The sequence below is a fragment of the Oxyura jamaicensis genome, chromosome 1 (genome assembly GCF_011077185.1).
Source record: "Oxyura jamaicensis isolate SHBP4307 breed ruddy duck chromosome 1, BPBGC_Ojam_1.0, whole genome shotgun sequence".
In the NCBI taxonomy this organism is placed as follows: Eukaryota; Metazoa; Chordata; class Aves; order Anseriformes; family Anatidae; genus Oxyura; species Oxyura jamaicensis.
This window is the reverse complement of record NC_048893.1, coordinates 60,829,304-60,940,135: the sequence shown is the minus strand read 5'-3', so window position 1 is coordinate 60,940,135 and position 110,832 is coordinate 60,829,304. Positions and strand designations below refer to the sequence as shown.

The 110,832-nt window shown below is 39.1% G+C and overlaps 3 protein-coding genes and 1 long non-coding RNA gene across 7 annotated transcripts; 2 read left to right on the top strand and 2 right to left on the bottom strand.

Moving 5' to 3' along the window:
• The first annotated feature begins 7,053 nt into the window (after window positions 1–7,053).
• STMP1 (short transmembrane mitochondrial protein 1) lies at window positions 7,054–14,359 on the top strand. Its single transcript, XM_035344320.1, has 3 exons — window positions 7,054–7,223; window positions 11,621–11,674; window positions 13,675–14,359. Exons 1-3 carry the CDS (start codon window positions 7,209–7,211, stop codon window positions 13,753–13,755), a joined length of 150 nt encoding a protein of 49 aa, XP_035200211.1. The 5' UTR covers window positions 7,054–7,208; the 3' UTR covers window positions 13,756–14,359.
• An 11,027-nt stretch (window positions 14,360–25,386) lies between these two features.
• On the bottom strand, window positions 25,387–50,669 carry SLC13A4 (solute carrier family 13 member 4). 3 transcript variants are annotated; one of them, XM_035344292.1, is made up of 16 exons: window positions 49,814–50,669; window positions 43,859–43,987; window positions 41,138–41,274; window positions 40,336–40,517; window positions 39,614–39,668; window positions 38,056–38,095; window positions 37,246–37,323; window positions 35,581–35,771; window positions 34,157–34,276; window positions 32,106–32,207; window positions 31,561–31,662; window positions 30,295–30,392; window positions 28,996–29,126; window positions 28,013–28,174; window positions 26,297–26,434; window positions 25,387–25,528 (listed from the first exon to the last, which is right to left on the bottom strand). In XM_035344292.1, the coding sequence occupies exons 1-16, from the start codon at window positions 49,910–49,912 to the stop codon at window positions 25,391–25,393; spliced, it is 1,902 nt and encodes a 633-aa protein (XP_035200183.1). In that variant the 5' UTR covers window positions 49,913–50,669; the 3' UTR covers window positions 25,387–25,390. The 3 variants fall into 3 exon arrangements, with proteins under 3 accessions (XP_035200183.1, XP_035200189.1, XP_035200198.1); XM_035344298.1 differs by lacking the exon at window positions 31,561–31,662; XM_035344307.1 differs by lacking the exon at window positions 43,859–43,987.
• A 3,193-nt stretch (window positions 50,670–53,862) lies between these two features.
• Window positions 53,863–80,328, bottom strand: FAM180A (family with sequence similarity 180 member A). The gene is made up of 3 exons (XM_035310367.1): window positions 80,014–80,328; window positions 55,959–56,059; window positions 53,863–55,102 (listed from the first exon to the last, which is right to left on the bottom strand). Exons 1-3 carry the CDS (start codon window positions 80,087–80,089, stop codon window positions 54,761–54,763), a joined length of 519 nt encoding a protein of 172 aa, XP_035166258.1. The 5' UTR covers window positions 80,090–80,328; the 3' UTR covers window positions 53,863–54,760.
• On the top strand, window positions 67,759–86,116 carry LOC118156361. 2 transcript variants are annotated; one of them, XR_004746232.1, is made up of 3 exons: window positions 67,759–67,994; window positions 68,131–68,290; window positions 83,247–86,116. It is a non-coding gene; the product is annotated as an uncharacterized LOC118156361 (long non-coding RNA). The 2 variants fall into 2 exon arrangements; XR_004746234.1 differs by lacking the exon at window positions 67,759–67,994 and having other exon boundaries at window positions 68,006–68,290; window positions 83,247–84,789; window positions 85,230–86,116.
• Window positions 86,117–110,832: the final 24,716 nt, after the last annotated feature.

The following is a 110,832-nucleotide window of genomic DNA, read 5'->3' as shown; positions in this document are numbered from 1 at the left end:
TTCTCTCTCTTTTTTTTTTTTTCACTTTTCTTTCCCCTCCTTTTCTTCCACCTATGAAATCACAATAGTTGCATTTATATGTCAGAAACAGACTGAATTCTTCCTTCGAATAAAATATGCCATCCACCATATCCACCCTCTACAGTCTCTAACTCAAAATGATTCAGCGTTGGCTAATGTAAATGGAATGGGTTTACTTTAAAGGAAAAAATTACTTTTGGCTGCCCATTAAATGTCACAGAGGAAATTCATGGCATGTAGGAAAACAACTGTGTACAGAACTGTTGAGCCAAGACTGCCTAGCAAATGTTGTATTCATTATAGTATAAGCATTATAAAATCATTTCTAATGAGCAGAAAACAGGAAAAGCCTATCTCCCTGTGGTGATACTGTGAAGGCGTTATTAGAAGTCTTTCCTCCTTCCTTTCGATTTGTCATATGCTAAGATTGAAATCTATAAAATTTCCTTAGGGCTGTACATGCATAGAAGGCCTCAGAACTTAGGAAAATAGTTATTACCAGGTAATTTGTTACTATTTCCAGAACCAAGGCAATTTCCAATGCTTTTGAGAGCAGTGATCCAAAACGCAGGCAAGGAATGTTTCAGGAAGTAAGGAATTCCAACCCTCGCACTTGTGCCACACCAATACAAACCTCTGCTTCCTCTTGCCAGACATCAGCTCTGACTCAAGGAGCGAACCACAGCACAATAACTTTGGGATACCCATGTGCAGCTCCTTGCCACACCACCACCACCACCAAAAATATAATTTACTTGGATTCTCCTTGTTTTCTTCCTTCTGTAAAATGGGTAGAATATACTTCTTTGTAAACCACTTTCTCACTGAGGTACCTGTTCTGGAAAAGCAGACTGGTACTCGTTTTCTGATTAGATAAAGCATTTGAGCTTTCTGGAAACTGGTGCTCAGATGGTTTCAGGGTAGAGTTGCCTAACAGTTCTACAATAGCCACATGTGTTTTTTGTTTTGGTGGATTTTGTTGTGTTTTGTTGTTGTTGTTTGTTTTTGCTTTGTTTTCTTTTTGTCGTTGTTGATGGGTAGATATTTTTGGTTGTTTCTTTCAGTGGGACTAACCATCCCAACTGACGTTTGCTGACCAAGTCTTGGTTAATTAAATGTAACCTTTAAAAGAAATTTTAAAGTGCTTCACAAAGGACAACTATTCTTCATTTTCTCATTCTGCAGTTTTTTTTTTTTTTTTTTTTTTTTTAAAAAAAAAAAAAGGATACAGACTTTTTGAAAGCTCTTATAGGATCATAGGATGATTCAGGTGGAAGTGGAAGGAGGCTTCAGGAAGGCCCCAGTCCAACCAACTGCTCAGGGCAGGGTCCATTCTGAGCTCAGACTGGGTTGCTCAGTGTTTTACCCAGCTGGATCCAGAAAACCTCCAAGGGTAGAAATGGCACAGTCTCTCTGGGCAGCCTGTGCTGCATGCAGCATGGGGAATAAACAAGGGGAACTGGAGGTGTGCATGCAGTTGCAGGGTTATGATCTTGTGGCAATTACTGAGCCATGGTGGGACAGCTCTCATGACAGGAAAGTGGCCATGGACACCTTTGTGCTTTATAGGAAGGACAGGCCAGGAAGGTGAGGTTCTGGAGTTGCTCTTTACGTGAGTGTGCAACTGGAATCTATGCAGCTCTGCCTAGGGGAGGATGAACTGCGATTCGAGAGCCTATGGGTGAGGACTAAAGGTCAGGCCAACAGGGTTGACACTGTGATGGGTGTTTACTACAGGCCATTGGACAAGAAGAGGAAGTGGATGAGGTCTTCTACAGACAACTGCAAGTTGCCTCAGGTTCACAAGCCCTGGTTCATATGGGGGACTTTAACCACCCTGACATTTGCTGGGAAGACAACACAGCTCAGAACAAACAGTCCAGGAGGTTACTGTAGAACACTGCAGGTGGCAGGTTAGCCATCAAGGAGTGGAGCACTGCTGGACCTGGTACTAACAAACAGAGATGGTCTAATTGGAAACATGAAGGTTAAAGGCAGTCTTGGCATCCACAAGATGCTGGAGTTCAAGATACTGCGAGGAGGAAGCAGGGCAAAAAGTATGACTGTAACCCTGCATTTCAAGAGAGCTAATTTCAACCTCTTCAGAGACCTAATTGGAGGAATCCCCTGGGGCCAGGGCCCTAGAGGGAAAGGTGGCCCAGGAGAGTTGGCTAATATTCAAGCACCACTTCTTCCAAGCTCAGGATCAGTGCATCCCTACAAGAAAGAAGTTGAGTAAGGGGGGAAAGAGACCTGTGTGGATGGACAAGGAGCCCTTCGAAAAACAAACAGAAGAAGAAAGAGTACATAATATGGAAGAAGGGACAGACCACTTGGGTGGAATATAGGAACATTGTCAGAGAATAAAGGGATGCAATGAGGAAGGCCAAGGCCCAGTTAGAATTATATTTTATCAAAAGACAACAAGGACAACAAGAAGGGCTTCTTCAAATATGTCAGCAGCAAAAGGAAGACTAAAGAAAATGCAAATGTGCTGCTAAATGAGGTGGGTGTCTTGGTAACAGCAGATACAGAGAAGGAGGAGTTACTGAATGCCTTCTTTGCTTAGTCTTCACTGCTAAGGCTAATCCCCACAGACTACGGAGACTGGAAACAAGAGAGAAAACCTGGAGAGAGGAAGACTTTCCCCTGGTTGAGGAGTACTGAGTTAGAGGTTATTTAGGCAAACTAGACACCCACATATCTATGGGCCCCAATAGGATGCACCCAAGTGTGCTGAGGGTGTTGCTGGATGTGATCGCTGGGCTGCTTTCCATCATCTATGAGCAGTCACGGTCATCTGGAGAGGTCACGAGCTGGCGCGGAAGAAGACTAGCCTGGCTGAACAAAGAGTTGTGGCTTGAGCTTAGGAAAAAAAAAAATAATGGTTTATGATGTTTGGAAAAAAGGGCCGGCCACTCAGAGGGTTATAAGGATGTTGTAAGGATGTGTAGGGACAAAATTAGAAAGGCCAAAGCTCATCTGGAGCTCAATCTGGCTATTGCTGTAAAAGATAACAGAAAATGTTTTTATAAATACATTAATATGAAAAGGAGGACTAAGGAGAATCTCCGCCCTTTATTGGATGCAGGGGGAAACTTAGTGATGAGAGATAAGGAAAAGGCTGAGGTGCTTAGTGCCTTCTTTGCCTCAGTCTTTAGCAGCAAGACCAGTTGTTCTCTAGATACCCAGTACCATGAGCTGGTGGAAGGGGTTGGGGAGCAGGATGTGGCCCTCACAATCCACGAGGAAATGGTTGACGACCTGCTATAGCACTTAGATGTATGCAAGTCGATGGGGCCAGGTGGGATCCACCCGAGGGTACTGAGAGAACTGGCGGAAGAGCTGGCCAAGCCACTTTCCATCATTTATCAGCAGTCCTGGCTATCAGGGGAGGTCCCAGTCGACTGGTGGCTAGCAAACGTGACGCCCATCTACAAGAAGGGCTGGAAGGTAGAACCGGGAAACTATACGCCTGTTAGTTTGACCTCAGTGCCAGGGAAGCTCATGGAGCAGATTGAGTGTCATCACATGGCACGTGCACGGCAAGGAGGCGATCAGGCCCAGTCAGCATGGGTTTATGAAAGGCAGGTCCTGCTTGACAAACCTGATCTCCTTCTATGACAAAGTGACATGCTTAGTGGATGAGGGAAAGGCTGTGGATGTGGTCTACCTTGACTTCAGTAAGGCATGTGACACTGTTTCCCACAGCATTCTCCTCAAGAAACTGGCTGCTCTTGGCTTGGACTGGCGTACACTTTGTTGGGTTAAAAACTGGCTGGATAGCCGGGCCCAAAGAGCCATGGTGAATGGAGTCAAATCCAGTTGGAAGCCAGTCACTAGTGGAGTCCCCCAGGGCTCAGTACTAGGTCCCGTTCTCTTTAGTATCTTTATCGATGATCTGGATGAGGGGATTGAGTGCACCCTCAGCAAGTTTGCAGATGACACCAAGTTAGGTGCATGTGTCAATCTGCTCGAGAGTAGGAAGGCTCTGCAGGAGGATCTGGATAGGCTGGACCGATGGGCTGAGGCCAACGGTATGAAGTTCAACAAGGCCAAGTGCCGGGTCCTGCACCTGGGGTGCAACAACCCCAAGCAGTGCTGCAGGCTGGGAGATGTGTGGTTGGAAAGCTGCCTGGCAGAGGAGGACCTGGGAGTATTGGTTGACAGTCGGCTGAATATGAGCCAGCAGTGTGCTCAGGCGGCCAAGAAGGCCGACAGCATCCTGGCTAGTATATGATACAGTGTGGCCAGCAGGGCCAGGGAAGTGATTGTCCCCCTGTACTTGGCTCTGGTGAGGCCACACTTTGAGTACTGTGTTCAGTTTTGGGCCCCTCACTACAAGAAGGACATCAAGGTGCTTGAGCGAGTCCACGGAAAGGTAACCAAGCTGGTGAGGGTTCTGGAGAACAAATCTGATGAGGAGCGGCTGAGGGAGCTGGGGTTGTTCAGTCTGGAGAAGAGGAAGCTCAGGGGCGACCTTATCGCACTCCACAGGTACCTTAAAGGAGGCTGTAGCGAGGTGGGGGTTGGTCTATTCTCCTATGTGCCTGGTGACAACACGAGGGGGAATGGGCTAAAGTTGAGCCAGGGGAGGTTTAGGTTGGATATTAGGAAGAACTTCTTTACTGAAAGCGTTGCTAGGCATTGTAATAGGCTGCCCAGGGAAGTGATTGAGTCACCATCCCTGGAGCTCTTTAAAAGACATTTAGATTTAGAACTTAGTGATATGGTTTAGTGGAGGACTTGCTGGTATTAGTTCAGAGGTTGGACTGGGTGATCTTGGAGGTCTCTTCCAACATAGATGATTCTGTGATTCTGTAATGCGATGCCCATCTATAAAAAGGGTTGTAAGGAGAAACCGGGGAACTGCAGGCTTGTCAGCCTGGCCTCAGTGCCAGTAAAGGTAATGGAGCAGGTCATCTTGAATGCAATCATGCAGCTTATGCGGGACAACCAGGGGATCCGGCCCAGTCAGTATGGGTTCATGAAAGCCAAGTCCTGCCAAGTCCTGTCATCTTCTACGACCAGGCAACCCGCCTGGTGGATGAGGGAAAGTCTGTTGACACAGTCTACCTAGACTTCAGCAAGGCCTTTGACACAGTCTCCAACAGTATTCTTCTGGAGAAGCTGGCAGCACATGACTTGGACAGGTACAACCTTTGCTGAGTTAAAAACTGGCTGGACAGCCAGGCCATGGGAGTGGTGGTGAATGGAGTGAAATACATCTGGAGACTAGTCACCAGTGGTGTTCCCCAGGGGTCACTGTTGGGGCCCATCCTCTTTAATATCTTTATTGATGACAGAATTGAGTTCATCCTCAGTAAGTTTTCAGATGACACCAAGCTGGGGGGGAAGTGTCGATCTGCCAGAAGGTAGGAAGGCCCTGCAGAGGGGCTTGGACAGGTTGGATTGATGGGCAGAGGACAACGGGATGAGGTTCAACATGGCTAAGTGCCAGGTCCTGCACTTTGGCCACAACAACCCTATGCAACGCTACAGGCTTCAGGGCAGAGTGGCTACAAAGCTAAGCAGAGGAAAGGGATCTAGAGGTGTTGGTTGATGCTCGCCTGAACATGAGCCAGCAGTGTGTTCAGGTGGTCAAGAATACCAACAGCATCCTGGCTTGTATCAGGAGTAGTGCAGCCAGCAGGAGCAGGGAGGTGAACGTCCCCCTGAAGTCAGCTCTGGTCAGGCCACACCTCGAGTACTGTGTTCAGTTTGGGGTCTGTCACTTCAAGAAAGACATCAAGGCCCTGGAGCATGTCCAGAGAATGACTACGAAGCTGGTAAAGAGCCTGGAACACAAGTCTTATGAGGAGTGGCTGAAGGAACTTTTTTTTTTTTTTTTTTTTTTTTTTTTGGTCTGGAGTAGAAGAGGCTCAGAGGAGACGTTATGGGTCTCTACAACTACCTGAAAGGAAGGTGTGGGGAGCTGGGGGTCAGCTTCTTCCTGCAGATAACCAGTGATAGGACTGGAGGAAATGGCCTCCACTTGTGCCAGGGGAGGTTCAGGTTGTAAATTAGGAGACATTTCTTCTCGGAAAGAGCAGTCAGGCATTGGAATGGGTTGCCCAGGGAGGTGGTGGAGTCAACATCCCTGGAGGTGTTTAAGAAAAGGTTGGACCTGGTGCTTAGGGACATGATCTAGTGGGTGATATTGGTGGTAGGGCGATGGTTTGACCAGATGATCTTGGAAGTCTTTTCCAACCTTAATGGTTCTGTGATTCGACGTGGAAACAGTCTGTCCTTAAATCCTGTCCAGACCTCATTTCAGCTTGCCACTGCTGTCTCATCCACCCAGCTATGAAGGGCCTGCATCTGTCTAAGCACTAAGCCCCTTGTAGGCCCTGAAGGGGTGCTGGTATGCACCCTCAGCCACCTCTCCTCTCAGCTGACCAAGCCCTGCTCCCTCAGTCTCCCCTCTCCAGCCCTGACCAGCTCAGTAGCCTTCTTCTGAGCTCGCTCCAGTTTTTCTGTGTAATGGGGGCCCAAACCTGGCTGTGGTACTTTAGATGCGGTCTAGCTAGTGCTGAGTGGACAGATACTTCTGTTAACCAAACACAGCCCTCTATACTCTACTTTCAATAAAATTCCATTTTGAAATTCCCTTTTGGGAGTTCCAAAGTGCAAAAATATAGCTTCTTCTGCCTTTTATTTATTTATTCTCACATGGCTGAGAACCTTTCATTCAGCATTGGCATGGGAAGCCGAGATTTCTGGAGACACTGAACCAGGACACCCAAATCATTAATGATTTCACCAGCATCTGAGTGTCTATTTCCCCAGATATTTCCCTAAAGCCTCCAGCTTGAATTTGTTCTTTCTGTATATACTCGGATTCTCAAGAGGTGGCAGGCTGGATGGCTGCCACCAGACGCCTCCCCGTGCGTAAGGAGGCCTTCAGAAGGTGTCCAGTAGCCCGCTTTGTCCCATCCTTATACTCCAATGCGACAGGGGGCTGGTGGAAGCGTCCCCCCACCCCGGCTCTGCCCTGCCGGGGAGGCCCCGGCCATGGAAAGAGACCGTGGGGCCGCCCAGGGGCGCGGGCGTTGGTGGGCGCACCCGTCCCCGCGGCGGCGGCGATGAGGGCGGGCCGGGACCCGGAAGAGGAGCCGCCGCCGACCGCCTGACTTCCCAGGCAGGCAGGCAGGCAGGCAGGCAGGCAGACAGAACGGGCGGGCGCCATGCTGCAGTTCTTGGTAAGGCTCCGCCGGGCTGTGGCGGTGCCGCCATTTCGCGGCGGGGCGGAGCGTGGCGGCGGCCGGGGCGGCGGGCTGAGGGCTGCGCCGCAGGGCGGGCGGGGGCGGTGGGGGGGCCGCTCGGGGGAGGCTCGACGGGGCCCGCGTTGGAGGAGATGCCGCGGTGTGCGGCCAACGCCTTTGGCTGAGCAGCCTCGCTTCGGAGCCTCCCGGCTCAACGCTGTCAACACCGGGAGACTGAGTTGACCGAAGCTGCCAGCACAGTTTCCCAGTGTTTGTGGTTTGCTGCAGTTTCTCTTCTACCGCGCCTTAAAGGCGATCATGGCCGTTTCGGTCGCACCCCTTTCTGTCGGGGAGCAGCACGGTTGTTCAGTGTCTCTGTCGTGTGGTGCCGGCTGTGGTTCAGCTCCCTGCAGGGTGGCTCTTCTCAGTTTCTCTGAAAATAAGGATGTTATGTCTTGCTTATATCCTACTCATGCCCTTAGTTTGTCTTTAAGATTCAGCAAATTTTCCTTGATCACGGTAGTAAGCTCCAGCTGCTCAGTTTTCTCTGTACTAGTGCATATGTGTACCACCCTCATTTTGCAAGAGCAGTCCTTTTCAGCCCTTGCCATTTTGCACACCTTTAAAAAGTGGAGATGCTGTTTTGTGTGTGTGTGTATAAGTTAAGGCAAGTCATAATGTTTCAATGCCTTTCTTTTAAATCCCCATAGCATTAATAGATTATTCTTATATATTACGATTTTTATATTATTTTTTATTTTTATGATATTTTTTTTTTCTCCTATTTTCCTTTCTGTCTTTATTTATACTTCCCTAAACTCTTCTGGATGTCCGAGGTTGGATGCCTGTCTACTCTTAATTAAATATTTAATGCTGGCATTTTTACTGTCAAGTCAGAAAACAAGTTACCTGTCTAAAAATAAAAAGCTCTTCTCTGTTGTAACGAAGTACATAAACAGTCTCCCATTTTTAATTGTGTGTAAATCATTGAGGGGGGTGCTCTAGGTTTTCAGTTTTGTTCAGATGAGTCCCAGTAAATACAATTAGTGGTATTCTTTAATACTTTAATAGGGAAGAGTAAGTCAGCTGGCTAATAAATTTCATACTAAGTCTTGATAAGGACAAGAAGAGATAGCCCTTTCTAAGTTGAGACAGCCTTGTGTGATTCTATGGAATGAATAAAAAGTCCTACTTCTTATCACAACTTTAAAATGAAATTTAACAGTAAGTTCATATGAAAGCATCAGTCATTTCTGTAACTGTCTTTAGTTGTCCACTCTACTCAATTGAAAACATTAAGTAACCCTAAATGTGCTTAGCCAGTCTCAAAGTTTGTGTTTATCAGCTCTACTGCTTGCTCTTAATGTTGGTTTATTTTTTTGCAGTTTCTAGATAAAAACCTCATTATGACATCTCAATTAGTGCCTGAAAGTTTGAAAAAAGATAAATTCTGAGTTTTCTTCTTCTTTGGGTGTAAATTGGGTGTTCGACTTTTGTTCTCCCTTGTTAGGGCTGTAACAGGGAGATAAAGGGATAATCTTGTCAACCTTACATTTTTGTTACCCAGAGTTAAGCATACACTAAGCATTTGCTTAAAATGTGTCTTGAAGTGCTGGGTAGAAATTACCCTGAACTTTCATAAGCTTTATTGTCCTTAATTAACATGCACACTTTAATTGCCTATATGTTTTGCAGTCCAAATTTTTTGAAGTCTAAATACTGAGATTTTTCCCAGTGTTTGAATTGTCAGCTATTAAAGTAAATGTAACTGGGTAGATTGCTCTAGAATGAAATGCGAGACTTTTCAGTAGAAGAGCACACTTAAAAGGTGTACTAATGTCAGTACCATCTGTACCAAATAAGGCTTATCACGTAGCAGAACAAGAAATAGTTGTCCCATCTTTGGAAATATTCTAGGTTAAAAGCCTAGAAACCTGCTAGGACCTAGTTTGTGTTTTCAAGTGAATTCCCAAAGATACGTATGCTGGAGATAGAGGAAACTTCTTCCCATTACAATGACTTTCTACATTAAGAGGAATCACAAGTCTGGTTTACTTCAGTGCAACATTTGTTAATGTCTCTCAGAGTACTTTAACGTGTAATTAAAACTTCAACAGCAAATTATAACCAATGCAGCACCCACAGAAAGAACTATGCTTCTTCTTAAATTAGAAACACTATGCTCCTTAAAAAGTAATAACAAACAGACAATAAGATCAAAAGTCTATGGAAGAAATTACTGAAGTTATTGCAGGCCTGGGCAGCTTTCAACCAATTTTAATTTTCTGTAGCTAACTTTTCACCAGTGCTACTTAAGGACTCTGAGTCACTGAAAAGATGAGCTGTACTGCATACCACTTTGGGCTTGGAAAAGATGTCTACTCAGATGTGATGGGAAAGTTGTTGTGGACAGTGGTTTTAATTTTCTTAAAATAGTCTTATTTTGGCAGCGGTGCCTGAGTAGAAACAATTTTCTTAAATAGAAATGGCCTCAGCTGAGAATGAATGGAGGCACAGTATTAGTAGTCTCTACTTCCAAAATAGTCAAATGAACTTTTATAGTATAGTGTGTCCTTATTATGGTGTGTAATAAGTAAAAATATCCAAAGCCTTTTAGAGCTGCTGAATGAAAATTTCATCATCTGCATTTGAAGAGAGGAATTTCTTTCCCTCCCAAAGTGAATCATAGAATCATTAAGGTTGGAAAAGACCTCCAAGATCATATGGTCCAACCGTCCCCTACCACCATTACCTACTAAACCACATCCCTAAGCACCACATCCAACATTTTTTTAAACACCCCCAGGGATGGTGACTCTACCACCTCCTTGGGCAACCCATTCCAATGCCTGACTGCTCTTTCTGAGAAGAAATGTCTCCTAATTTCCAACCTGAACCTCTCCTGGCACAACTTGAGGCCATTTCCTCTAGTCCTATCACTGGTTATCTGCAGGAAGAGGCTGACCCCCAGCTTCCCATACCTTCCTTTCAGGTAGTTGTAGAGAGCAATAACGTCTCCCCTTAAGCCTTCTCTTCTCCAGACTAAACAACCCCAGTTCCCTCAGCCACTCCTTATAGGACTTGTGTTCCAGGCTCTTCACCAGCTTCGTAGCCCTTCTTTGGACACGTACCAGGGTCTAGATGTTCTTCTTGTACTGAGGGGCCCAAAGCTGAACACAGCACTCGAGGGGCGGCCTCACCAGAGCAGAGTACAAGGGATGATTACCTCCCTGCTCCTGCTGACTACACTATTCCTGATACAAGCCGGGATGGGATGCTGTTGGCCTTCTTGGCCACCTAGGCACACTGCTGGCTCACATTCAGGCGAGCATCAATACGCATCGACAGAGCCTTTTCCTCTGCACAGCTTTCCAGCTGCTCTGCCCCAGGCTTGTAGCACTGCATGGGGTTGTTGCGGCCAAAGTACAGGACCTGTCACTTAGCCATATTGAACCTCATCCCGTTGGCCGCTGCCCATCTACCCAACCTGTCCAGGTCCACTTAAGGCTTTTCTTCAACTGGCAAGCAGGGGAGTAAGATGAGAACTGTGCTTCCATTTTCCTCTCCTTTTAGAGTGCAGTTTCACGGACAGCCTTCAAGCAACTACGAGTCTGCAGTTGTCAAAAGAGGTTGTGCTCTACTTCCAGCGATGCTTTCCTGCCTTAGAGGAGCCCCTAGATCAGAGTAGATTTGGCTCAAAACTTATCTTTTGAGGTCCAAGTGACCTGGGAGGCGCACAGTTACTGGTGGTTGCAGAAGCGATGTAGCAGCAGTACTGCACTGGGGCAAAGTGGAGAGAGATAGGGAGCCAGCTGCCCATCAGTGACAATGCAGTTTTGCATCAGTTGAAGTTGATGGGGGAGCACCTTTTAAGATGAGGCTGAGATCTTTTTGCTGTCAGAGCCTCTGTTCTGCAATTCCAGCTTGTGAATCTTTTTGTTGCTATTGTATTATTAATGTGCTGCATTCTGTGAGTGTATTCTTCCCCAGCACTGAGTTTTACTTGGGCATTGTTTTACTGAGGTATTGATGTAGACTTTTCAGTTGTGGACCAAGACCTCTGAGGAATGTGGGTCCCTGCTGCTATGTAGTTGTACTTTCCCGGTGCTATGGGAGTTACTGCCTTTGTGGGTTTGCAAAGAACTTTACAAAGATGATCATAGCCTTATCCAGTTGTGGAGAATTGTATTTAAAACACAGCGTTATTTCCAATCTACAACACAGTTAAGGTTTTCCTAGAGAAGCGACTGGGTAAAATTGTGTCCGCCTTTGGAAGAAAGGCACAAAAGTACAACTAAAATTGAAACTCTTTACTTTTCACTTTTTTTTTTTTCTTTCTTAACCAATGTGCTTTTGATAGGATGCTAACAATTCTTTTCTTTCTCCCTTTGTAGCTTGGTTTTACTCTTGGCAATGTGGTTGGGATGTATCTGGCTCAGAACTATGATGTAAGTATCTTTGCATTCTCAGAATTGAACTTAATCTGAATTGAAAATATAAGGATGTTTTACTTTAATCAAAATTGAATCAGTCTTAATTTTGATTTTTTTTTTAATTGGATTTGAATAGAATACAAATTGTACTAACTTTAATTACAGATAAACTCAGATTTAAATGGAACCACAAAGAGCTAGATTCTCTTTGACATCTTGTCTGTTAGTAAGTAATAATGCTTAGAGCCTTAACTAATACTGGGGACCTAGAGCACAAGTAGTGTAACCAGACATCTACATAGGTAGAGGCAGGAGAAACAAAAAAAAGTCTAGCCAGCTGTTAGGGAGATTTCAGTACCTGCTTCAATTTCAAACACTGATCTGCAGTCTTTCTGTCTTTGACTGAGACTGTTCTCAGAGTTAGAACAGAAGATTTAAGTTTTCAATACAAGCTTTCAGTTTCTGCAGAGTAAGTAGAATCCCTCATAAGACCAGTTCCACTTAGCTGCTTGCAGGCTGAAGGAGTTACTAAAATTTAACATATTTTTTCCTTTCTTTTATAATCTATACTAGCTTTTTCTTTTCAATATGTTTTACAAAGTTAGGAAAATCCAGTCAAAAGAACGTATTGAGTATCAATTTGCATTGTAAGCATAGTATAATGTTTTTCTGGAAGCACTAATGATGCGTTGCCACAAGAGGGGGACTTCTGCTTTTGATTTGGAGGAAATGGTTCCCTGATAATGTAATGCAGACTTGCGGTGGTAATTGGTAATTTGGTGATTGACAAAGGTAATTTTATTGCTGGTATCTAAAATTATTTTTCTTAGATAATATCGAAGATGAATTTGTCATCATGAGATGCTAATTCTGCAATCATATGCTTGTGTGTTTAAATTACAAGCATATTGAGAGTTCTTCTGATAGCGGTGTACTTCTCTTGGTTTATTTTAGATGTCAGACCTGTTACGGGTTGGGCTCTTGATTTTGATTTCTCAAAAGGAGATTAACTTTGAAAAATAGGGAAGAGAGAAACTTCTGACATTTCCTGTACCTCAAACCATCCAACCAGAGGTCTGCAGTCTGTCTGGATTGAATATCCTTCTCAGTGGTCAGGGTACCAGTGAAGTAAAAGTCCATGATTTTCTTAATAAATACCAGTGATAATTTTGGTTTGCTTTCATTTAATTAGTTCACATGTAAAATCCTATGTTGTTGATTCTGAATTTAGATCAGAGTCATAAGGTAATCTCTTTCCTTCACTGCCTTAGAAGTTCCTTTTTTTGCCCCCCAAGTTGTCCAAACATACTGTTAGATTCCTTTTAAAAGTGCTTTTGTTTTTAAAAGAAAGCTGAAGCTTTGAAGTTCACAAGCAGCAAATTGAATTTTCATTCAAGTATGAAGCGACAAAAGGTTGACAATTTGCAATGCAGTATACTTCCCCAGTGCAGTGGGGAATTTTGGTGCCCACAAAATGGACCAGGAGAGGTATTTCTTCACATATTATTTTAAAACATATTGGCTGTTATTAAGCATCTCTTTTGTCCTTTTTTTTTTTTTTTTTTTTTTTGAACTAGTATAGTACAATCTAATTTTCCCTCTAAAAGTCATTATTAAAGCCTGTGCATCAGTGTTTGAATCACTTACTCTTTGGCAGTTCATTCTCTTTCAGTGAGGAAGCCAGACTGGTCTTAATGAATTTCCTTTGAAGTAATTTCTTTTCCTCCCCCCTGTTCCCATCAATACTGACTGACGTTTTTGCTTAGCAAGCTGCCTATTCCAAAATATTTCCCAGTCCCATGTGAGGTGCTTTCCTCTTCTGTTTGCTTGAGGCTACTTTGCTTTTAACAAAATCTGTGCAAAGTAACAGATCCTGGGAGCAAGCATCTATTAGAAAGCAGTGTAAACTTTTTAGAATTTCTGTGTTTATGTTATGGTCTTACCTGGTGAAGGTCATGAGATCACGTAACTCATTTTTTGTTGTTGTTATTTGTTTCTTGTTTTTGTCTTTAAAGATTCCTAACATTGCAAAGAAGCTTGAAGATTTTAAGAAGGATGTGGAAGCTAAGAAGAAACCTCCCAGCGACAAGTCCTAAGGGAGCAGTGTTACCTACGTCACCTCTGTGCATGCATCAAGGATGCAATTTACCTTTCAGGCAACAAAGATCAAGTAGAGGTTTGGCATGGGAGCTTCCTCCGCTTTTAGTCTCCTAGAGCCAGAATGTCCTGTTTTGAAAAAGCAACCATGAACTTTTTGTGGGACTGATTTTCAAGGGTCAGAATTTTGGATTTGCAACAATATGACTGGATGAGATCACTTGTACTTTTCGTTATTGCTTTTCGTAATATTTTATAGCACATTTTTACCCGATCCAACTGGAGAATAGTGTTAGTCCTGTTATTATGTATACCTCATACTTTGTAATACCCTAAGTCTTAGAATACCACAAAAGAAATTAAATGCATCATGAAGTAACTTTCAGGGTCTCTTGTAATTTGTTGTGGGTACTTCTTAAGATCCTGCATTCTTCCTGGGAACTTCCTGAGAGGTACAACAATAAAGTTAATTTGTCAAACTATGAGCTTGGGGGGAGGGAGAAGTTTCTGCTTTTTCCATGATGTTAAATGATCACTTCTATTAGTGTAAAATTGGTGCTAACGCTGCTGATTCCAGAAGGCATAAAAGGTTGTCTAATTTAACATTGTTTCTTCTATTGCTGTCTCTACCTGTTCTTTCCATTCAACTTGGTTGCCTGAGGATACCTCTAATGTTGGGTAGGATGGGAGAGAAAAGAGTTATCTTCCATTTGTGGTAACCAAGACATTGCAGTAACAGTATGTATCTATGGTTACAGTAACAGTATGAATCTAAACCATTGACTGTGTACTTAATGACCCAATTGCATAATTATTCCTGCGTGGAGACAGGAGATGGATTTGATGATCCTTATGGGTCCATTCCAACTTGGAATATTCTATGATTCTATTTCTATCAAATATATTTGGTATTACCTATCACTGCCTCAGTGCTCTGCATGGTCTTCAGCCCATTGGCTTTTCATTTGGCTCAGTTTATCTATCATGTATTTTCTTAAGATAAGAACAGCTTTTCTACTGTGCCCCTTATTGTCTGTTGGGTATGTTCCTTTTCACCTTTTTTTGCCACTAAAAACCCTGGCCTATGAGAAAATAGACATCATACTGCACCACTGTCCTTTTCTGTTTGAATGGAAAGAAAAGTCAGCATTTGGAAAGTATGGTTTTGTACAAATTCTGTTGTAAATTACTAAGAAAATATTGCAGTAGTTTGAGTAGATACGAACTTTATTTGGTAGAGTGTGGAATTAATATCATTATCATTTCTTTTTTTTTTTTTTTCTTTTCTTCCGTAAAGTAGAAAAGTCTTATCAACATTGTAAGGTGACTTAAATCACTAAGTCCCCTTGACAGTCTTGCAGAATATCAAATTTTTGAACTTCACCACTGAAGACACCACCTATTTTGCTCAATAGACTAAGTGGACTGTGCTGCTTAAGGTAAACAAACACAACCTTCAAGCTTTTAAGTACACGATTCCCCTTGCATCCATTGTGATTTTCACCCTCCATCCTAAAACCTTTAACTTGGAAAGAAAGCTCAGGAATTTTCACAGAATCACAAAGTAGTTTACAAAATACCATACACTAAACTTTCACTTTGTTTTCCGAAGTGAGGTGATGATAAGAGTCCTTCCACAATGCAGTTCTACAATTGAGAAAATTATTTATCATCTTAAGATTCTCTTTAGAGAATATATATAGCCAAGATACATATCATCTATAATTTTTCATCCTTCCTTTCACCATGAAATGTGTAGCTGGACAAAAGCTTTTGGTCTTTGCAAATTGTTATTTGGCAAACTTAAAAGCCATCTCAAGTCAGACAATTTTAGAAGCTATGCTACCAACTCTTTCTATAGTAAGTACTCAAACAAGTCAAGGGAGAAATGCTTCATACCAACTAGCACAAGTCAGTAGAAACTTCATGGTAGCAGTATGTATTGAACATGCTAAGAATGTGATTGGTGAACGAAGTTCACAAATAAAGTGCAGCCATGTTTAGCTATTATTGAACTACCAAAGTGTACTTTGGTCTTTTGAAAAGGGTTTCTGTTAGCTTTCACAGACTTCTGACCAGACTGAAAGACCTGTCCTCCACATGCTAACTTTCCATACATGGAAACAGTACTGTACAGCTGTTTTAATGCTGGCATGAATGCAATGAACTTAGTTTCCCCTAGCTTTATTTATTTATTTATTTGTTTGTTTGTTTGTTTTATATTTATTTCCCATTCTTGAGCAGTGTTGAAAAATACTAGCTCTAACCTACTCACATTTCTTCAATTGTCATATAAAACTATATTAGCGTGTAATATTGAACTAATTATTTAATCAAACATGCTTTATGTTCTTCCTTTTCTTTACACATAAATGGGAAGGGCAAGAATATTCAAAATCTGTATATTTGCTGCCAGACGGGCCTGTGTCACTCTAAAAGTGCAAGTTGGAGTTGAAATTTCAGCTGAGCATTCCAAACATACATTGGGATTCTTTTCCTATCAGATTATGAGGTGAACTAGCTACAGCTGTAGTGCTGTAGGACAAGTATGTGTTAATTAATACTACACACAAGACTTCTTAAGCATTTCACAATGTTTGCAACACTTTCCAATTTAGCTCATTTCTGTCCCATATGATAAGCAGGAAATTTAGATAATAGTGCAATGCAGTTCTTGTCAACTTTGCAACTGCTCTATAATATGTTTTACTAACTGATTCATCCCGAGGCTATCCTAGTTGATAACAAAGGTTAAACTTGTGTTATATTTCAGATGGCAGAAAGTGCACATGGATAATGCTTGATGCAGATCTTGCATCTGAGTGCTCAGATTTTGGTAGTGTCTTAGCAGGTCACACAGATAGGTTGAATGTACCTTGCAGACATCTAGGAGAGAGTTTCCCACTTAACATGGTTGCTGTGGATTGCTGCACATTCAAAATGTCTGTGTGGATAGTTGAAATCACCAACTAAGATATGTAATCTTCCTTTCTTTGCTACAAACTCTTAGATAAATGCAGTTGAATCCATTCTGTGGTGTTGATTATTTTGTGACGTCCTAGGAGTTGAAGATTTGAGGCAAAAGGGGAAAAAAGGAACATATGAGCTACTATCAGACTGCTAAAATATTTACTCTGGATTGAGATTTATCTTGTGATGGAAAATGTTGTCCTAGGCTCTGGTGGAGCATCGTCCTTTGAAAATAGTAAAAGGTTAATACTGAAAAGATACAAAATGCTAGATAATAAAGCTAATTATTAACTTACTGTGCACCAAGAGCTCTAAAAAGGAAGTGGATTTTTGAGAGAAATTCTGGCATTTTACTGCAGAACTTCACTGAAGTGAGTTCTGTGATTCGTGAATGCTTTGTGGTGCCATTTTACATCACAGAACCACACACCCTTCTTGCGATGGGTGTTCCAGTCTCTTGGTTTTCGTGGCCCTTGGGCAGGACTCACGTCAGTATGTCTGTACCCCTTGTACTGGGAAGCCCAGAACTGGACACAGCAGTCTAGATGTGTCTCATCAAGGCTAAGAACAAGAGAACTGTAGAATCATTAAGGTTGGAAAAGACTTCCAAGATCACCTGGTCCAACCATCCCCCCACCACCAGTATCATCCACTAAACTATGTCCCTAAGAACCACATCCAACATTTCTTTAAACACCCCCAGGGATGGTGACTTCACCACCTCCCTGGGAAACCCATTCCAACTCCTGACTGCTCTTTATGAGAAGAAATGTCTCCTCTTTTCCAACCTGAACCTCCCCTGGCTCAACTAGAGGCCATTACCTCTAATCCTATCACTGGTTATCTGCGAGAAGAGGCCAACCCCCAGCTCGCCACAACTTCCTTTCAGGTAGTTGTAGAGAGCAAGGAGGTCTCATCCCCCAAAGCCAACTGGTTTACACCAACTTTTGCAGCTCATACATCAAAGTGAGTGCAGTATTGTGAATGACAGAGATCTGAAACAGCTTCTAAATAGCTGCTATCCTGAACAAGTGGAGGGCAAAGGTCTGAGGGGTCATTCCCAAAGCACCAGCCCTACGGCCCTACTTACTCCATCCCTTTTCTTCCCCCATAGCAGTCCAGCAGAATTGATACCTTACACATTGAGCAATACGGATGTGGTGTGGCCATCATTTCTTCTATGGACAGGCTCACGGATCAACTTTGACCCGCACCTGTGGGTCTGTATGTACACAAACACATTCACACAAATTCTATGGAGAGAAGCACCAGCTGTGCACAAACACGACCACAGTCTCTCGATATGCCCTTTTTTTCCTTCACATATCAAAGCTTTTCCCTCAAGATCTTCCCAACAGGGCCCAGAACCTCAGGGTCTACCCTGACCATCGGGGAGGCCGGCCCACTGGGGGGAGCGCCGCCATCTTCTCCCCGGCGCCGCCCGGTGGTGGCTGAACTAAAACTCTTCCTTCAGCATGCGGAGGATACTCTGCCTAATGCAGCTGAAACTGCTGTTGGGCTTTGCCACAAGGGCATATTGCTGGCTGGTTTTCAGCCGGTCTGCCAGGACCCTCAGCTCCTTTTCTGCAAATCTACTTTAATAGAATAAGAATATCCCGAGTTGGAAGGGACCCATAAGGATCATTGCATCCAACTTCTAGCACCACACAGGTCTACCCAAAAATTCAGACCGTATGATTATGAACACAGTCCAAACACTTCTTATACTCTGACAGGCTTGGTGCTCTGACTGCATCTCTGGGGAGACTGTTCCAGTGCACGACAACCCTCTTAGTGAAGAACCTCTTCCTGATACCCAGCCTGAACCTCCCCTGTCGCAGCTTGACACCATTCCCGCAGGTCCTATTGCTGATCACTAAAGAGAATAGATTGGCGCCTGCCCCTCCACTCTCCCTCGTGAGGAAGCTGCAGGCTGCGATGAGGTCTCCCTACAACCTCCTCTTTTCCAGGCTGAACAGGCCCAGTGACCTGCTCCTCATACGTCTTCCCCTCTAGGCCTTTCACCATCTTCGTAGCCCTTCTCTGGACACTCTTCAATAGTTTCATGTCCTTTTTGTACTGTGGTGCCCAGAACTGCACATGGTGGTGAGGTTGCACCACTGCAGAGTAGAGCAGGACAATCACTTCCCCCTACTGACTAGCAATGCCATGCTTGACGCACCCCAGGATACGGTTGGCCCTCCTGGCTGCCAAGGCACACTGCTGGCTCTTATTCAGCTTGCTATCAACCATAACCCCCAGATCCCTCTCTGTGGGGCTGCTCTCAGGTAGTTGGCTCCAGTTTGTACTAATGCATGGAATTATTCTTAACCAGGTGCAGGACTTTGCATTTGCTTTTGATGTACTTCATGGGATTTGTGTTGGCTGATTTCTACAGCCTGTCTAGATTCTTATGAATGGCAGCACATCTGTCTTGTGCATCAGATGCTCCTCTCAATTTTGTGTTGTCTGCAAACTTGCTGAGGGTGCATTTTATTCCATTACACAGGTCATTATTGAACATGCCAGTATTCAATAACCCATTATTAGTCCAGGTATTTTCCTCTTGGGTACACTGCTAGAGACTGGCCTTTACCTGGACTTTGTGCTGCTGGCTGTACCCCCTCCCTCCCCACCCCTCGAAAAAAAAAGGCTCAAAAATCCAACAGTTCAGCCACCTTTTGATCTACTTTACTGCCTACTAATCAAATCGCTGCTTCTTCAGTTTGTGTCTTAGGATGTTGTGGGAGGCCATGTCAAAAGACTTGATAGACAACATCCATTGCTACCCCCAACCAAACAAGTCAGTCATTTTTTTGTACAAATGTCAGGCTGGTTAGGTATCAGTTACCCTTCCTAAATCCATGCTGACTGCTCCCAGTCGCCTTCTTGTCCTTCTTATTCTTGGAAAAAGCTTCCAGGAGAATTTGCTCCATCACATTCCCAAGGACTGACATGTGACTGACAGTCCTGTAGTTCAGACCTTCCTATTTGAAGATAGGAGTGACATTTGCCTTCTTTCAGACTTCAGAAGCCTCTCTGGATCACTGAGAGCTTTCAAAGACAGTAAGTAGAGGGTGACCTCACAATAACAATGGCTAGCTCCCTCAGCACACCCATGGACTTGTGCCCAGTGTGTTTAAATCCTTGATCCTCCTCCTTCAGAGGTATATTGTTGTTCCAGACTTTCTCATTAGTCTCAAGGCCCTGAGATTCCTGATGGCAAACCTCAGCAGTAAAAAATGAGGCAAAATTTACTACCTTGACCTTTTCTTTGTCCTCTGCCACCAGGTTTCCTGTCCCATTTAACAGTGGGTACATTTTCTTTAGCAGCTGACCATAGAGGTCCTTCTTGTTGCAAAATTGGGAGCCAAGGGTGACCCCAATGCAGGCAATTTCCTCACCAGCTGGGCACAGCCTCACAGGTCTGAGTACAGCAGGCAGCACCAGTGGCTGGTAATGGGGTCTGATGACAAGTCCAGAAATTACTAAAGGACAAGGAAAAAATTAATGAAGACAACTCTTTATGTTTTTACATTAGGTAGCATCATCTACATCAGAAACTTTATTGTGAATTAATGTAAGGATACACAATTTCTGCTAATCTAGCATATTGTTGACAATATTTCTTATAAGACAGCTTTCCTTTTTGATGGGAGAGTGAATATCTAGTTCATGAACCATCTTAATAGAGCTAACTCTACACTGTTATGTCTGACAAGTAAAGGAATGTAGCACTGATCTGAAAGCAGAGGCCATTTCTCAGTAGTGATGCTGCAGGAAATTGTGGTGGGACTCAATAAATGTATTGCCTTTGTGAAGACAGTCCTTCCACTGTAGTTCCCCTTTGTCCTGTGTTGCTGGCAGTTGTGTGCACCAACAGGTCTTATGACTTCTCTGTGCGTTCTCTCTTGGTGTGATACTATATACTATACATGCTGAGCATCTGGAAATATGCTTTTGAATGGCCTGGACTATTGTTGGCCCTGAGCACAGACAGCCTGTAGGTTGCTGTTGAGGCTGAAATGTTGCAAAGGAAGAAATCAGTATTTCAAAATTAACAAGGAGTTGATTTTATAAGCCTAGATTATACCTGTATTTATAGAAACAGAAATGACTGTAGAAATACTGAAACTACATTGAATTTATATTTGTATGTAAAAATTAATAATCTCCTTTATGTCTGGTAGAATTACTTTGAATATTAAGAAATAATGGTGTATATTACAATGTAGATACTACTACTAAGCTACGTAAAGAAAGTTCCCTTACAGGTCTATTTTTGCCTCAGATGAGCAAGAAAAAGATGCTTACTCTATTTGTTACACTTCTCAGTGGTATATGCTAACCTTTGCTTTACAAATCCCAAGCCAAGGTCATTTTTATTGAATTTGTACTGAGATAAAATAGCCGTGGATGGTATTTGCTTTTTCACCCGGAACACACATTAATCACAGAGAGCCAAGATTACTATCTTGAAATATAAAACAAATTTCATAAATTGACTTGAGAATAGCTGCTCCCACCAAACTCAGTTTTGACTTTAGTTTTAATACATCTGGAAAACACCTAAATCTCTCACTTCTGTAAATCACTGACTCAAACCATAAATATATTTGTAAACTTTCCTAACCTTTCCCTGACTAAGATTGCATATTTGTCTTTATTTTTTATTTTCTTTCTTTATTTTTTTTTTTAAACTGGATCCTAGAGCATTGACAATCTTCTAATGTGGAGTTGATTCTTCTCAAAAATAAAAAAGATAACTCAGGCTGATTTTTTTAAGACAAAGATACTGCATGGATTTAATTCTCATCTGTGCAGATTGCCTCAAAAACAGAGGGAAATTCATTCTTCTAGCCTAACCTTTCCCCAGGCTCCCTGATAGCATCTCCTATGAGCCCAAGTGCTGAAGTAGAACATACTGTTGGTTTTCTGTGTGAAAACAGAAATTCTACAATCTTTCATCAGATTGATTTCATCACCCTTCTCTGTAATCTGCACCTTTGGGTTCAAAGGTGGAACCCAAGCAGTAAGATCAGTACATGAAAAACAAAAAATTATAAGGGCCTGTTTTAAATTCTGTTATTCGTTTTTTTTTGTTTGTTTGTTTGTTTGTTTTGTTTTGTTTTCTTTTTCTTTTTCTTTTTCTTTTTTTTTTTCTACAAGCTAGAGAGAATTGAACAACCCCTGTAAAAGTATTGCTATCATCCTCTGCTTTTAAGAAATAAATAAATAAAATATCAGCTACAGGATAAAGAATTGCTCAGTATAAATCACCTCAGTTTACTTCAGTGAAGTTGTTCAGGTTTTATATCACAGGAAAAAATAGATATGTAGCCTTAATAAAATTCTAGTAAAAGGTAATATAAAATTGTCAGATGAAACAGTATACTGCTACTAGTTAAAGTGATTATACTTTTGGGGTAGAAATCTTAAATTCTGGTCTGAAAGCAGAACTTCCGTTTTTATGGCCTGATCAATGTGGTGAATGTTCAAGGCTTCTGGAAATCACTTAATTTGAAATCAGGCTTGTTTCCCCTCAAATAAAATATTTCAGCTTTGGTTATTGGTAGAGACAAATCAGAAGTTCAGTGACATTATGTTTTAAATTACCAGTTAAATTTTTCAACTTTTTTTTTTCTTTTTTTTTTTTTCTTTTTTCCACTTGCCATTTATCCTCATTTCAAAATAGAAAAAGAAGCAATCGGCACCCATTGCTGTCACCATATGAGCTGTGCAGCTTACCCAACCCTAAGCTTGTAGTTCATCTGTTACTGTTTTCCTCTTTGAGGTCCAGTTTCTGCCACTAAATACATTCTCATGTACTTTCTTGTGTCTTCAGTGATATGAGGGGAATCAGAAATGTACATGTAAGGGCAGAATCTGGCTGTGCTGCATGCACTGACTGATCTGGTATGGAAAAAGTGCCAGTGCAGCACATCGCTTTCTTGGTGGGACATGGCAGTGACAAGTGCCAGAAGCTTTGATGTGGACATCAAAATGTGACGAGAGCACTAATACAAGAGGGAAGGCTGCTGAGGAAACTCCCTGCCAGAGTTCACTCTAAATGTCTCTACATTAGTCCTGTGAGACACAAACTATGCCGGAGGCTCATGGAAATGTTTCTGAAGAAATTAAATATTGCTTTAGGTGTGCAACACAGCTTCAAGCAATTTTCTTTGACCTAGTGCTATTGATGTTATTACTGGAGAGTGTTGGTAGCTACCTTATTTGATTTATGTGTAAGCCTGCATCTCTCTAAAGCTGATTGGCACACCAGCTGCTTGCCTCTCTTGCAAAATATGAATACCCCGTGTTCATATCCCCTGCGAATTGTGTGGGATAGCAAGGCCTGACGGGAGCAGAGCCAAGCCAAGAAATAAGTATTAAGCAGTGGAGAGTGATTTGTTGCCAGACAGCTAGGGAATTCGAGGACAGTGGTGGATGGAGCGTGAATTGTAAAGAATTAGAATATGAGTGCAAAGCAACTAAAGCTTTGGGAAGGAAGCAAACCAGAAAAAAAGTTTGTTGTCAGAGGGAGAATGGTTAAAAGTAACTTTGGAGACTGTGAACAGAGATGTCCTGCTGGTTGCACATGAGGACAGGCCCTTTGGATGGGGAGGATCTACATCTCTGAGGCAGGCATGAGTTGCATATGTTGGGGTGCAGCAGAGACACAGCCTCAGGGTGGAGGAATACAGGAATCAGGGAGGTGAGAAGGGTTTTCTTTCTTGGATTAGGATGGCACGGGGATGCACCACACCACGGATTTACAGAAATGCTTTGTTTTTCAAAACCAAGTTTACAGGATGTACTATGAATAGAAATTGTTTTGTTAAAGGATTTTGCCTCCTGCTTTTGGTACAAGAAGTTAAGAAGTGCTTTTGTGATTTTCCAATTTTGTTCCCCCTCTGTTGACCTGTAACCTCTTACTGCCTCTGTTTAGTTACAAGACAAGACTGTGAGATCTGTCTGTTCTGACAGAAGCCATAAGCCAACAGCTCCTTCTGTCTCAGCAGTGCTTTCCTAAGGGTTTTGTGGGTTAGGAGGTGAAATGAGTCTTATTTGTATTCTCACAGAGTACAAAAATATGCAGTAGTGAATAATTTCTTTTATTGACATCTTATTTCTGCTGTATAGTCATTCACACTAACATCTAGAGAGCCAAGATTATAAATGGAAAGCATAAAAATGTGTTAAAATATGTATATGAAGAGTGTGATTACATGAAATCCAATCATCTTAATATACAGATTAAAGTCATTGACATTAAAGAAATGGTTAAAACCAGAACATAATGCAAAGGAAGGTTTACTGTGTATCACAGGGATCCAGTCAGCAAGGGCATTCACTTTGCGTATGATAAAGAGATTGGCCGTTTTGGTCTGCTAATTATCTGCTCTATGTGACAGTTTCCCACATTTCATTTCTCTGGGCTGCTAGAGAGCAGTCGGGTGTGATGTTCAAGTGAATACACACAATTATGAGATATGCCAGTGCAACTCCACTTCAGCCCTCTCCCTTCTTACTCATGGAGTAGCACTGAGGGCTATCTTAGAAGAAATGGTACTTTGTCAGGAAAATCATAAATTCATAACCATCTAATCAGAGCCAAAATAGAGGACAGCAACAGGTCTGTAGACCAGGTAATGTTTTGCTGGTCATGGCTCCCTTTGCTGAAAAAGCTTCCACTGTAGCACAGTAATGAGGAAAGAAGATATGGACCAAAACTTTCTATCAGGGATTGCAAGTGCTGCAATACTGGAAACTTTATACTAATGCTGTGTGATAACAAACCAAACCAAAAATAATAATACTAATAATAAAAAAGGCAATAACAACAACAACAACAAACCACCACCAACATTAAAAAAAAAAAAATAAAAAAAAAATTCTCCTTTCGTGGAGACTTCTTCCTATCTGTTTTGTCATTTCTTATTATCCCTTTGAGATGCTGTAGTGGGTGGTGGGTAGCTGTATATATTTCCAGGCCATATGGATTCGCTGATAAACTTTTTTATTATTATTATTATTATTATTATTTTTATTTTCCCCAACACAGTGATGACTTACTTCAAAAAAATAATAATAACTTGCCTTCAAAGGAAGTAGGCTTAGAAAGAAGACTCACCCTTTATTCATTGTAGAAGTCTACAGTGGAATTGAATATCTAACTATTGAGTATACAAGTGTATGCATACTTGTCTTCTGTCATTGAAGTCCAATATCCCTTGTTTTATAGATCTTACGAAATCGTTCTAGACCATGAAAAATCTATAGGCAGAGAACTTGGATGAGACTGTATTTATTTATTTATTTATTTATAGATTTATGTTATCTGAGGGAAAACAACAGAGGAAAAATAATCTCCTCTTTTAACTGACATTGATTTTCAGAACTGAAAAGTTCTGCAGAAGACCTTGTTAATTTTCTTCATATTTTTACCCTGGATCTTGGTTCTGTGTATGCAGAAATTTTCTCTTTTCTTTAACATGTACAATTTAGATTTAGTATTTTGTCCCTACTTGCTTTGGTCTTACACTTTTATTTATACATTTCTTTTTATATTTCTTTTTTATTTTATTTTTAATATTTTTATTTTAATATTTTTATTTTAATATTTTATTTTAATTTGAAGATTAAAAACAAAAAAAAAAAAGGCTAGATTTGGCTAGTGGTGTTGCTTACTGCTGCCCATTCTGGAAAAGTATTCAGCTGGAAGAGTCTAATTCCCCATGTGTTGATTGCCACCATGACAACAGCGAGACCAATCAGATTTACACCCAGGCCAGCTTTAACCTATTAATAAATAAATAAATAAATTGTCAGAGTATGATCAGTGATGACTTGATCAAAAACAGTTAACATGGAAAAAAAAAAAAAAAAAAAAAAAGAAGGAGGCAACAGGGGGTTTGCATGGTGCAGAACTCTTAACTTTGATGGAATATATTTGTAAATGTATGTATACTTGTTTATATGTATAATGATAATATATGTATGCTGATTTCCAAAGTGACAAAAAAACACAACTATTATGTATCAGAGTGTATATCATGAGAGAATTCAGGAGTGATGAATGCTGGTTGTCAGAGGCTGATGCACCTCATCGGAAAACTAATTTGTCACTTGAACTTCTCAATCACATAATGAGAATGGGGTTTTATACTACACATAGAAGGGGGATAAGTTTTTGTTTTAGTGTGGAGCTACATGACAAATCTGATTCATTGTTCTCTCCTGACTTCTCCAAGCACTGTACTGTGCAGTCTGTTTCTTCTGCAACTGCCATTGTGCTTGTCCTAACAGCTCAACATAAAGTATTGTGTACTTCTATTCTTTGATACCTGTTCGACCCTTATATTCATAAAAACTAAAGATGAGAAATGTGCATATTCTACAGTAGATATGTAGATGTTCTTAACCTGGCAGCTCTGTGTCAGCAGTGCCAATCAGCATGACTTTATATTAACACTAATATCATCACCATTATTATTGGCTGCTGGATGTGGGGACGAGGTGTCGGGGTTGCATGAAGCATTGGAGGATATACCTGATCTCAAGACTCACCATATCTTTAATCTGGCAGTGCCCATAACTGAAGACGATGGCATTTGGAGGATTACCCACCGGTAACATCACCGCAAAGGAGATACACATGGTGACAGGAATCAGGGTGTATAACGGGTTGATAAGCAGGGTTTCTGACTGGAAAGAGAGGGGTGGGAAGAGAAGTTTTACTTAACCAGTAAAAGCCAGTGCTCATAATTAAGATGAGAAAACTGTCTCTGCTTTATGTGAAGATAATAAATTTATGAATCTCAGCTCCCTCATTTCTAAACCTAAGAGTGGAAGTATTTTTGTTTGGTTGTTCTTTAAAGTGGGATAATGGTTTAATATGGAGCTGGTCACTCTCAAGGGATTTCTATTGAGCCATTTCAGACTTGGCACGGGTGGAGATTGATACTATTAGGCCTTCCTTGGTCTTTCTCTTGCTTGTTTTCCCTGTCATTCTGTGCTGTGTCTTCTGGATCTGTCACCGAGAGTTGCTTCAGTCTTCATCCAAGAGAGATCATAACATTTTCCTTATTACAGCTACTGAAGTTGATGAAACAATTCTGTAAAGCTTTCCCAAGTGGCAATTAAGAAAGCTAGTTGCTTGTGGTCCAAATTTGCATTGTGAGGGAGCCATACTGGTGGATTTTTTTTTTTCTTTTTTTTTTTTTTTTAAGTGTTCTTTCACTACAGCCTTCAGTGGGGGTGAAATACTGTATTTTAATTTGTGTTGTTTTAGCAATGCAATGCATAGTTCCATGGGGGACGGAAAGGAAAGGCTAACTAGAGAGTGAAGGCTAACTGCGGACAGAAGTGTCTCCATTGTTACTGTGAAACTAACTACTTTCACAGTCAAAAAAGAAATACTGTCTAAAAATGGCTATTCATGCTACTAAAAGTAGATTACCACACTAAATTTCTCTTTAGGAGAGTCTCTTTATGTGTAGCGCAGAGGTAAATTTGAACCCATAAGCCATTCTAACATAATTACTTATTTTCATCTGACCATATCTTCATATTACCTCAGAGCTGTTCACATAATGTTCTTTGGTACAATCTCATAAAATTGTTATAGTAGGGAAAGAGGATTCATGGTCTGCATTCTTAGTAAGGAAAGCTTCACGTTACATAAAAAAGAAGAAATGAGATGGGTTTTTGTAACTGCTATTCTAATACAGAATGAGATTTGCATTTCTTTCCTCTGCCTTTGTCACCAGTCTACTAATTTTTAACTTTTCCTTTCAAAAATCTCTGTTTTCCACATTGGATGATAACACACTTACCAGATCACATCCTTGAACACATTTTGATCTGATACAGAATTCAAGAATACAGTCTTTTCCTAGAATTAATGAGTGGGTGACCATTAATTAACAACACATTTAAAATAGCATCGATAAGCTTTATGCAGACTTCACCAACTATCTTGTTGATTTCATGATCACCTTTCCTTTTATTTAAACTATCTGTTCTTCAGGGCAGGAGCTATGCTTTTACTTTGTCCTAGAAGTCTCAAATCAATTTATCAGTGCTAAAATTGCCTATTAGTGTTTTTTATTTATTTATTTTGCCAGGCTGAGTTTATAAAGCCTTCTAAACGCAAGACTGCAGAGCAATAGTTTGGGAACCAAGGCAGGGTTTCATGGGATGTGAATGCCAATACCCTGCCATCCTGAAACCCATAGGCCTATGAGAATGCAACAGACTAAAAATGCCATTGTTTTTACTCACCATGCTGCATAAAATAGGCAGAAATATGGTTATAGTTGCTGGGTTACTAACAAACTCTGTAACAAGGGACACCAAAATGCAGGCCAGCAGAGTTACAGCCCAATAGGGAAGGCTGCTCAGGGACAGCATTTGGCGTCCAATCCAAGTAGAGAGGCCAGAGGTCTGCGGAAAGGACAGAAGCACAAGAATGACTAAGTACACGGGATGTTTGCTAACCAGTTTGTTCTCTTTGGGGCAGTTTGCATCAGAGAATGTCACCAGCAAATAAACAAAGTTTAGATCAATGCTTTCTCCATTACCTTTTGTTTAGTACACTGGATTTCACTGTAGTGTCTAATAAACAGTTATCCATAGTATTGAAAAGATTAATGACATGAATTGGCACCAAGGCTGATCTTTCCTCTTTCTTCAGCATGCAAACTGAAGTATTGCAAATTGGTGACGAAGGATTTCATAGTCTAGGTAGAACTCATACACAAATTTATTTGTCTACAGATAGGTGTCTGTAGGAGAACTAGGTGTATATTCATGAATTGTATTGGGTGGAAATACAGTCAGTATAGCCTAGAGCATGATTTGTTTTATCAGTGTTGGGTGTTTGACTCAGTTACCTAAATATGAGCAACCAGTGGCAGCTGAGATGTTCTTCCCACAGCTAGTTAGCTGCTAGTTGAGAATGGGTGAGGTTTCCCTCAAATCCTGTGTCATTTTTACCAGCCTTGTAGGAATATCTAGCTCTACTAGAACATCTGAAGTGGCAGTAGGTGCCTATGCTTACACAACTGACTTGAGCCCTACCCATTCTTTTGTTAGCTAGGTATCTTTCTATTGATTTTAGGGAGTGGAGGCTAGGTTGTGTACAAACTTGAAAGTATCTGCTTTGTAATTCCGATCTGAGGAGCATATAAAAGGATAAAATTCCGAATTTGCATTATTTATTTATTTATTCATTTTAGGAAGGGGAATATAATCTAAATCAGTACCTTGCATCCAGCTGCTAAGGCATAACCACCTCCAACCAACACTACAATTTCCCAGGGCATGGTCTTCTGGAAGTCCTTCCAGGTAATGATGGGATCCAGTGTGTTAATGTCTGTTGACCTTTCACCATCTCCTATATGAAAATAAGTATGTGATCAATGTTACATTGGCATTTATACAAAGATCTTCCCATTTCATGCTAGTAGTAATAATGCAATAACCATGGAAGTTATCTTGAGACCTGTCTGTGAGAGAGATGAAGAAGAAAAGCATAGCTTAATTCTCTGGTTAGCTCAGCCTCAGAAAATGCAGCATATTGATTCCCAATACCCTGACCTCCATTTGGCTGCTCTGTTGATCTCAATAGTTACAAAACCCTGTGCTTTATGCTACAGCTTCTTGAGGGACTGTCTGCTGTGTATATACCTGTGAAAATTATCTGTAGATTACAAAGATGAAGTTAAAATGGGTTTATTTTGTTAAAGGACATTTTCTCTCTCCAATAAGTCATGATGCTTAATAAAATTCATTTACACCCCTGAATAATTTCTTGAAGTAGAAGCTAGAGGGTGTTATTTTTCCTGAATGTTGCATGCATTTCAGTATAAAAATTATAAATCAAACAAACAACAACAACAACAACAAACATATCTATATACACCTGTAATCTTGTAATCTCTACATAAGACTATGCAGGGAATTCTGTTTCCATATATTATTGTTGAAAGTGTGGTACAACAAACTGATCAATACTTCTGAGTGCTATCCAAAAATGAACATGAAATGTCAATCATTGTTATTATCAGGAAGACTGCAAAAGGAGCATTACCAAAAATTACAACTGTCACATATTTACGTACCTTTTTTACATCTACTTCATGAGATTATCAATGTCTTCTTGCATACAAGGAATGACCAAATTATTTACTAGAGGTTACCTTCACCCAACTTTGCAGATCTCTGCTTTATCATTCTCAATATGGAACTATATTTCAACCTTTCCTAAAGCTCAGTCATAAATTTTCAAAACTCTGTAAATACAGGAGAGATGATGGCCATCATTACAAGACCGAGTACTGTATCTGTGGCCTATTACCTGTTAGTAATCTACTGGGTGAGACCACATGAATTAAAGCAGAGGACAAAAGTGGAGTTTGAAATAGGAAAGGATGGTATCAAGAAAAAAAAATCTACACTTCCACTTGGGAAACAAAATGTGTTTTTCAAACATTTTACAGAGACCAGAAAAATATTATTAAAAGAAAATATGCCAGGTCTCGCTCTTGGCTTATGTACCTTACCTTTTTCTCTTTTCCCAAAACATGGCTTTTTTGCTGGAATGAGGAAAAGGAGGAAACCAAGAAAAACAGAGACAGTGGCATCAGTCCGGTAGCCTTTCCTAAGAAAGAAGTGATGGAGTTTGCATAAAATCTTACAGAAACATACTTAAACTAGGTACATAACTCCTAGCATTTACAGAATCCAAGAAACCCGGCATGTTTAAGGTTGGAAGGGACTGCTGGAGGTCATCTGGTACAAACCTCCACTCAGACAATTAAAGGTGAAGTTTTATTCTAAACTCTTAGCAACAGCTTTCTAGAAAAATGTCTTCACATCAAGGATACAAACAAAATTTTATTCAATATAGCAAATTATCTCCAGTAGCTAATAGTAATTAATTTTATTATTATTATTATTGTTATTATTACCTTTCTAGTGATAAAAACAGATCCCTTTTAGTTTACAAATCTGTTAACTCAGAGGTACAGTAAAATAATTTGTTTACTAGAAGGAATAAGTAGTAAACACATTCTCAGGAAAAGCCAAGCCTAAATGATCCTCTTGAAATGAACTTGACATTGATTTCTAATTAAACCATTAAAACTCAGCCTGAAAAGTAATTCAAGATATGTCAAACTACAAAGATCCTCAGGAAATCCTAATATTAAAAACTGTTCTTCAGTCAAAATTATGATTACAAATTAAAAAAAAAAAAATTATACAGCAGAAACTGAAAGAAATTAAACTTCATTGTAGTCTTTGCTATATGTTGTTTATTAAACTTACTTCAAATAGAAATCTTTTCAATATAATTTAAAATAAAAAATAAAATTGTTTCAATCTTCTAATATTTAATTGAAATATTTTCTTGATAAACTTTATCTCTACAAATTACAATATTTTGACAAAAAAATCTTTCAAAATAAAATAGAAAAAAAGCACCCCAAATTTTTAATTTGAATTATAACATCAATATATTTCAGAGATAGCTTCTCTTTGAATGTACTAAGAAGTTTTCACTTCAGTATGTGGCTTTCCCATTTATTACATATGGAATATGTTTATTTTGTATAGTTAATTCCTTCTTCTGTACTCAGAAAGAACACCGTTTGCTGCTGTGTGAAAAGATGTAGTTTAAAAAGCAAAAATGTTAAATTTGAATAAAAACTTCATTTTTTTGCCACCTTGTTGAAAGTGTCTAATGACATTATGTAGCCAAAATTTATGGCAGAGTCAGAAGCTGTTAGGCTGTACTCCTTTGCAGTTACATAGGGAACTTCACTTACTTTTCAAAGAAAGATGACCACCCTGGTACAAAGCCAGGCTCACGAGTAAACCAAAGCAATGTCATTAGAATGAATAAAAACCCAGTCACCATCTCAGGATAGCTAGAAACAAAAACAAACAAACAAACAAATAAAAATAGGAGTCAAATCCAAAGTCTGTCTGAAAACTCTAGAGCAGATTCTGAAAGAGGTATATACCATAAGGAGAATAGAAAGGAAGATTCATCTGAATTAAAGAATTCTACCTTTTGCTCTCAGCTGAGAACCAACTAGGTCTAGTTAAAAATTTTTAAAATAGATCATTTTCTGTATTTTCAATTCAATAATTCATAGACAAATCCTAAAGGAATGTATTTGTAAATGTTATGTATTTGCACTGTTTTCAGATGAAATATATGGTAATGAGTTAATGCTCATGTTACCATTCTACTGTAAAAACTTTGTATTGCATATTTTAAAAAGTGTAACAAGCATAAGAGCAACTGACAAAGTAAATCTGCACAAATCTGACAAGCAAATTCCTGAGTAGATCAGGTCTGTTTTACCTAACACTTCCCAATTTCTTATATTCTTCCTGAATTCTTCTCTCTGACATTTCTTCCCGTTTGGTCTTCTTCTTCTTGCTCACGGAACAGGTCTCCTTAAAACTAAGGTAGATAGTACATTAAAATTAGACAAAGTTCTCAAGTGAAATAAAAAGTTACAAAAAATAACAACAAAGTGGAAAACTGAAAATTCCACTTTTCATTCTTCTTGGGAGAAGATATGACTGGGGCAAGACCTGATGGCAAGTGGAAGGGAAATTCTTGCTTGTCACCTTTGCATGGTCTAGTTTCTAGGTTTTCTGAGAAGCAATCCTAGTCATGGTATGAAAGTCCCTATGGTGCCTGTCTAATGCTGACTGGTATTTCTGAGCCTCTTCAAACTGTGTTTGGACACCCTTCCTATAGGCTTCCTCAAATGGCTGGTGGTGGCTAGATTTTTGATGTGCCTGAAATCTCCAAAGTTTATAGCTAGTTTTTATCAGTGAAGGAAATGTTTGCTTCCTGGTAAGATCAAGTGTAGTCAAAACATCTGTGTTTTAGTCTGGCTTTTGAGCCCAAGTTTGACTTGAATATTTAGGATTAGTCAAAAACCTACAATGCAAGTCTGAGATGTGATTCGAACTGGGTCAAGTCAAGGCCTAGTGACACTGGGCTTCCTAGGAAAAGAACATGCAACACATACATCATGGGAGTCCAATAAACATTTATGCACAGACAGCTGTTTCAACATGTTGTCAGTGTTGCTAGGCTTAGGAGGATGTGAAGGCAGAGTATTGTAATCAAGCTCTTAACATAATATATTATTTAATGAACTGCAATAAACAGAGTTTTAAAAGGCTTGGAATCAAACAGCACTTCTCAAGAAGTCAATAATGCTTTAGTCTCTGGTATTATCTACAAAAACATTAATCAGCATGAGGTCTTGGATGCAATGTGGAATTTCAGTGACTTTTATTTAAAAAATGTTTTTGAGGGTAGTGTTAGGGCTTGTTTCCTCTCAAGCTTTTTTTTTTTTAAAAAAATAAAAAAATAAAAAAGAAAAAGAAAAAAAAGAAAAAAAAAAAGACTTATGTTAGCCTTTTAATTTGGAACTACAAGGCTCAGGGGAATGACTGAGAGAAGGACATGGAGCTATTCACCTCTAAATTACCTATTCAAATCTAGTCAAGGTCAACAGCAAGCAAAATTCATTATCATATTTTTGGTTGTCTTTCATGGAAGAAATTAGTGATGTTAGTTCATCTTATTTTTAAGAGTAAACTAAATCAAATTAAGGCCACTTTAATTCCGAGTAACTGTGTCTGCACCACAATTTAATGCAGATTAACTAATCCACTCTAAATGCACATACTTAGTCAATTTTCATTAACTTTGCTGAGTACCTCTGCAAAGAGAAGACGTGGTACAAATAAACTTGGAGACTGAGCCTTGTTCTTATCTGGGGGCTCAGGGACTTGCTGGTATCAGAGGATATTCACCTCTTAGGCTGAGTCATTTCCACATTAAAGACAAATATAAATGGAGACAGTTTACCTTTAATTTTAACTTGTCTTACATTAACTTCATTGAGCTGGGGGCAGATCTGAAAAGCAACTTGTTTCATTCCAGGTGTTTTTTGCCTTTTTTTTTTTTTTTTTTTCTCCATCTTTTCAGTTGTATTTTTCCAAAAGGACTTTTAACCAGATTTTTACTCCACAAGACAGTTATGAGTCAAAAAAGAAAAAAACAAAACAAAACAAAACAAACAAACAAACAAAACAACAACAACAACAACAACAACAACAAAAAAAAACAACCACACCACAGCTGAATGCATAGTAAAGATTTCTATCACCAACACCTTTACTCTCAAGCAGCAATACTATACACTGCTGCCGATCTGGTGCTGCTAAGAAATATGACTTCCTCCAGTAATTGTTCTGCTAAGAAGAAAGAAATTATACATTAGCTTTTGTCATTTACAACTAGAAATGCTTTAATAAGACCCATTCTAATAAAGTCAAAGACACCCTGCTTTTGGAATCTATACTTCTTGAACAACTTGCACTCACTTGCAACCCAAGAACAGCCAATGCATCCAGAACCAAGTAAGGACCAACATGATGAGGGAGACTGGGAAACTAAACAAAAGCCAGGTTCCAAAATTCACCACTTCAGCATTTGGGTAGTGGCTGTAAAGGAAAAAAAAAAAAAAAAAAAAAAAAAAAAGGGTGTAAGAGTTTAGAATGATAAAAGACACCTCCAACATGTACAGATACCTACGCATGTACTTGTATATCTGTCATGACATTACAGAAAAATTCATCAGTATATATTTGTGAGAGCTACAGTAAATGTGCATATTAAAGCTGTTTACCAAGGAATATCAGTTGTCAGCCATGCTTGACCAAGAGATGAGCCATACAGCACTTCACACCTTTAAGACCAGATTGTCTGGATTGTCCAGACAACTTCAAAAAACTCTTAGTTACCGGGAATTAGATCCTGGCTCTACCTGAGGTTATTGTTAGAAATCATTTAAGCATCAACAGGCCTAAGAATGATTTCACCCAGAAAGTCTTTGTATGTCTCATTGTGGATGATAAAAATAAGAACTATATTCTACCAGGTTCAGACAAAGAAGTCTGCTATGTGCATTTGGTGGAAGTGTAATAATAACAGGGTCTTTGGAAATGCTGCGAAATCCAAATTCTTGAGCTAGGGATGAGTTTTGAATTCAGTATTCTTTGTTGCCACCATTTCAGAGAGAGAAGTACAGCATATTATGACAGCAATGGCAGCATCAGATGATCAGAATCAGCTTTGAGCTTGGTTACATATCTGTGCATGAAGAGAAGTTCCACTGGTCTTCTCACAGAACTAACGTTCATATTTTTGAGACTCCTGGGAACATATGATAAAGGGAATATTTAGCTAATTACAGAGTTGCTTTCCATCTTCCCTGAAGAAAAGGTGTAAGGCCACATTTCTAAGTTTAGTCTTTTTTTTTTTTTTTTTTTTTTTTTTCCACCACATTTTGAACAGCACATCAATGACGCATATAGATTCACCACAAGAAGTGGCTTTCTAATAACCCATAGAAAAAAAAAATGAAGCAGGTTTTATGGCTTTTCACCTTTTGCATAGATTTTCTTTTGTCTTTGTTCTTATGTCTGCATGGCTTTAGCAAGTAATTTTCCAGGGTGTCTGCTACTTTCACAATAATTGGTTTGTAATATCAACAGAAGTTGCTGAAGAAATATCACATGCTGAGGAGTTTATTTTGCATGGGAGAAGGACAAAGATATGTATTAACTTAAGTTTCCCCTTTCAACCATTAATCATTAGAAAAAATGTTAGAGTAGAGAAGGAAACAAAACTGTCTTCAGAGAGACCATCTTAGAAGAGTTCCCTGAGGCAATAAACAACCCATGGGGAATGCCACAGAGATGATAATGACCCAACCATATTCTCACACACCTACAATGTCACTTACTTGTTGAAATGCTCTAAGAATATGAGGCTAGTAGAAGTCCCTATGATGGTTGTCAGTCCTCCAATGGTTGCTGCATAGGAGATGCTTAGTGAGAGGCATTTACAGACCATGTGGTCATGTCTGGACTGATACCGGTATTTAGTGCTCAGGTCCGGTTCTGAGGGCTTAGGAGGCAGGACCAGTATCTGAGCCTGTGACATCAACAAAGGAAAGCAGGAGTTTAGAACAGCAACCCAACTTTTTCTAATGCCATGGTGCTACTGGTCCCAAAGAAACAATAGGTGTGCATAAAAGGGAGCAAGCTTCTTTCTACATGGGTATTAGTTGGGATCAGAGCTAGAAACCTGTCTAGGAGCCTGAAGTTGCCTGTCCTGAGGCAGAAATGTAGGACAAACAGTAATCGGGCTTCTGGCCATGGCATGGGTCAACTCCAGTTCTTACTGGAATCTCAGCTGGATACCAAAAGCCTTTGTGGGTTGCAGGGGCAGGATGCCAGCACTGCAGTAGAAGGAATTTGTAATCCTTGAGGCTTATGAGCAACCACCAGACAAACGCTTGGTGGACTTTTTGCACGCATACTGGCTTAGGGCCTTTAATTAAGAAAGGAGTGTTAGGACTCTCAGAAAGTGCATGAAACAGGCTGGGCTATGGTGATATGAAAGAAAAAGCTACACAAAAATATTGCTCCAAAATAAGTTTTCTTAATAGTGACAGGAAGAGAGTAAATCAAGCACTTGGAAATTGGTAAAAAATATACAATACTTCAGAGCACTTAGCATGCAACCCAAGGATGTAATTTAGAATCAGGAAAAAGCAGGGGAGTTAACAGATCTGTTAAATTGTTAATTTGGATTTGGGTTTAGGTCATAAAATGTGTTATGCTGTAGATTCATCATTCTTGTGAGGGTACTCTGGTTCACATCCCTGTAGGTTAAAAGTGAAATGAGTTTACTAGCGGCAAAATAATCACAGAATGCAAAAGGAAAATGGATATAAGAGGAATTAAATATCAAGAGCAGTGCATTAGCCTTTATTTTAGAAATACGTTTAGATTCTTTTGAACTACTAATAAAAATACATATGCTGAGCTTAGGTTAATCTTTTCTGGACATCAACTTATGCCATTTAGGTACTATATAACTGTAGAAGAAACAGCAGCCAGTCATTGGATTCACTCAGGAAAAGTAGAAATACTGCAGTGGAGTGATGTAATGGAGGATTTTGGTAGAGGATATTTGGCAGAACAGAAAGGAGGAGGATACTAAGACTGCCAAACCCAGTTAAATGGTTCGTGTCTGCTGTTAGTATGTTGTGTGTCAGGAATTTATGTTTTTTTGTGTTGCAGTATTTTCCAGGGAAACTTTGTAGAAATAAAGTGGGTAGAACAATGAAACAAGAGAAACTTGTGGTCATTAAACTGAAGATAAAGCTAAATGAATTGTACTAGCCATTAGGAAATATTTTACTGGGGAAGGCCCTCCAAAAATACCTCTGCTGGGGGTGTCTAAATAAGAGCAAGAATAGGGCTAAAATGTGACTGCTGTTAAGTTGATGGAGAGTAATTCCATACAAAGCAGCTTACAAAGAACAAAATTGATGCAGTGGTAAACAGATGATGTTCATCTCTGTCTTTTCCTTCATCCTCCATGTCTAACATTTCCTTACCTGAGGTAGGTGCTGCCCTTTGCTCTTGGAATTTACCGTTCCATTAGGACTGGCTGTCATGTGCACATTATTCATACTCTGTAGGGAGGCAAATGCCTTTAGATTAGCCTTTCTTCTGTTCCTGGAGACACTTAGATTAGAACAGATGATGCTTTGCAAAGGTCATGGGCTGTGGGCTTTCAAAACAAAAGAAAATAAAACAAAACAAACAACAACAATGACAACAAAAAAATCTAAAACTTTAGCTATATATTTTACACTGGAAAAAAACATATATATATATATATATTTTAATGCTATTTTTATTTTAAAGTGATGTTAAAAATCAGATTATAATAAGTTTAGGTTTTCTCCTTCTGCCATGTAGGAGAATCTAACATATCCCTTGTTAGAGACTATGGTTTTGTAAGAGATATATTTTTTTCTAATCTACCGAAGCATCTCAGATGCAGAGACTGACAATAACTAGACTATAAAAGATCTTATCTGAACTTGGCATAATTTGAGAGTCTGTATGGAGCTGTTAATTTTCTGACTGGATCTTTGTCTTTCCAACAATATATAATATATGCATCAAACCCTGCAAAGTTACTGTTCCCCATCTTGATTTGTGCAAGCAGGTTGATAGGTTAAATACAAATCTGGACATCTTGTACTATTCACCCTGCCAGCAACCACTTTTTTTTTTTTTTTTTTTTTTTTTTTTTAATAAAGGAAATGTAAGTTTGTTGTAGAGCTATGTAGACTGTGCTCTGATGGCATTACCAGGCAGTGTAGCTCAGAAGATACAGGTACTACCTATGACAATACCTTTGAATGACTCAAGGAGCTGAAGTCAGTAGTAGTAGCACTAAAAACAAAGAAAGGAAAATATACTTTAAAAATGCTTGTTCACCCAGTTCCCCCAAAAGGCACAAATCATTGGTAGGAAGGGCAATATCTGCAGAACTAATGCCTACTGAAATGGTGAAGAACATTTATTAGTATCTCTTTTGTGGTATCTTGGACATATATATAGGAAAAGTCATAGTGTTCCATAGCTCTGCCTCCAGCCTAGTAGCAATGGGATTCCACTTCCAAGTAAGTAAAAATAAGTATTCTTGGTTGTGTATATTACATTCTAGGAATGGACTCCATTTACAGTGGAGTGAATCACTGGGCAATCCAGTACTACTACTGTCTTGTTCTACTCAAGTTTTTCCTACACAATCTTCTTCAACACTGTTTCTGAGCACTTTCTTGTGCCACATTAAAGTTTTCCACTAAAATATCTCATGTCATATGGACCATGCAAACATTCCAATGAACTTTGCCATTGAAATCATATTTAATTCCAGAAGATGGGCTACTTTTCTTTTTTACTAACAAATTTCAAGCTCTCTTTCAAGTAATACTATTTTAATAGTAGCTCTGTTATGAAAATTCTTTTATGAAATATCTCTCACATACTTTTCAATATGGCTTAAAAGAATTAATGGCATAATGACAGACTGAAAGTTTTATTCTATACTGAAGAAAATATGGTTAGGATTAAAAGAGAGAGCAGACAAAATATTGGAGAGTGCATTAGTCTCAAAGCTAATGAGAAAACTATTCAGAACATTCAAGGTAACATCAACATGAGCCATCTGGATGATAATATTTGTTTTAAAGCAAATTTTCAGTGGTGTAACCAGAGCTTGTTTCTCTTTTATTTTGAACTCTTGGATATAAAATAGAAGGGATTCAAGAAACAATTGTGTATTTTAATCTCATATCTTGTAAGATTTACCTGTAAGGTTACCTCTTGTAAGATTTACCTCAGCATTTACCTGTAGTATAGTATGAGGACAAGAACTTTGTATATTCTCTTATCTGGCTGGTTAATTTAATAATTTGACATTGAAATTAGTCCTTTCCTTGATCTGCCCTTATTCTACACAAAATAGAGGCCTGGTTGAAACAGTTAGTGTTTCAAACTTTGGAATAACCTTGGCTATATTAAAGGAAATCTTTAACAAGTGTGCTTGTTTTTTTTTTTTTGTTTGTTTCTTTGTTTGTTTGTTTGTTTTCCCCTCTTCTGTTATCTGGTTTTGAATGTTCCTGGCATTCAGGCTTTGCTGAATAATCTTCTGTAATTGGATGTTTCTTTCCCTTTCTAATGGCCATAGTGATAAAATAATAAAATAAATGAATCCTGGCAAGCTTTCATGAGATTCAGACTGTTACATCAGTCCTATTTCTCATATAGGCCTTCCTTGTCAATCACATCTAAAACATTCACTTCTAAGCTTTTAATTGCCCTTCCTGGCTCTATTCCTAGGTTCATTTCATTGCAACCTGTGTAGGGTTCAAATCTCCAGTCGTGATGTACAGGGTTCGTTCTTACTCCTCATTGATGAAGATAAGCTCCAGTGAAGGTTGGTCATGCTTTTCACTGAGACCTGTAATGAAGGAAGAGAAAGCAGCTCTTGGGGTAAGAACTGATCTGAGCCCCTGGGCCATGCCACTGAAGCTAGAGGTTCCAAAAAAAAACCCACAAAAAACAACAACAAAAAAATGAACTTTCTCAGGTACTCTCTGACTGTTTTGCAGCATTTTATTGTGTTGTATTATCCTCATGATATGCCTATGACAAAAATTAGATAACATTTTTCAGCCTGGAATCTTTGAAATGATTTTTTTTTGTTATTATTATTATTATTATTTGTTTTGTTTTGTTTTGTTTTCTCTTCAAATCCTTGCTTTCTGGGAAGGAATGAACATTAAAAGCCTCTAAAGTTCTTATCAGTCCAGAAGATTTTTTTCAATTTCTTCACAGAGATTTCCTTCTGACCCTGTAAAATTATATGACCTAACAGTTTATGACACACAGATTCCAGCTCGGGCCCTAATTCAACTGAAATAGTTTCCCAGCTCCATTGCACCCATCACATCTTGAAACTCTCCTTCAGTTTTGAGAGAAATATCACCATGCAAAAATAAAAAGAATGAACTAGTATCATCAGCAGTACAAATCAGACAGCTCTGGCTGACCTCAGTAGAATTTGACTAATGTGTGTCAATGATTCTGGTCACTGATAAATAAGAATGGCCAACATTGGGAAATACCTATTGGCTCGCTTTCTTCAATAACGGTGCTGCCTGCAGTACTGATGCCATCACGCTCCTCCTCAGCATTCACTAGCTCCTGGAGCACTGCTTCCACAATTGGCATTACCATGGCTGTGGTGGATGTGTTGGAAAGCCACATGGAGAGCACCGTGGTGCAGCACATAAAGCAGAGAAGCAACCTGGAGTACAACACATTAAGACCTTGAGGTACTTTTACAAATATTAAAGGTTTTCTTACCTAACATTTCTGTTAGACCTATGGTAACTATGTAAGGTCTTTTAGGTAAGGTCTTTTTAAGGTCTTTTATTTATTTGTTTGTGTGTGTGTGTGTGTGTGTGTGTGTGTGTGTGTGGTACCAAAATACTATTCTGTGTTTGGATAAAATGCTGCTTTGTGCTAATAACTGTCACAAGACCATGTATCATTGAAAGCCCTTTGTTGCCTCACTTGGGAACCATCATGTGATGTGAGAAACACCGATTTTCAGCACTTCCAGGGATACTTTAAGAATCCTTTTGTGTTTGCTAAACAGGCAAAGAAGGAACAGAGAGACTAGGAACAAAGAAGCAGTAGAAAATACAAAGCAGTGGAAAAATAAGCCAAGGACTAGGAGGTGGAAGAAAAAAAATAGATGAGAATATTTGAAATCTTTCAAACTCTGGAAGTGATGGTGGGTCAGAACAGTCTCCCCAAACTGAGCTAGCTATTGGCTGTAGATGGAGAAGTCTAAGTTATTATTTGATCTTTCAGACTGATTCTGTGAACCTCAGACTACCCTGAAGTAAAAGTTCCACTCACATGCCTGGCTTTGCTCCAGCCATCATGACCATTCTCAGGGCAATTCGCTTGTGGAGATTCCATTTTTCTACAGAAGCTGCCACACAAATCACACCCATGAGGAGCAAAGTTGTGTTCTTGAAATATTCTGCAGCCACCTGCATTAAAGGCAAGGGAGAAATAATCAGTTTAAAAATATCAGTAGCTATCCTACACAAAGAACACATACTAAATAACAAGACATACTGTGGGTTTCTACCCTTACACCAGAAGAATGAGAAGAAGCTGTAGAAAATGGAGAATTCATAATGTTTTCTTTAATCTCTTTTATGTTGCATTTACAAATAACAGTGCTCTGTGACCAGTTGCCTGTAGATTTCTCAGCTTTGAAGAGACAGAGAAATCTCATTTCTTTGGGCAGGATATTCACTGCTTGCAGTTAATCATATTCACTGAGGTTCACACTGAAATAGCCATAAAATTCTGCACTGAGGGCACACTGAGGGTAATTTATTCACATGCTTTTTCTTCATGGAAATATAATTGTCTATTTCATTTGTGTTTCTTATGTTCAACTGTCCCTCTGAATACAGTATAGAAAGGTTGCTGTGATGGTCTTTAGACACTGCACCAGAAATTTTCACAGTGGAAATATGTGGAAATATGCCTGCATTATGTCAGGAAAAAAAGGTGAAGTTCTTTTTTTTAAAAAACAAACAAACAAACAAACAAACAAACAAAAACTTTAATTTAAAAGGAATGAACAAAAATCAATAACTGGCTTAAGAAAATATTCAGAGACCATGCAGAAACCCTCCAAAGCAAAATTCTTGAATGTGGGACTTGCTAAGATATGAGAAAATACTCTGTGAACTGACTACAAAATTAACAAACAAGAAACAAACCAGAACATTCACACACATGCACACACTTATGTGAGAAAGCAAGCTAAATGGGAGAAATAACACATCTAAATGGATACTTGGAATTTAGCTGATTTTTTTCTTCCATTTCAATGAAATTTTTCACAATCTATTTCTGGAATATTTTTCCCTAAACATTGGCTCTTCATCTTAAAACTATTGTTGTAACAAAATGTAGACTACAGTGTTTTAAAGTAATTAAAATCAGTAGAAATAGTATTTCTTCCATTGTCCTCCTCCATAAAAGTTCGTGAATGGCACTAATATTATTTTGTGAATGTTACAGTAAGTGTTAAGCATTTACTTATATTTAACAAATCCCCATGGTGACCGAAATAGACTTGGCCATCAAGATTGTGTGCCAGAAATGTTAAATAACTTTTTTTTTTTTTTTTTTTTTTTTCTCCACTGGTTACTTTCTCATTAACTTTATTTATTTTCCTGCTACTTTGTTCAAAAAAAATCTTGAACTGAGTGAAAGGAATCCATTGAATAAGCAGCACAAAGAATCTGTTGTTTCACTTTATCCCTTTCACAGTCATTTTGGAGAAACAAGTGAATACTAATGTTCTTATTAATACACACACGTACACGCATACAACACCCAGACTCATGCTCTTAAGCCACTGTGAGTTATGTGTGGCTCAAACTGCAAAGCATGAGACTTAGTTTCTATGGCACCACAGAACAGCAGACTGGAAATACTGCAGTATTATCAGCCTTGCTTATTTTAAAATACAGGTTTTTATTTATTTATGTTCCTAAAGTAAATACTATATTCTCTGTAATAGTCCCAAAGCCATTTAATTTGATATTACATTGAATTTCTGTCAGGCTACCCCTAAATTTTCCTTCTCTGATATGCTGCAGAGTTTAGAAATGAAAAAACATAACTACTTTAACTTTTTGTTAAAGAAAAAAAAAACTGAAAATATTTAACTGTGTTGACATAGAAATGTACCTGGTTGTATTACACAGCTGTTACACCACAGAGAGGAATAAGACAAGTCATAAAACTCTTGGTTAATGCTTAACTCCATCCATTTATGGGCATGCATGGAATCAGATTGTGTTAGAAATTCAACAACCTTACGTTTTGTTTATAATCTTCTGTGTTCTTATCTGTATTTCTTGTCCTTAAAAAACAAGTGTTATTCCCCTCTCCCCTCCCCCCACCCTTCCGAGAGAAAGAGAGAAAAGTGAGAAAAAAGCTGTAGATGAAATCAAAGAAATTATTGGCGTATCATGAAAGAAAATGACGTTCAAGAGAAACTCAGGTAAGCAAATTCAGAAGTGATCAAAGAGACTTTTTATACAGCTACTCCTTTGCCTTAGAACTGATGACTACAAAGCAATTCTAGGGTTACAGCTTGGAAAAAGGACTAAACCTGGATATTAAAATTATTTAGTTTTATACAGTAAATGGCAATAATTTTTAGAATGTGTAGCCTCCTGCTTTTATACGTCATCTATAATTCATGGAAATCTTCCAACTATTACTAAAGGGAAACTTCCCAGTTTATCCCATAAGTGCTGTTTATACAATTTTGGAGGCGAGGAAATGTCAGATCCTTAGGTGGAGTAGGCAATGGGCATTGCTGGTGATGCAGTAGCTGATAAGATGGACACCCCTCTTGTCTACTATGGCCTTTTCTATGTCTAGCTTTCTTCCGCAGAAGAAAGTGATGGTTGGCCCAAGTTACACACTGTAAGATGTATACTTCCTCCCAGTCTTGCTAGTCCACTAAGATTTGTTTTCTTCAAATAATTAACTGTGAGTAACAAGTTGAAATTATAAAAAAGTGCACACTGGTCTGACCTCACTGGACTTCATGACTCCAAAAAGTGGATATAGGAAAGCAGGAATTAAGGCTGCTGCACCCAGAGGTACTGCTTCAGAAACCCAATATACAGCTGTCACGATCAGCACATAGGCACATGAGGCTTCCTGTAGGGAGAAAAGACTGAGGTTACATGTTGCTGCCATACCACCTATTGTGAAGGTGTTCATGTTGTGGGTTCCTGGACTAAAAGAACTCAACAAGAACAATATAAAGACCTCCTAAACTACATCTTCTTGAGTATTCAACCTATGCTACTATCTGAAAGGATAGTTCCTGAAGAAGATGCTGCTAATGAAAGTCCTTGTATACAAACTAGGGCAAAACATTGGGGTAACTTAATTTATCAGCAAAATAATGGTTCCAAGCACACTGATGGATTTCTTTCATTTAAATAACCCAATACTTACCAAAGTTATATTCATGACTCCTCAGACTGGGTCTATGAGTCCTATAATATATCTACTTGGCTTTTTCCCCAGTATTGGGCAAGTGCGGGAAATAGGAGTTTTCAGGAAGACGAGAACATTTTCATTTGCAGTAGCATTGATAAAGCTACAAAATGTCTCTTATTGGGAATACTCTGGCAGTTTTGTTTTCTTTTCTTTTTTTTTTTTCTTTTTTTTTTCTTTTTTTTTTTTTTGTCATTTGATTTTATTTTCTCAGGAAATTTCTGCAGACCCTTGGGAAAAGGCCATGGTCCCAAAGGACTTAGGGGCCACTGGATCACCGAATTAATCAAGAAACTTTGCTGCTGTTCTGGGAAACAAACCTATGACAATGTATATGATGGTATACCAGAGATGGTATATCCCAGATATTTTTACAGGAAAACAAGGCTAGTCCACTAAAGTCTTCTGGTCCACATTTTAGAAAAATATGTCTTTATTTATAGCCTTCAGTAGGGCTCTCTTTAGACTCAGTTTGCTATGCTTAGAAACCTAGGAACATTTTCTGTTAATAATTACAGAAATTACTTTAAAGAAAAAGATTTTCTTTTAATTTTCTCAAATTTTCAGCCTGATCATGCATTGGGGTTAACTATGGAAGTTCATATGGTTCTATGGAAGTTAGTAGATCTGCACTGATTTACACCAGCTGTACATTTTCCTATTCTTCATCAGTCCCTGGTTGCTTCATATGACCATATTGTCAGAAGGATTCACATCTCACAATGGCTGTTATTTAGAAAATTCTGTTCATAAATGGCTATTTCACTGTGTTCAAGTACAGCTTCTTAACTTTTATTTCCTGACTGGATGATTTCCAAATTAATCAGCTTTCAAGAAGTCACACAAGAAATTTCCACATGCCCTTGTGCAAATCAATAGGTGTGATAGGTGTGTATAATACTCCCCCCCCCCCCCCCTTTTTTTTTTCTAATCAGTTTTGTGAACAAGGTGGCAAAGCCTAAAGTAAGTCTATATGGAGATGTGGATTCACTGGAATGAATCAATAGCTTGTATTTAAATTCATGTTTATACATCTTTTTACAATACCTCTAATGTATGAAGAGCTACATTCAGCTGTTCTGTGTTTTTTTTTTTTTGTTTTGTTTTGTTTTGTTTTTAAGTACTGCCTATAATAATAACAGGCAGACACATTCCAGAGAAAAAGTTATCATAGATTACTATGTATCATTTTCTTTACTTAGAATTTGTGGCCAAGCTTACTCAGAAACCTGGGTTTAAATTAGCTGACAGACCTTGTTCCTACTCCTGCTTCAGAAAAGTGAAAGATTAAACAGTTTTATTCAAGCAGTCAGGGCCACAAAACTAAATGAAAAGGGTATCCCCCTTATCAGGAAAAATAATTTAATTGAATCAGGTAAAATACAATGATTTTAGAGACAAATAAGAGTATCTGTAATGCTATTAGACAAATTGAGAAATTTAATTCTGTATTGTTATTTCATCATCAGAAAAATACTTGTATTTTTGAATGTTCAGAAATATTATGATCTACACAGAAACATGCATACTTCTTTCTCTTCTTTAATTATTACAGAAGTGTGTTTTAGGTTTTAAGGTCACCAAAACAGGTTTCACTAATCCTCTATGCTCAAGTCCTTCAACAAAATAGGACACTAAAATATTTTATTGCAGTCGTAGCTTTGTTGCTACCGAGAAGAACTTGTTAGACAGGCTAGAGAAGATTAAGTTAGAATGAATGGGATTGGGGGATTTTTATTTTTTAATATTCATGGATTATGGAGCATGTGTTTTACAAAATAGTATTGCTATACTGTTTGAAACTCTGAAGGGTCCGTAGTAGCTTAAAGTGACCACCTCAATAAAAACAAACATGTTTCTGAATTAAAATGGAAATCATTTCAGAAAGTGAGAATACAGGGATTAGACACTTTTAGTAATCTAAGAAGACAAAACTATTTTAGGTACGAGTCATGGGATTCATAAACATTAGCCAGCTTGCCACTTAGTCAATTTTAACTGCATTTGACTTCATGGTTAATATTCCACAGAGAGCAAAGTATAAGGTCCTTTTTGTGACCAAGTGACTATTTAAAACTTTTTAAAAAATATTCTTTAACTCATTAATTTCTGCTAATCAGCTAGTATATATTCATGGGCTCTGTATGTTGTCCAGCAGTTTTGAGGAAAAAAAGTCCTTTTTAATGAAAAAACATTAATTTTTATTTTAAAGCAGTGAAGATATAACATCCAAGATATAGTCAAAATTCCCAGTGTTCATTTTATCTTAACCAAATCCCAAATTGTTTTCTCCTTCAAATTTATATTTGTCTTGAATCTCTTTGAGCATGGATTGTTATTCTATATTGCCTGTCTGCATGTAGCAACAGAATAATAGTGGAAGTGAAACAGAACAAAGGGAAATTGCATCTCTATCAAAAACTATCTGGGACAGGAGCTAAGTCTTTGTGTTTCTTATTTCCTACTTTCACTATTTATCCTTTCAGTGCTCTAAACTAGCTCTTTTCCAACAGTAACTAAATTAATATCTTCTACTCAATTGAATTGAACTTATATATTTAGTTAATGGTAATCAGAGCTACTAATTACTGGATTGAAGTAATAACAGTATAATTTCAAATGTCACCACTCTTCTTGTTGCACAGCTGAAAATGAATATTAAGCCCACCTCATGGCTTGAAACAGGGAATAGGAAAACACAACATAGTGAGCTCATATGGGATGGTTGGAGGGACTACCACCTAATTTCAATCAGTCCTTTAAGGGGACGGAAAAGAAGGCAGAAAAGAAAGTCATGGCTAAAACGTCTACAAGCATCATGCATAAAACATTAATAATTAAAATACTTGAGGATCTCAGAGTCATTCAAAACAAATTTTGGATTAAATATTTGCTCACTTAAGAATGAACAATACACATCTTGCATGCATGTATGTGTTTGATCCGTGAAAAACAAACAAACAAACAAACAAAAACTCAATTCATTGTCTGGGCTACCATCTTTGAGCTGACAGGATCACACTGTAATTCCCTCCCTTCAGCTTTTATTCATAAAAAGTGAACAAAAATGTGTCATTTGTTACTATTCAGACTGCTCTGTGCATCAGGCTCCATCCCCCAGATGTATCAGGTCAAGCTGTCAGCATCACCTGATGCTTTCGGTCTCACAGTTTACAACACCTCTTGCTGCCTTCTGAGGAGCTACCCGTGGTCTGGCAGAGGATCAGCAGTCTCAGGAGATCTTGCTCACTACTGACTCTATTGATGTGATACTCTATGATATCACTATTGGCTTCATGAAAAAATGTAGATAAAGATAAAAAATAAGGTAGAAATGCTCCCCCATTACTGTTAATAATGAAGGAAAATGAGACAGGATGAAAAAGACCCACAGACTGGAAAGTAGAGACTGTTTGTTTTTCTGTATGTGTCATGGCCTGAAAGGTGCTTATGGGTGCCCCATGCCTGCTATAAAAGTCATCGTGTAGGTATAAGTTTTGGAAAGGAAGAAGAATTCAAAAAATTTTTTCCAGGTATATTTTTTTTGAACCTTTTTTTTTTTTTTTTTTTTTTTTGTCTCAAAATACTAGAAAAGAAAATGTGTATATAATCTCCTGTAAATCTTATCTCCAGTTTTGAGTCCTCATGCCCCCTTTGATGTCCCTTGCTACTACACATGTAATGGTACTTTGACATTTCCAGTGTTGTGCCGATATCAACAAGGAAGATGCAAGATGAAACACAAATACAATTCACCTATCCATTCTGAACCCTATAAGACAGAAAACTACTATAATTGTCTGGTAAGTGAAAATATAAGTCAGCAGGCAAGAAATTTAATATTCAGGTGTAAGAAGTAATCTTAGTTAATGTGTTGTAACAAAGTAAATACTACATTAAGGCACTTGAATATTTCCCTGTTAACTGAGTTTATTAGGTGTAGATCTTTTCTTAATGGCATTACAAACGTCTGTCCAGCTCTGGGTCAGGTCCACAGCTATGCTCTAACTTCTGTGGTCATTCACTTATAAACAAAGTGAATCTAAAACATCATCTGATGACTTTTCATATCACTTTGCAGTAAAGCAATGCTACAATGTGCAGAATAATAGTGCAGAGGAACACATGCTGTATAATAGCAGTTCTTGCAGCAATACTGTCAGTGAACTTCTGTTCCAAAACCCACATGATGCTATTACAATTCCCTTGGTTATTAGAATTTCCTTATTACATCCTGTGCCTCTGATTCTAGCAATGAGTGAACATGAATAACAACATTAAGTCCAGAGAATCTCGTATTGCTTAAGAGAGGTTCTCAAGGGAAATGAAGCATTCTACCATTACAGTGCCATATAGGTATATCACAGAGAATCTGCTCATGTCATCCTTTCAGAGACACTGGGGGAGATGATACCTTTTTAAACACAAGTTTCTGTAAAAAAGTGTGCATTACTGTTCTCTGGAGAAGGCATGGTTGTCTGTCATTCATTCCTTCTCAAGACAGAAGAGATGAAAAGCTACTATAAGAGTACAGCTGAGATATACATTGAAGTTTCAAGCAGGAAAACTCATTCATACTGCAACATACCATTTGTACTAGCATTTCCTTTCCGTGAATCCTGTTTTTTCTTTCCAAATAAAAACCTATAGCTTTAATTTTGAAAATTGCTATACAATTCCTAATCCTTTGCATTTCAGTTTGATAAAGTAGTAGTGTTCAATCCTCTGGTGTTAGAAGGAAGAATTAATCTTTAACAGGATAGAGGAAGGAATGGAAATTGCTGCACCAGATTTATGTCTTGCTCTGTGGAAGCCACAGCTGCAGAATATTTAACATGTTGCAAATGCTGATAAGTTAAACATCACCATCTCTATAAGGTAGGATTTTATTATTATTATTATTATTATTATTATTATTATTATTATATTTGACAACTGCAGAGACATGCATAGAGAGGAGTTGTATCCAGTAGTGGATGCCATGTTTGGTCATACATGTCTGTCATTGAGTCCTAGTCCTAGTCCTCACTCACTTGAATAGCTGTCCTCCAAACTCACATCCAATTTAAATTCTATCCATGCATACTTGTTATTAAAAACTAAAACACTAGAAGTATTCATTTTAAACACCTCTCTCTAAAGAGAATTTTATTGGAAATGTTCTGTTTTCCACTTCCACCCAAACACTGTTGTAGAAAAAGAAGAGATACAGTGTCTCTGCCTTTAAATAGTGCTTCACCTGGTTCTTCAGCTCTGCCTGTGACATTACTCATGCCAGCTCTGGTTATTACTGTGATGACTGCTCAATGATTTGTATTTCACACTACTTCAAATTTGAGTCCTTGTTTCTAAGAGCTTGTTTTGTTTTGTTTATTTATTTGTTCTCAATCCTTGCCTTATTTTTTGACTACTGCAGACTTAACCAGCAAAACTGCCTACCCTTCTCAGAGGTTTGTGAAAAAGAAAAGAAAATGTACTTACACTGCTGGGGTATAAAAGTGGCAGAGGAAGCAGCAGTAGTGGAATGAAAACCACAAGTAAGAGATTTCTGGATCGGAGAATCTTCTTCACCATTGCCATACTCCTTTAATTCCTGGCGGGTTTCTTCTGCTTGGGTTTCTTCTTGGGTTACTCAGTCCAGTTTCCACTCCACGTTTTCCTTCACCTTTGCCTGGATTTCCCTGAAAGGGCTCTCTCTGCCTCGTTTCCTATTTCCACCAAATCAACTCAAATAGCTTTCTTAATTTGCTTATTATTCTTGCTGTTGTTTTGAAAAGAAACCCTAATGATTTTTCTATTAAAAAGGCATTCAGTTTATGTAGGGCTCATCAGCACATCCAAGTGATTATCACACCATAACAGGCAGAGGTTTATAAAATGAAGCATAATGGTCTTTTGACAATTTTTCTTTTAATTCAGAATCACAGATACAACTGTATTTCATCCTTATCCACATGTTTTGAAAGTTTGTTTTTTTTTTCTTCTATGATCTGATTTCCAGCAATGTAACTCCTGTTTCATAGACTGGGTGAGATAGCTTTTGGGATGCTTCTTTTTCTCCTGTTAATTAGTCTGAATGTCTCAAATATAGGTTTCTTTTCTGCTGAAAAATAATTAATACTAAAAACATATTGTTCACTGCATAGAAAAAAACTTGTATTTTTTCTTAAACAAACAAACAAACAAACAAAAACCAACTAACTCCAGCTCCGTATATCTTCTCCGCTCAGATGTTGTTTCTGCTATAATTTTGGCTTCTACTTTGAATCTACCTTTAGCCCACTTTTGCCCTGAGCTTGGAATTCACAGGGTAGCAATTCCAACACAGATTATACTTGGTCTCGAGATTTTTTTTATTTTTTTAAAAAAAGGGGGATTGTTCTTTTTTTATATATATATATTTATTTATTTTTTTCTGCCACTTTAATTCACCAATGAGGACTGCAGAATGCTGCAGTTGCTCCACCCATTATCCAAAACGCAGTCACAAATTTTGAGAAAATCAGCAGACTCCTCTTTCTGACACACACACAAATGTACAAAAAGCTATATATATATATTTTTCTTTTCAGTTGATGAACAGTTTGTTATTGTTTCAAGGTCCCAGTACTGATAAACAAATAATCATTGTTTTCTGGACAGTACCTTTTGTCTTTTTCCATCTCGACCCTTGAATGCCTCTTATTCATAAAACGTGGACATTGATTCACTTGCCTTCAGTAACACTAGGATCCTGACTCAAACTCAGAATTTTTAGGCTCTCTACTCTGGTCTTTTGGAGGAGCATTTGCACTGCTCTTCAGTGGTTTCTTTGTGGAATAGAAAGTACTGCAGAATTATGAGCAAATACATTGACCCAGGTACAATCTCCAGACATCCATTTGCCATGGACCTCACTTGGACCTCACTTGAAGTCAAGTACCTGGGGTTTTTCATGCTCCCAGACTTATTCAACATGCCTGTTGTCCCCCTACGCTCTGCTAATCAGACAAAAGATGAGTTCCCCCAGCTGAGCTGGGATGCTCCTGTGACATTGAGTCCTGGAGGACTGGAAAAGGCAGACCTGTGCCAGATGAGACTGTCTTAGCATAGGAGTCTGATGTGCAACTTGAATTCTTCCTAAAATTCATAACTGTATCTGAGAGTATGTAATGTTTCTATGCCTTGGAACTAATGTCAAGCAACAGCACATTGAGAGCTTTCCGGCAAGTTTAGCAATTAGATCTGGAGGCAAAAATGTAATTAATGTGAAGATTTTGGGTTGTACAATCCAGCCACGGAATTAGTGTCTCTTTTTTAACAGTTGTTTTGAAAAAATATATAAAACAAAACAAACAACCAAACCAAACCAAAACAAAACCCCGAAGAATTATTAAAATATTCAAAAATTATTACCATTATTATAAATTTAAAATATGTGTTATTTCACTTTTTCAAGATCTGGAAGGTCAAAGGGTGGATAAAATTTTATATTAGAGACAATGACTTTTTACCCCATGAAAGAAGGACTATCTATAAACATGATTCAGTCTGAAGAAATGAGAAGCAAGCTGAGCTAGGGATAGCCAACAGTCTTCTATCTTTCTCTTTTAGGAACAGACAACCTGCACATGCATCTTAAGCAATACTAAGGGAGGAAGCTGCCCTAAACTCAGAGATCTGTCCTGAGGTAGAATGCTCCTTCCCACAAGAACTCTGGGAAAAGGAGACACCCTTGTTCCCATTTATTACCTCATCCTGCTCCTTAGAGGGAAGAGCTATGCTCCATTCTCTCCTGTACTGTTCATTACACAGCTTCACAGACTGAAATAACCTGTTTTCCTTTCTGCCAGTCACTAAATAGCAAATCTGCTGCTGAAATCAATACAATGGATAAACAGTTAATTTTATGCAAAATATTTTTATTATTACATTAATGTTTTTCTGATAAATTAACTTGGGCAGTCCAAGCACATTTCTGAGGAATAAATCTCTTTTTCTACACTACACAGGGTAATGCAAGGGCTGAAACAAACTCAGAAATATTTTATTTTCTGTTCAGGAGATAAAGGTTTCAACTACCAATTTGCAAGGTATGTATACCATAGGGGATGATTACCCATTATTCAAAACTATCCGTAATTCTTTTCCAAAGAGCCTATGATGCTTACTGATGATTAAGCTTTATAGTTCTGTTGTGGGATGAGGAGGGAGGGTAGCTGGAAAGTATTTCTGTGGATGATCACTGTCAGCAATTAATACTTGCTGTGGTGCTCTTTTCTGTTATCTTTGCATATTTGGAGTCACTGGCTGTAAGGGATTTAAGAGCTGCTGTTCCAGGCTCTTCCAGCAAGCATGGATTCAGGGAGCCAAGAATCAGTAGAGCTGGAAAGGCAGGAATGTGCTGGCATTCCCTCTCCCCCTGTTTGTAAAGCATAGGATAGGAAGAAAACACAAGCAGATCAACAGTTTATGCTGAAGGCTTTAAAAGGCATGTGAGTTGTAGCACAAGGCTGCTTTGAGGGTGCTGAACTGTGTGTGCAAGTACAGAAAATGGATATATTTGTGGTTGAGGTTTCCAGTTTCCTTTTATGTAAACCAGTAAGGTTTTGAAGATGGTCAGCAAAAGTCTTCAGGTGTAAAAATGCATCTACACGCGTATATATATGCAACGGTGTACACCCGTGTATGCTGATACTGTATCTGCTAGGGAGGAACAGGATTGACTTACTTTTATATGTGCTTTTTCCAGCTATTTATGCCATTTCTAGCCTGCCCCTAAGGCAGGCTCTGACTGCTTGCAATATTGGTTTGCTGCAGCCACTTGGTTAGCTATAACCAGGTGATGCTGGATGGACTTTTTCATCTCCAGCCCTTGTAAAGGACATGGAGTTTATTGCTCCTTTGTTCAAGTGATACAGAAGCAATTAAATGTCTCAGAACTGGGTTTAGGGTATTCAGCTGCCCTTTAGAGTCTCATGTTTTTTGTGATTTGAACCCATCTCCTTAAGATATTTTGTAAAGAGATAAAAAGTGCTGGTATGAAAGAATGAAATATGCTCAGCTTTTTTTTTTTTTTTTTTTTTTTTTTTTTTTTCCCATGCTCTGGAAGAAGAAACACCTCTAATATCAATGGAGAAACAACATTTGTATAACTTGTTGGCAAAAATTTGTGGGTTTGCTGTAGAAAAGTTTAGATTTAGATCTTTCATTGCTAGTCACCTTTGTCACAAGGTATGTATTTTTTCCTGTCCATTACAGCCACATCTTCCATGATACATATATTTTTTTTCCAATTTGTAATAATCTGCTGCCATACTTCTCCAAAAGGTTTTGCTATAAACAATACTGTTTTTCCTCTGTTTCCAAATTCATGATTTCAAATGCTGGACTGACAAACAGCCTCTTCTGCTAGATGGTCAGATATAATTGTTCCCTGAGTGAACAAAAAGGATTCTTCCATGCACATACATACACACACATGCACAAACATGCACACACATATACGCAGATGAACAGTTTAATTTACAATCAAAAATGAGCCACACTGATGAATTCAGCACCAGGTATGTTTTAATCCACCTTCTTCCCTTGCCTCAGAGGGATTCTGAAGCACTGCTTTAGATGATGTGTGTTCAAGTGATAGAATCAGGAAAATATTGTCATTGTTAAATTAAACAGGGCTTTTGTTTTGCCTTTGACTCCACTGAGGACAAATCCATGTTCCGTTCAAAAACAAAGGAGCAGAAGCAAAGTCATGTGCAAACAGTGAAAGAATCATTGCAGACTGTTTGGGAGGACAGTTCCGGGGAGCAGGGAATATGTTCACAGGAATTGCTTGCTGCTGGTGTTCACAATGCCCTTTGTATTCTACAAATGTTATTCTGATTTTAAAAAAAAAAAAAATGTCTCAGCCAAATGAAGTGAGTCAGACAGTGCTTATTTACAGGAATATTTGGAATTAATATATTTTCCATAATTTCTGGAGGCTGACAGTAAGAATCCCCTCCCTTTTACAGAGGACCTTTGCACCTCTTTTTAATATTCTTTTACTGGGCAGCTGAAATGTGAACTTGTTTTCCCAGCTAGGAAAGCAGCATTTTCCAGCACATACACATACGTATGTGAGCATAAACATCATGTACTTATGTATTGTTTATAGGAAACGTACAGATTAGATATGGGCATACCCGTCTGGGACTCCCTTATTGTCCAGTCACAGAACATGCCTCTAAGCCAGCACAAAAACAAAATTTGGGGACTGAAAATATTTTTTTCCCCTTTTAACCTGTATCTATAAAGTCGATTCCACAAGAGGGAGCTAGAAAACAAATAATCTTTCATGAAGCAGGCTATTAAATTCTTTATAGAATAAAGTGGTGGACGTGCTACATGTGTCCCTTATCAACCAGAAGAGATGGCTGAGTTGTTGTTGTATCAAGTCTCCCATTATGATGGCTCTTTGCTGTATGGGAACATCAGGTCGTGCTTCAGGGCTTTGTAAAGATTGACAAAAGATTCAACCCAAGTGTCCTTCTGGTGCCCCTGGGACTGAGCAGCCCTGTAGGCTGTGTAGACCATGGTCAGCACTGTCCTTTCAAAGTCTTCTTTCTTGAGGACCCTTGGGTAGGAGGACAGCCTGCTACTCAGCCTGCGGATCTCTGTGATGCTCTTGGGGATAATCTCATTGCAGATGGTGTCAAACTCAGCAGCCTTCCTCAGTGAAGCCAGTTCCTCATCTTTGATAGAGATCCTCTGACTCTTGTCAATGTCAAGCTCAGCTAAAAGAAACTGGTACAAAATCAGAACACAGAAAGCTATTTATCTTCTCCAAAGACTCTATTCAAAGTAAACACAAATTAACAACATATTCTGAGGTCTTTGCTACAGGTCAAATGGAGACACACCTTTCAGAGCACTGGCTGGTGGTGGGGCAAACCAGAAACTCTCTATGGGAATATTGGACTCCTCTGTTACCCACCTGGGAAAACTAGACAGGCTATGGAGAAAGGAGAGAGGAAGAGGAAAATCAAGTAGTCTCCTGTTGTCCAAAACAGGCAGAGGTTGCTGCCAGTGCTATGTAAGGATTAGAGAGGAGGGGACTGTAATACAACTAAGAAAGCTCATTTACCCTGACAGGAACAGCAGTTCCAGACTCTGTATTACATCTGCAGTCTCCACTGCTGGGAAAGAGAGGACCTGAATAATTCTGAAGTGAAAAAGTCATGCCTGTGGGATTACTCTGCAGTGATTGATAACTGGTTGTTTTAATAGCTTGGACAATTAGTTTGGGACTGAGACTCAGATCAAAGAATTAAAATATATCGTGCTTTTAATGTATAACAGTTCTGGAAGAAAGTTACTTTCAGTGGAGACATTTACTCCATCTTTCACTTTACCTGTGAGTGAGCTAGAACCTACATTTGAGGTACTGCAGGCAGCTGCTGCCTGCTTAAAAGCTGAAAGCTGCATTTAGTGTCTATATGTCTCTTCCCTCCCTTCTGGTAAGCTGCTATATAGTCAGCAATGGGTTTAAGGCTGGGATTAGTAAAGGTGACATGGAGACATATGATGGATAACCCCATTATGAAAAGTAACCCCAGTCTTGCTTAGAGATAGAGGAACCATCTGCTCCCACATACTGAACCTCATAAAGCAGGACCACGTCTTCCAAGGAGTTTTGTAGCACTGGATTAAGGAAGACAGCTGAGGATCTCTTCAATCGCTGAGCAGATGGGTAAAGCATAGCTGGAAAATAATTATGAAAAGTATGATTTCTCACTGTAAATAAAATGGGCCACATGGACTGTTTTGACTGTAATCAAAAAATCAAGTTAGAGGTTAACTGTCTGTTCTGTATCTATAGAGAGTCCAACTCAGAGAGGTTTGTCATCCAGGCCAGGGACTCTGAGATGCAGCCACAGAATAGAGAATAGTAATGATAACTGCACCAACAATAGAGCCTGAAACTTGTGTTCTTCTCCTGGCTCTGCAATGGGAACACTATACTGACCCTCCATACAGCCTTTGTTCTTCAGGCCATTCTTCTGCTGTCACACTTCTAAGACCCTACATTTCTCTTGGTTTCAGCTGTCTAAAAGTTGATCTTTCTTTAGTTGACAGTGAGCACCTCCAGAGAGTAGATTACCTCATCTGTCCTGGCTATTTATGTCTGGAAGGACTGACTCATCCTTTTGAAATTGCTATATCTCTTCATTAAGCCTGGTACCAGCTTGAAAAAGACAGCTAAATTCAATGAGGTGAATCCCAATTTATTATGACCTTAATACTACACAGTCTTATAGCTAGACACAGCACAGCCTGCTGCAGTTAGGCGTTTATTCACTGTTGCAAAATGCACTATGGATATTCTCTTAGGAAAATAAAACACACATATATCCCCTGAACCCAGCACCCCAGTGTGGTAAAACATTTACAGAATCAATGAACTGTACAGTCAGGAGCACAGAAAATGTCTGATGCTAGAACATGACCACCAAAAAGCTTTGAGTTACTAGCTAGGTATTATTAAAAGGTGTAAACTCCTTTTGGAGTTCAGGAGAAAAAAACATATATATATTTTGTTCAATGTTATATGCATATGATTTGGATGTTGATGATGTTGATGTTTAGATGTGGTAACCATAGTTTGGACAATAAGATGTTTTTTGTTGGTTTGTTTGTTTTGTTGGTTTTGGTTTTTGTTTGTTTGTTTGCTTGTTTTTAAAGCTGTGCTGACATGATTATTGATGAATTTTCTCATAAACTTCATTTCAAAACTTTAGCTGTTCAACACTAAGTACATTTGGTAACTAGATTAGACAAGGAGAAAAAAAAAAAAATTATGAACACACTTCTGCCCCATTCTCCCCCCCCCAAATAATATATATATATATATATATATATATACATATATATATTAAAAAAAAGGTTCTATAATTACTAGCAACATTTAACGGGACACTCAACTTATTTTAAATTTCTGAGAAGTTTCATCCCACCCTCTATTTACCATATTTTTTCCATGAAATAGTTTAACTAGCTCATTTTTTTTTTTTTTTTTTTTTTTTTTTTTTGCCAAAGTTCTTGTGATGGATTTTGCATGCTGCCTGTAGAAAATCTAAATGTCATTTAGAGCTCTCTATGCTGGACATGTAAAAAAATTCTGAAGTAACTCTAATTTTATGGAAAAAATCTCTCTGCTCCTTGACCATACAGTTCCTCAGAAAAATTTCTTTGATTACCCAAGCAGATCAAAAGTTTATAGTTTCTTTTAAACTCTGTAGCCTAAATGTATTCCTGTTTCCTGGACTGTTTCCAGCTGTTGACTTTGTTAAATTTTGACTTGTTAATGATGTTTAAGTTCTTATAATACAATGAGAAAGAAACCAGACCCTAAGAGATTTAATTAATTAAGATCTTTGCTATCTGGCATACATAAAATTATTTGGGATAATACCAGGTATAAAGTAATTTATGCTTGATCTAGGAAAAGGTATTTTGGACTTGAATTAATGAGGAAATATAGTATAGGTAAAATAGTTAAAATAGTTTGCTATTTTGAAAAAAAAAAAAAAAAAAAAAAAAAAAAAAAGCTGGATCCTACTAATTGTAAATACATCCTACAGTGTTAGGTGTCATGAAATTTTGGTTAGAGACAGTTCTTCATATATAGCTCAGTGCTTAATATCAAATCCATATGAGTTTGTATTAAACTTTCTTAAGGAACTGAATGGTACCTGCACAATATGTGACTAAAAGCCTGAAAGAGAGAATGCACCAAGTAAAGGAACAAAAGTGCAGACAACTACTTGGTCTCTGCAGTAGTCTTTCCCCCACCGTGATGCCTTTACTACCTGAGCATCTTGTCTGTCCCAGCTGAGGAGGTGGTGAGTTTGGGACAGGTCAAAAGCTGTCTGCAAGTTCTGCTCTGCAGGTGTGTTTGCCTTCATGTGAGGAGTCAACTCAGATCTGCTCAATTTGCTCTGGTGTAGTAACAGTTTGGAAGGCTGTGAGAGGAATGATGTAAATGATCAAAAAGACAGGGGTCTCAGGTCCATTCTTCACCTGAAAGTCAATATGCCCTGTCTTGGTAACAACCTCCTCTCTAGCATCCTTCCTATCTGCTTCCTGCTCTTGCAGAAGAGAACCCAGCTTTCCTACAGCCTGCATTTGACCTAGCCAAACTGGCTGACCACTGGCAGGTGAAACTATCCATAATTTCTGCTGCAGCTCTATCACTGATGTTCACCATTCTTGCTCATAGCTTTGCCAAGACATACTGGAGCTATTTCATCTTTCACTATTGGCAGCTGGAGAATGCAATTGAGTACTTGTGAAGGACTTGAAACTTCAAACGCTAATTGCTGAGTAATTAAAACTTTTATTACTGGACGATTAAAATTCTAATTTCTAAGGAGCTGGCAGGAATCCAGTCCATAATGGTGACGATTCATTTTTATCTCTTTTATATGGCTTTTCAATGGAAGCAGACCCAGAGTGCAAAGTACCTATGCATACGCAGATGGTTCACAGCTCAAATATTCCCTGAGCCATGGAAAATGTGTCTGTGTCATTTTGTTTCAGTGCTGTTATTCTTTCTGTCATCACACTGTTTGCTCTTAGCTTTCAGACAAGTGCAGGTTCCTACAGTAGAGCTTGGCAAAGAGCTATCACATCCAGCCCATCACCATTTGCCCAGAAAAAAAAAAAAAAAAAAAAAAAGTCTAATTTAAGGAGTCCTCGGGATACTGAGTAACATATTATTGATTTAGTACTGACACATTTGCAGAATCACAAGTAACATCTTGAAAGGCAGCTGGGTTTTCCTAACATGCTGTTCCCAGGTTGACATATATTACTTTAGGAGATTCAAAGGGACAAGAGCCTGAGCTGCTATACTCTGAGAAACAGTTTTGTATGCATATCAGAAGCACACCATCCTCTGTAGAGGCCAGACTAGCACTGACTCCCTGATCTCATTATCTTGTTCCCAAAACATATTAAACTTTGTTATAGTTCTTACAAACTTTACTCAGAAACTCTTTCTGAGCTCATTTGTATTTGTCATGGTGATCTGATTTTCCTGCTTCACATTTTATTCCAGTCCTTTCCTTTCTCTTTCTTCCTGCATAGTAGTCAAACCCTTCCACCATCACTGCGTCCACCATTCTCTCCATGAATTCATGAGTTCCTCAGAGACCATGTGAGCATTTAGAGCAAGTATTCTCTGACTTTTGTCACACTAAATTAACATGTACGTAAGTTTAGCAAAAAAAGCTGAGACAGATAAAGATTTGCAGCTAGTTTCTACATTTAGTGATTATGAATTCCACTTAAAACTTTTCTGCTGATTTTACTTCCTCCTGCATTTACTTCTAGATCTGAAGTAAGTTAGCTGGGCAATGCCAATGAATAGAAGAAGACCTACGATCTCCTTATAATTTTCTTTTCCAAAAGAAAATTACCATCTCTTTACCATTTTCTTCCCCAGAAGAGTTACCAAATCCTATCTATTTTCTCCCCTATGTCATAGGAAGATTCAGAACAAGGTGCATCATTTTATTGTGATGATTCAGACAATTCAATTCATTTCAGTGGCAGCAGTTGTGAATGTCTGAAGAGAAAAGATCCCCAGTCTTTACTGCCAGTTAAGGCCCAAACTAGAGCTATAAGGCAATGGATAAACTCCTGTTGATTTATAGATTTTGTATGTGTTGCAAATATGTTGAGAGATCTCCAATTGAGTTATGGGTGCTTCACTGCAAAGGGCTGAGTGGTCATGTAATGAAAAGCTTATGATACACGGAGACGAGGTAAGAAAAATAAGGTTTTGATTAATATTACCGTAAACATTTTCTATTACATATTTGTGTACTAACACGCTCATCCTCCTCCGCATCCCCTCTTCAGAGAGGTGTTAGGAGTGCTCCCAGATCTGCCTACCCGCACTGCACAGAGGCCTCAGGGCTGGAGGGAGATGAAAGAAGTGTGTCTGAACATGGTCACCTGCTCCCAGCCCACCTGCCTGACCCTGAGCAGCCTCATTCTGTGCCTTGGAGTGCACCACTGCTCATGACTGAAGGTGGTGGGCAGTCAACAAGTCTAGTGCTGCAGGCAGCTGAGAGTGCCCCACAAAATGGAGTGGAGGAGTACCTGTCTTCTTCATTGCTCACAGCAGGAGTGTGGCCATGCTCACACAACTGCTGGCTCAGCTCCACTTCTCCTAAAGGACTACCCAGGTTTTTAAACAAGTGCTGCAGCAGGGTTCGCCAACTCATTGACCTGCTTCTAACTGTTTAGCTCACAACAACTTAGAGATATATTTACTGCTTAAATGTAATGTCACGTCTGAAGCTGTCGATAGATATATTTTAAAGAAGTTTTCACCTCTTTTAAGAACTGTGCAAGAATTTTCTGAACCTCAGTATCCACATGATAGATGTTTGTGATCCCCTCTCAGATTTTCCATGCAATTTCACTGGTGACAGTATAGCTGTTTGTGTTTGCTTTCCAGTCCATGTTCATGCTCATGGCATTTTTTTTCCCGATTGCTGACTGTGAAGTGCTTGCTCTACAAATACAGAGCATAGCAGCAGGGCTACTGAATTGTCTGTGCATCATCAATGCCCTTTACCTCCCCTACACAAAAAAAAAAAAAAAAAAAAAAAAAAAAAAAAAAGTGTCAAACCCAAACCATAAAAAAAACCCCGGGGGGCCATCCTGGCAAAGCATGTATATCTTCCCTGGGGTTCCTGGGACATAAACTCAATTTAACTGAGATCATGACTCAGTAGGAATTATTTTGATTGACTTCAAGGTCATGGAGAATGACTATCTAATTGCTTCATTTGGACCCTTTTCATGAAGGACAAGAGGAGTAACAAGAGGGACTTGTGGCTTGACTTCCTGAAAGCAACATTTGCCTGTTGATCTACATGAAGGCAGTGGCCCAAGTGGAGCTGTTCTACAAGCCAAATTCAAATCTGAAGCTGCTAGTTTTGTCTTTCTGTCTTAGATTATTAGAGTCTGACTCCAAAAAAAACAAGTAGTGAAAATCATTTATTTGGGCATCACTGGATTTTTGAGACCCTATTTCTGAGATTAGAAGGAGGAGAGCAGTTGCACAGGCAGTAATGCACCAGAAAAAGAAGAGCCATCTTTGAAACTTTTACATTTTTACCTGCAATTGTGGTAAAACCATATCCTTTCAGATCACCATAGCCATCTTCTTACTACAAGACCACAACCACTGCTTAGTAGTGAGAAACTGGTACAAGCTCTGTAGTACTTGATTCCTCACAGCAAAAGTTTCCATTTCTTGCCAAAAACATTTGAAGTCAGGACTCCTAGATCTCAATGGAAGGAAATGAATGCATCCCAAATTACAAGGAGAGCAATTTCTCTCTATTTTGATGTATTTTATTAGTAAACCAGAGAATAAAGTTTATGGCTACAAAAAAGCTTTGCAGTGCTCTGAGTGCATGGAAAGAAATATGCTACCCACTACATGAAAGGAAATGAAAATGTAAAACTTGACAGGTTATTGTTCATGAAGGCTCAGTAAAGTATGTAAAACATGCTTTTTTAATTAATTCATTTGTTATTATTTTTGTTCTGTCCTATAACAAGCCCAGAGAAACAGAGCATAACACAGCATTTGAATCATATGCCAGTGGTAGCCTAAAAATCCCATGGTTAGAAAAGAACATTTAAAAAATCTGTAAACTTCTTTAGTCTTTTTTTTTTTTCTTTATATAATTTATATATATATATGCTAGCTTCTTCAAGAGTTTTTTTTTTTATTATTTTTTTTTTTAAAAAAAGAGAGATGGAGAGAGAGAGAGAGAAAATAGCTCCTTTGCCAGATGCATAACCCTTTTAAGATTGCTCTTAATCAGCCTGGAGCATATGTTGATTCCACTGGGGAGCTAGAAATTTTCTTGGTATCATGACATTTTTTTCTCACCTGCCTGGGATTTGCGCTAAATGGATCTCAGCATACCCAGAGGATCATCTCAAGAGAATATATTTGTTGATAACCTGATAACAGATTTTCTGTTTTCTTCTTAAGAAGAATTCAAGCATTTGCAAAAGCAAGTGAGCTGAACACTGCCCACAAGGTAGCTGTATATGCAGATGCAGCAGCCATTATAAAGCTATGTAAAAATTATTAGTGATCTAGTTTTGTTGAACTTGTTGTGGAGGCTGCTGGGCAGTTCTCAGGGGTCACTGTTGCCTTGGATCTTAGGACAAATATCTGAAATTCTCACAAGATTTTTTTTTTTTTTTTTTTTTTTTTAATGGTGCATGGGAAGCGTTGCCTTGACTTTGGTCTCTATGCTTTTCCTTGACTATCCACTACAGAGAAGAAGACATGAGTCTCAAAGTCTGCATGCCCTTGAGGAAAGCTTTTTGTTTCATGTTTCACTTTGATTATCTCACTGATGATGGTTTACAACCAGACCAGAAGTATATTTTATACATAAAGAGCTTTAGTTTTGGTTAAGTTTCTCCATTGTTGGTGTAGGAATCCCTAGTTAACTGCTTCAGGTTGATTGTGAAATTCCTGTCCTTACTTTTCTGCAGTCATACAAAGATAATAAATATTTTGCTTCCTTGAGCAACTACCTACTTTGTGTCTGGGACAGATCTTGATTCAAGAAGCATTGTTTCCTCCAAAGTGAAATGGTGTTGGCCTACAGAAGGAATGTGGTTGGCAGTGAAAATTGTGATGAGCAGGTTTATGTGCAGTAATCCCATTCTTTACTTCTTGTCCTGTACTTGTCTTGTCCCCTGTGGGTTCATCACCTGTAAGGTGTTTAAACTGTCTTGGGCCTGCATGCTCTGCCAAGAAAAGACCTGAGCTTTGACTGGCCAGCACTGCAATGGAGCATGCTCAAGCAATGTTTCTCAATAATTCCACACATTTTGTCTTTATACATAAAACTGTGGTGTTAGAAATGATTGAACACTTTGCTTTAGCACAGGAGAAATAAAATGAGTGGGAAGCCAAAGGAAGAATGAGAGGAACAGAAAGAAGGGAACCACACACACACACACACACACAAATAGAAAAAATAGGGAAAATCATCACAGTGCTATAGGCCAGCTTCTGAAACCTGCATGTGGAATTACAGTTACTCACAAAAGTAGCTCCCATGACAACAGGTACTATGCAAAACTTGTGCATTCCAGCTTTAATACATTAAAATCTCCGTTATAGGGACTTGAAATCCCAGTGCCCCTTACAATAACACAGCAGAGACATGGAGAAGACATTTTAATTACAAACCAAGATGAACTAACACATTTTTAAAAGCAGCTACCAAGAGAATTTTCCTGCCTGTACTTTCAGCTCCATATCATTGGTATCTTAGCTCCTAAGTATAAAATTAATGTCAATGATCCGTCCTTTTATCTGCCTGTTGACTAAAAGTGATAATAGAGATTTGTTTCTTCTTTACTTATAAATGGAAGGTTAAAAGAAAAAAAGCTCCATCTTCAAAGTCTGAGTTTTGTCAATAAGGATACAAGCAGTAGATCTTCCTACTAAAATCAGTAACAAGTAACATTGTGTTTAGAAAAAAAAAAAAAAAAGAAAAAAAAAAGTAAGAAAGAGAAAAAAAATCACCTTAGAATTATTAACAGATTGTATATAATTAGTTAGTTAATGACCTAGACATTTTTTTTTTTTCCTCAAAGTTAGCATTTATTATTTTATCTTCTTTTAAAGAAATACATTTTCTAACTGGGTGTCTTAGTTCCATAAAGTTTGACCAATCCACTTTGTATTTCTGCACTTCATAAATATCCTGAGATACATTAGGCTAGATTGGACTACATTAGATTAGATTAATTTGTAACAGAGTGTTAAACAGGAATTGTAATAGCCTTTGTAGTTACTTAACATAAGTAAGAAAATAACTGTTTATAGAAATGGAGACTGCTAGAGAAGGAAACAGTCCACCTGAGCCTGTGATTGTGAGAGGAGGAGGAGGAGATTTTAGCTTCTATGATTTAAGTAGACGGTTTGAAAGATATGACTAGCATCAACCAACAAAAAGGGTCTCAGAATTTATTTCCTCATATGGAATTTTTATTATATAGCTTTTCTACCAGTTCCTGGCCTGAAGCAATGTATGCTGCGTTATTTATTCTTCCCTTGGTTATAAAGAGGGTGTCCCACCTAGAATTATTTATGCTCATAAAAAATGTGCAAACAGCCAAGAAAGCCTTTAATGTGCTGGAGTAAAGCTGCTGCAGCAGAAATTGAGAGAGGAAATACACACACACTAACTAAAGGAAAGAAGTGAAATGTTGTGTCCTTCGTTTTACTGCCATAGTTCCAGGAACTGGAGATGGGCTAGGGTGAGCACTACATGTGCAAAGGGCAACAGTAAAGAAGGGAGATATTAACACTGTTGCACAGACCTAACACAGAGACAATAAGCAATTTTAGAAACATGGGAAACTTTAGGCAGAGGTGGAAAATGAAACTGTATATCTCCTTCCTAATTTCAAAGCCACCTTTACTTCCCTATTTGTATCACATTTCTCATAGGAACTTCTCTCCAAGAACTCTTGTATGAGAGGAAAACATTAAGCAATTTTAATTAAATGCATTTGAAAATATTTGTTACAAATGAAGGGATATAATGATAGTTAGGTCTCCTTCCAGATCTCCCATGAAGGTAACGAGAGGTAACGAGGGAGGGAAGATGTGCAGCCAGAGCCAGGTTGGTGTTTCAGCACCAAGTAGTAAGAAGAGCTTTTTTTTTTTTTTTTTTTTTTTTCTTTTTGTTGTAATTTCTTTTTCAGTCAGGATTCCTTGGCTTCTAGGCAGGCAAAGGTGCAGCTAGGATTTTCCAGAGGCTGACCTCATCATGGCTGCAGCTGCAAGAAGCAGTCTTTTATGCCTTCCCCACAGTCACATTCTCCTTCTTTCCCTTTGTGTTGACACTATGTCGTGTGGCCACACAGTGAGCCAAGTCAGGGATCTGGCTGGTTGTGAATGAAGGCTAACAGCAAACCATAAAAAAAAAAAAAAATAATAATAAAAAAAAAAGGATAGATTTAGCTGCCTAGCAGTGCTCCTCCTTGTGAGCAACTCCCAGTGCAAGTGTGGTCCAAGTGCTCTTAGGATATTTGATGATGATTCCAGTTCTTGAATGATGTAAGGATGGATGGTAGCCCTGGTTAGGCAAAGCAGAGGACATTCCTCATCGTTACACATCCTTGATCTAACCACCAAGCTCATGGTCTCCTTTCTGAGGATGACCATCTCACACAGGGCAGTTATTCCTTCTACTAGAAATAAAGATAGACTGCAAGACCACTAGCCACCAACCATTCCTTTCCCTTCTACGCTTACACTCTCCTGAACTTTTAACAGAGTAAATTCAACTGGCACAAAGAATATTTCAAATTTATTTTAAGCATGAATGCTGAGAAAAAGTCAAACATCCAATTTGAACTACAGACCTAGCAGAGAGCAGTATGGATTTTGTCATAATCATGAATAACAGCTCAGATTCTTCAGTGGAAGTATATGTTGTTGGCCAGTTCCAAAAAATGTCTATTCAGAGAATAGGAACAATGTCATGTACATTAACTAGACAATCAATACAATATACATTTACAAGCTCTTTTGAAGATTAGCCTGCCTTTTTAACTGAGAGAATGGCTGTCCCCTACCACATGCTAGCAAGAGAATTAGGAGATTTCTGTCCCCCGATGTTTCCCAGTTCAATCTGTCTGCCTTCTCTGCATTAATGAAACACAATGCACTGGATCTGTTGAAAGGGCCACTGTACAAAATTCTGTGCAAGTGTCCAAATTTAAAAGTACATGGGCCTACTGACTTTAAATAAATGACCATATGATCTGCAGATTAAGAAAAATAATGAGGGATTATTGCTGGAGCTGATTATGTTGTCCTGTGGTGAATTACTGTGTTGGAGCTGTCCCACTGAGATCATGGAACTGTTAGCTGACGGAAAGGAAAACAGAAGAAATGATAGGGACCTTACAATAATTCACTTAAGCCATTTGTGAATACCTTCAACCAGCAAATAAATTCCAGAAGTTAACTGTGGATCTAGGAACAGTTATTAAACTGATAACAAACTATCTATTATTTTAATTGCGCATGAACTTCTCACCCACATATAGCAGAACACGTATGAAATGACAAGCTACTCCTCAGACTCACTAAGTATCAATGTCACAGCTCAAAACCGAGGACAAATAAACATTACGTTGTTCATCATATCTTCTCCCTCAGAACAGAAAGAATCAGAATTTTCTTCCCCTTTCCTTCAATTCCCATTCAAGCTCAAGTAAACCAGTAAGAAGCGAATACATAAATCCCACTTCTCTGCTTCCTCTGCTCCAGGATTTAACTTTTTCTTCAAAACCAAGAAAGACCCAGCTGTTTTTACAGCTGCTCATTGAGCTCCAAATGTCAGTGCACCTGCTCCTGTTTTTCTTAATGACATGAATATGTGCTGGATAGAGAAAATGTATAAATCAGCATTGCCCAATAAACAAAAACCAGGGGGATATCATGCTGTTTTTGTCAATAAATAAATTATTTCTGGAAATAATGCCTTTTCAAAGCATTGAGTATTTTCTAGTAGTGAAGATAAAGAAAAGACATCTGAGAATGTAATAGAGTTGAAGATGGATTCATGTTGTTTCTGAACTGGACTCGTTCAGTTGTTTTGCCACCTGAGCAGAACACAGAGTGTGAAAACTGTGCTCTATCCCTGCTGAAGAGGCAGAGGGGACCACATGTCTCTTCTGGAGGGGTGAGGGAGAGTTGCCATGAGAAGGCATCTGTTCTGACAGGTACAAACCTCTGTCTTTGTCTGGACCTTATAGTGCTAGTTTCTGCATTTCCTGTGAAAATAATACTAAAATAATTAACAGAACTCATATCAATAGATGAATATTTGATGAAAAAATTCATCAGCAGAATACATTTGTTGGATTTCATTGTGTGCAGATGTAGTGGTGGGCCAACAGAATTTCAACAATCTTTGTGATATTTTCAGAAACATAGTAATCTGAAGGATGAATGCAAAACAAAAATAATATTTTTATAGCTGCCTCCCTCACTTCACAAACACATATATGGGATTTCCATTTTACAAAGCTGTCCTTTGTCTACTGTTTTTTATTATTTCACAATCTCCTAAAATCTGAATATTTCTAGACCTTTCAGGTTTCACAGTCTGCTGATATAAAGCTGAGGCTGAGGTACAAATCGATTCATTATTATATACAGAAAGTCCTGCCAGAACCTTGAGTACTGCAAACTGCTAAAGGCAGGACACTGTGGACGAGGTCCTCAGATGACCTGAGCTAGCACCACCAGCCCTGTGACGCTGCTCTGTGGGCTGCCAGGTCATAGACAGCCCTGTTCTGTGAAAGGTGTGTTCGGAATCAAGGGGAAGAGAAAAAGGTTAGATTCGGTCTTCCAGAAATCTTACAGTCAACAAAATTACTCAAATACATTGTTTTCTGAGGACAGGAACTGAAAGGAACCAAATGCTGACAGCTGCTGCTGAAATTAATGAAAGTTCAAATCTCAGCATATTTTGCTGCTCCTTTCCCTGTTGCCTACAGATGTCATCACCCAATGGCTCCCAGGCAACAGCACCCTGCCAGTTTTTCTTGGGTATTAGAGCTTTTCTTCCTTTCCATACAGTCTCTTTTTTTAAGCTGAACTTGTAAAATGGATTTTTGCTTCCAGGAAAATAGTCTAAGTAAATGTTTAAGGAAAAAATGCTAATGATCTCATGTTCTATACTTAGGAAGAATTAAATTGGAGTAAGAGAAGAAGACTTATTTCCAGTGAAAACATCTAGCATGTTGCTGACTGAAACCAGCTGGGGATTTATTCTTCATTTTAACTCCTCTGTGTAAGAAAACTGGAAGAAAAGATATTTTTATGACTGTGGAAGAGCAATCTAGGTAAATTGCTGTGATACATAGTAAATATCAACCTGCCTTTTCCTGGATTTGGTCTTTCTTCTCAGTAAGTTGAACAATTTGAAGCTTTCATAATGAAATATGCTTGCTTAGAAAAGTTTCTGCCAGCATGTATACACTCATTTGCTTGTCATTATAAGCTGCTAATGAAAAATCTTTAGGCCCTTCATCTGTGGTCTGTGTCTAGAGAAATGTTCTTCACTGTGTCTAGAGAAATGTTCTTCACGAAAACCAGACTTCATTGTGTGATAATTCTGCATGACTTTTCTTCCTCAGCTTGGTAGTAATGATGATCACCAGGAAAGCTTATAGAGATCATCTAGATCTGAGCATGTGATTGATATTCATCTTATGCCATCCTCATCTGACTTGCTTTTGTCATATTATGGGAATATTATTATTGGTCTACCGTATAGATAAGAGGCAATCACTGTCTGAGGTACTGGAGCACACACAACACATACAACAAACTAATTATTTATAGTGGTAGACTGACATTTTGCATGGCTACAAAATGAGGTAGGGACAACTTGTCCCCATATTTTTGTTTCTAAATGGGAGCCACAGTACTCTTTAAATTCCATTTTGACCTTTAAGCACTGCACAGACATTAAAGATGAAGCAGAATGCAAACTAGCTGGCTGAGCTCCTAGGGCACACTGGATTAGCAGCTTCATTGGGTTACAGACAGCACTCCAGTCTGCTGTGAAAGGGACACTCAGAAAGTGATTTATAACTTCATCTAAATAATGCTTGCTTTATTTTGTCAACAAAAACACCTGCAAAGAAATGCACTGTAGTTTGAAAACAGTTAAGTAAAATGAAACAGATCCAAGTAGCTGCTCCCAGTTGAAGGACCAGCACTCTTTTCCACTTCAGCAGGCAGGCAGTCAGGGGGTGCTAAAGTCCAGCCTCGGGTTCATCAGCATTTAGATGCAGAGGTGTCAGGGGAGACCCATTTTTTTCTTTGACAGTTGTCTTGTTTGGCAGCATGAAATCAATCAGGAGTGAACAAGCCAACTGGACATGATGAACACATCTCTTTGATCAAGTAAGTAGAAAGCAGGAATGAGTATGAAGTATTTAACACACACGATGGGTTGGTTATGTTGGTTATGGTTATGTCACTGGCAAATGTGTACAAGTAAAAATAGAGCTCTGCATCAATGGTGCTGTTTTTCTGAAGTCCCCATACGTTCCTTTGGAGGAAATATATGAACATCTCATTCTACTTTAGATCTCACCTCAGCTGGACAGTGCTGGCTGTGAGCAACATCCACAGAGATTTCGGCTGACATAAGAGGATCTGTGCTGGATGGATGGTCTGTGGTACATGCAGTTAGTCATTCAGGGTTTGAAGGGCATCCAGAACTTCCCAGCAAACATCCAACAGCCTGCTCCCTAAATACTATTTCTGGCCAAAAAAAAAAAAAAAAAAAAAAAAAGTGTCTTTCTAGGGAAACACAATTTCTCATGGTGTCCCTATATGATGGGCAGACTCTTGAAATACTTCTTCATAATCTGGAGCCCACAACATTTCTTCCCTGTGAAAGTGAGAAATACAACACCCTGAAAAGACAACACCTCAGTCTGTGTGATGGGTGGCTTGTGACTACCTTGTCTTTCTCAGCCCCATTGATAAATATCTGAATCTTCCTCTCAGCTCCTAGCATTCCTGGAGGATTCCCTCCATCCACTATATTCAGCATGGCTCAGGCCTCAACCAAGCAGCTGCTGTCTTTGTGCATCTAGGTTTGATCTGAGGAAGAGACAGGGCATGGTGAGAGACAGGGACTTGGTGCAGAAAGGCAGGAGGGTTAGGCAATGATACCCAACTTGTTAGGTATTTTTGTGAGGACCCAGCTGATCTTTGGGCTTGCTAAGTACAAGCTGAGCTAAGTCTGCCCCTTTGAGCTCTGTTTAGTAAAAAACACAGTGAAAGAAAGCAATAAAACAAGCTGTATATACGTTTTTATTGTTAACCTTCCAAACCTTTCTGCCAAATTCGCATGGCAGTCCAGAAACCAGAAGTTGCTGTGACTATGACAAATGAATGATTTCACTTAAAACATGCTGTACTATATTAGGATGTCTACAAGTAGCATTTAACTGGAAATGGAGTTTGTTCAGTGCCAAGTCATGAACAATAGCAGTAAATGAAAATGAAGCAAGCGTTAAATGCCTTTTATTTTAGGAGGGGGTTTAAGTCACAAACAGTTCTCTCAGACATAGAATATGTCTGCATTTAATAAATAAATTCAATAAAGAAATTACTTTGTGCCTCTTTAGAGCCAGGCACAAACAAAAACATAATGTCACGGCTGTGAGCATAGACCAGGGAGGAAAATGAGGGCTTGCAGAACTTGACATTTCTCCAGGGACTGATGGGGGTGGGGGGGAGAACAGGGACATGTGCCACTGTGTCTCTGCTGCTATGGCTGATGTTAATGGGAGAAGATGACCGGTATTAGTGGGGAATGCTGTAGCCTTATAACCTTGTAAAAGAGCAACCTTCTTGCAACTTTCATGGAAAAAACAGGCTGTTTCTTGGGAAGTGGGGAGAGTTCCTTTCATACCTACATAGTTTAAAAAGCTCAGAGAGAGGCAAACAAAAGGAGACCTTTCTGATTCACTAGCAGTAACATTACCTTTTACACTGTGACCAGTGGTGAATTGCCCAGACTACTGAATCTCAACATCCTGGTGCATTGGCAGGTCAGAGAGGACCACATGAAAATGTGAGTCCTGCTTATGTAAGAAAAGGCAGATATATGCAGCCATCCCATGAGTCTGAGAAGCAGACAGATAAAATGAAGACCAGCTGTGACAGATGGACATCTTCTGAAGAGTAGGTTCAAATGAGGATGCATACCACAGTGACAAGGGGGTGAATGCTACCCTATTCTTAAGCAAATGTGTGCTTTATTCTTTCCCATCCACATTCATCACATTTTCTCTCTCTGTCCTCTTTTCCTCTCTTTTCCTCTCATTCATGCATATTCCTCCCATTTGCTACCTTTGCCTTCAGTTTTTTCTCTCTTCTTTCTTTCTTAGCATTTCTGCCTTTTCTTTTTGTCTCTCTTGTTTCCTTCTCAGTGACTCAAAAATTCCAGTCAGTTAAGGAAGTCTATACTTTTTCCAAAACAGACAAGAAATCTGAAGCATCATCTCCGCTTGGGGTATGCCACCACCTGACAAATAGATGGAGATGATGAAATCCTGATGTTTTGGATCTCAGCAGATATCCACAACTAGTCCAGGTAGTTTACTCTCTTCACAACTACGCAAAATCTAACCTAGATGTTCTGCTTCCCCACAGCCATTCCAGGGAAGAGTGTGTGTGTGGGGGGTCACACAGAACACCTTGTGCATATGGGTCTCCATCAAGTGCTTGCAGGACAGCATTACCCTTCTGCCACCCCATTTCCTCCCAAACAACCTCCGAACTTTGAAGAGCTTATTTTTATCTTTCTCAGCAACTCTTTTTAAGATACCCACCTGGCTCCTTCTGAGCAGAGAGAGACTCATGGAGTTTGGAGTCCAGCTCCTGGCTGGTGACCCATTTCCCTGTGGCCAGGGAGGAATTTCCAGAGGATGAGCGGTATGCATGCTGATCTCAGGGGAACTGGGGAGCTGCCAAACCGAGCCAGGATGCTGAGCCAGGAAAAGCCCCACATACGCTTTCACCAGAGGAAAGGAATGTTAGTGGAAACTGGGAATAGTGGAGCTTATTTATCTCTGCTCTCTTCCTCCTTGCATTCTTCTTAGCCTCAAGCCCTGTACAGAACTTTGCTTGTCACAAGAGCAGCAGCAGCAAGGCAAAAAAAAAAAGCCAGCTTATGGTTGCAGTCTGCAGCACTTCAGGGTGAGGGAGATAAAGAGAGCTACTGGTGAAGGATAAAACATTGAATGGGCAAGGGAGCCCCATGACTTGGGATGCAGACTCAAGCTGGTATAATGTCTCCCAATGACTGCATATGCTGTGGTGGGTATACCACATTTGTGTCTGTGTGTCTTCCCACAAGTGTTTAGTTCATCCTGTTTGATTTTTTTAATTTTTTTTTTTTTTTTTTTTTTTTTTTTGTGATACCTTGATATATATCACAGAATCACAGAATAGTCTAGATTGGAAGAGACCTCCAAGATCATCTAGTCCAACCTCTGAACTAACACTAACAAGTCCTTCACTAAACCATATCCCTAAGCTCTACATCTAAACGTCTTTTAAAGACCTGCAGGGATGGGGACTCAACCACTTCCCTGGGCAGCCTATTCCAGTGACTAACAACCCGTTCAGTAAAGAAGTTCTTCCTAATATCCAACCTAAACCTTCCCTAGTGCAACTTTAGCCCATTCCCCCTCATCTTGTCACCGGGCACATGGGAGAATAGACCAAACCCCACCTCGCTACAGACTCCTTTAAGGTACCTGTAGCGAGCGATAAGGTCTCCCCTGAGTTTCTTCTTCTCCAGGCTGAACAAGCCCAGCTCCCTCAGCCACTCCTCATAAGACTTGTTCTCCATACCCCTCACCAGCTTCGTTGCCCTTTTCTGGACTTGCTCGAGCACCTCCATGTCCTTCTTGTAGCGAGGGGCCCCAAACTGAACACAGTACTCAAGGTGGAAGATTTTAACACTCGGGTTCACTACAGGAAACCAAGTTACTGAAAAAAACTGAGGTTGTGGCCTCCCTCAGGACAGTGGCAAAACTCTCGCTGACCTTAGTGTTGCTGGTTTGCACATTTTGGTGCTTTTAAGATTAAAGCAAGGAACAGATGGCTTTCCCCACATGAGACCAAGATACTCATCAGATGGTTCCCTGTTTTGCTAAAAAATCAGGGCTCATGCATTCTGCTAGGTTCTCTGCATCTTAGATACTACCTTCAGTGGGGTGCAGAGGGAGGGTGTGTGGTGTTACAGAGCCCAGTTTTAGTCTCCAGGACTGCAGCCCAGCGTACAGGTCCTGTCCTGTCTTGAACCTGAGCACTGGTTTTGTATGCAGAGTTAATTACTCCACTGTTCATGTTTTACCTCAATGATTTTGCATCTTGCCTGTCACAGTCTGAGTAATCAGAGCCTCTGCAGCCTGATGATGTTCATTATGACCTGCTGACTTTCTCTTCAATGACACTGTACTGTTCAGTGCTTCTGACAGGATTTCACTCCGCCTGAGATGTCATTACCTTCCTGCTGAATCTGGCATGATTTACCCAAGGAAACAAGAAAAACACTTTATGCTTCAGAAACATGAAAAAAAAAAAAAAAAAATCACTAACAAATATACAGGACTACACACATGCAGTCATCCTGAAGAAACCCAGAGCAAATGATTAAATTACTCCGTGCCTCACTTAACTTAAGTGTTAACACTTACTCTCCTTAATTACACTGAAAGATCTTTGGAGAAGGGATTTTTTTTTTTCCCTATGTTTGTTTGCATGATGCCAGGTATTAGTGGGGTCTCTGGCCGGAGCACTGGAGTAAAAGGTAATCAGGATAGGACTCACAGAGTGCTTTGCAGTCTTTGCAAGTGTAGATGAATTATTTCATTCATAACAGAGCTGCTTCGCCTGTGGAGGAGAGCAATGGCTTAATAGCATGCATTCAGAGCAGTGAATGGGTTGGTAAAAGTAAGATGAAGAGAGCTATTTTAGTCTGAAAGTGTAAGGAGGGATTTGGATGGCAAGAGGTGCCTCTGAGCTGTCCTTTGCCGGGTGATAAGGAGTGTTTATACTGATCCAGATCCCATGGCTGTTCTACACCTGGGACCTATGTGAATACATGTGGGGCATGCAGAAATCCTAAAAAAAATTTTAAAAAATAAAAGTAACAGCATGTGTTTTACTGGCTCACAAGTCCTCAGTATTGGGATGGACCTGGGAACACTGAGAAGATTCTACTGGGTCACTTTCATCTTCTACTTCTCACTTATTGTAGCAAACACTGAAGAGAAAACTGCTTTACTTCATAACTCTTTCCAATGTTCTAATGTTTTTATCCAGATTTCATTAAAATTATTGAACTCTTTTCCTTTTTAACTTTTGATTCTGTCAACCAATTTATGACAATATGGGCTGTAAGTTTGGCTGCTTCCTGTGGTGTTAGGAGTCTCAGAATCACTTAGATCCTTCCCTGTTAACAGCATGAGTGGTTTTATAGAGTACAAAATCCATCTGTGGTCTTACTAAAATGCAAAAACTATAATCTATCCTTCCGCTGATCTCATCACAGTTTAGCACCATTGCCCTAGAAGAGATTATAAACTTTGATTTTTTTAAGCATCCTTTGTACGTCTTTCAGCGTCAGGTATCCACAGTGAATCCTGATTCATGGATCATACTCCATACAGCTTAAACTAATTAAGTCTGCCTCTAAAGGAGCATTTGGGGAATCAGGACATGCTAGAAATGATTTTGATTACAGTTGCTGCCCTATCCTATTGGATATTTATCCTACTCAGGTTAAATGAATTCAGGGGCTATTGTAGTCTAGCTATATTTTGCAACACTGAACAGCTTTTACAGGTACAAAGAATTAATCCCTTTTCAGCCCCTTCTTCAGTCTACTCCCTACTGTTTCCTGAAATAGTTCCTTATTTTATAGTTTCACACTCCCACTGTGGCTGATGTCCAAGGGATCTCCTAAGTGGAACAGGAGGGCCACATCTGTGCTGCACAGCAAAGCGTTGGACAGACATGTAAAAGCTAGATGCAGTATGGCCATATCATTGTGGCACCAGGTCCAAAGAGGTGACCCTTTCTGAAAGGCACAGCTCATTCCCTTGGGGACATGCTAAGATGTGGCTGTCACCCTGCTTGGACTCCAGATAGGGACCCTTCATTGCCTTGTGTTGTGCTGCCTCCACCCTGGGTCTGTGATCTCTCCTCTGCACACCACTGTGCCATGCAGATGTCCTAGTTGCCTCTTTCATTCATTAATTCTCATTCTTTTCCTGCTTCAAAACATTTTTTTGTCTTTGTCTACTTGTGATTTCTTAAAGAGCAGGAAACATTCTTTAAATGCTTCCTTTCTACTTATTACAGTGTTTTTTTTTTTTTTTTTTTTTTTTTTTCCCAAAGATCTATTATTTAGGCTTATGACATACATTTACACTCATCTGTTCTACAAGTCTATGCAAGGGAACTTAGGAAATAAAATCATAGTTATAAAGGGTGTCTTCTTCGGGTTATCCATCTTCAAAGTTAATAATTCTTCTGAATTTCAATCCCTTTCACACAGTGCCTACTTCTCTTTACAGGTATAGCTATGATAATTAGTGCAGTAGTGATTTGCATCAGGCAAATGAACCCCCAAACCAGGACACTCCAGCCCATAAATGTCTGTTCACAGGAATTGGTACAGGCTGCTGAAATAGACTTAAGGTAGGTGGGAAGAAAATCCACAGCAGGTTGGTCACACAGATCAAGGTCAGTGGAATGGGTCCTACAAGCAGGGAAGTCAGGGCAGCTAAGGCAATTTTCCAAGTGACCATGTAGGAGCCAGAGAAAAGGTAAATATGTTTTTCTCCATAAGAAGGAACATATTTTACACAGTCAGGCATGGGTTTTATGTGCAATACATGTTTTATGAATATGTTTTATGTGCAACACATATTTTATAAATTGGATAACAGTAACTTTATGAAAATCAATGAAGTTGAATAGATGTTGCACTTTAAAAAGTTCTTGTACCCAGTCAAGCTAGTGCAATTTGCCTTTGCTCTTGGGCCAGACCTTTGGAAACCTCAACATGTCCTAAAGAAGCCAAAACCATGACTTGGTATCCTTGAGGTCTGCTAGGTGAATATGTGTGTTTGAACATTTGTGTCATAATTGCATTGTGTTCAGGCCACATTCCCATTCACCATCCAAGCCAAAAATGTTGAACAAGCAGTACTGTCAGTGGTGGAATCCCAGATGTTGCCTGAGAAGGGAGTACCTGGCAATAACAGTGCAATGAGATGAGGTGGAAGAGAGGAAAATAAGGCCAAAAGGTGTGGAGATGCTGTGTATACCCTAATTCCAAGCCTTTCATCCTTTTTCCATGTGGTAAATTCACCAGCAACCTGGTATGCAGCAAATGATCACATAGGACAGAAAATGCTAAACTCTCTTCCTTACAAAATGACTGGCTGGGTTTCTAGTAGCAGCCAGTCTCTCTTTCTCTTCTGCATAGTCCCCCGTCTCTTGGCACTGGAGAGCTACCAGCCTGCTGTAGCTAAGCCCAGCAGCAGAAGCAGTCTGCAAGAGTTTTTCATGTAGCAGCTGCTCCATCAAACTCACAAACTCAGTTGCCACAGCATTAGAGAAAATACTAAAGGTTTGCACTGTTGGGAAATAAAGGAGGATGTGTCTTCTGTTCTTCCATGTAATTGTTTCTTCAGAACGCCTCTAAGGAGAACAAAGTATTCACCTGGAGTTATGGAACAACCTTTTGACTTTCACTGAGCACTAGAGGTACAAAATAAAGTGGACCAGACAAATCTGGATGTGACTAATAATGCTGAAGGTCTGGAAGGCACAGCATAGCCTTTCCCAAAAGCATGAACCTCAAATTATATATTACCTATTAATATAGGTAATATATAATTTCCTCACTAAGGTTTTCTTTTTTGTGTCTTTTAATTTTCTGTCTTACAGTATCTCCTTCTCCAGCCCCCACTTACCATTGCAAGTCTTTCATCTGTCCAAGAAGCCACAACCACAAGGAATCACATTGTCTTCACTCCCCAAGCAACCACATAACAGGCATTCTACTGTTTGTGTGCTGTTTATTTGAATTAGGATGCCCTTAAAGCAAAGGTTGCCAGCTGAGATTAAATGTATAACAAGACTTGCCTTAGGGCTTTCCCCATAGGGAATAAGCAATTCTTATAATGCAGATCTGAAGCTCACTTCTTCTCTTCAACCTATCGATGCTCATCAGAGCATTTGTGAAGAAAGCAACTGGCTGTCAAACAGTATGTCCTTTTTTTTTTTTTTTTTTTTGTAAGTCAGTTTTTATTTATTTATTGTCAAAGGGGAGGGTTTGTTGCTTGGTCTCTATAACAAACACATCTTTTAAGGACTGCAATTGTTATATGGGCCTTTCAGAAATTAATATCACCTCACCTCTTCCATTCCATAGGGAAAGTAACTCATTAGTTACATAACAATTAGTTACAAACATAATTTTTCCCTAAACATGCACTTTATGAAATTAAAGAGCCTAATATTATATGGATAAGGCTACAGAAACCTCGAGGAAATCTGTATTGATGAAACAAATCATTTTGTGCTCACTTAGTATCCTTACTTCAATACTCTAAACATGTCTGTCCTAGTGACTAAAGTATGCCTGTATGTAACTTCTATACAGCCCACAGCTGGATCTCAGCAGGCTGAGGATTGTGTGTCATTTTTAATGCAAATAAATGAGGGAGTAAAAAAGAAAAACAACAACAACAACAATAAAAAGCAAACAAACAAAAACACGCTAAACAAACAAAAACCCCTATGCCTTGTTTATGCCTTTTTTTTTTTTTTTCCCCTTTTGTTGATGTTCTTAAAAGCATAGGGAGGTGGCAGATTGGTGTTCCCACTCACCACGAAGCACAAGCACATTTGCCTTTCCTCACATGACTTTGTTCTTGAGCAAAGACTAAATACTCAGTTACAGGGCTTAGGCATCCAAAGTGCCCCGATACCCCCAAAGAAAAATAATAATAATAATAATTAAAAGCTAGACTTTGCTTTATCCAATTTTCACTGATCATTTATATTGGGAAAACAAACAAACATACAAACAAACAAACAAAAACTGCTGGTAATAAAAGCAGGACTACTTGTCCAACTGTTTTGTAAACAGACTGGACTACTAGTCAATATGGAGCTGATATGCAGAATTGTATTTCTTTTCCATCACAGCAGATGCTGATCTGTCTTTGCTTTTCTATTGCAAAACACAGATAGGATGTTGGACAAGACTTAAATAACTGAGATTTAATCCAGACAAAAGTCAGTTGTCATTTGTGGAGGGAGGGAAGAGTAATGAGTGTGCAAAAGGGTGTGTCATGCCTCGGTACTCAGTCACATTTCCTCTGAGGTTTCTGAGCAATTCATAATTTAGGATGGTGCTTTGCCCTCCTCCCTCCCCTACCCCCCCCTCCCCCTCCCCCTCTATATAATATTTGTGAGCACTAAACTCCTAATCACTAGAGTGAATAAATCTCCTTTTCCCTCTGAAGTCTCAAAAAACAAGCTGTAGAGATTCCAGCTTGAAAATAATCTGCTTTCACAAAAGGAAGGACAGAGTTCTGATGTTTTCCTTTAAATGTTCATGGTGATTAAAACTGGATTTTAAAAATTGCATAGGTTTATTTTAAAGTTGTCTTGTTGTTTTTTAATTTAAGTAAGTGGGTTAGCAAACAATGAACATCTTTAAATCATGTAGTGACTATCCACCCCCACCTTTTTTTTCCCCCTTCATAAATAAGGTGTCCTCATTCTCCCAAAAGGTAGGATATATATATATACACACATATATATATGTATACATATATATATATGTATATATATATGTTTGAGATATGCAAATCTACTTCTAATTTCATGACCTTTTTATGTGTCATCATTGGAAAGACAAACACTTATCTAGAAAATTAAGATTATCATGAATGTAATTGGTGCCATTACCTCTATTGTACAGTCACAAGAAAAAAGTTTGTGAAGGCACAATCACTCATCCAGTATCATTCAAAAGGCTGATGTAAAAGACAAGGAAAGAACCTGACACTGTGAGTCTCAGGTCACTGCCCTGTCAGCAAGCCCCCACTGACTGTAAGAAACAATTAAATATCAATACAGACTTAGCAGAATTACATCTCTCTTCATTACTTCATTCAGACTTTGCCTCCCATAAAAAATTCAAACCAAATCCAAAGAGCAGATTAGAAAGGAATTATAATGAGAAAGAGATGGAAGATTGGGGCTGAAGGGTATGAGAGGGCACCTGAGTGCTTGATTTAACAGACTCCAGTTCCTTTAAAAATCTGTAAATATCAGTATCAGAAGCAAAAAATCCTTTTTGGGAGGGAATGACTATCCTTGCTAGCTCTTAAGCAAGCATCTCATATGCAATCTAATAGTCCCAAACTGTTTCATAAGTTACTGTCACACACTTGAATACAAATATATCAAGACTATGTATTAAATTGGTCATCGAAGCCTGATAACACCCTAGCTATCTTTTTATATGTTGTGTGTGCTAGTCTATCAGCACAGTGTCACAGGCACTTCTAGGCATCCTGCACAATATGTGCATTATTGTATTTCCTGTTACCAGATATCTGCCTGGTAGAGCAGAAAATCATGCCACCTGTGGCTGCAAAGGTTTTTGCTTTAAGGTTTCATGACCTGTATTTTCTGTTAATTCAAGAGAAAAAGGAGAAAGAGAAAGGAGAAAGTAAGGAAAAAAAAAAATGTTTCTTGGGATATATCTTGTATTTTTTATTATAACATATTATATTAATAATTTTACCTTTATGCACTTATGCATGTGTATTTTTCTATTTGTCTATGTAGATAATTAACTGAGCCATTTAAAGAAGAAAAGAAATTCCAGACCTGGGAGGGTCAAATTACACATATATAAAATGGAAGATTATTACAGACAAAAACTACAAACTCAAAGTTTTCTCTTAAATGTTTTTTCATGCTTAAATCTTACCTCTGCTCCATTTGTATGTCACAGTGGCATGAGCACTGTAATAGAATAACAGCAGCAACAAAGTCTTCCAAAGCATCCTTTTCTTTAAAATAAGTATGTCTATCTATGTATTAGCTTCTTTATTTTCTACCTCCCTTCTTTTCAGGAATAAATAAATGGCCTTTCCTCTCCCCCTCCCCCTTTGAAGGAGAACCTGTCTGATCTTCCGAGTGCAGCTGAAGTCAGTGTACAGCTCCTCTCCCAAACCAAGTCTCCTCGGGATCAGGAAACTTACTTTCACAGACAGACTTTGTTTTTATCCACATCTGGAATGACTCATGGTGCATGTGAGTTTGCTGGCAGCTGTGTGAATAAATATCATTACATTTTTGCAGTTCAGTTTCATTTGTTATATGGGCCAGTTGGAATTTATTTTTGTCCAATAAACAGCCACAAGCGACCTCATTAAAGGACACCCTTGAGTGCTAGATCTGTTGCTACTCCTCCGTAACAGGGGACTGTACATTAACCAGCATCTAAGTCAAAAAGCTCCTCTGGAATGATGTACAGCTGTACTTGGATGCTTAAGTCAGGGAGTGGAGCATATGCTCTGCAAGAACATTTTGCTACTGTGATTCATATAATCACTCCTTTATTAGGAACATATAATGCTGCACTTAGACTTCAGTTCTGTGAGACAAGTCTTGGCCTTTTCCTCTGTTTGGCCAGTGCAGAGCATAGGAAGGTCCAAATACTTAACTGTCTTTCTTCAACGGTGCTATGGGGACAATCTATAATACCAAAGATGAATGTGGAGAGGTGATGCTGAACATAAAGGCTACTGACAGATGTTTCCTCCCTAATGCTGGCCCAGGGAAGATGACACTGGAAGCATCATCCTAAAAGGATTCAGCATGGAGGGAGCTGTGGGTATGTACTATCTGTGGAGCAGCTCCAACAGGAAATTCAGGACAGGGCTGGGGAGCACATGGCAGTACTTGGTGGGAATGCAACACTGGAATAACAGCAGGTTGCTGTTTGTCAGAATAGACTGCTGAAAAATTGGGATATAAAGAGTACTTAGCAGAATCCAGGGACAGGATATACCCCATTCAGTGCCTCAAAGTAATGTGTCTAATTCTCTTTTATAGGTGAATGTAAGCCAGAAAAAATCCACTGACTTTATTTATACTGGTGTAAAATTGGCATATATGAGAGCAGAGTCCAACTTAAAAGGTATAAATAGCAGAATTAAGGGGAAGAGCTGGAATGAAGAGGGCACTGTGGCTCAGGATTAATGGACACTGGCAGGAAGGCAGGAGAATGCCTGCTCAGCTCCTGCCTTGCTCATGCCAAACTCTGGCCTTTGCCTCAGTCCCCTTATTCTTCTCTGTACCAGCTTCAAGTAACACCAGCTGCAAAGGAAAGAGGAGGGTCATATAAGGTTGTCTTGCCTAAAGCGACTTCACTTCTTTTCCCACACGTACGGATTTTCCTATGATCAGACTGCCTCAGGTTACTCCCACATGAACAGCACATTAATGAAAGACAGCTCTTTGCATGTCAAGGAGATGGCAAAAGGTATAATTAAAACAAAGGGTGGCTAACTATCTCTCTCATTATATACTCTTCTTACTGAAACATGTCAGGGATGGATCGGAATACAATGTTAAAGCTAGGAGTGAGAACAGGTGCACTCTGGAGAAGCTGAATCAAGTCATCAGCATGGCCAATTCTGAGAGGATGTGTTTGCATCAAGAAGGTGCAAACTGCACAGTAGTAACAGGGTAATGACCTGCCAGCTGCTGAGAAAAATAAATAAATAATAAAGTGATACATTTCCTGCTGAAAAGACTTCCATCAGGATGGAGGGCTTGAGGAAGTACACTTTAAATTAGTAAACCACCTCAGTGAAAACCCTCAAGCAAGTTAACAAAGTGGGAGTAGACTGCTTCATTAACTTAAGTGCATCAGTCAAGCTACCATGGCATGAAGTTCTTAATATCAGCAGAGGCTATGAACAAGATGTCTCAAAGCCAGGTAGACCAGGAAGAAGCATTACTGCATCACTTAGAAAGTGCATTGCAGCCTTGAGAGATGAAAGAAAACTGAGAAAACTCAAAATCCAATGGGGTAACTAAGGAACACATTTTTGGTGGTGCTAGATAGAGGATGGGGAGTGGAAAAGGTGTTCTGAGGTGCTGTATTATTTAATTGTTTATATCTAAAGGAAATGTTGTCTATAAGAGAAGATGAAGGAGTTCAGCCTGGCTCCACCCCCCAGTATTTTGCAGAAAGAGCCCTGCAGGATGGTTTGCCTCCTGTCTCTGAGCAACAGGATAATTCATATGCTCATCTGTTGTCACCAATTAATATAGCAACCCTAGAAAGGGAAAGGAGAAGAATCCCAAGAATTTCCTTCCCTAATCTTCTACTCCACCTCCAGCTTCCAGAAAGTACTGCAGGAGCAACAGAGAAGCAGCAACAGGGAGAGACAGGAGAGATGTGTGATAAGACTGGCATACAGGTCAGATGGACATGAGGGCATGAAATGATTACAGGTCTCTCCTTTTTGAGACTCTGAAGAAGTTGCTCTGAAGTTACATTATCTGTGATATTATTATTATTATCATTTTTATTATTTTTATTTCTGGGAGCCTTGTCCTTATTTGAACTCAAATTGAGTTTCTCCCCATCTGCCAGTCAGGACTCTACTTAGTGGAATCTTCAGGCATTCCACTTTAGACTGCAGCTCTCTGTGTGTGCCACAACTGTATGGCAAGTGGGCAAATCTGATATTAAGACTTTATGAATGATACACAACCATCTGTATTGTTTGTTTATTTGTTTTACAGGAAATGCAGCTGTAAATATAACATGTCTATGTAAAATAAAGAATGCTCTCCCTGTGGAATCTCTTCAAAAAGTGTAAATGTTCCTTTCTCCCTATTTAAAACTGTAAAAGTTTTTCTCTCCCGTAAGGATGCATGAACACAGAGAGTCATATCCTCCCTATTAAAGAGCCCTCCAGATGAAGCTGTGAGATAAATCTTCACGTGCACTCAAGGCACTTCAGCTCTGTAGCTTCTATTGATCTAATGACTGTATTTTATTAGATGGTTGCCCAGTTTCAGCCCAATTTTAGTTTCTGGCTTTGCTGGAGGCTTGAATCACAGCAACTATAATGAATGCTGAAACAGTGTAGAAATCTTCACTATTTATAAATATTAAACGATCTTAAATTGTTTAGGAAGTATCAGGCAGAAGAGTTTTATGGTGAAGAATTCATCTTGAAGATGTGACTGCCGGGAGGGCGTTCCATGCTGCTGAAGCCAGGAAGCAAAGACCTGGTCTTCAGGCTAGTCGATATTCAGATTTTAAAGCAGTGTGATGCTGGGCATTGTCACAGTCATGTTAAGGTGAATATTTATGTGTTGCTGGTTTTTAAACATTTAGGTGTTGCAGCTGTGATTTCTCCAGTGCTCCCAGTATCTGTGAGACCTTTCAGGCACAGGAAAGAGGTGACTAACTATTGCCGCTGGCAGGTTACTTGGGGTAAAAATGAACATTCATGTAACACTTAGCAATATGACTAGACTCCAAGGGAGCAGTTTTTCCATTCAATTCCTCCATCCTGATGCTGTCATTCAGTGTCTGTATGCACTGCTACTCCACCACAGTCTTTTTGAGAAACCTGGAAATAGGGGAGGAAGGAAAGGCATGGGTGAAGACTAAATAGGGAAGAAGTCAGCTATTATTTTGGGGCCCATGCAAAGTGAAAACAGAGAGATGGTAGTGGTACTCCAAAGATATCCTTCCTTCCCTCAGGTACTGTGATGGTGAAAGGACAACTACAGCAGATTGGGAGTGTGGAAACCCCATATTTCCCAGGGGATGATCTACAGTGACCAATGCTTCAAGTGAGGTGTCCCTATGCGCTACCTTTAGTAGTGTGTTGTATGGAATAATTTATAAAGTAAAAAGACAATACAAAGAGAAAGAAGTCACCAGGTAATCCAATATTAGCAGCCTGCTGAGTCTTCCGAGAAAAACAGTCTTTTTTAAAAATTTATTTTTTAATTAAAAAAAAAAAAAATACTAGTGCATTACATCAGTTCAGCTGTAGCTTTGAGGAACTTCTGCCAAACCCAAGGCGGGGTTCCAATCTGTCCTGACACCTCAGTCACTGAGAGAATTCCTCACATATCTTCTATCAGACATATTATTAATATTATTATTATTTTTGTTAGAATTTTCTTGGCTCAATTTGAAAAATGAGTGTGTGTGGGCAGGAACTTCTTCTGAACCAGAAGCTTTGCTTTACAGCCAGACTCCTGCCCTGCCCAGCCAGCCATGAGACATCTGCCTGTTAGTATGCCAGCACAGTGGGACAACATCTATGCATGACACAGACATTGGTCTCCTTCCCACAACAGAGATGGATAAACTGAGACGTACACATGAAGTGACTCACTCACAGAATGAATTGATGGTAGAGATGGGTCTTGAAACTAAGTGCTGGTCTTTCTATTCTTTTGCCCAAAATATAAGGTCCCAATCCATCATGGCATCAGCTCAACAGCACCAATGTTATCTACCAAGAAGAGAAATAACCTTACTCAAGAGGCTAAGTAGTACCCACATAATTAGGAGCACAGAAGGGGAGGAAAAAAAAAATTCAAAACCAGACTACTGGGCATCTGAGTATCATTATTTGTGATGACTTCAGCTGTCCCCTCAGCTGATGCTTTTCTTGCAGTAACAGTTTGGATGACAGAATCTCACCAAGCCTCACAGGTAAAGAGGCCAGGATCAACCTTGTGTAGCTAGTGCTACTCTGGAGATGTGAGTTAGAAGGGACCTTGATGCATCTTACTGTTGTCATTCTGCCCCAGAGCTCCCTAGTTACCTTGAGCTAGCTGTGTGAGTTCATATTCACAATAGCACTTAGATGCTGAACTGATAATTTAGACCAACATTTAAATAACAAAAATTTGAATTCTACTCATGCAGCTTTGCAGATACCTGAATTGCTTGTGTGCCTAACCTTCCCTTGTGAAGTTTCTTAAATGCTTATATCACTGTAACTATCTAGAAAACAAGTAACAGCTTGGATTTTATTTCATATTTCAAACAAAATATTGAAACTTGTCTTAATATTTACAAAAGTATCTGACTGCAAATACCCCTTCTCAAATCCCATGCTGCAAATTTCAGCTTTTTTTCTTCATAATCAGGAAGCAGATGGGTCACATCTTTTACTCTTTGACTTTACTGTTCAAGAAGTCACCCACTTTATAATGTATCTTGGTTCAAAGTCTTTCTCTGCCTGGGAAGATGAGAATACATACCATAGAAGAGAACTCTAAGCCCTAAATTGCAGGATCTTCTGGGATGGAGCTTTTCAGCTCCATTGCTGAATCCATTTCCATGGGCAGGAAGTAATAAAATATTCATTCTTGCAAAGAGAATGAACATGAAGGTGACTCTTTTGCCATGATCATAGGCCCACACAGGAGATGCAGGTCTTACTACGTACTCTGATATCCATTTTTTAATTTAGAAACAGCATTCATTCCATTAACAGAATAACATTATAGACACCTGATGCATAGGGGAGATGAAAGATCAAGTTGCCTCAGGAAGAAGAGGTATTTGAATGGTATTTGAATACAGGTTCTTGGATCCCAGTTGTGTACACTAACTAATTAACTGAAAAGAGATCCTTCTCCTACTTCAGATACAAAAAGTCAGGAGAGAATTCATGTTTATGAACCTGAACAGAGACAAACAACTTCCACTAGCTTGAAGCTTGAAAGGGATACAAAATTTAATATGCCCCTTTCTGCTTGGTATTTCCTCTTGACTAGCATAGATCGTTTCTGTTTTTCAGCCTGGATTATGTGAACCATTCTCAGACATCAGACTCTCACCCCAGGCACTATACTGATAGCCTAAATACTGAAAATGGGTCTGTGAATACAGTTCAGAGAAACTTTAAGCATGCTCAGATTTAAGCACAGCAACGATGAGCCAGAGTCTCCCCTGAATCCAGTCTTGATAAAAATGATGTGCCAGTAAGGCTGTTTTGGTCAAATGTGTATGCCACTGCATGAAAACTAAGGATTTATGTTAAGAGAACATGTAAGAATTTTGTTTGGCTGTTTTATTTTGTTGTTTTTGTTATTGATGTTCATTTCTCCAAGCATCAGTCAGGATGATGGTACTCAAGCCATCCCAGAGAGGAAGGAACATGGAGACACAGGAGTCAGCATGGAAATAAACAAGTCAGCACAGATATACAGAACTTATCATGGAAAGTCATGGATGGAAGACTGACTTATTTTTCTGGCTGCACCTTATAAATACAGAATTAGTTTTCCTTGTAGCTGCTAGGGCAGTTGTTGAAAACTGTTGAAAAACAGTTGTGTTTTTCAACCGTTGTTGAAACATTTTTTTTTGTGTGTGTGTGTATTGTGTTGAACAGTTGTTCAAAAGTGTTGAAAAACACCAGAGCTCCACCTATCTTAGAGGATGTATGCCAATTTACAACAGCTTATAAGAATCTAGTCCTTGATGGGTAACACAGAATATTCTTTTGGAAAATTAAACTTTTTAAAACAATCCATCAGATACACCAAAATTTTTTTTTTTTTTTTTTTTTTTTTTTTTTTTTTTTCGTTTTGGCCATTGCTATATAAATTCCAATGATCCAATCATACATAGCCAATGCAAACATTAAGTCCATGACTTGCAGTTAAGCAACAGAAAATGCTCTTAACGGTGCTACTATAAGACGAGGTCTGAAATGAAGCAGACAAGAATTTTGTGTCACAAGTCACTGCTAAAACCATAAAGGAAGGTCAGCTATGCAGAGAATTTCCTGCCTTTCAGCCTAGAAAGTCAATAATGACAGCAGTGAACATTCACATGTGGAGTTTTACGATTAAATCCTCAGATCAGCAGAAGAATGTATTTTTAGTAAATATGGTCATGAAGTGTTAAATCAAAAAAAAAAAAAAGAAAGAAAAATGGAACTTGATAATATTAAACCAAGAATAACTGATGCCATCACTGGAGCAGAAAGAAACACCAAATTATAAATACAAGCTCATTACCATAGTTCATTACAAAGAACAGCCAGACCAGAGCCCTGCAGATTTTCTGTTTTCCTTGGAGTATGACCCTAGCTAGATTCATCAGTTTATTACAACTGTTAAAGGAATTATCCTGAGGAAATAAGAGAGGCTAATACCCCGGCTAACAATTGTAAAACTTTGAGATTGGAGACACATTACAAGACCCTCCAGATCAAAGAAATAACGTATTCCAGCTCTTCCTTTCTCCTCAAGCAGACATGTAAGCAAAGCAATGAAAGATGCAGCAGGTGACCTGTAAAGCAAGGTCTAAACTTAAGAAACCTTGATCTGCAGACTGAACCATTCCCCACTACAAAATGAGTTGCACTTGGTTCTCATCTCTTCACCTCTTTAAGCTGTAAATCCTTTGTCTAGAGTCCTTTGTCTGTTCCATACCAAGCACACCTGGGATATTACCTCTGCTGGGGCTTTTAAGCATCCAATCAATCCTCTGTGTCATGCCTTACTAATTAACCACAAAGACAAAATGGAGTGACAGAAGAATTTTCACTTTGTTTTATTCAAACAGGTCACATCTCAATTCATTGCCAAATGATGTAATTTATTGTAATATTTAGCACATGGATTTGTTCAGCATGCTTAAGGGGGCATAAAAATGACCATCTCCTTGAACTTAAAGCTCAAGACACCTGTTTCTCTGCTGGAAGATGATGAGGGCAGAAAAATAGCAGCAGATACTAGCTTCTCATTTCTCCAGGGCTTTCCTCATGTCCCTTTTGTGAAATGGCAACTTGATCCTAGAGATAACAGCTGAGACACACAGTTTTACTGACAACACTGAAAATAACACACAGGCTGGAGATAAAAAGAAGGTCAGGAACAATTAAATCTCCTAGGCTGCACAGGCCAAACTAGAAATCAATACCCTGAACACATGAAGTGTTGGATGGTAGTTCAAGACACATTTTTTTTTCCCACATGTGGACCAGGATTTTTCTTGATATATTAAGTGAATAGCATCTTAAATCCTGAGACTGTGTTATAGGCTTCAGGAGAAGAGACAACACACTGATTTAACAACTCACATTTATAGCTAAAACCTGTCCAGGATGGCAGATTCATTGAAGGTTAAAGGATCAGAGGTGAGTGTAAACCATAGGTAGTGTCCTGGGTTCAAAGAAGCTCTCACAAGTGCTTTAAGCATTGTACTTTCTCTTGACTTTCTTCCCAGCTGTAATCCCTCTCTCTGATCAGGCTCCCAGGGTCTTGTATATATACACACAAAGGAGCAGAGGAAGATGCAGCCTTCTGGTTTTTCTGCAGGTCTTGAGGAGCTGCTTATTGCTGGGGTATCTGCTCATCTCCAGCAGACTGCACCTGTCCGGTGCCACAGCACTTGACAGCCTGCAGAATGGTGATGAAATTGGCCCCAGGCCTTTATGGAACTGTTTTCAATAATGCCACTTTCCCTCTCCCCCTTTGGTCCCCCGCGCCTCCCCCCCCCCCCCCAAAAAAAAAAAGGAGAAAAAAAAAGAAAAAAAAGGAAAAACAGATTCTGTGAGTGAATAATCACACAATACACAACAGAGTTCCTTCTCCAGAGAAATAATGGATGTATACAACAGGCCATCCCCTCACTTGAGAGGTCCACAATCCTTCAAGTTAATGTATATTCCAGTTAATGGGAACTGTATTCATTGGCAAGAGGCCCACATTTAGCTCAGTACCAGCCCTAGCACAACGGAGTCATTCAGCAGTAGCTCACATCCAAAGGCAGGAGAAATGAGCTGCCAACTGTGTCAGACGTTGCCTCAGGGGAAAATCTAGCTTGTGGTGCAGCAGCCTGCTATATTTCTCTGACCCATTCAAGAACTGGCTGCCTCTCCTCTGCCTAGCACCCATGAACTACCAAAATTAATAGCACGTGGTGTTTATTATCTGCCAAGACTTCTTGATTTTGGATGGCACTGTGCACAGGTGACAATGAAACCAGATTACCTTTTTTATTGCTAAGAAGGGTGTGGACCAGTTTCTGATGTTCTTTCATTTTCCTCCTCCCTCAGCTTGGCATGAAATCTTGAGAGCAAATGCAATGGAAAGAAAGAAAGAAAAAAAAAAAAATCCTTCCAGAACCGCCCATATAAGTCTATGTGCATATATGTGTGTATACATATGGAGAGAATGAGTATACTGATGAGAACAGCTCCCCTCATGAGAAAGGAAACTTTCATCCCTGCAGAGCAAGGCAGTATGGAATTCGGTGCACCACGATGACCTTACCTCTGCAATATTTACAGTTGTTTTTCTTCAAAATACATATCAGCTGCTCCTTGACTCCTGAACTGTGTTATCAAGGGCCAAGAGACCAAAAGAACAGTCTCATTATCTCTAGGCTTTCACCAAACCTCCAGTGAACTGGTGGTACTGGCAACCATGGGAGACATCTAGCTACTGCCTCTAAGCTGCACAATTCTCTGTTGCTAAATTGCTTTAGTTTGGTGGAGCTTGGACCACTACCCTTGTTCCCAGTTGCTTCTGTAGTACACAATTTTGTGTTCTACAAAATGGTGGTTAAGGTCACATCGACCAATTTCTTGTACATCACCTGTGGCTAAAACAAAGAAAAGTGTTTACAGGCAATGACAGCCATACTGCAAAGGAGAGGGAGAAACTGTTGTCTCTCTTTTGTAAACAGGAAAATCAATAAAACTCAGGTAGCTTAAATGTAGTAGGGAACTGTATGATGAGGATGCTTCTTGGAAAATATCAATTAAAAGACATTGATATTTTCCAAGGTATGGAAAATACATGTACACTTTTTTTTTTTTTTTTTTCTTGCATGAAAAGGAGTGTGGCCAGCAGGAGCAGGTCAAGGGAGGCGATTCTCCCCCTCTCCTCTGCCCTGGTCAGGCCTCACCTGGAGTACTGTGTCCAGTTCTGGGCTCCCCAGTACAAAAAAAGACAGGGATCTCCTGGAAAACGTCCAGTGGAGGGCCACAAAGATAATATGGGGCCTGGAGCATCTTCCCTATGAGGAAAGGTTGAGAAACCTGGGTCTGTTCAGCCTTGAGAAAAGAAGACTGAGAGGGGATCTCATCAATGTGTATAAATACCTGAGGTGTGGGAAACCCCACCTTTGGGTAGGTGAGGGATTTGGCCAACCTCTTTTCAGTGGTTTGTGGGGATAGGACAAGGGGCAATGGCCACAAAATGGATCACAGGAAGTTCCGCTCCAACATGTGAAAGAACTTCATGATGAGGGTGACGGAGCACTGGAAGAGGCTGCCCAGGAAGGTTGTGGAGTCTCCTTCTCTGGAGATATTCAAGGCCCGTCTGGACGCCTACCTGGACAACCTGCTCTAGGGAACCTGCTTTGGCAGGGGGGTTGGACTCGATGATCTTTTGAGGTCCCTTCCAACCTCTACAATTCTGTGATTCTGTGAAATTTTGGGAAGAAATGTTTTTAAGCCCCAAATGGGAATTTCTGGTGAAACCTTATAGGGCATCCAGCCTTCAGTGAATGAATGAAATCTTCCAGTTCATAGCTACAATACGTGGAAGACCTGGATTCAAGTCCTTGTTACCCCCACATTTGAGACAACAGCCTTATCCGTCTATTGACTACATGCCTTCATGTCTTCAGGTGCCTCTGTTGTAAGCAGTCAATTTTCTTTAATTAAACTAATATTAATTGAGGCAGGGAGACAAACTTGTCTCCTCCACCTCTCATTCAAATGTTATAACCCTGAGTAATGTTTTTCTGACTCTTTTTAGTGAGTAATTACAAAAAGTGAAACCCCTTTCACAAAAGAAAAGGATTGAGGTAGCACCTCTCTCTTTCTCTAAAAAATGGTGGATTTGTCTTAACAGAGATAAAATATTAGAAAAAGCTTTTGCAGGGAAGAAAGCCTAGATTTCACTCACCATTAGTTGTGCCCCAGTAATAGAAGATCTGATGAGCAGAACTAGGCTTAATAGACACCATTAAATATAGTTTGGGTACTAAATTCCAAACCAAAGATGGCTTGGATTTAGTACTTCTGTTAGTTGAGCTCACACAGCTCAGAAAAAATATGCAAACAGTTGAAGAAACACTTCCAGTTTGTCTTCCCTTGGAGCCAAAACATTATGTCAAGTTCCACAGAAAGCAGTGGTAGGTTTTTATCTACAGATACAGGTTTTACGAATATCCTTTTTGGAGAAATATGCAAATGCTTAATGCAAAACAAGATGCGTATCTGTCTGTCTGTCTTTCATATGTCTGTGTTCACACAGCTGTGTGAACACCCTGGCTTTACGTCAAGCTTCAGATATCATATTCCATCAAGCAGAATTTATATCTCTAATAACATGGATCTGCCTGGAAGAGCTCAGCATAGAGAGGGTGCAGTGGTATGGATACTCAGGGTGCAGGGAAGTCAGAAGCTTCACACCTACAGGCTGCAGAGAGCAGGTACCAGTAACAGAGTGGGATTAACAGCTGGTCAGGCTGGTGCAGCTGGGAACTCCTTGGCCTCACTGGACTGGAGCTGGTTCTCCCCAGGAGAGATCTCATGCCTTGTGCTAATGAAGGGGTGCAGGGGTGGCTGGGTGCTGAAGGCACATGGGACAAACTCCATCTCAGCATGGGTAGTTACAACTACAGTGATAACCACAGTGTTGTGCATAGGGGGTGCTTGGAAGTGGTTCAGAAAACAAACAGCACTGAAAAAAGAGTAGGAAAAATGTCCAAACACAGTCCCTCCTGAGACATCTGCTATGCCGAACTAATCTCTGAAAATACATTCTGTATCAGTAGTAAGCTCTTTATTGGGTAACCTGTTCTTGTAACTTGCATAACATCTTGATCATTAAAGTATAACAACAGGACCAGAAGTGTGGAGGATACACATTTCTCTTCTAGAAGGTCCAATGTCTGCTGACATAATGCTGGCAGTTGTCAAAGTAGCTGAGGGGAGAGCAAAATATGGCTGTGTATCTTTAAGAGCTGGACCCAGTGGCAATGCCACATTTTAGTCAAAATGGGAGAATGAGAGTAGGAGACAGATTATGCTAAAGCAGATATTAGTAAGTATCAAAGTGAGATTAAATGTAAACTTTAGCAAACTGGGGAAGCATTAAAAAGGGAATTTAACATAATCCTTTTTGAAATTGTAAATTAAAGATGGTTGATCTCTTTTCTCTCCCCCTCTCTCTTTCAGTCACTATCTTCTCTTTTTATTTTTATTTTGACAGTAAGCCTAATGGAAAACACCAACAGCTGAGCTAAGTTGCTGAAACATTGGACAGAAAAAGGAAAAGATGAAGGCAGCTTTGCAGATTTTGCAGGTTACTGCTTCTGTGACAATAACCTCTCTCATTCCCTTCACCCCCTCCTTCTGGGGATGTACATTTCCTGCTGCTTTTAGTTGGAAAGCAGAAATAAACTTTGCAGATAAATGGGTTCAAGCATGTGTCCCAGGGAGATAATAGCCCTGACGTTATTCTAATTTTCTTCTAGTAAACTAGGGCTTGGTCCTGAAACACTCTCTCAAGCAAGGGGCCCTTACACAGAACAGGAGTCCCATTTTAACCACAGAATAATATTTGCCACAGAGCTGTTAGGTCTTTATGGGTAGCTGAATGGAAAGGAGTTTTATGTTTGTGTTTGACTGCCAGAAAGGAGATCGGACGTTCAGATGCTGTTGGCCCACTGGAAGCCACAAAGCAGGAAGGATTTAAATTCTCTCCAGCATCTACCATTTCTCTGCTTTCTGTTCTTTCCTTCTCTACCTCTGTGTCCTACAGTCTCCCCTTTGAGGTACCAGTGTCATGTCTTCTCCCAGTATCAGCCCCCAGAACAAAGCGAATGACAGCAGCAAAGCAGGCTTGGAAGGCAGATGTTGGATGCCAGGTTTGTGGCTTTGAACTGTTTGCCTGGGTTGTTTACTTGGCCTCTTTCCTTGTCCAAACTCTCTCCATAGTTTACTCCCAATTCGAATGTCTGCAAGTGCCTGTTCCCTGTGGTTCCCTGTGGCTTGCCTAATAGGCTGCTAAGGCGTTACTGAATTCCAGGATAGACAGTGAAGACATATGTGCCAACGCCTTCCTTCTGCCGTCTCCCACTCCCATATGCACACACATCACCACAGAGGAAGCAGCTGACCCAACTGGCAAAAAAAAAAAGGTGATCAAAATATCCAAGGCCCCACCCAAGATTATTGAAGCCATTAGGAAGACGCCCAATGGGCTCTTGGTCAGGCTTATAATGAGCACATACTTTTAAAATTAGTTTTCACCATTGTGACATGGAAAGGAAAAAATATGTTTTATTTATCCTGTGTCTGTCTTAGCCTGAGTCTTCTCTTCTAGAAGCAGACTGCTTCTTCCAGATAGAGCCATCTCTGACCTGGATTAGAGGTTTTCTAAGGCTGCGGTCATAATCTGCACTCTATTTGGGCTTAGGGTGTCATCCTCTCTCCCTCACTGACACATCAACCTCTGTGTGTGGATGGACATCTGCAGCCCTTCAAGCCACTTACCAACAGCTCACTTTCCACTCCTGTCCCAACAAAACAAAGAATTGCTCACCTAGGAGTCAAAATCAACTAAACATCATTTTCTGTGTCCTGGGACATGCCCAAGGCCCATCTCAGCGAATGGAAATGAAATAACACGGTGGAAGGAGAGGTGCAATTCTTCAGTGAGAGAAACAGTCAAATGGACATTTGACAACACCAGACTGCTGCAATGCTGTACATATGCAACTTGCAGTATTGTTATTGGCTTTTATTTCCCTCCCCCTGCCCCCAGCTGCGAGGGAAGACAGGGTATTGAAGAAACAGAAGCTCCTCAGAAAGCTAGTTATGTAGTGGTGCTTTGCAGCAGCAGTATTACCTGAAAGGGAATGGGCAGCATGTGTTCCCACTGTCACCATGGCAGTTCATATGCAAGACCAAGGTAGAAGTCCCAATGTGGGTTGAAAGCCCCCTTTTACAAATGAGGAATATTGCATTTGGGCAAGAAAAGAAGCACACTTCTTCCCACAGAGAAATTAAATCTTCAAAATCTCAAACTTCGCATGAAAGCTATGAATCTTATTTAAACGAACTGTTTGTTCTTACAAGAGAGCATTGCATATCATCTATTTATTTATTTGTTTGTTTATTTTTAATTAGCAGTTTGTGGTGAGAAAATGAGACCATCGATGTTTAGTGCTTGTGTCAGCTAGGAAGGTATGTTGTTGTTTGATATGAATTGCATTTGGTTTAAAGTGTCTTAAGAAAATTAATGTAATATTCTTTAGAGCCTTATAACCATTAGCCTAGGTCTGGAGCTATTTCCTTTTAGATGGTTATAAAAAGTGGTTCAAAGAGATGACAAGGAAAACACCTCTACAATACATTTTAAATGCCTATTTTTAAGCCAGCTGTTTTATATATGTGTACATATATATATATGCATATATATGTGTATGTATTTTTGAACTTGAAATATTGAAATGTCCCACAATTGGAGACAAATTCCTGTTTCCAGAAATAAAAAAAATCAACATATGACTGATTGTAAGACTAAAATTCTGCCTGGAGGGTGAAAGCCTTTCTGAAAATATCTCTAAATATGTGAGGGTTACACATAATCAGAAGAAAGAAAATATTTGCTGACTACAGATCAATATTTGAAGAAGCACTGGAAAAGGTTAAGAAATAAAGTAGTTATATAAACTATGAAAAATTTGTAAAAGCAAATCTCAAATTGTGTGGTAGAATGAAAATATTATGTTTCAGGGTAACTCAAGTGAGCATGCACTGCACTGGGAAAATATTTGCTGAATGTTTCACTGGGATGGATAGCTACTACCAAAAAAGTGTGAAATGCTGGTGCTGCTAAATACCACTTTCGGTAGCTCTTTCTAAGATTTCAGTTCTGAGCTTGGTCAGTAGAGACCTGAATCTTGTGTACCCATCCTGCATGTTGGACCAGGACTGAGGCCGAAAGGGTTTTTCTCACCCGGATTAGGTGCTGAGAGAGGTACACCTCAGCAATATGGACAGCAGAGCTAACATGTAGGCATGGTTTTAGCTAAGGTCAGGATGGTATTTTGAGGCTTCTCTGACACTGAAGGAAGAGGAAACCTCACAGAGGAGCCCCTGGCCTTTCCAACCTCTTTCCCTCCTTCTTAGGTCTTGGGTTGCCTGTGTCCAGGGGACAGTATGGGGCATGGTCTTGGACACTACCCAAGGTAGGTGGACCTCCAGGCTTGGCCTGGGGGCTGCTTGGCATCTGTGGGGCTGTGGCTGCTCCTTTCCCCCCAACCAAGTCCAGGACTGGGGGCCATGGGACACTGCAGATCTGATGAACAAAGTCTGCCCTGCCAGAAAGGGATCCACCTACCCCAAAATGGAGAAATGTAATGATGAACATTTTGTCCACTTGCAGTCTTCAGAAAAGTCTGACAAAATTGAAGAGGCTGGAACACAGATCTAAGTACAGAGTTGAGGCTTACATTTCACTTAAATACTGTGTTTCCTACTTTCTGAAGGTATTAGACCTTGGGATTCACTTAAAATGTATTTCAAATTTTGTATGAGGATTTTTTTTAATTAAAGTTTTTTGTTGTTGTTTTTGAGAGAAATAAATAAATGTGTTCTGTTCCTCGTATTTCAAATTTCAAGTAATCTTCAAGTCATCAGTTTGAAGTCATGAGGAAAGAAAAAAGAAAGAAAAGAAAGAAAAGCTAGAAAAAAAAAATAAAAAAGAATTACCAGTTTAGACACCACTATAAGTATACTTTTTGAAAACATTAAAAACAATCGAAAACATTTACAAAACTTTTAAAAAATTATTTCTAATAAACACCATAATTGAAATGTACAATGACCTATTCTGAAATATTTTCTTGGTCATGAAACATGATCTATATTCTCAAATTCTGGGCCACAAAAAAAAAAAAAAAAACTCTTCCCCTAGACTTCTAATTCATATGACTTATTTTATAACAGTTAAAAGAAACAAATAGTTATGCTACATTCCTTGTGTTGATAGAAAAACAGGAAAAAAAAGTGTGGATTTGGTTACAGATGAGTTTTTTTTTTTTAAGGCTTTTAAAACTTTAATGTTTTCTGAAATAAAATAAAATTATAAACATTCTATAAAAATATCAAAAAAGCAAGTAATTATAAGGAAAACTGAATTTAAATAATATTCAAATATTCCTGTTTTTATTTGACTCATGTTGTATTTCTACATGACTTCTGATGTTTTGCAGTCAAATCAAACTTACTCCCTGCTGCAATGCTAAATATTCTAGGACATCCTCCACACAGCTGCATAACCAAGGAAAAATTAGATGTTCCACATAGAGACAGATGTATTAAATGCCAGTTTACAAGCCCTCCAAACAAAACACATGACATTACTGCTGTACTCCCCACTGCTCCCTTGTCCTGGTTTCAGCTAGGATAGAGTTAATTTTCCTCCTAGTAGCTGGTAGGGTGCTATGTTTTGGACTAGGATGAGAAGAGTGTAGATAACATGCTGATGTTTGAACTGTTGCAGAGCAATGCTTACACCAAGCCAAGGACTTTTCAGCTTCTCGCTCTGTCCTGCCAGCGGGCAGGCTGGGGGTGCAGCAAGAGCTGGGAGGGGACAGACCCAGGACAGCTGACCCCAACTGGCCAAAGGGGTATTCCATGCCATCTGACATCATGCTAAAAAATATAGGGGTGGCTAGCAGGGGTGAGGGGGCTGGCTGCTCAGGGATAGGCTGGGCATCGGTCAGCGGGTGGTGAGCAATGGCATTGTGCATCACTTATTTCATACACATTATTAGTAGTAGTATTATTATCATTATTATTATTTTCCTTTCTTTTCTGTCCTAATAAACTGTCTCTATGTCAACTCACAGGCTTCATTTTCCCATTTCTCTCCCCCATCCCAGAGAGGGAGGGGGGAGGGTGAGCAAACGGCTGTGTGCTGCTTAGCTGCTGGCCAGGTTTAACCACAACATCCCCGTACCTCTCCACAGATGTTGACAAACTGCTGAGTGGACAGATAAGACATCTTTGGATGGGGATCAGAAATAAAAGTACCATAATGGCCACCTTTATGTTTGAAATATAACCATTCTATTAAAACGCTGAAAGGAAGTAAGAATGTCATTAAAACGGAATTATGACAAAGCACCAGTCACAGAGTTGGATCCAGTGATTTTCCTATGTTTGCTCCAATAATATGCGTTGACTTACATCTTTGGAAATCTGTCCCATCTTGGTAAATTTATGCAAATTTATGGTGAATTTATCAAGTGTCTTCTAAGTTTGTTACAAAATGAATTGTCCTCATCATTATAGCCCTGCACATCCTCCAGCTAACCAAAAGTCCTTGCCAAAATGAAATAGCTCTAAAGATAACACTAACATACCAGAACATCTCTGGCCAAATCTGAACTCATACAGGCCAAACAGATTTCACCAGAAAAAAAGGCTTTCTAAAAACAAGTAAATCACTGCTTAAGTGGAATTTGCATAGTCCTATGCATGTTAATTTAAAATGAACTACAGAGAGGATACCAAGACTCATAATCACATGAGTAAACAGGCACAGGTAAAATACCTTTCACAGCAGTAGATTGAATGGATAAACCCAGTAGCACAAAACCTGCTGAGTTCACAAGAATTTATACTCTGCATTTGTCTCTGCCACTGCATATGAATAATATCTGACATCAGCTTTGCAATGTTTTTATGGCTATGCAAAGCAAAATGGGCCTTACCCATCACAACTGTACTTTCAGACAGGGCAGCTGAGATTAATTCACCTTATAAAAATTGCATCTCGTTATTAAGATCACATTTAATTTAAACCCACACAGCAAAGAATAAAACTATAAACAATCACATACTTGAAGAACATTCCCACTTCTGTCTATTGCTTTTATCCTAAGAATCACAAGGTTTCCTAGAAAATGGAGGTCTAAATGAAGACTCCAAGGGCTGTTTCAGGCTGCTGTTATTACGGCATTTTGTCTTAATCACAAGCTCCGGTAGATGAGCAAAGGCTGAATTCATGTTGATTTGGGGGGTAATTTAGTAGTACAGTGTTTTAATATTCCCTTTGATCACTGGCCAAATACGGCCAAGTTAGAAGTAGAAATGATTCAATACAGAAATGACAGCAAGTACCCAGTGCATGGATGGGTGTTTCATTTGTATTTTTCTCCCTTCCACATACACTCTTGTAAACACCTTATGTTTAATCTCTCCAGTTTAATAACTGCATTTATAATTGGCTAGCATACACAAAAAGAAGTCTGTATCTTCTTTTTACTTTTTACACTGTAATTACTAACCCCATTTCAGGAGGAAGATAATTTGTTATGCTTTTCTGGTATACTGGGATGTCTACGGTAATCTAGCTTTTATTTTGAAAGAAGAAAAAATTTAACTGAAAGCCATAAAATGTACTAAGGAAACTTTGAAGCAACCTGTTCTCAGTAAACAATTTATCACAGATACAAGTACATTCATCACAGATAAATTGTACTGAGGGTAGATGTTAAGTTGGGGGAAGGAGGGTGATTTTGTGGTGATCAATGCTCTATACTGGGACCAAGCAACTTCAGATACATGGTGCTGCCTTTACTATATCATTATCTTGAAACCCCTCAGCAACCCAGACTAAATGAGCCGTAATGCAGATTGCAGAATCATAAAATCCTTGCAGATCTGTGACTACTGTGGAAAACCACATCAGCATGAAGATTTGCAAGTATGTTGGGGCATGGAAAAAGGCAACATATTATCAGGTAGGAGGAGAAAAAGGGTTAATCCTTTTATGTCTTAGCTGAATAGACACTCCAGTATTGATCTACATCATATGAGTCACTGTAAAACTACATTGTTACTGTCTTAGAGGCTCTGAAATACTTTGAAAGACACTGTAAATGGGTTTGTGTAAAAAAAAATTAAAAATAAAAATAAATGAGGAAATTCCATTTTGAGCTAGGAAAAGAGGATGTTATATTGATGAGAAGAGCTTTTGTTATGCTGGGCTGAAGACCAAACCTCATGTTATGCTTTCCATTTGCTAGTTCATTCTTCCTGGTGAGTATTGGCATTTTGATTCAGTTCCTGGTAAAGGAAACATTACTTGTGGGCCAAAGAATGGTTAAAGAGAAATTTTAACAGTTAAGGAACTTATGTTCTTTTGTTTCCCTGCAAGAGTGGGGTTGTGTCAGGATCTATACACAGTTCCCCAAGTGTGGAAACAGCTTTGGTTTGAATGGCATCCCCAGTGTCCGAATGCTGCCTTTCAAAACATGTATGTAACTTCATTTTCCTTCCAAGGTGCTTTTTTGTTTTTCCTTTTGCAAGGTCTACAGTAGCAGAAGTTTCTCGGTACCAACTTCCATAGTTATAGCTCAGATGTTTGATGTTTTCCCCTAATCCATGAGCTGCAAGGGTCTAATGTTCACCAGAGAACCTAGCTTTCCTTTATATGAAAACAAAACAAAACCAATCCACACCATTTCTGCATTTTTCATGGTAGCATAAAGAAGTCTGAAAGATTGTCTCTTCAAGACAAATATGAAAGCTCCGATTCATAAGGTTTTAAACAAAAAGATGAGAAACATACTGAACTGCTTATTGGTCTGCATTAGCAGAAGAGTAGCTAGCAAGAAGAAGGAAGTGGTTATTCCATTCATAGAACCAGTGGAGCTGCATCTAGACTGTCCAGTTTCAGGGCATGAGTCTTTTGCTGGTAAATATTTTTGTATTACAGAGTAAACACATGAGCACAGAGAACATAACGCTACATTTCCTAGATAGATATTTATGGCATGGAAATATTTAGGTGTATCTTTTGTCAAGATACACCTTGGACAGCCGATGTTTTGCAGTATGTCACTAAGAAAGTTCCAGTGTTTTCTGAAACATGAGAAACAACCACAAACACAGGAAATGTCATGAGATATTTAAAACCACTCACCTCATGACAATGCACAACAGCACTCATAGGATCTATGGTAAATATAAATATTTTTAATCATATTACAGAGTGTAAATCAGTAATTTTTAATTACAGTCATCACTAGTCTACCTGCACTGTGTAGGACAGTTGTATGACAGCAAACCTTTACTACCCCTTCCAGCCACTAAACAGTTGGTTTTTAAGGCACAAAATGGCCTTAGTGTTCCATGTCAAGGATGGCTGTCTTTTAGTGATAGAAATAAATGTTGAACACAGAAGGGAGGGGGAACATTTTCAGAGCTCCTAGACTTTAATAGGAGTAGAATATGGCAAAGCATTAAATACATACAATCTTAAGGAGAACTGGACAGATATCTGGGATATAAAAAAGATTTTGTGCATGGCCTTTTTATTCCCCATAGTCCTTCCATGTTCCAAGCTTATTTTTGTTGCCTGCCACATACTGTCATGTTAATAGCCTAATATTTCTCTTACCATGATGTAAAAACAACACCATAAATGCAGAAACAAAAAGAAAACTTTCCTATTACTGCCACAGCTCATAGCCTGGAATTAAAGTTATTTGTTTCTTTTTAAATAAGAGGGTTTGTTTGTGTGCACCTGAATCAAAAAGGAGTTGAGTAGTTCCTACATTATAACACTGAGATTAAGTTAGACAGTATGAATAACTGTCAATCCAACAGCTCACTCCAGACTGAAATGAGGGGAGGACTGCCTCTCCTGTGATGACTGCTTCCAACTGAATGACCTTGCCCTTTCTTCTGTCACTTCTGGTGCCTATTTGACCCTTTGCTTAGCCAAATGAGATCTCTGGTCCCCTGAGTCACCAACAGGCATGCCAAACCCCCTGGTACAACATTGACAGTGTGCAGCTGAGCCCAGAGGCTTCAGCTTAAGAGGATGGGAAGAGAGACATTTCCCTTTCAGTGGTAGTAAATCACTAGACCAGCTTAAGACTTATGTATAATTTTATTCTCAAAGCTTCTGTTGAGCCTGTAAGCCCTTTATTGAAAACCATTTTATTGCTTTTTTAAGTGATTCCAGCCCCTAGACAATACTGTCTTAAAGAAGCATCCTATTGGGAAACCTTCTCTGACACAGGCTCCAGAACAAGTTTAGAACAAAGCACAGATGCAGTATGGAAAATAAACCCAAAATCTGACAGGGAAATGGCTATTTGTCTTTCACTGGTATGGTGTCATCTTCAGTTCTTCCTCTGTTCTGTCATCTAATAGAAAGAAGCTACCCCTGTCCTAGGCCTATTGTTTTCCTGTTTGATTCAGTAGAATGAAAACCTGTAATTCAAAACAAAATACCTGTTCTTTTGTTGCTGTTTCCTGTTGGTATGCTTTATTTTGTTTTGTTTTCGGGGGTGGGGGATTTGGGTTGTAAAAGACTTATATTTCCTTATACATATGTGCCAATGAAAGGAATGGTGATGGTGGACGTTGTAGAAAATGTTTTCAGAATAAAAGGCCAATGACAACATTATCAAATTCTCATAAATATTATGTTTTGATAAGTGAAACAATGAAAAGAGAGAAAACATAGTATCTGTTATGTGGCATTATACATCTGTAAGCTATATTGCAATAATAACATTGGACTCCCCTTCTTGCCATCCTGAAGTGACTATCAAAATGTTTACATGTTGCTTCTCTTCAAACAGCACTGAAAATTAAGGAAGCACAAGGCTTTAGATAGCAATGTTCTTTACAGGGCCTTGGTTTTAATAATCATACACACATACACACATTATTATTCTGCAATAACTTTTGACTTTTGCACTGGAAATTTAAACATGAGCCTTTTACAAGAAACTAGATTTAACACCTTCATTCTGTGCATGCAAGAATGGAAGCCTGATCTCTGTTGTTACCTTATTGTACTTAGTGATCTATTTTATACATATAGAAATAATTCACTATAGTAATAGTTCTATAGAGTATTATATTGGAATAATTGCATATATTGCTATATATGAAATTATTTAGTCATTTAGTATTTATTTATTCGTCTATAATCAGTGCCTTGTTGCCTGACAGACAAATGCACTGAAATTAATGGGCTGGACAAGCTTCATTGCACTTGTGTCTTATGGAGAGCTTGGAGAACTTGTCTTTGTTGTAATATTAATTTGCAATGAGCCTCAGGTGGAGACCTGGGCTCAGAGAGGCTTTTTCCCAGGTGTTTCTCACCTGCCTGAGGATGTAGGCTGACATTCAAGTTATGCTGAAACACATGCTGGTAATTAAGCTGAAATTACAAATGTTCATAAAGTAGTGAAGCCAGTCAGTCTTCTAATCAAAGTATAGCTAATAAAAATTGCTGTATTTTGCTGAGTGGTCACTAACTCAAACTAACTGAATTCATGGGAGCTAACTACAGAACATCGATTCTACCTGCTACAGATCAAATAGACTCTGAAAGCCCAGTATCTGGAAAACAAAATACTAGAATGACATTTGAACAAGAATATAATAAAATCATTTATTTTGGATAAACCAATCAATCCAGAAATCATACCCCATAGCTGCTTCATATAGAAAGATACAAAGGAATAGTGTGTACATGTATTTTGAAGAGATAGGTGGAGAACAGAGAGACTCTTGTGAGACTAGATTTATTTATTTATTTATATGTTTATGTCATAGAATTGTAAATGAAACTGAACACATTTTCACACCCAGAAAGTAGTACTTATATGCTTCACACACAAAAGCTTCTTGATGCTTCAAATAACAATAGCTTCTTGAGTAGTATGAGTGACAGAAGTTCTTACCTAAGCAGAGCCACCTACTAAACAGGACAATACTTCAAGTCAAAGGACTGATGTGATCTATTTAGACAAGCAAATATATCTGTTTTTACCATAATAGACATGATGTCATTATGGAGTGTAATAATTAATAATACTGTGCATCAGCCTTGGTCAATAAAGTTATAAAGGATTATTAAACCAATGTGTGAACATGCTGTTCTATCTTAATGGAAGATTAGAAAGACATAAACTGGAAAAAAATGAATGCTATAGAAAAGTTCTCTGTCAGCAACTTGGGGAAAAGGTGGGACTAGAAATAGTTGCAGGATAATAGCCTGTTTTCAGGTATCACACCATTGCTCTGCCTGTATTGAAGTCAGCCATCAGAGGCCATGCAGCTGAGAGGTTTTGTTGAAAGAGGGTGAGGAGGACTCAAGATATGCAGTGGTCTGCTTTGAGACAGAATTAGCCTGAAGGACCTGAGTTCTCCAAAAAGCAGGAAGCTGAAAGTCCTTGGGTATCAACTAAGCATATGGACCAAATACTTTTAAGGGATTCATTTAAAAAAATGGTTTGGGGAAGACATTTGTGTATAGAAAATCTTCCAATGCTCTTGTATGGAAGAGAAATGAATTACCTCAGCCTTTGTCGGACCTGGTGAGATAACTGCAGCTGATAGAGAAAATCGTGATGCCTCCCCTCCCCACATGGTCATTTAAGAGAAGGGAAGGCTAAGAACGGTGAGCTGGGAAGGCCAGTTAGCCAGCCCAGTGATCACATTATATTGCACTAACCTCTTTAAATCCTTAAACAATGTGATTGTATTTAAACTGTTGGGTTTTCACATGATTGCAAAAGCATCCCTCCTATCTGCAGCTTATGAATACTGGTCAAAACTGCAGCAGGACAGGAGAACTCAGGTCACCCTTCTCCTCAAGCAGTAGTGTTACTTACCGGTTACTTACTAGTTAGTCCAGCTATATGCCCTGTCCCAACTAGCTACACATAGCACAGTTCTCCCTGCTTCTCTCAGGAAAAGGAGCAAAAGTAAGGTTTCACCTAGCAGAGCAATAAAGTAGGCCAGCAGCCTGCTATCTCTCTTCCAGGCACAAATTAGACTGGAAATTAACATTTTAACTTTACATCTGCTTCCTCTTAAAAATAATCAAAGAAAAACCACACACATTTCTCAGCAACATACCTCGTGGATGTTCACTGATAACAGGCTCTTGCTCCTTCCTTCATAGCATCTCACCAACAATTTACGCAAACAAAACAAAACAAAACAAACAAAAACAAACAAACAAACAAAACAACTTCCCCTCCCTGTTGACCCCTATCTAAGTTTTTCAACAATGGTGTTTTTCTCAGTGCCACTAAGCTGTGAGAAAATAACTTCATCCTCTCTGGAGCTAAATATAATACCAATAAATAACTAAATATAAAACCAGTAAAAATACTTTTGGTAACATTTTCATAAACAAATCCCCAAAGGAAGGACTGGTGATTTATTGCAGTCGTGTCAAAGAGCAACGCTTTTGGGAAGAGTCAGGCTTACTGTCTATGCTCTGGGTAGTTATTTAGGGCCTGGGTGTGCCTGAGGCACAACAGCTATCCAATGACACAAGAGGCTCAACAGCAGGTGACCTTCCCCTCTAACAGGCAGACAAGGCTTGTTTTGGATAGCCCAGCTAAAAGTCAAGAGGTAGGCAGCACTATTTTAATCTTTTAACGGGAGCGGAAGTAATCCTGGGGATAGTAACTAGAGCCTTGACCCTTCTAGCTGACTGCTTGTACTTTCACACTAGTCCTAAGGCACATTTGACAAGGTGGTTATTCCTTTGTAAAATAATCAAAAGGACTCAGCACTCACACTTTCAGGAAATAAATTCATTTTTTTCCTCAGTGTATTTATTTGTCTTATCTTTCACTCAATGTGAGAATCAAGTTTGCTATCTTTCTCTAGGCCTGGGATAGTTCAGTTTTTCCAAACAAAATTATACCTTCAACAGAAAGAACAGACAAAACCTATTCTTCAGCACGTACCTTAACACCTATTTGTCAGGACACTATATAAGAGCTTCTTCAAACAAGTAGCAGATAATCAGGACATAAATTTTGGAACAAGGCACCTAAATTTCACTTTAGATATGAACATCCTCTCACAGATTTGGACCTTTAAAAATGTGGATGCTTGTTCCCAGTCAGAAGAGGGGCTCTCAAAAACTCCCTTTGGTCTTCCTCTCCATGTTTAGATGTCTAAATAACTTAGCGAGTTCAGCCTCAAGTCACATAAACAGTTTTGACACTCTCATTAGTCACAGAACTCACAACCGCCCCAAGTCTTTAATCCTGTAGACGGAGCATCCAGCATATTGACATTGCAATGGAAAATGGAGAACTATACATGCATAAACATTAATAAACACTTATAAGATCAGGACACTTAGGGCTGTCTTAGGGTAAGAAGATATCATCTGTGTATGAACAAAATCATTTCTATCTTAGCTTGTCTCATTTTTGGTGAAAGGGATATTGAGTCAAGTCACTAAACAATCCTTTAGCTTGCCTCATCTGCTTGTTACAACTAAAGTGTATACAGAACAGCTGAAGCCAGGCAGGCATCAGAAAGACTGAATGTAACCATATTCTTTAAACCATGTGACCATATCAGTTAAATTCCAAAATGTTTATGCGAAACAAGTATTTACTATCATATGTACTTGGTCTATTCTTTCATCTTAGTTAAGTCTGAGCAGGCATATCTTGTACCCTTTACTGTCTCACTCATTTAGTGATTCTCTAGAAACCGATGAAGTCACACAAGTACTGAAACCTGGAATGGGAGCTGGGGTGATGTAATCATCATTTGAAATTCATGAATAGCATATAAAGAATGCCTAAGAGTGTACTAGAGTCTTCTTGTAACACTAGATTTATAGAACTGAAAAAAAATGAAGGTCAGAAGGGACCTTTAGAGATCACCTAGTTCACCCCCCTGCTCAAAACAGGGACAGCTACAAGAGCAGGTGGCTCAAGGTCTTGTCTAAACAAGTTTATCCAAGAAAGGACACTTCTTTTAATGTCTGTTAGAGGTTTTTTTTTTTTAATCAGTATCACAATTATGGATCATTCTTATTGAAGGACACCCCCACAAATGCTTTTTTTTTTACAGTCCTATTGCCCAATATCAGGCTTCTCAGTATAGAGAAAGAAGCTTTTTCATGAAATTGAGTTAAATCTAAAGGGATTGTCTAGATGAAAATTAAGAAACTGACCAAGTTTTCTGACATTATTTAAATTGCTCGGGCCAAATCCAGAAGCTCTTCCTTGGAACAGATGCCCACTGAAGTCAGTTGCAGTTAAATATGTAGCTTATTTGCAGATTTCATCAGATTCATCCCTTACCCTGCCTCCTAATCTGGACTGGCTGTTAGGGTTCAGACATCCTGACTCTTGTCATTAGTCAGCAAGAGAATGTTTATGACACTTCTTCTCTCCTTGCTGAATATTTGGGAGCAGAGGCACAGTTGAAAGCATTTACTCTTGTAAGTGAGACTGACCTGAACTCTTGGGAAGCATGGGAAGAATGACAAATGAGGAGTTCTAGTGGAATTGGCCTGGTTTTAAAAGACAGCTGTCCATCAGTGACCAAGCTAAGTACCCGGTCACAGGGTTTCCCTGTTTGCATCCCTATTTCTTAGAGTTTAGTAACATGTGCTTCAGAATAATGCCTCTAGTAGTTTTTTCTCAGTTGGTCACACAGAATCTTTATTTTCTGTCTCCCTCAAAGAGGTTCACAGCTCAACCATACCTGAGTCATCATCCATGATGCCAACTCCTGATCAAACCTCAGCATCTAACTAAGGCTCTGGAAATCCAAAGGGGAAATTTGAGAGTTACTGCAGTCGCTGGGGTGATGAGATGAAGGGGAGGAGTGATCTTCCATTAGCTTTCCTCTCTTAGGGCTTTGTATGGCAACGGTGACAGCACTGCTGTGCAACCTGTTCTTTCCTGCACTCTCCTACACATGGATAGGGCTCAAAGGAGCAGAATGTAGAAGAAACATGAATTCAGGTGATCCGTGAATCAGCAAGCAATAAATTAGTCAGGGAGCATATGTCTTGATAGGGAAACATAAAGAAAACACTATAAACTACAGTCTCTAAATAGGTCTGGAGAATAGCACAGAACAGTACTAAATAGCACAGAAGTTTAGGTGGCTTTATAAAATTGTCCATAAGATATATAAATCCAGCATAGGTTTTCAGCACATATCCTACATAATGTTCAGTCTTCAGAAATGAATGGGCCCTGAGCTTGCTTTCCTCACAGAGGGAATAAATGTAGTGAAAAATTTTACTTATTTTGATTACAAAATTTGGCAAAAATGAAATCTCAAGACAGTCTGGAAAAAAAAAAAAAAAAAAAAAAAAAAAAAAAAAAAATTTTAATTTTTTTTAATTATTAATTTAGAAAAATTTAAAATAAAAAAAACTCGGAAAAAAAAAAAAAAAAAAAAAAAAAAAACAGCCAAAAAAAAAAAAATACTGTGTGTTACTTCTTAAAAATGATGTGGTTTAAAGGACAGAGACAGAAACTGCCTGTGCAATTCATCCATAGAACAGCCTAGCATGAACAAGACCCAGGTTCAGAAAACAGATGCTGTCATCCGACAGAGAAGGGAAAAGCTTTCTTACACAATGTGCAGTGGCTTGCAAAAACTGTTAGGAACTGAAATAAGGTCACATAGTTTTTCCTTCTGGAACAGAATGAAAAGGACAAAATATTGCCAGCTAGGGTTTTGAAGTTCTGATCTAAAACCTCCAGGAACTTGTTTTAAACCATTCAATAACTTCTTTCCTTCATTGGCTGGTGGCTGCCTTAGGCTCATACTGGCCCAAGTAGATTGGTAACAATCCTTTAATGATTCTCTGGGTTCTTAATTAGTTTCCGTGTAATGCATGTGTGTGTTAGGAAGAGACGAACATATCCTCCCTCCTCCACTTCATTCCATGTGTGTGCAAGGATGAAAATATGGTACATCCCATGTAAAAGGGCTGCAGCCTTTTTTGTTGTTGTTGTTTGTTTGTTTGTTTGTTTTTAAGAAACCAGTTATTCAAGCAGAGCTCAACACTAGAAAGAGTCTAAGAGAGATTTCCTAGAGATATGGGGAAGGAAAGAGAGCCAATTTGCCTTAGAAATGAGCCTTTTAAAAATCGTATGACTGGAAGTTTCCAAGGCTGCTGAGAAAATTAAACATGAAACCCAATTGAAAGTCCAAGGAAGCAAGTATTAGTGCAGCTGTATGTCAGTTCTTCTTGGGAGTCTGGACCAGACTGAAAATAAAAAAATAAATAAGTAAATAAATAAATCACTGAAATTATGTCATATGTGGACATGCCATCAACATAAGATACATTTTTGAAATAAAATATTTTGTTATGAGAAGTAACATTCTAACTAGATGTGGGACTAAAACCTTGTCCTGGGCTTTGGGAAATTAAAATTGGATTCAGTTCTGTGGTTTGTAGCTGTCTCAAGTTGAATAGCTTGGTCCGGGAAAGGGGCCAGCATAGTGTCAATTGCCAGGAGAAACTGAGAGAACTAGAGGTATATTGTGCAGCCAGTGCACATCACCTAATGGCCCATGGTAGCCTATGTTAATTCAAGGAAAGATAAGTTCACATCTTTTAATATCCTTCTTCCTCCAAAGAGCTTTCTGTCTCTTCCCCAGCATTGCCAGAACTTGCCATGGGCTCCTTAGTGTCACTGAATGATTGCAATGTCCTGTTCTAGTCATGGACTACAGGCAGAAAAAGTAATCTTTAGTCAAAACTCAATGTAAGCTACATTTTTAGAAAGTTTAAAACCAACTGACAGAAATTTAGAGTAAATATGCAGCAATGTTTTTGCACTTTTTGTTGTTGTTGTTGTTGTTGTTTTGTTTTGTTAAGAACCAGTGAGGCTGTGCATAAAAAAAGAAATCAGGATACAATCAAACATCTGTGCTGAACTGACAAAGAGGCCATTCAGCAGTGGGAATATGAAGTTGCTACTAGCCTAATTAGGCCTTTACTCAAATACAGTACCTCTCTCTTCATTGGATTTGATTCTGTCATGAAAGGAAGACCCAATTAATGTAACCAAGAGACTGAGCCTTCCTAAGTGAAGCTCAACAATGGCATGATGTAATCAGCCTATGCTTACATAATCCATCTTTACATGTGAAAAAAACTCCTCCAGTGTAGAGCTGGTGTTGATTCATTGCTAATTCTGTCTCTCTTATCAATAGAGAAGAAAAAACTCAAGGGATGTTAAGTCTTGACACTAGGAAAATCTTCTTGACTGTGAGGGTGGTCAAACACTGGAACAGACTTTTTAGCAAGGTGGTTGATGTCCCATGCCTGTCAGTGTTCAAGAGACATTTGGGCAATGCTCTCATTAATATGGGTTGACTTTTTATTAGCCCTGAAGTGATTAAGCAGTTGGACTACATGATCTTTGAAGGTCCCTTCTAACTGAAAAATTCTGTTCTATTCTATTTTGTTCTAAATACCAAGGCCATGCCCCATCTTTGTGGTTCATTTTCTCTTCTGCTTGCTTTACCAAAGCTCCACTGCACCTTGATGTAAACAACTGTGTTGCTGCTAGAGGCTAACATCCTTCTGTACCAACAAAAGCAACATCCTTCACGTTGCCTTTAGTAAAAAAAAAAAAAAAAAAAAAAAAAAAAAAAAAAAGCATCTGTGGGTAGCCTTATTGTCAGCACTGGTCCAGCTTTTCCTGCATGTCAGCCAGTGGGTAAGCCCACATGCTACAAACCAAATTGTTGGACAGATGTTTTGGTAAGCTGAGGGGACAGTGTGATGTTTGACACTCAGTGCTTTTCTTAACAACCCCAGGCACAAGAGATGCTGTTCATTACAAAATATATTTTCTGAACTATCTCTGCATGACTCAGCCTGGGGACAGTATAACTGTGCCTACTCAGCTTTTGGTCCAGGCTGACTTTCTTTGTTGAGTGGCTGCATCAGCAAACACATTCTAACATCTACATGAGTGATAATTTTTCACCATCAAGACAGAGCAAGAGGTTGAAGAATATATTGCTGGGTGCCCTCCAGCTGTGCTACACAATTTTACTTTGGACTAGATATAGTCTTGTTACCTGAACAAAACATCCCTAATGTGAACATGGACATAGGGAAGTCCTGATTCAATCTGTTTAAATTCAGGCATTTAACTGAAATCCCTAATTTACTTCTGTGATCTGACAGGAGAGTTAGTCTCATTTAAGAGCAATTCAGACTAACAAAAATTCTTTGAAGGGCTCTGGAGCCCATCTCTCTTTATTGACTTCCAGGGAACTGAGAGCAATTAAGCTCCATAATTTGGCATCTGGACTTAAAGTACATTACTGTAAATCTTACTCCATTTTATGGATCTACACTCAGATTAAGTTATGCCAACACTTTGGACATGAATTGGACGTGAATTCTCTGATTGTTTTGATGTTGGACATTCTCCTTATTTTGTAACTAGCATGCTTAATGCAATAATAATAATAATAATAATAATAATAATAAATAATAATAATAATAATAATAACAGACCAAAATTTTTCTCTTGGTACATCAGACACTGTTGTATCTGAAGTGACTTAAGAATAAAGGAAGATTTCCAAGTAACAAAATAAAAAACAAAACAAACAAAACAAACAAACAAACAAACAAAATTACATTTTCTGTTCATTGTTAACACTTCTGACAGTCTTGTTTTCTGACAGTCATTGGTAATAGCTTTTTTTTCTTTCCACTATTTAGCATCTCTCAGTCATGTTTCAATTTGAAGCATACATGTCCCAAATATGATTTTATAACAATTCTTTTTGTCCTAACCTGTGCTTTTGTTTGTTGTTTTATTTCACTTTTGTATTCAATTCAGTGGAATTTTCTTTCATATATTTTTAAAAGGTATGAGAATGTAGAACAGCTAATGAGATCC

Bases quoted from the DNA above. Each gene is read 5' to 3' on its own strand.
- STMP1 (XM_035344320.1), top strand. The intron at 11,675-13,674 runs GTAAGTATCTTT...TTGTCTTTAAAG, and splicing joins ATCTGGCTCAGAACTATGAT to ATTCCTAACATTGCAAAGAA.
- SLC13A4 (XM_035344292.1), bottom strand. From the start codon at position 49,912: ATGGCAATGGTGAAGAAGATTCTCCGATCCAGAAATCTCTTACTTGTG. The intron at 40,518-41,137 runs GTGAGTGGAACT...GTTGTACTCCAG, and splicing joins GCTGGAGCAAAGCCAGGCAT to GTTGCTTCTCTGCTTTATGT. The intron at 32,208-34,156 runs GTGAGTGCAAGT...TATCTACCTTAG, and splicing joins TGGCTGTTCTTGGGTTGCAA to TTTTAAGGAGACCTGTTCCG.
- FAM180A (XM_035310367.1), bottom strand. From the start codon at position 80,089: ATGCTTTGGAAGACTTTGTTGCTGCTGTTATTCTATTACAGTGCTCAT. The intron at 56,060-80,013 runs GTAAGATTTAAG...ATTATTTTCCAG, and splicing joins GACATACAAATGGAGCAGAG to CTATGCTTTACCCATCTGCT. The intron at 55,103-55,958 runs GTTCAGTATGTG...ATTTTGTACCAG, and splicing joins ACGTGGTCCTGCTTTATGAG to TTTCTTTTAGCTGAGCTTGA.